Genomic DNA, 144,179 nt, shown 5'->3' with positions numbered 1-144,179 from the left:
TTCTTACCTACTACGGCATTAATAATAAAATTTTTGGGTAGCTGGCCCGCATTCGCTATGCTATTTTTGGATATTTTTGTGAGAAGCATGGTACCCGCTAAACAGTTGCACGAAATTTTGTGCCAATTGTTCATGCAGTGGCTGACGATAATGAGTAATTATGCCTGAAGTGGGTATGCGCCCCAGTTAATAGTTTAACAAGAACAGGCTTTCTTAATAGGTTGGAGAATTGGACGACCCACTCGTTACGCTATTTGCATTGTGCGGCAACTGGTTGTTCTTTCGCTGTTTTAAAGCGCTCTATAAGTCCTAATATAGTGATTGCTTTTCTGACATCAACCCTCCCTAAGACAAGTTTGCCAAGTAGTTCCAAGCAACGGCATGGTAGTCCCAAGCAATGGCATGGCTGCAGCTGCTCAAGTGCGCAGTGTTGTTGAGATTTTCGACCCCATTCCGGAGTGGCTTCCCGTTCTTGACGCTTGTGTGTGTTTGCCTGACTTCTGATGAAGTCTGTTCTGTGTACATTACTGGTGATAATTTCATTCATTAAAAACAAAAAAGCAACCACATGGCTGAGTGGTAGAATGCTGGTCTAGCACCCAGCGGACCCGGGTTCGAGCCCCACTGTGTCATTAATGGTATATACTTTTTTTCCAATTTCGTGCGATGTGGTTACAGTCACCAGCGGCGGCGGCGTACAACTACAGTGCTAGGCATGACACAACTTTTTATCTCATAACAGCTTAAGCTGCAAAACAAATTTTCAATACAATTAGCACGTTACAAATGTCATAGAGTTTGCCTATCAGCCTAATTTATATTTTCTAGATAGCCGTGTACCCGTATGCTCTAGGTTACCACGATTTGATAGATAAATCATAAAAGTATTGTACACTGTGATACAATAAAGTTTCACAAAATATCAATAAAGTTTTGCAACCAACCAACCAACTGAGATAACCTTACATTGTCAAAAGTACTTCAATATAGAGGTAATCACACACAAACGCAGCTTCAAGGTGCTAATGTGTAGTGCCCATGCTCTACTGCTGGTCACTGTGCTCCGTGCCCAGCCCCTAAGCAGCCACTTAAGGGCTTCGCTTGTCGGCGTCTTCTTTTGTCACTTTGTGTCAAGTAGTCATGTTCCAACACAAAAACAGGTACAACTAACAAATTCGGGTAAAGTAAACTACTCATCACTGATTAAATAGAAATGCAGAAGTCAATAACAAGTAGCAGATGGCATTAGTGGAGCTAAAACACATTTCTCTTCATGCCGTAGGAAACTGAAACTGGACTTGCAGAGAAGAAGACGCAGCTGTAGCCATAGAGGAAAAAAATACGTAAGGAGAAAGCATGACGCAACGCAGCCTGCCTTGGCAAGGCATGCCGTTTTGAAACCAGCGTTGTCGGCCCAACACGTCATCTTCTGCGAAGGATCACGACAGTAACGAGACATGCCGATACTTCGTAAAATGGGACCTGGTAGTTTTGATCGAAACACGCTGGCTCAGCGTAGAGAGCCAAGCTCATGCACAAGGTTCATAAACGGAACACCACCGACGGTCGTAAAACCTACACCACGCACTGACATTCTCATCACGTGTTGGCTGACACAGTAAGCTTCATTCGTGTGACGTAAAGCTACCCCCATCCTTCTCTTCCTCCATACCTGGAGGTTGCTCCATTTTGCCGCAGTTTTTCGATGAAGTCTGCCAGCAGAGGCGTAGTGGCACCCTTTCCTACATTCCCTGTGCGCTTCAGCTCTCTCCAGCTTTCTTTCAAACGTAATTTTTTAATATATTTTAAGATTAAAAAGTTATCAGATGGCGGGGCTTTCGTTTTGTTTTCGGGCTCATTCAATGATTGAAATTTTATTGTTGAAAGCCAGCGAAGGCAAAACTGGGCAATATATTCTAACTTCAAAGAAGCGCTGCAAATGATTAAGAATTTTTTTTATATGTATAATAGCATATTATGTGAAATCTTCTAAACAATTGCCATTTGTTAACCAGACAGCCACGAGACATGTTTTCAGCAGCTTCCAAGTCACGGAGGAGTGATGGAAAACGAAATTGCGGACACATTAGCGACTGCTGCTACAAAAAAGGTCACTTGACACTAGTGCCCATTGATTCCTCAAAAAGCAAGAAGGTTCTTTCCGAACTGGGTCACAAATTGTGCAAGGACTTTTGCTTTGACGAAAATACAAAATCCTCACTCTCACATTAGGTAGATCTACCTATCCGTTTTTCAGCTAAGGAAAAGGTCGGTAGACCATTCGACATGCAACGGCACCGTCTGCTAATAGGTGTTGCATACACACCTCACTCCTAATGCCACACAGATAGAAGAACGTGCCTGGACGGTGACCACGGCAATTGTGTTGATGCGTCAGGAGAGCATATCCTTATAGAATGCCCACAATATGATAAAAACGCGCTGAACTGAGTGGTCGCTTTAACCGACTCGACAGACGACCACTTACGATCGAAAAAATAGTTGAACCGTCGCCACATTTCGACAATCAAAAACGTCCAGTGCGTGCCTTCCGTGATTATCTAAAGGACACAGGTTTACAGAAGTGTCTTTAGTTCATTAGATGTGACCCCAATTTATGAACAGGACTAAACTCATATATGCCGTAACTATTCACGCCTTAAAAGCCCGATAGGGTGTGTGTATATCAGTACACACCACATCTTATCATTATTTTCTTTCTTTTCTACTCTTAATTTTATGTATTCTTATAATTAGCTTTAACATTACTGTCATGACGTTAGGATAGCTAGCTCTAACACAGCCTATACTTTTCTATAATTCACCAATTATAAATAAATAAGGTAATTGAAATACACAATGCCATCAGCGTTTTATATCATCATCGACATCATATTTTTAAACGTAAGCGTTATTCTGATCAAGATATATGTGTGCATCATGATCTTTTGCTCAGTAGCTGTTCACTGCGTAAACCATGCGCGCGCATAGTTGGTTAGTGCTGTGACCTTTCTAAAAGTGCGGTGACCAAGCGTTGTCACGTCAGTAGTGTTCCTGACAAAAGATGCGTTAAACGGCTTTCGAATATCACCTTCTTCAACTAGCACGGTTCAGCGAAGTATTGCGAAAGGTTTTGGGCGGATACGCAGTAAAACCTACAACTGATGCAAAACAGCAACAAAAATATTACAAGCATCGCATCCGAAACAGAGAACACAAAATGCACTCATACAAATGAAATAGAATCACTTAGGTGAATTTGTTAGAGAACTTCGTCGACTTTGAGCAAATCTATATATATATATAAATATAAATATATATATATATATATAAATATATATATATATATATATATATATATATATATATATATATATATATATATATATATATATATATATATATATATTTAGCCACGTTCGGCTTTAGCTCTCCTGGCCGTTTTGATTAAGGTCCGAACTTAGCACGGCAAAACATGACTGTATGACTAGTCTTTCTCACTAGTCGTAACATGAAAGTCACGACATGTATGTTATGAATGTTATGATTTACATTTCATAGTCCTGCTGTTCTTGCGGAGGTTTTGTACACATGAAATGTTGCAAAACTAGTATAGTAGGACATGACTGCATGGCGAACATAAGTGACACACCCCAACGTAGAAATCATGACATGCATTTCATGATTTTCATGTAATGACTAGCCATGACTACATGTTGTGCTCATGGTGCGCTCTCAGTTATTTCGCTAGATTCTAATATACCAAATTTAGCATTACGGCATGTGAATAGATGACGAAGGTACATGACTGGTGCAAACATGATAATCATGACATGAGTGTCACGTGAAAACATGACATCATACCAAATTGATGATGCGCTCGCGGCCCTTTCGCAAGCTTCACATGTAACAAATTTAGTATTACACGGCGTGAGGGAATGACGAAGGTAAATGACATGTACAACCACAATAATCATGACATACCTGTCTTGTAAAACACGACTACATGCTACATTCATAGCGCGCTGGGAGCCGTCTCGCTATCTCCACGTATGCCGATATAGGTATCACGTGACGTGACGTGAATCACGAACGTGAAATTTTTCTCGTTTCAAGGGGCGTCCAAGAACCGAAACATATATAACTAGGTGAGATATGGTTGCCACCAGCAGACTGCAGATGATGCGAAATATTTTCTATTATATACACTTGAAATCTTGAAGCCTGAACGAAAAGATATGATGTCACAAAAAATACGCACGTTTCAGAATATACGTCCTGATTTTTTTCAAATAGTTGAAGAAGACTATGTGTCCAGACAAGTCGTTCCACGCATCTCAAATATCTAAAAGGTATACTTCTCTTCCCCTTTTACTTTTCTAATCAGAGTAGTAAAGCAGATGTTGTGCAAATTGAAGCAGATTGCGGCTAGAATGCAAGTTTTCAATGAAGACCAATGGTGCTGCTCGAGATAGGTCACCTTACCGCTGAAATATTCGATGAAATAGCAGTGCGATCTGGTAGACCCAGCGGTGTTACTAAACTCGCAGATCCTCTTGGCTATTTTAAAGTGCTGCAGAATCTCTTTCAAGTACCTGCTTTGACGTATTTTGAGAGTTTGGAAGAGGGGGCAGAGAGTTGAGTTTTCAAATAGTAATTATTACCACGAGTGAACCTTGCACTCAAAACTATACAGTCAGCCACTGCTAATTACAATTCCTTTCACAGCTCGAACAATGAATGAGAAAGAAAACCAGAACTGAAGTGGCTAAACTACAACGTCAATTAGGCCAAAAGTGATATGCCAGGGACCATTTTTCAATTTGGCTATGAATAGTGGTATTTCTATTCTGATGGGCACGTTCCATCATACAAGCCACGTAAGGCGAAAAAAATACTCTCCTGTGGATATTCAATGTTTCCCAAATGCCCTAATTATTACACTTCAAAACAGCCACGTTCATGTTAACGTTCATGTTGCAGTGATCCCCTTCGTATGGCAGGGCATGTCAAGAGCATTGCAGTTAACCACAAATGACGCCGTCTTTGCAGACCATATATTTCAGTTCCCTGCATCTAATTATAAAGCAATTTCATACGCCAGAAAACGTAGGAAGATGAAAATGAGAAATGAGGATATGTTGCTGTTCGTTCAGGAGTCAATCTAGGTTCAACTCTCTGTATTTTGCCCCGGCATAAATAAAGTGATATAATTTGTGGAATAGAACTTCCTGTTTAGCACAGATGATGTTCTCTAAAGTGAACAAATATGTATAACCATATGTTCAGTCGGAATTAAGATTTGATTGCATGGAACATAGGTTTATACTTTGAGACAAAAACTTCGATTGTTTTTACATTTTTTTTCTAGAACACTTGAGATCGTTGGCGTGATTGTGACGTTCGTGTGAACTCAGGCTATTTGTGATGCATTATTAATTGAAAAATTTATTCAACAATAAAGCGTTTTTTCGGGGAATGTGGTTGTAACTGAAACGTTATAGTACTTTTTAGATAACGATTGAAGTAGGTTTCGACTGTGGAGTAGGACAGAAGATTTCTGTAATGCAGAAAAAAGTTTTCTTCAATGCCAACAGGCGCAAGTTATTCCACCATGTTTCAAAAGTACAGTGTAATACCGTCTGTGCGAAGACGCATGTAATGCGATGGTGATGCTAAACTCTTAGTGAGCTCCAGGCATATCTATCTATGTTCCAATCTATAAATCTATCTATCTATCTATCTATCTATCTATCTATCTATCTTTTTCTGGGTGCTCTCATGGTCGTGTCTTTTGGCTGAACAGATAACAAAGTTTTTATAAAAGCGAGTGTATATGGCGAAGACGATGGACAAGTTATTAAAAAAACGACCGGCTATTCTTGTTGTGTAGGTCAATGAAACTTTTCCTTCTGTCCCTTGTGGCACACACCCGCATACCATGGCCTAAAGAATTCGGGAGTGATGCACTTGTGAAAAACGGAGAATCGCTTCTGTGAAATGAGGAACAGAGACAAGAGACTTTCGAAAATATTTACATAATGGCTCTATAGAGCTTCTGTCGCCGGAACATCACATATCGGTAGCGTTGTCAATGACGAAAAAAAAATTGTACGTAAAGAAAGATGGAAAAATGTTGTGTGAGCCAGAATCTGACCCGTGCATTGTATTGAAGTATCTACCACAGAGCTGCACCAGTGCTCCAACCTTTTTATGAATAAGACCTCATAATGGCCTCATATCGCGGCAACGTTTTCTGATGTTACAGTGTTCGCTATAAGCTATGTAAGAGTGTATATACCAACACATATTTACTCCGATGAAGTAAGAAATGCCCAACCCAGAGGAATACGATGGAAAGCGTTTAATATTGTGTGCGCATCATCGCACACTACCATGCATTTCATTTGGATAAAACAGACATCTGTCTCCTACGTCAGTACCACTTTTGCATCGCACCGTTGGACACCTTTTTAACATTACTGAAGTCGAAGTGCCCGGTAAGCCAACAATCAATCTAGTAGCCAAGTGGTGTAGATAAGGAGGGCGATATGAGCCTCGTACAACTCCAATTTATTTCATCCTCGAACAGCCACCTCTCAAATCGCTGAGGCTCTCAGTACGTGGTTCCTCACCATGAGAAAGCTATCTCTTAATACGGTTCGGCCCGCAACATAGACACACCTACTCAAAATGCAAAAAAATCGTTCATTTTTCAATGCTACAACTAAGGCAATGAGAATGCTACATAGACCACTATTACCTTAGGGCTTCACATGACTCCAATAAAAGTGGAATCTGGCGTAATTCGGTCACGTGATTATTTCTGCAGCGAGACCGGGAAATACAGAATGCCATAATTGGGGCACGTTTTGACTCTGAAAAAGAAAGCTGAACACACAATTGATCCATGCTTTACACTGAGAGATGGGAGACCTGTCGTCCTCCGTCGAGTCATTTTCTCTCGATGGGAGGCGTCACCTTGCTGAATGCAGTCGTTCAGCTTTACCACTGGGGCTGGCGTGAGCTGTCGAATAAAAAGAAACATTTAGATGTGAAGCAGCTCTATGACTAGCCTGTGTAACGTGGTCCCTCCGTCCGCACCACCCCCACGCCGCAGGTGTTGGAGTGGTGCCAAGTAGCTCATGCCATCCTAGCAGTGCGTGGTGACGTCTGTCTGCCTCGCCTGCCGCGTGCTCGCCGCGTGTCCGCTCTCTCTGGCCTCACCATTTCTACCACTCACAACGCTCAAGCCCACTCCTCACGAGGGCATCATCTCACCAACGCTGACTAAATTTCAAGGCCGAAAGGCTGCCGCAGTGACGTCAGAGGGTGGGGGCCCAGTTACGCTGCGAACGCAGCGGAAAGCCTATGTTTCGTTCACGTTTTAGGAGAACCAACGCTCCCGTTCTCGCAGCTGCTGCGGCTTGATTGGGCCGAATAAAAGATCCGGAAAAAAAGTCTTACTGAGCATGCTCAGTTGGGTAACTGGGCCCCCAACCTCTGACGTCACTGCGGCAGCCTTTCGGCTTTGAAATTTAGTCGGCGTTGATCTCACCCACGCCACCTCTCTCCATCTGTCGGCGAAAAGGAGCGGCGAGTCGGCGGGTGCACGCGCTGCGTGCGCCTCGAGAATCTTGCGGCACCAGTGTCAAAAGCACGCCGCTGTTTGCCGCTCCATCACGACGACGGGCGAACGCCGTTGCAGCATGCTTCCCGCTAATGTGCGCGTACCTTTCCCAGCTCTGACCTCTGTCGCAAGGGTTAGCGAAGCCGATCGCGTTTGCGAATGGCGACGGCAACACCGATGAGGTGCGAGCCGGGGAAGCCGAACGCAAGCGTCGATAGTGGAAGACCAGCGACACCGGCGAGGTGCGAGTCAAGAATATCGATCATGTTCGATAATATAGATGGCGCGCGGGTGACCTCAACAGGACGTGAGCCAAGGAAGCCGAGCGTAGGCGCCCTCAACGTGTCCCGCCTCTCATGTCTTAGCGTTTCAACGAAAGATTACACGAGCAACGCTAACCCGAGTTTCGCTTCAAATCGTTCTTTTAGCACCCGCGTCAATGCATGTTTCAACCGGGTCAACGCCGTGCGCACTGCTGCTGATTCGCATCCCATCAGGGTCCCCTTCAGGGAGAAGAAGCGACAATGCATATTTTTTGAAAATGCACATTGTCGCTTTTTGTTAGGGCTTTCATATTTACATTATCGGCCCAGGCACAAAAATATCCATCGTCGCTTTCCATTAACGCTTTCATATTTGATATATCAATATCTGGTCATCATGTGAACTGAGAGACAATTATTTCACGGAAAGTTTAGAGGTCTCCATTCTTTGAAGTAAGTGACTGTAATTGTAAAAACGGAAAATTGGACAAAAATATAGCTTGCTGTTGGTATGTACCAAATATGCCACCTTCAAATAGCGCCTCTAATACTCAGCCAACTGAGCGGTCACGGCGGCTATCCCCCCGTGCACTTTGTAGGGTAGGTGTGCCCATCTGAACGTGCGAGCGTCCATCAGCACCGCCTGTTGCCATTTCGGTGTGTGTGGGCCACTGTGTGACCGAGCCTCGTCTCCTCTCGTAGTAAAACCCTCAGGAAGAAGTCATGAACGTTCACAACGCATCGTACTGCTAAGCCTAACTATATTACGAGCATCCTCCTCCTCAAGAAGGCCTACCTCCCAAATTGTACTTGCGAAGTTCAAGGATGATAAATAAACGTTATTTTTCGAAACGGTGTAGCATTGCAGGTTCCAAGTCCACCTTAGGTGGGAGTCTCCTCATTCCAGGAACCCTCTGGCCTTCGCTGCCTCCTTGGCCCTGGTGACGAGACGTCGTTGTTGGTTCAGGTTCTCCAAGGCGAGCTTGGCCTCCAATGTTTCGAGAAGGTATTTGTTTTCTAAAACAGCGTCACAGGTGTTTGGTGGAGGTGATAGGTTTGCGTGTATTTTGTAAGAACACTCGAGGCTCACGTGTGCCAACGTGTCAGCTACGGCGCAAAACGGGCAAACATATTCATGTAGTGTTGGTACAACGGCTACATTAGTATGCCGTGGGTGTATGTTTTTGCTCTACAGTCTTCTAAGTATTGTGCTGTCCTCATTGTTGAGCTTCGAGTGTTGTGGTGAATACTCTTTTCTCGCCAGCCTATGGTGTTGCAGTATTGCAGAGTAAGTTTTAGGTGTTAAGCACTGGGTTTCAAGTGTTAGGCCTCCGCGGACGCAGTCGTGGCGTCTAGAAAGCGGGAAGGTGCAGCCCAGTAGGCGTGATGGCGGGCCACAGCGTGAGCCACCTCGTTTTCCTCCAGGCCTTCGTGTACAGGAAGCCATGTCACACAGGTGAACGGCATCGGAGTGCTTCGGCGCTTCAATATCTGGATTGATTGGAAAGATACAGGACCTTTGCTGTAGTTTCGCATGGCGGCTTGAGAATCTGTAAATATCACAGCTGCATCCAGGAACGTTGCAGTAGCTGGGGCAATTGCCGCCTCCTCTGCAGTTTCTGGGCTTCGGGTGCTTACTGTCGGAGATCTGTGCTCTGCGCCCAAAGAACCATCGACGCTCAAAGCGTAGGCGTCTCTACCAGGATACTTGGCTGCGTCTGTATATCTTGCGTCCGAATCTTGGCTGTGATTTGGGCGTACAGCATTCACTCGTGCCTGTCATCTTTCCTTGTGATGTGTGGGGTGCATATTACGCAGGATTCAAGCAATACAGACAGATTCGCGGATGTTTGGCGGAATCCGTTCTTTTCGGTCTGCGTCCCTGTCACCTAAAAATGTTTCGCTATAGTTCAGCCATTGTAGCACTGATCTTCCAGTGGGTGAGAGCTTTAGCCGTTCAAGCTGGCTAGCCCTGTGTCCTTCGCCTAGTTGCTGCCAGGTATTGCGCACGCCCATCTTCAGTAGTTTCACAGTGGAAGCCGTGAATGGGAGCCCTGAAGCGATTTCGGTGACGTTACGAAATATGACGTTCCGCTTCTGTGCCTCTGAGTTCTTCAGGATCAGGTAGGGACTGCCATAGGTTACTCGACTGCTGCAGAGAGCTTGCATCATGCGCAGCGTGTCTTCTTCTTTAAGGCTGCTTCTACAGTTCGTGATTCTCCTCTGGAGATGCGTGAGTTGAGATAGCGTGCGCTGTAGTCAAGGGAGTGCGGACGCACCTAACTCATATTTGTGGATGTGGAGCCCCAGTACTCGTAATGATTCTAATTTTTGGATGAGCTTTCCATTGAGGGTGATGCTGGGATTAGATTCACTGTAGGCGGCTGGCCACCCTCTCGTTCTACATTTCAGGATGAAGTGTTCCGACTTTTCGGGACCGCATTCGAGACCACATTTTCTCAAGTACCTTTTGATGATATCTACTGCTTCTTGTAGGCGTTTTTCTTGCATTCCGGTAGTTTAGGCTACTGTCCATAACGTCATGTCGTACGCGTAAAAGGCATGTCGCAGATCTTGTATAACGTCGATGAGGCTGGGTAACTTGATCAATGCAACGCTGTAAAGACGGCAACATGACCGAAGCCTGCGGAGTACCTCTGCTCGGTAGTCGGAAATCGTCGCTGCGAAGTTTGTAACTTCCCACTTTGCTCTTGCGCTGCATGGGCGAATTTCTCACGCAGTTGTACAACCAAGGCCTGCAGTTCAAGGCCCGAATTCACAAAGCTTTCTCTTGGCTACGCATTTTCTTAGCCGACAAATTTTCTTATCTGGAGGGATTGCTATAGCGCGGTTGCGAATTTAACTTATTCGGCACTTAAGAGGGTGAGCAGGACACACGATAGCCGATTAAACGACAAGGAAACAAAGAAGTTCGTCGACATGATAACAAGGCAGCTTGCCGAGCGTCTAGCACCGAGAGTATACGATGATGGCCAATGTCTTTTCGCTTTAAGTGAGCTTCCAGTTCCGGGAGAGACGCTGCTGGGATGCCGATGAGTGCAGACGCGTGCACATCGAGCTCCGTATGTTCTTGTCTTTTCTGTATGGTTCAACCCCTTGAATCGTCCAGAAATTGCCACAGGCGTGTAGGGGAGATGCTCCGGTATCGGTGGACTCCAGTTTCACTGAAATCGGACCATTTTTCTTGTTTTTACGGCCACTTCTTCGTTCGCCCATGTGGAGCCTTCGCTACCTCTAGCGTCCAGTAGAGGAGCGGCGGCGACGACGCCGGGAGACGCTCGCCCGAAGACGACAACCACGGCGTTGCCGCGGTTGCTGACGGCTATGGACTCGACTGGGGAGTCGCAAACAGCGTCCGTACGACAATCCGAACCAGGTTTGGGTGAAGAAGTCTTGGACTTTGCCGCGCAAAACCGGGATGAAGCAGCACTGCCTGGGAACTGCAACGCGGCGTCCACGCACGCCGACGCAGATTTTTCCGCCCCAACGGAGACCGACCGCACAGAGGAGGGATGGCAAATATCCCAATCGCTCAGAGCGAAGAAGAAACAGGCGAAGGAGCGGAAATTTCAACAAGGAGGGGACTTCTCCGCAGGCAGCAGACCTACGACGGACAACCAGCCCAAAGCGCCGGGGTCGACCTACAAGACGGAGGCCCCCAGCACTACCCAAGGACGATCTGAAAGTAGTCTTCCGACCTCACCAGGGACTGCCTCTGAAGAATGTGACCACCCAAGCGATCTCCGACGCTATAGTGGAGGCTTGCCAAGGAAAAGTCAGGTGGGATCAGTTTATTCTCCGCATCCGACCGGGGTCCAACATTGCGCTAGCGTCGACTCCAGACACGACCGTCGCGATGGCGATGAGAGGCGTCACGTCTTTGAATATCAACGGAAGACCACACCCGGTCAACGTCTACGTTACGGCAGGTGAAGGAACCAAAAAAGGTGTTATTCACGGTATAGAGCCGCACACCCCGTCTGAGACCATCAAAGCGAGCATCCGTTTTCGCACCCAGAGCGTGACGCTGGTCGACGCTCGGATGTTGGGAGACTCTCAGAGTGCCGTCTTGACTTTCTTCGGGGACATTCTACCAAGATATGTTTACTACAGAAGAGGTGAGAAGGAGTGTATTCCTTTTCGTAACACCGTCCAATTCTGCCGAGCGTGTGGGGAGGTTGCCACCGCACCGACGTGTGTCCGCAGCCAGACTCACCCGTGTGCCATACCTGTGGAATGCGCAACCCCGAAGTAAACCATAATTGCACTCCGACATGCGCAATTTGCACCGGAAACCATATCACTGGAGACCGCAGTTGTCTGAAACGCCTCAAGCCTATTCGCAAGCAAGCAGCGAAACCACCCAAAAAACCACACAAGCCAGCCCCTCGCTGGTTTCAGTCGGAGGAAGAGGAATCAGAATGGGAGTACGGACGAGGCGGGACCCGAAAGAGCCGTTCCAGAACCCGCACGCCGTCGAAAAACCGTGCCGTGGAGACAGGACAACCAGGACAGCGGCATCCAAAGTCGACTTGGACGCCGAGAGAAATCTCCCAGGACAATCCGAACGCGCAAGCCCTTCCGAGAAGCAAGCCACCGGGGGCGTGTCCTGCACATAGCAACCCACAGGCGGACGCGGTAAGCTATGCACAAGCCGTATCTCCCACTACCAAACATAAACCCGTTACACCAACGATCACAGAACACCCAGAATACAAGCGGGTAGTAGCTGAAAACAGACAACTTAGAACAGAACTACAGGAGGTTAAGTCTCGAATGGCGCGCCTGGAGTCACTACTAAACCAGTCGAGCAACACACAAACCCGGCGAGCACACCTGTTGTCTCGCAGCCCGTTGCGCAGCCCGTGGAAACGCAACCACCACAAACACCGCCGATAGCGTTCCTAGTTCAACAAATTCAACTTGTTTTTGCCAAACTAGGCCAAATGGAACGCACCATAAGCGACTTGAGTCAGGCGCAGAATCCTCGCAAGAAATCTTGTCAGAGCCCGGGTGCCCCCACCAGACAACCTAAAGAAAGTGGAATAACAGATTCCGAGAATACCAATCATGGCTAGACACCGTAACAATAAAAAGACCGAGCAAACGGAAATATGGCAGTGGAACTGCTGCTCATTGAGAACAAAACTTGAAAATTTCAAACAATTTATTGGAGCATCTCCAATCCCTCCTGATATAATCTGCCTTCAGGAAGTAGGCAAATTTCAGATAAATCTGAGAGGGTACATAAGACTTATTAAGCCAAAGTACCCACAAGTGGCGACATTTACCAAAAAAGATATAGCATTGAGTGTCAGCTACGTGAGCAATGAGGCAGTGCAACACCAGACAATAACAGTGTGGCCCCAAAAACGTGGAGGACCAAAAACAGTGGGGGTCAATATATATAGCCCACCTAAGGAGAGACGAGCCGACTTTGAGAACATTATAGCACATGCGATGGGTTCATTGAAAGAGAAAGACAGGTTAGTTATCATGGGGGATTTTAATGCGCCACACAGAAATTGGGGATATAAGCAGGACAGCCCTAAGGGCAAACTCCTTGTAGACCTTGTTGAACGGTATGATCTCTGCCAACTTACACAACCAGACCTACCGACACGGGTCGGGAATAGCTTAACAAAAGACACGTCACCGGACTTAACGTTTACAAATTCTGAAGGAAACGTCTCATGGGCGCACCTCGGAGAAAACTTGGGAAGCGACCACTACATTCTCGGAATAACTATTAATGCCGCCACGACAAGAAGAATGGGGAAAGCGACAATATCTGATTGGAATAAACTTAGGGAGAACGTAGGAGACCAAGAAGAAATAATAGATCTAGGTAACTGGGTGACACAGATAAAGGAGGCACACAGGAAAGTGACAAAGGAAATAGAAACAAGCGTGGAAATCCCAGCAGTCGACAAGCACCTGCTACATTTGTGGGACGCGCGGAGAAGCCTCACAAAGCGATGGCGGAAGCAAAAGCTTAATCGCAAATTGAAGATAAGGATAGCTCAGTTGTCACAGGAAGCCAATGACTACGCACGTCAACTAAATAACAGTAACTGGAGGCAATTTAGTAACTCACTTAGAGGGACGTTAGGAACCAAAAAGACCTGGCACATCCTGAGGAGTATGATCGATCCAGGGGCAACAAAAACAATGACGAACAGGGCTTTAAGAATTCTGGAGAATGAATTTAAAGGTAACGATGACGCACTTATCTACGAAGTCAAGAAATTATATGTCGGACAAGACGCATGTGAAGTGGTACATGGCAAATATGCAAGAAAAGAACAACCAGAGTTAGACGCTCCCATAACATTTGAAGAGGTTTATGCGGCGGCCCAGTCTTTCAAAAAGAATACCGCCCCAGGACGAGACAAAATAACAAACTCTATGCTTAGAAATTTGAGTGATGTGGTCCTTCGACGAATCACGGATTTCTTTAATGAAAAGGTATGGGTAGATGGAGGAAACCTTCCAGTAGAATGGAAGGACTCAAACATCATGTTAATACCAAAACCAGGGAAACCAAGAGATATTAAGAACCTCCGACCAATCTCCCTTACCTCATGCTTGGGTAAGCTTTTTGAAAAAACAATATTGACTAGATTGGCAGACTATGTAGAGAGAGAGGGTCTGCTACCGGTGAATATGTTCGGTTTCCGACCACATGTATCGGCCCAGGATGTTTTCCTGCTGTTGCAAAATGACGTCATGAACCCAAACAGAGGTTCAAGCGACGAATTCGTACTAGCACTAGATATCAAGAAAGCATTCGATACAATATCACACAAGGTGATAATGGAAGGCCTCGAATCGATTAACTGCGGCCAACGAATATATGAGTATGTCCGGTCATTTCTGACAAGCAGGAAAGCTACCATTTCTTTAGGCTCGGTTACATCTGAAACCTTCGACTACCCAAATAGAGGCACCCCCCAGGGAGCCATGCTATCCCCGATACTATTTAATATCGGCCTGAGAAAGCTCGCATGTGAGCTGGAAAATATAAAAGGTCTAGGAGCAGCTCTTTACGCAGACGATGTCACCTTATGGACAAAGGGTGGCTCTTATGCGGACAAAGAAAACGCCCTCCAGGAGGCAGTAGATAAAATACAAGCTTTCGTGACAGCTGCAGGAATGCAATGCTCGCCGGAAAAAACTGAAATGGTTAGAATTAGGGCAAGATACGCAAAGAAAAAGGACTTAATACCGGTAGCAGTACTGCTGGATGGGAGACAAATCAGGGAGGCAGATGTAATACGCATGCTTGGCATGTGGATACAAGGAAATTCGGGAACGTCACACACACTACAAAGGCTACGGGGAACCACGGCGAATGTGGCCCGGATGATCAGGCGGATAGCAAATAGCGAAATGGGACTAGAGGAGAAAGAAACCATTGCACTCGTTCATGCATTTGTGATCAGCCGAGTTACGTACGCGCTACCGTACCAGACAATGACAAACCAGGAGACAAAGCAAATAAACACAATAATAAGGAAAGCATTCAAAGCAGCATTGGGGATTCCGGAAAATGCCAAAACCGAGAGGGTAGAGAAATTGGGCATATACAATACCTTTGAGGAGTATGCGAATGCGGTGCTTTTATCTCAAAAGGAAAGGCTCAATTCAAGCTATCATGGGAGAAGAATTCTGGAAAAGATGGGATATACATTGCGACCGCTATATTGTGACGAGGAAACGGTGCTAATAGATGCGGAAAAACGCACACATTTAACTGTGGCGCCTATTCCCAGAAATATGCATCCGACGTATCACGCAGGAAGGAGGAAAGCGAGAGCAGACTCCTTACGCAAAGCATTTCAGAATAGCTCAGAAGCCGTCTTTACAGACGTAAGTAAAGCGAGCAGAGGGTCACATGTAGTGGCAATTGTAGCACAAAATCACACCACAATGGCGTCGGTTAAAACTTGTTTCACATGAGTGGCAGAGGCGGCAGCAATAGCCATAGCCATATCCAACGCAGAAATCAGGGGAGAATCAGTGGTTGTGCTCTCCGATTCACAGGCGGCATGCCGAATGTTTCTCCGAGGAACGCTACCTAAAATAGCGTATAAATTTTTAAATAAACCCATAACAGGAGACCATCACATTATATGGTGTCCTGCTCACGAAGGTTTGGAGGGGAACGTCGTGGCAGACCGTATAGCTCGAGGCATCACCAACCGAGCGACGGCAGGCCACGACGTTGAACCTCTTTCCAATTCGCGTGACATCCTCCTCCAACAAAGGAAGCAACGAAAGGAATATGGGCTTCCACATAAGGACTTGGATAGCCAGCAAAGCAGGGATTGGAGACGCATACAAACCAATAGCTTTGCCAATTTGTACCATCTAAGTAGAATATATCCCGCAAGATATAAAGACACCTGTCCGTGGTGTTCACAAGTACCAACACTCAGCCACATAACATGGGAGTGCACCCAGAGGCCCACACACATCGACAGCCCACACATCACGAAGCAACCACACATGTTTCACAGGCAGTGGGAGGCATGGCTTGCGGACGAGGACAAGCAGAGCCAAATGGCTTTGCTTGACCAGGTCCAGCGAGCCGCTCGTGCCAGCGGAGCCCTGGACTGAGGGCCCGACCAAACTGCCTGCATTTCAATTTTTTTTTTCTGAATAAAGTTTCTTCCTCCTCCAGTTCCGGGCGTCTGCTACAGCGCTTATGCGCGGCCGCGCTCCAGCAGGACGCCCGGGGGCCTGCGCAAACGTACGCGCTTTTATTTCATCGTGGGCCATATATATATATATATATATATATCTATATATATATATATATATATATATATATATATATATATATATATATATATATAAATATATATATATCCTGCAAGTGTGCTTGCAGAATACCCGCAAAGCCATAAATCATTGTAATTTTTTGTCGTAGGGAGGCATTCACAATGCGATTTTTCGTCATTCTTCGGAGGAGAAGCGTGGTACCCGCTACAAACTTGCAAAAAAATTTTGTGAAAATGTTTTATGCTGTCACTCACGACGATGAAGAATTATGCCTGAAGCTTAAGTAATGAGTCGGAGTATTCGACAACCTATTCTTGACGCAATTCCCATTGTGCGACGCCTGATTGTTCCTTTGCTGTTCTAAAACGCTTTATTACGCACATTAACGCGATTTCTTTCCAGACATCAAGCATTCCTAGGGTCAGTTTTCGATGGCGTTGTGAGCAGCGGCATGGCTCAGTGGTTGAACACTGGGCTGAAACGTAGAAAACCCTGGTTCGAGTCCCACAGCCTTTTTAATGTTCTCTTTTTTTTGTTTCATTTCGCGCGAGAGTGGTTGCAGACACTGGCAGCGGCGGACATCTATGGCGCCCCACGTGACCCTTGTTGTGATGTCGTAACAGCTTTCGTTGTGAAATGTATTGTATAAGTAGCGACGATTAGAGCACCCCTCAGTGAAAAAATGTGAGTACCGGTGTTATTAGGTGATTTATTGAAGCAAGGGATTTCGGAACGCCTTGCTCGTACGTAATGTTACAACTTCTTTCTGTTCACTTAATTATTTCAGTTTTTTCGATAATTGTCAATTTCTGTATAACATCTTTGATGTTTTTATCGTTAACGTATACCTCATTTGCACTTTTTCTCACATTTTGTTTTATTTTTGCCTATTTTCATTCTGTTCTGGCTGCATAAGCGTCCCAGCAATCGACTATAAATCAGCAAAAGAAGATAGTCCCATGACTCGAGGTGCGTGTGCTAAGCAGGGGCGGCGCCAGGATTTTTTTTTTACTGGGGGTGGGGGCCTTCTTGGAGCCACCCGTGGTGCCAGGTACTCTTTCTCTGTGTTTTTTCTTCTTCCCCTCCTCATTTTTTTTTTTCGTTTGGAGGCGAAGGTATCACAATAACGCGGACAATCACTGCAAACGGAGAACGTCCCGTGGCTAGCGGAATGTGATACAGGCGCCTAAAGTGACGGCCAACAAAGAACGACGCTCAACACAGGAACAGGCACCTAAGAGCCGTTTTATTCACCCCACCCAGTTAGAAAACTATTTTAATCTGTTATATACCGTATGTCAATTATTGCAATGTTCGTTTTAATGTCCTAGTAGGTGACAGTTTCCAAAGCCTGCTCTCATCGCCAAGCAGAAACGAGAACCCAAGATAATTTTTTCTTCAGCGTACTACATGCAACAAATAGTTCCTCCTGCGTTTTCTTTCCTTAACGACTGGATTCTGTGATCGAGTTTCGCCGGGTGTCGAGTGATAAGCGTCTTTAAAGAGAAAGGAGGTAAATCGACGATGACTTGGTCAGCGATTATCGCAAGTGCGCTCACGCATGAGGCCCAGTTGTGATAAGGGCCCAGTTCCTGGTCAACGTGAAGATGTCGGCGCCTAAGCGAGCGCGACAGCCGAATTTTACAAAAGAGGAGCTAGTCATTCTCGTCGATAGCTACGAGGCGAACCGGCGGGCAATTGAAAGTCGAGGAGAGGGTCCACGAGGGTCCTAGGCCAAACAGAGGGCCTGGGACAACATCACGGCAACATTATTTGCTGTCTCGGGTATCGTTCGGACGCCCACCGAGGTTCGAAAGAAATGATGCGACGTCAAGAGCGCCACCAAGGCACGAGGTAAGGCTCCTTTACGTAATTGTTCACACACGTGCTGTAACATATGCACTCTTTTAGGGTTGTAAGTATGTAAGCTTGTATTAGCGTAAGCGCACGTAAACACGCAAATAATCAGTCCGCAATGACCGATATAAATTCTGGCAACATCGATAAAGTCACTGCATATCAACTGCGGCAGCTCACCAGATATCACGTCGTGTAAACGAGTGCCTGGTCGCTGGTTCTTAGTCCACGACAACCGCAAGCATGTAATTGAGCGGTATAACCGTTTGAAGAGTTTCACGCCTAAACGAGATTACATGTAATGCCATAGTAACGATAATGGGATGAACTTTTATCGCCTGAGGATTTTTACCATGCACCTAAATACTTTTAGGTGGCCGCGATGGATGGATGGATGGATGGATGGATATGGCTGTACCCTTTAGATAGGGCGGTGGCTAGCGCCACCAAGCCGTAATACCTAATGAACCAAAAACTATATTTATTTTTTTTCCTTAAAAAGTGAGTTTGAGGATTCGTACTTTGCAGTGAAGAGTTTAATTTTCACTCGTGTCTTGACTTTAGCCACCAATCAGATAACCTCCTTCTGGTTAAGTCTACCCGCTTAAAGTTTATTTTGCCCTCCCGGTCCCTAAACCCCAGTGCTTTGAAAAACTCTGCGCCATCATCCTGAACTATAGGGTGAAGCCCTTTACAGAACATTATCAAGTGTTCGGAAGTTTCTTCTTCCTCTCCACACGCACTGCATACTGTGCCTACCCCTTCGTATTTGGCCCGATATGTCTTGGTTCGCAGTACTCCCGTCCTGGCCTCAAACAGTAGAGAACTACCCTGAGTATTATCATAGATCCTTTCCTTGGCAATTTCCTGCTTAAAAGTTCGATAGATCTCTAGTGCGGACTTCTTAATCATGCCCATTCTCCACATGTCAGTCTCCGTTTCCTTCACTTTCTTCTTAACCGATAGTTCTTTTTGGTTTGGCCACCTGCTGTTTTCTAAGTATTTACCAGTCAACTTCCTGGTTCGCTTCCTCCATTTTGTATCGACATTCTTCATGTACAAGTAGCTGAAAACCTTCCTAGCCCAACGCTCTTCCCCCATTTCTCTCAATCGTTTCTCAAATTTTATCTTGCTGCTAGCTTCCCTGCCCTCAAATGATGTCCATCCCATATCACCTTGTACTCCCTGATTTGGTGTATTCCCGTGAGCTCCTAAAGCAAGCCTACCTATTCCACGTTGCTTAATTTCTAATCTTGCTTGAACTTCTGATCTCATGCACAAGACCGCATTGCCGAACGTCAGCCCAGGAACCATGACCCCTTTCCATATTCCTCTCACAACATCATACCAATTGTAATTCCACAGTGCCCTATTTTTCATCACTGCTGCATTCCTGTTACCTTTAGTCGTCACGTATATTTCGTGTTCCCTCAGGTACTCGGTCCCATTGCTTATCTATACGCCCAGATATTTGTATTTATCTGTTATCTCTAGCGTGACCTCCTGTATCCTAAGCTCACTACCTTCGTTGTCATTGAAAATCATGACTGCTGATTTTTCCTTACTGAATCTAAAATCTAACCTATCTCCCTCATTACCGCAGATGTCCATCAATCTCTGCAAATCTTCCTTGTTGTTGGCCATTAGCACTATATCATCTGCGTACATTAATGCTGGTAGTGCCTGATCAATAAGTTTTCCTTGTTTGACTAAAGAGAGGTTGAAGCCCAGTCCACTTCCCTCTAATTTTGCCTCTAATCCTTGTAGGTACATCATGAATAATAAGGGTGACAGGGGGCACCCCTGCCTAAGCCCCCGTTTCACCTCTGCAGGCTTGGATACCTGTTTTTCCCACTTTATAACTACCTTGTTACCTTTATAGATACCCTTTAAAAGATTAGTCACTACATGTTCCACGCCTAGTGTGTCCAGTATTCCCCACAATTCCTCTTGAACCACGCTATCGTGCGCTCCCTTGATATCCAAAAATGCTAGCCACAGGGGCCTGTGTTCCTTTTCTGCTATTTTGATGCACTGCGTCAGTGAGAACAGATTGTCTTCCAACCTCCTGTGTTTCCGAAACCCATTCTGCAGTTCCCCCAGCACCCCCTCATCCTGTATCCACGCCTGCAGTCTTTCCTTTATAATTTGCATCGCCAGCCTGTAGACCACTGATGTCACTGTTATAGGACGGTAGTTGTTTATGTCAGCTTTGTCCCCCTTTCCTTTATAGATCATGCTCATGCTGCTAAGTTTCCATCCATTGGGAACTTCATCATCGATTATTATTTTGCTCACTGCCTCTCTCAAAGCCTGCTTAGACTTCGGACCTAATGTCTTTATCAGCCTAATTGGAATGCCATCTGGGCCTGTTGATGTACTACCAGGAACCCTTTGCTCAGCCCTTTCCCACTCTTGTTGTGAAAATGGAGCCATTGCACCACTTGATTCGTCCTTGTCTATTGTGGTGCATAAAGTACTTCTTTGTTGAAATTTTTCTGTCACCCTTGTTCTTATATATTCAATAGCTTCGTCCCCTTCTAGCCTAGCACCTTAGGCTGTAGTTATCGAACTCTGCTCTAGGCTCGTCTCAATTCTTAGGGAGTTTAGATGGTTCCAAAATTTCGCAGCTGCCTTTCTATCTTTTTTATGTACTTCTGCCAGCCACTGAGCTCCCTTCCTTCTAATCTTTTCATTGATCAGAAGGGATGCATCCCTTCTATAGCTTAGAAAGGTTGCCCATTTTCTTTCAACATCATCTGTCGGTTCACCCCGCTGCTTAGCATGTCTGTGTTCCCTTGAGGCTTCCTGACGTTTTGCTATGGCTCTCTTAACTTCCTCATCCCACCAACTTTTGGGTTTGTGTCTTCTTTTCCGGGGTGATTTGTCACGCGTCTTAGCAAGCTCTAGCTCAAAGAGTCTAATTAGATTCGTGTATGTCCACACTGTCTTATTATTCTCCGTGATTACTTTCTCAATTTGTTTAGTGGCTATTTCAATTTGCCTTTCTGGATAAAAATTTTCCTGTAGTTGCTCATCTTGTCTCCTTCCCACTTTCACTGCTCTTCCAAAACTTAGCTTGATACGTTTGTGATCGCTACCCAGATTTCTGGAGCCACCTTCATCTATGTGCATTCCCCTGAGCTTATCATACATCCTATGTGACATCAGTGCATAATCTGTCGTCGACTGAAGCCTTCCTACCTCCCATGTTATTTGCCCTTCACACTTCTCGGTACTGTTGCAAATGATCAAATCAAGCCTTTCACACATATCCATGATCATTTTGCCTGTCGGGTCGGTATACCCATCTATATCTTCTATGTGCGCATTCATGTCTCCTAGTATAATTATCTCGCACTCTCTTCCTAACTCCTGAATGTCCTTTGATATACACTCTACCATTGCCTCGTTTTCCTCTCTGGCCTTTGCTCCCGTCCACAAGTACACGAAACCAAGGAGTGTCATTTGACCTGCCACTTTCCCTTTTAGCCATAAATGTTCCTTGCACTCCTGCTTGACCCTTTGCCAGTCTGTACTTTTATGAATGAATGCCCCAATACCACCCCCCTTTCTGCTGCCTTCTGTTCTATTACAATATTCCCACGCGTAGTCCGGATTGTTCGGAGGTTGTTCCATGTCCCTGAGATGTGTTTCTACAAAACCGTATACCATCGGCCTCTCTTACTTTAGCTGTTCTTCTATCTCTTCCCACTTCAGCCTGTTCCTACCACCCTGCATGTTAATATACCCTATGTCTGAATTGGCTCGGCGCTCGTGGTTACGTCTATTTATGCCCCGGACTCTACCTATCTTAGATATTGGTGCCACTTTGGAATCGTATCTGTCCATACCACCTGTCGAAGAGTCTCCATGATTGTTTTCCTCGTTACTAGCTATCCTGCACCCCGAAGGGCTCGCTTGCCCCCCAAAAAAGCTACTGCGCGTCCTGCAAGTCGCCAACCCACCTCATGACCCAGCCGCCCATCGAAGTGAATTCTGTCTCGTTGAAAACCCTCCACCTATGCACCTCTCTGTTTATTTCCACCACCTCAAAGCCTTTCTCTCGACTCATCCGCCATATCTTTTGGTTTGCGTTGACCAACGCTCTTTGCAAGTTGCTATCACGCACCGGTACCTCCGGTATCGTGCATATCACTACCTGTACCTTAGGAGAAGTGGCGCGCATGTCATCTACGCCTTTCGCCAGTGTGGCTGTTAGTCCTTCTGCATCTTCATTGAGGACATCGTTTAAACCGCCTGAAATTATCACGAGGTTTCGTCTATCAGCTGTCGGTTTGAGCTTTGCGCTCGCTTGCCTCATGACTGCTTCCAGCTTGCGTCCTGGGAACGCCCCTACCGCAACCCTCTTGTCACCTCTTACCCTCTCTTTGATGGCTTCTGTGCATCGATTTAAATTCGAGTCCCCGGATATTATCACATGCTGTGACTTTTCAGCTGGAGCGTTCTGCACCTGGGGGCTACTTGCACCTGTGACGCCGGCTGCTTTGTTCCCTCCCTGCCCCACCACTACCTCGCTGAAGCTGGGCCATGCGACAGTTGAACCGGCTAAACCTGTTTTTTCCAAACTTGCTTGCTTTTCCTTCTCCACCGTTCTGGTTGCCGGTGCCCTACTGTTCTCTCGGTAGGTCGCTTCTTTGTTCAGCTTCGCTAGCGCTTCCTCGGCGGACTTCAGTCTTTCTCCCATTGCCCTCGTTTTCTCTTGCTCTGTCGCCACCGCAGTCTCGAGCTCGGCGATTCTCCTCAGCAGTTCACTCTGGGCAACCATCATTTTCTCCATTTTTTCCTCGACCTCACATTGCCTACACTTCGCGTCAGCCTCTTCTCCATCCGCTTCTACGCTTGGGTCCACTTTCAAACCCACTCCACATCCTGAACACTTTACAGTCTTTTTAACCATACCTTTCTGACACTAATTGTCCCTATACTCAATAATTACTAAACTCGAGCCCTGCACTTCGAAAAAAAAAGAAAGTCTAAGCTCTACTACAAAAATTTGCGTGTTCAATGTACGCGCACCTCCCCCACGGGGTGGCAAAAAAAACAAAAAAAAATTTCAAACACACACACCCGCACTAACTAATAAATACCTGGTGTGTGGCCCCCGAAAAAGCCGTACCTTAAAATAAGTACTACGAAGATTTCAACCGCTGCTTTATAATTATAAAGACAAGCTCAAAACATGCAAAAACACTTATCGGCGCAGTCGATCCGGAGCGCTCAAAAAACACGTCCATCCACCTTGACAGCCTGAACTGAACAGCCTGTATAAACGATTGTAAACGACTGTATAAACGCGTGTTCTTTTGTTGCGCGCCACAACACGGCTCCGGGAGCCAGGCACTTAAAAAAAATCTGACATCAATGCTTATGAGCTACCTACTTCCGCTCGGTATGCAAAGTGGAAGACAAATGACATCGCGTGTCACGCTTTCGCTATACTTCAAGGCATTGGTGATGGTGAGACTTAACGCAATATATTTGTAATATCTTTGTTTACTAAAGCGTGCAGTAGTTCTTGGCGCGTATTCGGGCGAGTTGCGTCCCCCAGTTTATAATCTTACAAGTATGCCACAGAAAACTGCTGCAGATACAGGTACACCATTCATTATCTGCTCTCCAACAGCTGCTGCAGTTCGCCGCAGCCAGGCGAAAACTGGTGGCGGTCCAGAAGACGTGCCACCTCTGAACGAATTTGAGACTCGCGTGGCGAACGCGCTGGACCCGGAAGCGATTTCCGGAATCTCTGGCGGCATGGATGTAGGTGCCCCGAGTGCAGGTATGAATGCCAACAGGTGTGCCTGTATATACAGCTAGACAGCGCGCTTGCACGGCGGTCTCAGTAATGCGGAGATGAACGTATGTCGTTATAGCTAAAATTTAAATAATAATGGTTCTTTTATACTCCTAACCTTCTCGCAGCAGCTAGTGTTGAAAAATGTTTAAAAACAAGTCAAGAAAGTTCTAATGTGCCCGAACTTTTAGGCAGTTGCAGCAAGAATCCAAATAGCTGTTATACAAGAAAATTTTGCAAATAAATTACACATGCAAAGGAGCAGTAGATAAATTGCATACAAAAAATAGTGAAAAGAACACTGAAACAAGGTGCAACAGCGGGTGTATTCGTAAAAGAAAGCCAATCATGGGCGCCGCATGGATTTTGCCTTCCAGGATGGAAACACTAGTTGCATCGCAGTGGAGCGGGGAGGGAGGTGACATAGCAGTGATGCTGCTAGGGTGTGCTATAAGTACTGGCGCAACATGAGGGGGGCATATGACCATTTTGAAGCCCCCCTCTCCCCCTTCAGACGCCACGGAACCTATATGCAATATGAAGAGTACTAAATGTGCACTCCAACAAAAACATGGGAAAAAAAGCGACGAGAGAACGATTTTATAGCAATGCAGACGATCACTGACAAGAACGCAACAAGGGTAAAAACGGATATCAATCATGAACATTGGGTTTATGATGATCTTATGAACACAACCGCAAACCACCGCATCATTATGAGTTACGCTGCAGCAGAAAGACAGGTAAATTTCTATCACCCGCGATATTTTAGTGTTAGTGGACGCCACACATTACACAGATATCAATAAGCTTTCACCTTTATACGACCGTCGAGGACTGGATCAAAGCCGCGACTCTTGCGTCAGCAACCAAGCAATAAAATTCCTTATTCACAGAAGTAGCCAGAGAGAACATAAAATTTCATTTCGTTCTTGTTGGTATGAAAGGCTGATGGACATTAATCTCACAGTTCCATATGGCTTGACCCTTGGAAGAAGCTATCTTGCATATGTTACACGTTCAGAAGCACTTAAACTTTAATTTTTGTGTTTTGAAAAAACAACAGAGCACATATACCTCTGGCAAGGTGAAGCAAGTCGACTGCGTGGGGTGCCTGAAAGCATTGTAATGCAGTACACTAGGTGAGGACACCCTTGACACAAACTGATGACGAGTACAGGGGAAATAGACCTTGTTTAGCGAAACTATACAGTTATGAAGCCTTTGTGTGCAACGCTTGTGTGTGCTCTCGCATGAAAACTAATTTTGCATAATGTGCTTGTGCATGAGTTGACCATAATCCAATGATGTACTTATGTTCTCTTGTTAGATGAACAGCGAGACAATCCCTTTATTGCAGAGCTGTCAATACCAGGGTGAGAATAACTGTTACAAGACTGTTTGAAATACCAAGTATTATAAAAATGATGTCCCAATTTTCCAGACCCAGCAACATGGCATATGAAAAACTCGAAGAAGGTTAGTGGCCCATTTGCCAACCTTTGCTGGTTTTGCTAGTGAAAATATTTGTATGAGCACTGTAGGTAATTGTGTGTTTGCACCTAATAACTGAATATTGTGAGCAAAAAACACACAATAAAGCGGCAGTGTATTGCAAGCATACTTCTCTTTGATCGTTTACTTAGTCATTCACGTGATAGAAGGCATAAATAAATGCACAGAAATTATACTACTAACAAAGTGAGACACAACTATAGCGAAAGCAATGATAAACCTTAACAATAAAGAGATGTCCTGCATGTTTGTCAACCACAGCGACATTATTATTTATTTGGCATGGTTGAATAACTTTAGGCAGGTAAGGAGTGAGGGTCCACACTTTATACAATATCTATAAAACATTGCGGAAATTTATACACAATTACTCTGCAAGATCAAAAAATGCCTGTATGCACTGAACCATTTTTTCATCAAGTTCAACAGTAAAAGGTAGACCGCTTACGATTGATGATGTGTGCATATATGAATGTTTGATGCTTCTCGACGAGTTGCACTGTTCAGCATGCTTTACTTTTGGTTTAAATAAAGGGAAAGACTAAGTGAAGAGTTGCACCAATGAAGTATCATACAACGCCACTGCAGGCCACCTTTCACAATGACTTGTCAGGGCAGCAGCTTATCTTGCGGCTGGCACACAGGTGCAGGTTGCAGTGTTGCAGCTTAAGGTTTATGTAAAGTAGGAATTGCTGATGGTCTGGTGAATTTATGCACATCATTGTCCCTTTCAGTCTTTCAAGCAGTAATGTTGCATCAAGAAAAATAGCTTTACAAAAATAATGGTGCACAATAAAAGTAATACTGTCACGGGGTCGTGACGTGGCCAAAGACAGGAAACTTCGTGTTGGGATTTAACTGTTTATTTGGGCGAACCTGTGCCCAGTAAAGGGAAAGTCTAATTACAGCAGCAGTCTTGCACAGATAGCAGTCTCGGACTGATAGCGGCGAACGCAGCGTCGGCCTTCGATCAACAACTGACAAGCGGCGAAGCGCGTCGGCATTTATACCCTTGCCGTCGAATGTTCTAGCGTTATTGGTGGCGGTGGCGTAGGTTCCAGAACAATCTGTACCATTCGCACAGTGGGCGTGATCTTATCGAAATGATCTACTACAGTCCGGAACCTTCTCGAAACCTGCAGGCACGGTTTGCGCCGAGAATCGTGTGGTGTTTCGGAACGATAACAAAAAATTGTGAAATGGAACGTGGCATTGCCCCCCTCTGAAAAAAGGCATCGTCCCGATGCTTTAACTAAAGATGAAGGTACAATAATAATGCAAGAAAGTACAATGAATAAATTACAATACAACAATAATACAAAAAACACTGTTTCAGTTTGTTAACGTGCATGAAACGGCTTGAGGCGCACGACATGGACGACTTCAGGTCGCGATCGGCGTCGTTGAGAGTTCGTGATGCCGTCGGGGACAACCTCGTAATCAAGTGGGCCGAGACGTCGAACCACCCTGTACGGTCCGAAGTACCGTCGCAGAAGCTTTTCACTTAGTCCACGTCGGCGTATCGGCGTCCACACCCAAACACGTTCACCGGGCTGGTATTCCACGAAGCGTCGTCGAAGGTTGTAACGGTGGCTGTCGGTCATCTGTTAATTCTTGATACGGAGACGCGCAAGTTGTCGGGCTTCTTCGGCGCGTTGAAGGTACTCGCTCACATCGAGGTTTTCTTCGTCCGTGACGTTGGGTAACATGGCATCGAGCGTCTTTGCCGGGCTCCTTCCGTAGACCAATTTGTATGGCGATATCTGCGTCGTCTCCTGCACCGCCGTGTTGTATGCGAAGGTCACATACGGAAAAATGGCGTCCCACGTCTTGTGTTCGACATCGACGTACATTGACAGCATGTCGGCGATCGTCTTGTTAAGCCGCTCGGTGAGGCCGTTGGTCTGTGGGTGGTACGCTGTCGTCCGGCGGTGGTTTGTTTGGCTGTATGCCAAGATCGCTTGAGTTAAGTTGTCGCACAATGTCGGCGATCGAATCCACTTGAGGCTGCGCCGAAGGCAACAGTTTGCGCAGCTCTTCCCGCACGATCGCTCGGATCATTTCACGCAGGTCGTCAGAGTCACTGGCTTGAGCAGCAGCGCATTCTGGAGTCAGGCGACGATTATACTGTCTGGTGCGCATGTCCAGCGTTTTTTCGATGGTCGTCGCCTCGAATACAAATTCTTGGACGGTGTTCGGTGGATTCCTCATTAGTCCCGCGAAGAGCGCCTGTTTGACCCCTCGCATGAGGAAACGAACTTTCTTTTCCTCAGGCATGTCTGGGTCAGCGTGACGGAATAGGCGGGTCATCTCCTCTGTGAAAATTCCAACCTTTTCATTTGGTAGCTGAACCCGGGTCTCGAGTAGAGCAGCGGCCCTCTCTTTGCGAACGACGCTTGCGAACGTTTGCAGAAATGCGCCGCAGAAGACATCCCACGTTCGGAGCGTGGACTCCCGATTCTCTAGCCAGGTCCTTGCGGTGTCTTCCAGGTAGAAGTACACACGACGGAGCTTTTCTTCGTTGTCCCAGTGGTTGAGGGCGGCCACACGGTCGTATGTTTCTAGCCAGGTTTCCGGGTCTTCAAACGATGAGCCATGAAACGTTGGTGGTTCCCTGGGTTGATGAATGACGATCGCGGGCTGGGACGCTCCGGTTGTCATTGTCGCTGCAGTCGAGGTCATGGTCTTGGTCTTCCGTGCCTTGTCTTGTAGAAGGCCGTACTCCGGTGGGAGACCTTGCTGTCGGCGGCTCGTTCGCTGCTCTTGGTTGGCGTCAGTGTCTTCTCCGCGACGGGGGCTGGGTTCACGGCTTGACGGGGGCGTCCGGTACATGAACGAAGCAGCACCTCCACCAGATGTCACGGTGTCGTGACGTGGCCAAAGACAGGAAACTTCGTGTTGGGATTTAACTGTTTATTTGGGCAAACCTGTGCCCGGTAAAGGGAAAGTCTAATTACAGCAGCAGTCTTGCACAGATAGCAGTCTCGGACTGATAGCGGCGAACGCAGCGTCGGCCTTCGATCAACAACTGACAAGCGGCGAAGCGCGTCGGCATTTATACCCTTGCCGTCGAATGTTCTAGCGTTATTGGTGGCGGTGGCGTAGGTTCCAGAACAATCTGTACCGTTCGCACAGTGGGCGTGATCTTATCGAAATGATCTACTACAGTCCGGAACCTTCTCGAAACCTGCAGGCGCGGTTTGCGCCGAGAATCGTGTGGTGTTTCGGAACGATAACAAAAACTTGTGAAATGGAACGTGGCAATACTAACTAAAGTAATCAAAATGGCCAATGAATATACTTAACCTAGGTAAATATTTTTACATATTAAAAATACCGCATATGTAGCAGGGAGAGGTGCACAACTTTCATGAAGACTTTTTCATCCACCCTCATTGCAGCTGTCCGCACAAAGGAAAATACACTTTTCCGAACATTCGTCCTGCAAGATTACCTATGTATTGATCTTACGTTACATTGTTTGTCATTGCTGAAAACTAAGACTACAATTGATGTCCCCCCCCCACAAGCAGCAGCCTACAGAAAATTAAATATATGAGATTTAAACAACTCGTTCTTCACTGATTGTTGACTCCATTGCATTTTATACTGCAGGCACCTGCGATGCCATCAGAAATGTTCCGTCTAGTGCCGGGTAAGCCTCAAATAATTCAAAATGTGGTACTCTGTATATCAAGTTTTTTTCTGCATCTGGACAGGTCAAGCCAGGAAGACGGGGACAGTGCAACAGGTAAGCACACAGAACCATGTATTTTTATTTCCTTTTTAAAGCACACAAAGTACAGCAACCAAAACTTCCTCGAAAAGTTGCTTATTCAGATTTACAACATATGTGACCCTACCCGTATCTGTTTACACATACAATATTAAAGAGTAGTAGAAAACATATGTACAGGTGCATGCAGTCTTGAGCAATAGTTTGGAGAATTGTTTTTTGTATCCTTGAGACGTGTACATGCTTGTTGCAATCAAGCCATCTGCATGAAGTGCCCATACCTCACTATTCCGCGAAAGCGATGTACACTACGGTCTGTTTGTAAAAGAACGCAACAAATATCCCACTTCATATTTCCGGCCTTTTAAAAGCAAAAAACAATCCTCATACATAGCACTAGGCTGTCAAAAGTAGTTAAAAATCGCAATCACTGATAATACTATGCAAATCTAAACCCGATGCTCATGCAAGAATGTGAAACCCAGACAAATGGAGGACGCAAGCGTTCCCTTTAACAGTGGACTGTCTGTCTATTGTACAAGCAGATAATCTAGCACAAATCTTTTGATTTTACAGTTTGCACACTATTGTTAGGAACTTCAAAGAGTAAAACGAATCATCCAGTCATCATGCACATAATTTATGCATACAGTTAAAGTAACTTTTGGGCACCAAGAAAGATACTGAAGAAATTTAACATGTGCAGGAATGCAAATCTGGCATAGCTGCGGTGGTCTAGTGGCTAAGGTACTCATCTGCTGACCTGCAAGGCTCGTGATCGAATCCCGGCTGCGGTAGCTACATTTTTGATAGAAGTGAAAATGCTGTAGGCCCGAGTGTGAAGATTGGGCGCACGTTAAAGAACCCCAGAAGGTCGAAATTTCCGGAGCCCTCCACTACGGTGTTTCTCATAATCATACCGTTGTTTTGGGACATTAAACCCCACATATCTATCAGGAATGCAAATCAGAGAAAAAATTAGACAAATTTGTAAATTTTAGAGCGACTGAAAGAAGGTGAAAGCAGCAGTTCCCCTAATGAAAAGACACAGAAGCGCATCAGTGGTATTTGCAAATACTCTGGGATACTTGGAATGAATGCAGCACGCATTCTAAGCTTCTGCACGTTCGCCTGGCAAACTCTAAAGTGGAGCAGCTCCAGATGGAGGTCCAGTGAACGAAGAACACCGACAACCGTACTGTTCCCTGCATTCTTTATTTGTGCTGCAATAACTTAAAGAAATCAGTTTTTCACTAGTTCAGGCGTAGTACTTTGATGTCTGTTGATATAGAAAAGTGCAGATAACCTTAAACATAAATGTGTAATGCTTCCAAGCAATAAATTGCATTACCTTGAGAGGAAAAAAACCATACCCTCTGCAATAATACATCTGCAAACACTTTCTTGGAAAATCCATTATGTGGAGGGCCACAAAGACTGTCATGCATCATTGTTAGGGCACAACACCGTCTGTTATGCATGATCATTGTGTTAAAAAGAAATAAGGAATGTTCACGTTTCACAAGGTAGATTTCACTAGGCAGATGCCATTTGAACCATATTTGGTACTCCTAAAGGCATCAACCATGCATTTAGTGACTGCCAAATGGCATATGAACTTTGTGCAACATTAGGTACAAGTCATGTTATGTCATTTTAAAATGTAGGTGAGCCACAGCAACGCAGCAGCAGCACTCCACGGCGGCGACAGCAACCACGCAGCTACACAAGTGAGAAGCTATTTACATAGTAACGAGGTTTAGTGGGGTGAACAGTACATGAAAATACATAGTTTGTACATCCAGGTCCACTTTGAGAGAAGACTGGCAGGCACTGGCATAACATTACATAGGAGATAAAGCATAGAAATGTGCACACAAGGTGGAGAGAATTCTTATTTCACTCTTGTACCCAGTCCAAAGTTTACACAAGATCATTATTGCTGTGCTTATGTTTTCCTTGGCAACCAAGTAAAAAAACGAAAAAATGACACTCTGCTGGCTTAGCGGTTACTAGGTCGTAGCACCGAGCGTTAAAGTTTTGACTGCTGACAATAAAAACTACTCTGAAGCGCTAAATGCAAGGCTACTCGAGAATATTGCTTTCAAAATGCAATTAACAATACACATTTCCATATTCAAAAAGAAGAATCTACAGCAGGGCGTACTGCACAAAGCTTGAAGTGCATATACACCAGTAGTGAGCATGCAAATATAGGTCCTCCAGCTATTTCAATGCACATATCAATCTGAGTAGTACACTGAACAACCCGGCCTGATCACTAATAGTCGTGTTAATCTGTAAATTTTGCCCCCCTTGGAAAATCAGTGGCTAGAGTAGGTGGCTGCTTATCCCAAGGTCGCGGGTGCGATCCCAGCCGCGGCTGTCTCATTTCAATGGAGGAGAAATGGTAAAGGTCTGTGTAATGTGCGATGTCCGTGCACGTTGAAAAATATGAGATGATCCTCCATTAGGGTGTCTCAGATTATCACATCGTTGTTTTGGTACGTAAAATCCCACATATTTATCTGTCAATTTTGCTGGAGCCAGAAAGCACATGGCGATGAAGTGCTGGATGTAGTGCCATTACTGGAACGTGGAAAAAGTACAAGTAGTAATTAGGGCAGTTGCATGTATGAAAGTGCACAAGTGATACAATTATGTGATAACAACTTTTTCTCTTCTATTTCCAGAAGAACAAGAACTCTTCGAGCGCATACTCTAAAATAAAAAAAAATTCTCAGAGCTCAAAAGCGCACTGCAAGGGCATTGGAACGCACTGCAAGGTCTTTGAAAAGAATTTTGCAGGTTAAACTGCACAAGCACGAAATTCGTTTTGAAGGAAACAGAGTAGTGCCAAATTACAGTGAAAACAATTAAAATTTTTTAAAGTGAATGTTTTGGCTGTCTTTCATAAGCTGACCAAAAATGAGGTAACATTACCGAAACCAGCTCTGCATCGGCAGACATTTTGTGTTGTCATGTGAAATTGTAATGTGAACGTACCATCCATCCCTGTGTTGTTTCTCTATTACACCTCTGCACTGTAATACACTAAGGAACTCTTTTAACGAATACAAGTCTGAAGCATTTATCAGCACGGTCTCGTTGGTAAACAGGCATAATCTGAGCAGATGCAAGCACCTTCCTTCAATTTCTCACCAAGATCATAAACTTGATTCCTGAAATTTAAGAGTACACAGGAACAGCAAATTCTTATCTTGCAATAAAATGCTTTAATTAACTGTAATACAAGCAACAAACTACCTTTATTTGTCAGGTTTTCTCAGTGTACTTTGAACTAACGACTGTTCTCTATGACCACATGAACAGGTTTAAGAAATAATGTCCTAACATATTCTTTATTTTTGCAAAGTATTGTCCGAGTCCAAATCGATTTATGTTATAGATATGTAGCATAAGCAGCAAACACGCTATGCAGAACAGGCAAACTAACTAAAAAAATTGAAAAAAACACTATTGCAGACTAGGGCAGTAAATCTAGCCCAGACTTGCCACCTAAAACTATGAAAACCACTTCAATTTTTTACATTTAAATCACTAAATACAGCAGTCTTTCGTCAAAATGTAAATTTGTGCTGCATGGCCAAATTGAAATTGTCACTACCGACACTGAACCCCAAATTTTTTAGTTTGGCAATCGCGTTATGCATACAACGTAGTTCTAAGCTGTATATTTTTCTTCACTCGTCTTGCATGACTTTCTTACTTTCCTTCAAGAGACTAAAGGTTGCTATCATAACAATTAGTGCTCAAACTTTCATTTACTGCAGTGAAACATAAAATGAGGCCCCTTTCGCAAAGAATTTTTTTAATAATTATGAACCTACAGCTGCTGTCCATACCAAGGACTAAGAAATGATACAAGCAGTTCATGAAATATCCTAGAAGGATTGATTGGAGGGTAAAAGTTGGTACAAATTTTTAAGGCGAGCACTAACAACCAGTAGGCAGAAGGCAAAGGCAGCACCAGAAGTGCACACCTACAACTGTTAGGGAGTGCTGGTGTTATCTAGTCTTTGCCTTATGAACACTAGTCTTTCAGTTGTCGCCCGAAGTGTTGAATATTTGATATCTAATCTCGATGATTGTCAAGAGCAGTGAATGCAGATTGTTTCGAAATTGTGTTAGCTTGCAATTATCCTTTAAATTCACATTCAGCAAAGGGTAATATGCGAGATCAGTCCTAATGCAACAAACAGTTCTCAACAAGTGCCAAAAAGGCATTCAAAGCATTTACCCCTCTCTCTCTCTCTCTCTCTCTGTGTGTGTGTGTGTGTGTGTGTGTGTGTGTGTGTGTGTGTGTGTGTGTGTGTGTGTGTGTGTGTGTGTGTGTGTGTGTGTGTGTGTGTGTGTGTGTGTGTGTGTGTGTGTGTGTGTGTGTGTGTGTGTGTGTGTGTGTGTGTGTGTGTGTGTGTGTGTGTGTGTGTGTGTGTGTGTGTGTGTGTGTGTGTGTGTGTGTGTGTGTGTGTGTGTGTGTGTGTGTGTGTGTGTGTGTGTGTGTGTGTGTGTGTGTGTGTGTGTGTGTGTGCACCGGTGTGCGTGCGTGTGTGTGTTTGAGAGAGAGAGAGAGAAAAAAAGACAGGAGTGTTTAGGCAGCATTATGAACCTGTAGTCTTCATATTTTTGCTACGATCTGACACTGACCTTTACATTTTATTAGGCCACTGCACCATTCTTCTGGATAAAGTTAATTACTCTAATGAAAGATCAAATTTGAACATTTGGAGCTCACTGCACACTTCAACTGCCATGTTTTGGAACCATATAATGAAATACCAGTGCCTGCATCACCACTCTTAAACTAATCTAGGGGCGAATAGTAGCCAAGAAGGAGGCAATTAGGCCACAAAATTTTTTGTGCCTAATGTAGCTACACCTGGTAGCTCGTCTAACATCAAATTGAAGAACAGTATCTTAATATATTACTCTCAAGCCCTTTTGGATGCGACAGCCCCATATTGTGGAGGTACTAATTGTACGTCTGCTTTACATAAACGACTAATCGAATGACGAGGTTTAACACATCTTATCCCTTTAATTCAGCAATGCAGTGCAGAAGGAAAGAAGCCGCAAGGAATGTCTATCACGGTTTCTTTTCCTTACAAACTGTAAACAGCATGGACAAGGTGACGAGACAGAAGTCAGCATCAGCAAGTGCGGAACAAGTGCCTGGCAATGCAATAGTTCATATTTCGGCATAGCAAACTATTGTGACCACGTTACCTTTTCTAGCCTACGTTACGGCATTAACTGCTACTTGGAAAATGAAGACAACATGACGAGATAAAGTTTTCTGTATACATATTTTACATTGAAGAAAACTTTAGCTGCCATACCATCTGCTCAGCCAATTAATGGATGGCCTGAATAACCTGGCGTCGCACAACAATCCCAGCTGCTGTGTCTTCTTGCAGACATGGTAGTTCAGGGTCATCCCCTCCCTCGTCCAAGAAAGGGTCATCTAAGAAGAAAACATAAACACACACATTATCTATCTATCTATCTATCTATCTATCTATCTATCTATCTATCTATCTATCTATCTATCTGTCTGTCTATCCATCTGTCTATCTGTCTGTCTGTCTATCCATCTGTCTATCTGTCTGTCTGTCTATCCATCTGTCCATCTGTCTATCTGTCTATCTGTCTATCCATCTATCTATCTATCCATCCATTCGTCCGTCCGTCTATCTGTTTATCTATCTATCTATCTATCTATCTATCTATCTATCTATCTATCTATCTATCTATCTATCTATCTATCTACCTCTCTCTCTGCCTGCCTGCCTGTCTCAAGAAGGGGCATGAAAAAAGGAACTTATTTCCATAGAGACACACATTCAACAAATCTAAAAATGACAAAAGAAATCTATGAAAGTGAGGTGATAACTCTTCATGCGGCAAAACAGCAATCTCATTGAGAGTGTACAACGATTCGGTGCTAAAAGCAAGTTGCTAGTACAAAAGAAATTTTTTTTTAATTCCAATTAGTCATTTATGCAGCTCAGCTAAAACATTAGTTCAGAGGCATGCTTTTGGTAGCATTTATGGCTTGTAAAATTGTAGTCTTCTATTTTTTATTGTATGATATTGCCAGTTGAGGTTTGTATTTGCCCTATACACATTGTATAACCTGTATATATTATATGTCATTGTACTTGCAGTATCTGTAAATAAATAAATAAAAATAAATGAGAGAAAGTAGATAGACCACACATGCGAAGTAATAAAATGCTGCCTCATGAACAATGGGAAAGTTTGCCAAATATAGGTGATAATGCACTAGCTATCATCAGAGCCTCATTTCTCACAGCAGCTGCACAGATGCTCTGAAGTTACTCAATGCTAGATCACCTACTTTCCACTAGTAGCTGAGAAAGCTTTTTCATGTACACTTGAGCACACCATGGCATTTGAGTGCCAATTCAAAGATACTGACAGCTAGAGAAATTCTGAGTGTACAAAAAGGAGCATTCATTATACCCACAGCTTTTTTGCACAGAACTACAGTGTTGTCCTGAGTAGTGTGGCAGGGTCAATGATATGCGATGCTTCCAATCATTTCCCTTGTGCACAACACTAAGCAAACAAAAAGTGCAACTTTATAGTTAAATTGGCAAGTGCATATCTTGCTTCGACCTAACAATACATGTGCTATGATAAAAGCTCACTTTAGTGAAGTAGGAGGTGAAGCTTTCCACAACAATGTCCTGAAAAAGTTTCCGAACTACCGCTTGGCCCAATCCTTGTGAGAATGATTCAAGGAAATGCAACAAGAAGTTAGAGATGTTAAATATTTTACAGTGCAACTGCCCACGCTATGGCATCTCTATGCACAAGCTGAGGCAGACCATGATGTTCGTTGTTGTCTGTATTTATGGTTATATTTACACATGTGCTTGCACTCACTGGTCCGCTTAGGGCGTGTTTGCACTACAGCGACCCAACGCTGACACGACCCCACCGCAGACGATCGGCTGAGCTACCCACCGACAATGGCACCTGACAATCTGGTCACACTAAGCCGAAAACAATGACGCTTCGAAAGACAGCCCGTTGTCGTCGTGTAACATGATGGCAGACCGAAAACACCAGCAAAGCGTATTAGCAGACTTGTCGCCCACAGATTGTTAGAAGATCGATTGTCGAGCAAAAACTTGCCTGTGTTGTTCAATCTAACAACTAAGATAGAGATCTTAGGCAGAGGTAGAAGGCCTCACACACTACTTAAAGGTGTTCTCCAACACTATTGAACAAGCTATTTTTATTTGTGGTTTGCAGAGACCGATAGGTGGAAATAATTTTTGCATAGGTCTAAGTGCCAATATTAGTTGATTTAGTACTTTAATTACGCAACAAACTACACATCGCTGCCGACCTAACTGCCACGTAGCGGCGCTCGCCTGAACTTTGCGGGTGGAAATGACACTAGAAGGTTGGCGCCATATGATTGTATAAATGTAACGCTAGAAGTGATCGTGATGTAGGAACATACTGAGGTTACTAATCTGTATCATTTTTCTTCTCTGTGCTTCTTCATCAAACCCTGAACGCACGCAACCACAATAAAAAAGATCACGGTAACTACAAAGCATGACAGAGATGCTGGCTGCGATTTCGGCACTGGATTTTAAGCTTGTGCGGGTCAGATGTCCATACGAAGCACCTCTTTTTCTTTCTTACCTCTTCTTGCTTTCTTGAGTATACGAGCTATCCGTTTCTGCACATGCACTGTAGAAGAGGTGCAGTGCACCAATGTTTGTTGGGCGGCTGATCTAACAGCACGCGAAGGCTCTACAGTACTTCACTGTCCTGGTTCCACAAGTGCCTTTTTTAGAATAGGAGAAAGTGACTTGGGATATCGTAAAAAACAGCAGTAAATGCCTCGGTTCGGCACAGTAGCTCTCACTCACGCTCTGGCAAGCCATAAGTCAGGCAAGACATCAATTATGGTAGCAACAAAGTCAACATTACTTTGAGAAAGAAAAAAGAAACAAGCAACATTGGGGTGCGAAGTTCCCCTGAGTAGGCGCTTCCAGCTTATTTAGTTGGGGTAGCCTTCCGAAGACACGGGCAAGTGAAATGCAGTCAAGGGAAATGCGGTCAACTCGATTTTCACAGTGACCCTGTGAAAATCGAGTTGAGTGTCCACACTCTGGTTTTTGTATTTTGAATTTTCTAAGTCAAATAACTTGCTGCATTAGTGTGTACTTCAGTGTACACAACACATGTATAAAACATAAGGGGTTGAATAGTGTTGGAGGGCTCCTTTAATGGTCATCCTGCGCACTCCACAAAAGTCATTACTTCGCTTTGTCTTTGTCCCGACCCCCCGGCACCTCACCCCAAAAGGGAGAATGGCAATGCCCGGAGGATGGCTGGAATTGAGAAGCAGTCGCAAATGTTTTGTGCAAATTTAGTAGGTGTCACTGCGTGTGTCCCCCAGTGTGACTCCAATTGAGAATTGGCCAACTAAAGGCTGTGGGCATAACAAGGCCTGAACGGAGCCTCCGTGAGACCATAGGCAGACTGTTTGTGTCGTTGCAGTGTGCACAATCAGCCGATCGAAATAAGTGTCGAGTTGCTCTATTGTAGACACTCATTTTTTTTTACAGAAAACTTATACTATTACGGTGTCCACACTTACACCTGAATTTCGCCCCGCCGTGGTGGTCTAGTGGCTAAGGTACTCGGCTGCTGACCCGCAGGTCGCGGGTTCGAATCCCGGCTGCGGCGGCTGCATTTCCGATGGAGGCGGAAATGTTGTAGGCCCGTGTGTTCAGATTTGGGTGCACGTTAAAGAACCCCAGGTGGTCAAAATTTCCGGAGCCCTCCACTACGGCGTCTCTCATAATGATATGGTGGTTTTGGGACGTTAAACCCCACATATCTATCTACACCTGAATTTCCAGTGACAATTTACTGCTCCAAGTATGAATGTTTTGAAAAATGATAGCAGTGCAGAGAATAAATGTTCCATGTCTTGCTCGCCCCATACTTAAAGAAGGAAATCATTTTAGACACCACAGCATGAATTGTTTTTTGTCATTTGCAAAGCAAGGCAGCAAGGATCTATAAGCATTATAATCGCAAGTAATGATACATGAAATAACATTTGCTCAACGAGAATGCTGCATGAATGTTCAGCTTGCAGCCAACCAGTGTTTCAGACCTGACCGTTGAATAAAATACACACAGCCAAGCGAAAGTTTTTCTCTTGTTACCCACACTAGTGCACTCATGTGAACCTTATAATTTGTGTACAAAATTTTACTTGCGTATTGCTCACAGACCAGATTGGTATAAGGAGTGCTTTGCGAAAGACCATACAACTGTTTGCAAAAGACTGCTAGCTACAAAATTTGTACAGGTATGGATGGCTGAACACTTTCAAGCGTCTGTTTCATTACCGGAACATGTAAAAAAATGGCAGGAAGGAGACGATAGAAGCTTTCAATGAAAAAAATCTGTAAATGAGGTTTCTGTCAAACCTAATATTTCACAAGTTCACTCCTCTTCCTCAAGGATAGAACATAACTTCGACAAGTTTGTTGGTCGGCTCAACACAATTCCTGTTAACAGATTTTATACATAACTGCAACACATGTTTGTTGTGAAGCAAAACCTTGCACATTGTCTTCTAACTAGTGTCGTAATATCACGCTATAAGGTGCTCCAGAAGCTTTGTGCCGAAAAAAACGAGCATGTTTTCTGCGCATACTTTAATGATGCATTTACTAATGCAACCTTCACAGACTAAGTTATGGCAGTAATTGTCAGCATGGATTAAGCACACCGACACCATTTTGCTTAGCCTAATAAACATTACAAAGATTTCCCCCTACAAAAGCTTTCAAACTGCATACTTTTAGCAAAGCTAAGAAATTGTGGAGCTCACAGTGGTGTGCCTGAGTTTGGTGAAAAATCCCAATGCTTTATACAGGAAACAGTATATGAAAAATAATCTGCTCATAGGAACATGTTTCCGTGAAAATAGAGAACTGTCACATCTGGTAATTTTGCCTTTTTATAAATCTGATATAAAATAATAATGCTCTAATCATAATAATATTTAAGGTTTAAGATCTCAAGACAGATATATCAACATGCGATATACCATAGTGCATCGCTCAGGATAAATCTACCATCCAGCACTCATTTAGGATGCATCAACATCACACTGTACACGGTCTTCCACTATGTGGCTCTCAATGCAGTGCGACTACCAGGAGAGGAAAAATGTGTGAAGTTCCCTCCCCCTTGGAGCAACACTGACGTACTGACAAGGCTAAAGAAACTTGTATAAAAAAGCAATGATACATGGAACCGCTGTTCCTGTGCTACGCGTTTTAGCAGCCACACTCTCGTTTGAATTTACTATGCATGTGCAGTACAACCATTCTTCTCCAAACCTTTACTATTATCTAATGGTAGTATTACTCGCGGCATTTGTTTTTAGAGTACAGGTATGTAGAAATTTCAAAACATTTACACAGAGGAACTGGCAAACCATGTCCGGTAGTTAGAGCAAGCTCGATGTTTTCTGAAAGAACCAAGCTGTGAAGTAGGAGCTGGCCACGCTGACAGTGAACTTTTCATTATAAGGAATGAAATATCTACTTCTGCACATCTTTGAAGCTTGAGCAAGATCACTTTCTCGAACAGCACGGCAGTTGGCAATTGCTAGAGCAGCCGTTGTCTCAATATTTCTTCTACCCAAGCAGCTGTTCTGCAAAACATGTTAATGAAGCTACTACAGCCACAGCAATCACTTACCATCAGTAAAGCTGAAGTCAATGCCATGTCGGACACACATGTTGTGCAGCATGGTGCATGCCACCACTATTTTGGTGCACATCAGCGGATTGTACTGTAGAGCACCCCCGGACTGGTGCAGGCACCTGAAGAGTCCCTTTAGAACCCCGAAGGTCCTCTCAATGACTTGCCTCGTCCGAGTGTGGGCCGAGTTGTACTGCTCCTCGGCAGGGCCAACCGGAGACCTTACAGGGGTGAGCAGCCATGGCTCTAAAGCATACCCAGAGTCACCTTAACAGAGGAGCAAGGGTGTACTCATGTCACAGGGCCGAAATGAACAAAAACCTAAAGATATCACATATAGCCTGAAGACATGTACGGTGGGAAAATGCCAAAGGAAATAGTTCGCAGAATTATGGAACACAGGCAAATTGCACTAATACTTCATTTTAGTGGCATCAGGTTTGAATTGCAACTGACTTCAAACCAGTGGCAAACAGCAAAATGTACATATGTATGTGCACACCCCCACAAACAAACACAACCACACACACACACACACACACACACACACACACACACACACACACACACACACACACACACATATATATATATATATATATATATATATATATATATATATATATATATATATATATATGTATATATATATGCACATGCAGAAGAATAACTTCGATTGCCGCAAGATTGCAAGTATGAAAGTAGATGTGCTTTCATATAGCTGTTTATTCAGCCAACGTTTCGACGCGTCTAAATGCCGGCTGAATATACAGTTGTTATATGAAAGCGCATCTACTTTTCTATTTGTATACATATCGTACTTGTATACTATATATATGTGTGTATATATATATATATATATATAGAGAGAGAGAGAGTGAGAGAGAGAGAGAGAGAAAGAGAGAGAGACAGGCTTGCAAGCAAAGCGAAGGACAACAGGAACCGTAAAGTTTCACATACTAAAGTTTGCCATTCCTGTTCATATTAAATTAAATTGAAGCAATCACAGCATAAACATTTGTCCTTGTCTTGTATACTTGATAACGAGAGTACAATTAACACCCTTGTGTGAGAACACTGCAAACGGCTACTATTAAAACATTTTAAAAGAAGTCCAGGAGGCAAGCACAGGAAATGCTTTCCTGTTTTTTCGCAAGTATATCTTTCGAAAGAAATTACCTAGTAACCAGCCGTCGGGCAATTCCCGTCTCTGAAAGCACCTTCGAAGGTCACAGTCAGCCCAGATGGAGCTGTCGTGGGTGCTGCCGGGCCATTTCGATGTCAGCTGGGTAAAGACACCCTCAGCATCGCAGATCGCTTGTACATTGATTGTGTACAGGCCTTTTCGGTTCCTATACAAGTGTTCCTGGCCCTTAGGAGGCTTGATTTGCACATGAGTGCCATCAATGCATCCTAGGACCTTGGGGAACCCAGCTATCTGCGAAAAGGCTAAAAAGAACATGAATGAACAGCAATTGAAAGTGCTGCTAAGACATATTAGCCAGTAAGGTAATGACATCATTTCGTCAAGGCCACCTATACATTTGAGCACCTTGAAACACTGTGAAATACCCCACAAGCTCTGCATGTCGGTATGTTTCGTAAAGAAGTGAGCTGAGACATCTCACAAATGATTAGGTTCTCGAGATGGCGAGCAAGGCAGTGTGTGATAAAGACAAAAATTTTGCTGCATAACCATGCATTCTGGTGACATATTGGTGCTGCCACCGAAATAACGTTGCATGCAACTAGTGACCTGAAATCAAAATAATTTGTAAAAACAGCTTCGTGAGTCCAGGAACTTTAACTACATAAATTACTTTCCCCAAGACTGTGACACTTCTTAGTGAACAGAGAGATTCCAATTAAACTGGGAAAACCAAGCTTACGGCAAACAACAAAAAATTGCTCAACATTGTAAGCTGTAGAAACTTCTCCCTCGTGTAGCAGAATATTCTGCAAATTATCACTGGTACCAAGATGCGTGGTAGCCTAGTAGAAGCTTTCAAGATACTTGCACTGGTTGACATTAAATCTGCCACACTAACAAAACACTGTAGTCGTTATGACACTACACGTCATGCAACAGCATTAGTTGACAAAGTTCAACTCACCAATGGCCGTAGCATTAGCAGCCCTCATTGTCGTCGGGAAGCGTATGTGCTCCGCAGCCAGCGAGCACAGGGCGTCAGTTACTTGTGCCACAATGCGCGACGCACTCGATTGGCTCACGCCAACCGTGTCCCATACCATAGACTGAAAACTGCCGCTTGCGTAAAAGCGCAAAGCGAGCAGCACTTGCACGTCCACCGGTAAGGCGCGAGACCGCGCCGTAGGCCGCTGCAGTCGAGGCTCTAGTGTCGTACAAAGGGCCCGAATATGTTCCCTCGGGAACCTGTAGTAACGCAGGTGCTGGTCTGGAACATCGTCCAAGGCTAGGCGCCGGTGGAAGGTGCGCTCTCTCCGGAGAGAAGGTTGCCGCTGACCAGCGTTGGCTGCCAGGACGTACTCCATAGTTCAGATAGCTTAGGTCAAGGGTAATAGCTGCCGATGCACCCATATTTATAGCAGAACGCATAGGTTTGTGACATCCGGTTCCGCCCATCGCGATGCTGGGATTACCATAGCAACCAGACAGCAAAGAGTTGACACAAAAAGCTACGTTGAATCCTTGTAGTTCGCATAAAGCATCTCGGCAACTTTGTAGCAATATAAATCTGCAATCGCTAGTCTGAAGACACGCAGCCCTAAACACCGTTGAGCTATTGACCTGCTGTCACACAGCCTCCGTACAGGCCTCGGATGTGTTAGTACAGAACCAGCGTTCCACTGAGCTTCGCTGCTCTATCGAAAAAAACGCTTTCTTCGAGTACGAGTAAAAAAAATAATAATAGGAGCGCAATGCTGAAGCCGGAATCAAATAAACAGCGTAGCTTAGGAGTTACAGCCATTTTTCATGATCAGTCAAGGAACTTGCCCAAACGATTCCGATGCCAAATATCACACTGCACCTGAACAAAGTACTCCGGAAGGCGATGCGTACGTGCGCCCAGCGGTCTTCAAACACACCTTGAAAGCTCCGTAAAGAAGTCGGCTACGACGATGCACTGGCACCTATTTCCTCTCCACAAACACGCCAAAGCAGGCGTTTCACGCTCCACCGCTCACCAAGAGACACTGCCGTCGATTTTCACACAACTTGGACGCCCCGAAGGCACAACGGAATTCCCAACACAGCGATAAGCAACGGAGTTCACAATACAGCGACAATAGAAGCGCATTGCTGAAACCGGAATGCAATAAACAGCCTCGCTTATGAGTTACAGCAACTCTTCAGGATAACTCAAGTTACGTGACCAAAGGATTCGATGCCAGATGAATGAACAAATTACTCCGGAAGGCGATGCGAATGAGCTGTCAGCCGTATTCAAACACACTTTGAAGCATCTTGGAAGGCCCCGTAAAGAAGTCGGCTACGACGAAGCGCTGGTGCCTTCTTCCTCACCACAAACACGTCGAGGCACACATTTCACGTTTCACCGTTCACCGAAAGACACTGCCGTCGGTTTTCGCACGGCCTGCACAATCCGGAAGGGCAACAGAATCCACAGTACAGCGACTGGCGCCCGCGGGAACGACCCCCCGCACTTGTTTAGGTCGCCATGTTGCTCTTAGAAACTGCGCAGCAGGGGTAGGCGCTAAAATAACTTGAAAAAAGCACTTGCGCGATTTTTCGACCAAGACAAAATATGCTTTTATGTGAGAGGGGAAAGATATGACGAACAGGACAGGAATGTCTGATGAAAAAAGTGTTTTGCAACGTCATAAAGGGGCCTGATGTTGAGAGTACCACTTGTCAACCAATCACAAGCTGCGCCTCATGACTTAGCTGTCGTCTGCTCCCGTTTGTCGTCTGCTTCAATGAGAGCACGCATGGAGGGTTCCGGCTGTTTCACCGTCGTTACGAAATGATTTCCAGGACAAGTGGTCTCTGATTCGCACAAAACATGTGTCAGTGTCTGGCACCACATTTTACAGACACTCTAACGCCAAGGTAAAATATTTTTTTATTGCCGAAGGGACGAGTTCAGCCAAAGTTTGCTCGAGAATTGTGAGGCTTTGCACATTTTCGCTGTCATTTAAAATTACTAAGGTGGTTTTATCCTGACTGCTTGAAATACTAACGCATCCAACTTCAGTTTTCAAAGAGTGAACGCGGAAAAGCTTCATTTGTTGGCAGTTTTATGCATCATCACGAACACCCCTAATACGCTTTCATTTACAAAGTACGCACCCCTTCCAAATCGTCCAAAAGTGCATAGACAGCTGATTTCACAGATCGTGATCATTGGACAGTTATATCCAATCGAAGTATATGGAAGTGCAACCACAGAATAGGCTTTATGAATGGCTAACTATAAAAGTTTCTCCCACTCCGATATCCAATAGCATCAAGGTAGTGTGCTCTTCTCAAACTCTTTGGTGGTAATTTCAAACAATCGGGGAGACATCACAAGTTGTACATTTTATTGGAAGATTTCGAACGCACCACAACAACATAAAAAAACATTTTGACCATATACCGCGCTGCTTTCGAGTTCACCAACCATTCACACTGCACTTTGGTTTTTATCCAACCACATGTCTTTGCGTGTATCATTATACGCCCCTGACGCCCAATTGAATTCCTTAATTACTGCGGTGCCAACCTTATTGGATGATTTTGATTACCAATACTGTCCATTGCATCCGAGGGAAACAACAAATGAACTGAAAGCACCGGCATAAACCAAAACGCACCAGTAATCATCAGGAAGCCTTACATGGCCATCAATAAACTCAAAATCAGCCACGGCACCTATGTATCCCGCCGCGGCTGCAATTTCTAAGCAGCCACATTGTTCCTAAGAGTGGTCCGGACCACTCTTAGAATTTTCTCTCAGCCATGCTGTTTTTACGCACAATTTTGCTTCGTGAATCCACTTACGAGCACTTTTCGGTGACGTAAGCAAATACAGCAACTGCATCACCATCGCTGGCATGTTCCCGGGTAGTCACAGCGCGCTTTATTTGCAGCGGCCGATGTGAGAACGATGGCCTCTTACGACGTTTTTTCGTTTCGTGAATCGACTTACGCAACAAAATTTCTCTTGCGCAAAAATGTTTTCGTAAGTGAGTTTTGTGAATCCGGGACCAAGTGTTTAATGTTGCAGAGGATAGCGTCATAGGTGACGGGGTCGAAAGCTGCCTTTATATCAACGGCTACGATTGAAGATTTGCTTCTGTTGCTCAGCTGATCGATGAGGTCTTCCTTGAGCAAAAGGAAGATGTCTTGCGTTGATAGCTGTTGCCTGAATCCGAACATTGTGTTCGAAAATAATCCTTGTCTACGAGGTACGGGGTTGGCCAGTTGTGTACCATGTGCTCGGATAGTTTTCCTACAGACGAGGTAAGAGAAATGGGGCACAGGTTCTCGATGCTGAGGGCCTTGTTGTGTTCAGAGATCATAGTAACCTCTAAATGTTACCAGGTAGCTGGTATTTCTCCACTCTCTCACCATGCATTGAGATACTGGAGCAGGGCTTCCGTGGCCTGCTGCGGAAGGTTGCCGAGGTGCTTGTTCATAAAGTGATCCTTCCCTGGGCTGGTGTTTTTAGTGAGTGTAGCTAGTGCTGCACCTAGTTCAGCGAGCGTAAATGGTTCACCATGTTCGGGGTTTGGTTTTCCGTCGTAGGCTTTGCCGTGTGCCGTCGTAATGTTGGGTCCGTCTCCACACAGCTTCTTTCGGAGCTTTCAAAGGAGGTCCTCCTTTGATCCGGCGTAGTTGTGTATCAGCCTACAAAGATTTTTTTTTGCTGCTCCGACCTTGTAGGGCCGTTATCGAGAAGAGCGCAAAGAATGTGCCACATTTCCTTAGTGCTTAAAGTTCCCTGCAGTAAGTCGCAATATGCAGACCAGTTCTGTCTTCCTAACCTCTGCATAGTCCACTGCTTGTTCAGTGAGCAGGGCGAATATGTTCTTGAGTGTCCTATTTAGCTTCGGCTTCTTTCATCTCTTGCGAAGAGATCTTCTTGCTTCCCAGAGGTGAAGGAGGTGCGTGTCAACGGCTGGTGCGTCGTCATTCGGCTGTATTCTCTTGGTGCGTTGGTCCGTAATGTCGACGACCTTCCTCGCCGAATCCTTTACATCATCAATGGAGGTCTCAACATTTATGTTATCTCGGAATGAACACCACTCTGTTATTCTCCTGGGCTCGTGAGTGTGAGCTTCGAATAATTGGATGATGTGGTGGTAGCTTTCCAGGGTTTCTTGGAGGCAGCTCTATTCTACTGAACGCTGATTTGACGGGAGCGTGAGATTCGGCTTTATGTCTCTGGCGACACTACTCCTTATATTTGTTGTCTAGAGTGAATTGTTCCACAAAAAGAGTGTGTGCTGCTGAGCCGTGTCGTGTCCTAGGACACCTTTGTTTGTTGAGGTATGGTAGCCCCAAGCTGTGTGAGGGGCGTTAAAGTCTCCCATTATAACATCTTGATGGTCATCTGAGCGTTTCTTCAGTTCTTGAACCGAAAGTCAAACTCTTTTAGTTTGTATTTCGGACGGCTGTACACGCTCGCAACATTGAGTCTTTTGCGATTTCCTATCCGGTATTACTTCCATCACGGTGGGCTCAATGAGTGTGTTGACTGGTTCTAAATCCTTTACCGTGAGAGTCTTTTTTTTAGGGTTCCTGTACGCTTCATTCGGACGTGGGCATGTTACCCTTGTAGGCACACGTGTATTTGTTTTTTGCAGTGCTACGAGGTCGGTTGGCTCTTTCTTGACAAACTCTTGCAAAGTAGCGAAACATGGAAGGTAGGAATGACAGATCCACTGCAAGATGCAGAGAGTTCAGAGCGTATTTGTTGTCTTCTGGTTGGGGACCGCCATTTTCAATCTGTTCAGGTCCCCGCTGGCACCCACGAGTAGGTGAAACTGAGCGAGAAGTACTTCGGCCTTTGGTTCGTGCCCGCGTTTTGTCAAAATGAACGTCAATTAGTGAAGTGTCGAGATGCTCTTTGGTGGCGTATGTCTTCTTCACGTATGCTATGAAATTGTTCAGCTGCGCTGCAAGTTCGTCACACTTTGACGTCAAACGTGGTAATTTTTTTGTTTATGCTTGTGGCGAAATTTCCTATTGTTGTCTGTAATATGCTCTCTACGGTAGTGTCGATGTTTCTCATTTAAATTTCTTGAAGATCTGGAACCGGGCATCGACACTAGATTCCGCATTTGTTGAGGAAAGGAGGGTACCCGGTTGTCCATCATGCTTTTGGATGATCGTGCTATTCTGGTAAAGCTTCTCTATCAGGTCTTTGTCTATCAGCTTGTTCATACTGTCTTGCTGTTTTCTAATGGCTATGTATCAGCTTGTCGATAATGGCGTGTTGGCTTTGTAGTTCACTGGCTTCATGCTGCAATGCACTTTCTTGACTGTGCACCCAATCTTGGAGCAATCGTAAGGCTTCATTGTCAAGTGACAAAGACACGCACTTGCTTGTTGCTCCGAAGCTACTCGAACGAATTGTTGCGGTAGTATAGCTCACTCTTTTGAGTGAGTGAAGCGTGATCGGGATAGTGATCGTGAGCTTCGTCGGAGTATGGGCCGTGATCAACCTCGTGCAACAGTGATGCTAGTGCTGCTGCTCAAATTGGTCGTTTGGCTTCAGAGGTCTGGGAAGTCTTCGTCCACTGGACGATTGTGGCATATTCGTGCTTTTAGCCACTCCCTTCGTTGCTGTCGGATGTGGAATGGTGGCGGATTGGGTTTGAGCCTTTTCTTGCTATCGTTTCTTACAGTTTCATGCCCATCTCCGCCAAGCTTACAGCCGGGTTTGCGCGCATGGTCTGATGGTTGGTTGATCTTTCCACATTTTGAGCAGAAATCTTGAAGTGGTTGGGGGCAGACATCCTGATGGTGTCCCGTGTTGCCGCATGTCTTGCATTATTGCACCTATTTTCAATGGGGTGTGAATGGAAAGTTGAGACTGTAGAAACAGACGTGGTAAGAAACTTGCGGTCTTTGGAAAATTATCACCACAGCTGACGATTGCCCAAGCATATGGGCGTGGAGATTCGTGCACCGCGATAGTGCACGGCGGTCTGCCTTGAGTTTGGTTTCCGTTGTGTCAGGCAGAAGTCCATCTATGACACCGCGAAAGGTGTCGTCCGGCGTTCTCGTGTTGCCGTTTACGGTGAAGGAAGTGCCGCCAAATTGTATGCTGATGACGCCTTCGAAATTTTTTGCGTCTTCTCAATCCGTCATACTTGCTTTATTCAGGTTTTCTTTGCGTTGCACTTCCACGGACACTTTATCGCCGTAATATTACTGTGACAGACCGCTGGCTCTTCCGATAGCATGCGTGATGTCAGTACTGTTCCACTTTACTAGCTCGAGGCCTGCTTGCCGGTGGTGGACGTTGGTAGGGGTGACATCATAGGCTTGTGACGGTGCGATCGGTGTTGCGTTGTCCTTTCTTCCTTGCGAAGTTTCGCTGAAGGCATCGTGTTTTCTCCTGCGTCCTTCTTGCCTTTTCTTGCTTTCGTTATCTAAATGCTTTCACGTTCAATTGTTCTGCCACTGCTCTCGTCATACCACAATGAAGTCTCTGCGTTCAGAATTTCAGTTACGTCCAAATGCGTGGCGTTTGTATCATCGTCCAGCTGGTCATTGTGCGTTTCTGTTGATTTTACTTCTTCTTGGCTCAAATTGGAAACTGGACGCCGCGTGGGCAGACACCGGTGCATTACTCCGAGAAGCACTCGAGCGTCGCCAGCACGTGCCTCGCGCTAGCGGCACGTCTCTCAATAGGCTGGTGTTTGTTTTAGGCAAGGAGGCCGCCAGGGGGCCAGGGAGTTCGGATGTGCCTCGCATCAGCTCCGCAGAGAGTTGTCTTTGTCTAGTGGAAATTGTGCAGTTACAGCAAACAACTCCTATAATCGCCTGCCTGAAGTTCTAGGGGTCATCTAGACCACGACTTCAGGACTGTGAGTACGTTTTGGGACATTTTATGGCTCGGCGGTGGCCGACGCCCCCGGCATTCGCTTTAGAGCCCCGTTGTGGAGACGCGACGGAAATGGAGGTGACCGTGGAGGGTACTGACATTACCCCTGAAGAATTTAGAACCACGGAATGGATCGCGAAAGCTGGAAAACATGTCGAAGAGCTGCGGGACTCCACTAGAGGTGACAGACAGGGACGCCAAGATGGCAACGCCCGGGCAGAAAGTGGAGCCGAGCCTGGCGAAAACAGGAAGAAGACGGCGGCTGCGAACGCAGCATACAAAAAGCTGGGGCACAAGATAGCGGACCACTCGATTGCGTCGTACCTACCGCGGTTGCCGGCGAATGACTACAAGATAATCATTCGTCCATAGTGCGGGCTGGCGCTCACAAAAGTTCCGAACACCAGGCTCAGGGAGGCGGTGCGCATGGCAGCGCAAATTCCGTGAATTAGGGGCCAGAAAAGGAAGTGTTCATTGGTAATGACAAGCAAGGCACCCTGATTTTCAGCACTCCAGACTTAGACACTGTCTTGAAGGTGACCAGGATTAAGTCTATCAAGATTGAAGGCAAGAACTACAACGTCACGGCGTACCGCGCCCCGCACGAGGATAGCGGGTGGGTTGTGGTGCGCGGCATCGACCAGAGATTGTCAGTAGAGGAACTGACAGAGGTTTTTGGCAACTCAAGGAACCCGCCGATACTTAAAGTTAGGAAGCTGGGGAACTCAAGTTCAGTGGTCATCATCTTCAAGAACGAGACAGTGCCCATGTGGATATACTGTTACGGCCTACCGCTGAAGTGCGTGCTTTATAAGAAACGATACGAGGTGTGCTACCGATGTGACCAGCTAGGACACAGATCGGGCGTGTGCATCATTGACCATATTCGCTGTCGGGGATGCGGAATGACAGTTCCACCCGAGGACCATGCATGTGAGCCCAAGTGTAAGCTGTGTGGCAAAGGTCATCTCACAGCAGATCGGAAATGCAAGGAAGCTTTCAGTACCCCTTATACAATAAAGAAGAGACAGTAGGAGGCCTGGCGGCGCATGGAAGGAGAAGAGCGGAAGGCGAAAGACGCCGAGCCACAAACGTGCAGAATGCAAGAAATCAAAGAACGGTCCAGGAGCCGGTCGAAGCAACGGAGTGGGTCAAGAGGAAGAGCAGGTTCCTTCCCAAGACTACCCAAAAGACAAGAAGGAGAGCTGCCCCAATGACTGGCCCAGTAAATGAGGTGACTTCCGGCAGTGCTGTCCTCAACAGTGGGAGACCCACGTCGCCGAACTGCAAGGTGGGTTGAGGAGAGAGGGCCTCCCAGGATAACCGTGATGAAGAAATGTTAACCATTAAGGAAGAGAATCGCCTGCTTAAAGAGCTGCTAGAAATGATGAGTCGGAAAATAGAGGAGCTTCAAATATCTATTAAATCGTCTAACACAACACCGTTTTCCCTACCACGAATGCCAAAGAATCCAAATATTGAAAGCCCGGAGGAGCAGAGCACTACTCCACCTCCGGCTAACAAGACGGCAAAAGTAGCGGAAAAGCCCATAATAGATGAGAACGTAGAAACTGTGATGGACATGAAAATAGCCAACTGGAAGCAAACATTGAAGCTAAATCTACCAAGGATGATGAATGGCGTAAGGCCTTCGAGAAACGAATGTTCGAGATGTTTCAAAATCTGACACAGCAGTTGCATCAGCGGGATAATAAACTTACTGAGGAGCTTAAAACAGAATTCGCGAAGAGGGATCGGGCATATGAGCAGCTCGCCCAAGAAGTATAAGGCAGGCCGATGAATAACCGTAGGGGCAATCATGCATCACAGATCCAGTAAAAGCACCGTTTGGCAATGGAACTGCAGAGGCTTCACACGCAAGCGTGTGGTTTTGCAGGAATTCCTGAGGAAAAGGAATCAACCGGATGTTATAGCTTTACAGGAATGTGGGAGACAGGCGACATTGCCGGGTTTTAAATCCTACGTAAGCGAAGGCACGAGTACACAGGTGGCCACCTTGGTCAGGTGAAACGTTACAGTGGTGCAGCATGACATTGTTAATGCACACATCAACCATGTTCTGATAGAACTAATACACCAACAAAAGAAAAACGCTAGCGTGTTCGTAATTATTATATACAGCTGTCCCAGACAAAGACGATGCCACTTTGGAGATCTCTTCGCTTCTACCCGACGGAAGAGTAGAAACAACCCATTGCTGATCATCGGTGACTCTAACGCTCAACACACGGCATGGGGATATAAGCAGGCTTCAATTAGGGACAGGAAATTGTGGGAAGACATGCAAACTCATAATCTGGATCTAATCCATAATCCATCCATAATCTGGATGCGTGACCAACCCGTTGCAGCCAACGAGTAAGGGAAATAGTGTCGCGGTTGACACCGTACCCGACCTTACTCTGCTGGGGAGCGGCACTAGTGCCATGTGGTGCAACACAAACGAGGACCTAGGTAGTGATCACATGATCATAAAAAAGTGGTTGATGGAGCCCCGACAACACCTCGGAAACGAAGGGTAGAGGCCGTAAATTGGGACTCTTTCAGGGACCTCAGGGGTGACCCGACTCCCATTTCTGACATCGCCTAGTGATGCGATGGGGTGTTGCGTGCTGTTAAGGAAGCCACTGAAGTGGTGAAAATCGAGGAGGACAATGAAGTGGTAAACAAGAGATTAGTAAATCTTTGGAATAAAAAGAAAGCTTTGGAAAACTGACTCCAACAGAGGAGATGGGATCGGAGTATCGGGAAACAAATAGCGGCTTTAAACAGGCAAATTGCAGAGCACGCCATCACGCTCACGAAGCAAAGGTGGGGGAACGTCTGTCAGGAGATGGATAGGAATATAAGTACGGCCGGGACGTGGTGACTTTTTCGTCACCTTTTAGATCCGGAGAGCATGAAGGCAGCGTCTAAACAGCAATTGGAACGAATGAAGCACCAATTTGAAGGAACTAGGGAGGAACTCTTAGAAGATGTTCGGGGCAGATAAATTAATCCCGCCGGATCCGAACTTCTCCCAGATTATGGAGGACGGGAAAACGCAGCCTTAGACGCCCCTATCTCACTGGCTGAGGTGCGAGCGGAGATTAATCGGCTAAAGACGAGAACAGTGGCAGGGCTGGACAGAGTGACCAACAAAATGCTGCGTAATTCAGACGCTAGGTTCATCGCTAACCTAGCAACGTACATGGAGTGTTGGGAAAAAGAAAGATACCGCAGCAGTGGAAACTCGCAAATGTAATTTTCATTCCTAAACTGGGTAAAAAACTCGGTTTCGAAAATCTTAGGCCGATATCGTTAACGTCTTGCGTAGGTAAGCTCATGGAGCATGTCGTTCAGACGCGGCTTAATAGGTACATGGAGGACAATGGTATGTATCCGGACACCATGGTCGCTTTTTGGCCCAACTATCGGCGTGTGACGTGATGCTACAGCTCAAGGACCAAATTATAGACAAGCCAACGCGAGACGCAAAAGTTATCGTTGGGTTAGATGTGGCAAAATCATTTCATAACGTGAGGCACGTATCGATCTTGGAGAATCTCAGCTCCCTGAACGTTGGAAAGCGAGTTTATGACTACGTCAAGGACTTCCCTTCGAACAGGACAGCCACTTTAAATATCGGGGAAGAATCCATCAAGGACAATAAATTAGGCAACAGGGGGACACCTCAGGGCTCGGTGTTATCACCCACCCTTTTCAACATTGTGATGTCGAAACTGCCTGAACAAATAAAGGATATTGAAAATTTAAATCACACCAATTACACGGATGGCCTATCATTATGGATGAACAAGGTAAGTGACGGCCAAATTTAAGGCTCTCTGCAAATCGCCATTGATAAAATTGTTGAGTACCTGGAATCCAAAGGACTTAAATGCTCGGCCGAAGAGTAGGAAGCACTCTTCCTCATGCCCACCGGAAAACGGCGGCTCCACAACAAGCCTGAAGTGGGCATTCACTTGTATGTTAACGGCGCATAGATCCCCGCGGTCGACAGTATCCGTGTCCATGAACTGAGGATTCAGGCGAACCGTAAGAATTCTGAAACCCTTGCTAGGTTAGAAGCCAGTTCTAATCAGACATGTCGTCTCATCAGACAGGCATGCTGGGATGAAGGAGGTGAACCTTCTAAGATTAGTGCGGACCTTACTAATAGGTAGAATAGTTACGTAGCACCTTATAAAGTAAGCCAAGCCGAGCGGGGCAAACTCGACACCATTATCAGGAAAAGTGCGAAAGTCGCACTCGGACTTCCCACAAACACGTCCACTGACAGACTTATGAAGTTAGGGGTATCTAACACGCTCGATGAGCTAATTGAGGCTACTGTGACTGCACGACATTAAAGACTACTCGGATCTTAAACAGGGAGAGCAATATTAAAGAGATTGGGCTATGAGCCCACGCGTGAGCAAGCGCGTTCAAAAGACATACCGATACAGATCAGGGACAGGACAAAGATACTTCTGCTACCCAGAAATATGAACCCTACCTTTCACGAAGGCAGGCGTAAAGCCAGGGCAGAGGCATTACAATCCAGCTACACCGGTCGACAGGACGTCGCGTCCTGAAATATGAGAATATGAAAGCAAAGTGGCACACACAGCAGTGGCGGTCAGTAAAGATGGTGGCCTGATTGCGTGCTGCACAGTCCTTGGTGTCGAGACTGTAGAGGCCGAGGAAGTGGCCATAGCTTTGGCCATCGGCCAAAAGAGGGTCAGGGTGGTCATCAGCCACTCCAAAAACGCCGTGAAAAATTATGAATCGGGAAGGGTTACGGAGACTGCCATCCGTATATTAAACATGGTAGGAGTACCCAAAGAGCAGGTTCTGCTTGTCTGGGCTCCAGCTCACCAGGGACTTAGAGGGAACGAGGAGGCTCATTCGGTCGCCCGAGGTCTCACTTACCGGTCGACCCCTGGAACCTTTCAAGTTACCGAACAAAGAAGGGAGGATATGCGCACATATCATGAAATCGTTGCACACTACAGGCTGAATCGGCAAGTATACCCGAGAGCGGACAACTCATTGAGTAAGAAAAACGAGGTTTTGTGGCAAAAGTTACAGAAGTTGGTTTTTCCAAACCCCGCGCATACAGCAAGAGGCACCCCGCACTTTTCCAGTCCGAGTGTAAATTTTGTGATGAGGTAGCGGATTTGGTCCACATGGTGTGGACATGTCAAAGTAAAAACGATGGTTCTCATATTGTAGAATCCTGAGAGGCCGTGCTCCACAGCGCAGACCCCAACGTCCAGCGCGACATCATCAGTCAAGCCCTTGCTGCTGCCACGTCCGTAGGGATTCCGGCCGACAGCTAGGGGCAACGGGCCATACCTGAACAATTGACTGACTTTTTCTCTTTCTCGTTTTTAGGCTTAGCCGGACGTGTGTATGGCCGCGAAAAAATAAAAAAAAATGAAGAATAACTTGGCGGTGGCTAGTGTGCGCCGATCGCTGTCATATTGCCTGTTAGGCGGATGCAAAAATGAGGGTGGTCGTGAGCCGTGACGCTAGTTGAAAAGCTGGAAAAGCGGGAGCCCATGTGAAGCAAGTCAGCACTTCACAGCCCCCTAGCGACCATGTGGGAGTAGTTTAAGAAAAAATTTTCTCTTACGGTGAAGTCATGCGAGATGGCATCAAAAGTCTTAACAAGTAACGTGCCAGAATGCTCCAGAAGTATTTGGTGCACAATTCGAAAACGTGACGCACAAGCAGTAAAATATCATTTTTCGCAGAAAGACGGGCTGTAACAATACATCATAGTGAATTGTTACAGCCCGTCGCGCTTTATGTGCATCGAGATCCTTTTTCGTATGACTAGCTTGTCAGATCTATATTAAATGCGAAACATTTATTGTGAACTTCGGTGACTTTGATCGTATCTATCTATCTATCTATCTGTCTATCGATCTACATCTATCTATCTATCTATCGATCGATCTATCTATCTATCGATCGATCTATCTATCTATCTATATGTCCGCCTAGGACTTCTTGCTCTCCTGGCCGTTTTTAGTATGGTATCGATACCAAAATTGGTATGGCATCACATGACACTATGAAGAACATATATAATTTGTCATAACATGAAAATCATGACATGTTTGTCATGAATTTCAAGATTTGCATTTCATGGTCCTACAGCTCTTGCGGTGGTTTTGTTCACAACGTAGGTTGCAAAACCGGTGTGGTATAGCATGATTGCATGGCGAACACAAGCGACAGACGCTAACATGAAAATCATGACATGCATGTCATATAAGAACATGACTACATGCCACGGTCATGATGTTCTCGCGGCCATTTCGCTAGCGTCACATATAACAAGTTTGGTATTACGGTACGTGAATGAATGACGAGGGTATGCGACTTATGCAAACATGATATTCATGAGATGCGTGTCCTGTAATAACATGACTTCATGCCATGATCATGATGCACTGGCGCTTGTTTCGCTAGCTTCACTTATACCAAATTTGGTATTGTGGGACTTGAATGGATGACGAAAGTATGATACTGGTGCAAACATCATAAACATAAGATGCGTGTCGCCCCACCGCGGTGGTCTAGTGGCTAAGGTACTCGGCTGCTGACCCGCAGGTCGCGGGCTCAAATCCCGGCTGTGGCGGCTGCATTTCCGATGGAGGCGGAAACGTTGTAGGCCCGTGTGCTCAGATTTGGGTGCACGTTAAAGAACCCCAGGTGGTCTAAATTTCCGGAGCCCTCCACTACGGCGTCTCTCATAATCATATGGTGGTTTTGGGACGTTAAACCCTACATGTCATCGTCATCATGAGATGCGTGTCATATAACAAGATGACTACATGCTACGCTGATGATCCGCTCACGGCTGTTTGGCTAGCTTCACATGTACCACACTTGGTATTAAGTGATGTTGATGGACTACATAGGTAAATGACATATCCAAAGATGATAATCACGATATAAGTGTCGTGTAACAATATAACTACATGCCACACTTATGATGGGCTCGAGGCCGTATCGCTAGCTTCTACTATGCGAAATTTGGTATTACGTGACGTCGATGGATGACGCAGGTATGTGATTGGTGTAAACATGACAATCATGAGATGCGTGTGATGTGAGAGCATGACTACATGCCACAGTCAAGGCGCCGATTTATTTGACGTGACGCGGTGCGCGTGCTCGCCGGCGTTCATTTCGACGCGTAACGTGAGCGTTGCTACGCCAGGCGCCGATCCTGCTATTACTCGCTAGCGCGCGTCGCACTGCGTTGCTTTGACGCATGCGCGTTTCAGCGCATCCGGCGTCCCTCCTTCATGAAAAGAGGGAGACGCAATGTCGTCTGGGTAACGCATGGGCGCGAAATGCAGCACGTCGCATTTCACGCCGTTAGCCGTCAGGCCGCGCCGGTAGCGCACTGCGTCAGACTATAGTCTGCTCACGTTTCGCTAACGTAGCGTCGTTGTGCTCAGCGTGCGTGCGCGTTCACGCTACATTGGAGTATATCGGGCCCTTCATGATGCACTCGCGGCCTTTTTCTATTTTCACATATACAAAATTTGGTGTTAAGTGCCGTCAATGGATGACGTCAGCATCCGACTGGTGCAAACATGATAACCTGAACCGCGTGTCACGTAAGAATATGACAACATACCACGCTCATAGCGTGCTCGCGGCCGTTTCGCTGGCTCCACATTTACTAAATTTGGTATCACGTGACGTGAACCGATGAGAGAGGTAAACAACGCATTCAAACACGATAATCATGGCACGGAAGTCACGTAGGTCATTATTTACCTCTACTTCATAATGTTGTGCTGATTTTAAAGTGACATAACCTTTCTCCTTCGTGCTTCGCATATCTCTGATTCCCGCTGTGCGTGATATCTGCCATTTTTCTTTTTATTTGCAATATGCGAGAAATGGGCCGGTTGATTTCAAGGCTTCTGGTAACAAAATTATTAAAATAAAATAAATACATTTTGTTAAGAAACGTGGTACATTGCTTACACCAGCGCATCTAAAATATTCGATATCCTTGCAGCGAGTTATCCGCTTTTTTTATTCATTTTTCTATTGTCACCACCAAGTGGAAACGCAAACGAAGAGAAAGAAACGGATCCAGAGGAAGTATTCGCATACTAGTAAGATGCTTTGCTGTTGACGCAAGACCCTGACAACCAGCTTTGGTTGGTGAACCGGGCTAGGGTGGCAGCAGCAATTTATGGCTGCCTGGTCTGAGGAGGCCACCCACATTAGGGCTCTTCTACAAAAAGACTGGTTCAAGTAATGTTTATTTCATTCATTCGTTGCTCTTTATTGTATGCAGGACGTGCGGTGACAAATTAATACTCACAAACAAATTCGGGGCTAAGTGCTACCACGTTTTATAGATCTGATGTACAGAAGTTTCAGGTTTTTTCGGCGTATAGCCTGTGATAGTTGAGTTCAAATCCGTTGTCATTCGATAACCGAAGTATTATTACAGTGAAAACTTATTTTCAGCTATAAACCTCCGCGTCGTCTCTACCTTCCATCTGTGCTGCTGATCTTTCGAAACCACTAAAGAAAATAGCCTTTTATTGTTCACTATGTCACTATGGTTTAACACTGACGCTCTATCTCAGTAATCTTCTTAACAGCAGCTTTGCACGAATCGTCATTATGACATGCGCGTTTATTTCTCGATGTTAATTTGTTCGGCTTGCAGCGGAAATATTTGTTAGTGACGCTAGGCACACACCAGATTAATAACAATAAGAAGGGTGGTTTGAGGATCCAAAATTGTCATGCGATTACGAGAAACGCCGTAGAGGAGGGCTCCTCGAATATCGACCATCTGGTGTTCTTTAATATGCACTCACATAACACAGTTAACGGTCGTCTACGATTTCGCCTACATGAAAATTCGGCGCCCACGGCCGGAATCTCACCTGCGACCATCGGCCCACCATTAGAGCACCCTAGCCGCTGATATACCAAGGCGGATGTGGGCGTAGACCATGCCACAATGTATGGGATACTGCACAACCGTTAGAGAATGTTTTTCAAAGGTTGCACGCAGGACACAAATAGCCCAGTTTATTTCGCAGCTGACGCCAGCTAGAGCAATTAGCTGGTGACTGCATTTTACAAAGCGACGCCTCCCATCGATCTAGATATTACTGTACGAAGGACCACTGTTCTCCCACTTTTCGTTAATAGTGACAAGTAATTGCGCATTGAGCTTTCTTTTTCGTGAAAAATCTGACCCAAATACCGCGATGTGTGTTTCCCAGTCTCGCTGTAGTAAGAACCACATGACCAAATTACCCCAGATTCCAAATAATCTGGCAGTCATGTGAGGCACTAAGGAAGTAGTGGTCTATACAGCATTTTTTATTTCCATTATAATATAGCATTCTTTCTTTTTTTCTTTTTTTCCAGAATGAAACGAAAAAATTACATTCTGGATGATCTCCTGGGCTAAAAGCTGTAACGAAGCAGCTTGACCAGGGCCCCAGAAGATCTACTACATGGAAACAAGTTACAGCTAAAAAAATTTCACCAAAGGTACAAGTCGAAATCACACATCGTAAAAAAATATTTACTGAAACAAAGAATATAACAATACCTGTATAAGCGTAACAAAAAATTATTTAATAATGACCACAATTCTAACATACATATTATAACACAATACGCAAACATATTTACAAAAAGTCAGCTGTAATACTTCAAATACAAGAAAAAACAGCAATAGTACCCCTGTAGTCCTAGCAGCAAACTAGACGAAACTACATTATCAACACAATATAATAAAAGAATAGCTTGATAGCTAACCATACACAAAGTTATACAGTAAAATGTAGTGCATGATGAAACAAAATGGATTATATGAATAAATTGGTAATTCAGAAACATTTCACGTAACGTCTTTAGCGCTGGTTTATGTAAACGTTTATGCTTATTTAGAATACATAGAAAGTTAAGTCTCAATGACTGAAGTTTATAGAGAGTGCAAAAGCGCGGTATAAGCCAGCCTCCTACACTACGAGTACTGAAGCGTCGTTAGCGTGAGTGTTGCGTTGCATTGCAGCAGTTAGCTCGATAACTTGTTTAAAAGATCATATAAAATGATCGTAGGATGCGTAAATCATGCATGTATTGGATTTTAATATATTGTATTTGCAAATATATGTCGATGCCTGTGATAAACAACAAGCGTTGGCAATGTGACGGACAGCTTTCTTTTGCAAAAGCAATAATCTGCTGATGTTGCGTTAAGTTGTAGTAAGCCAAACCAGACTGTGGTAATTTATATGTGACTGAAACAATTCTGAATATATGCGTACTTTTGTTTGGGTAGGGAGAATTTCTCAACAACGCGACAGAGCTCCCTTGTTACTTGAATCACTTACGTGAGACTTCCAACTTGGATTAGATGAAAATGTCACGCCGAGAATTCGAACTTCTTCTACATATCCATTTTTTGTGTGCACATATGATATATTGCTTAACGTTCACAATCTTCTTTCTAGCTCTAAATGTTATTACTTTCATTTCGGTAGCCTTAATTTTATGTTTATTTGATAGTGACCATAATTTATTAATACAAAAGAAACGATTACAACTTTTTATTAACGTATCTGTATCAGCATCATAAAACAAGACCGTGGTATCATCAGCATATATAATAAATTTTACCAACTTGTTGATATTAACAATATCATTGGTAAAAACATTGAAAAAAGGTGTCATATTACAGTTCCTTACGGGGCACCTCTACTGACAGGCAATGAAGATGAGTGATCGTTACTTAAACACACACAATGTGATCGCTCTGCTAAATATGATTTTATTAAAGCCAGGGCAGTGGCACGAACGCCTCAGCTTTCCAAGTTATGAAGTAGCGCGTTAAGGTCAGTGGAATTGAAAGCTTTGTTAAACCAATTTTTTGCATATTGAGTAGCTCTATGTATTTTGCGGGCTGGTCCATATCAAGAAATAGTTTTCTGAGGATGAGGAGCCACTTTGTGAAAGTTTGAACTGTTTGATAAAAGGCTGTTTGAGGATGCAATAAAATGGAGTTGTACGAGGCTCATATTGTCGTGGTACAACGCGAATAAAACACAGGTACACCTTGAGGCAACGAAAGCAGCGTGTTTTCATCAGCTGAGCCACAAGATCGTCTTCTTCGGTCTCGAGTGAAGCTAGAGGCCCGCTACCTCGTGTCCACAAAATCCCCCCATCATTGTTTTCGTCCACATGTAGACACGCGTCATTTGCCTCCCTCTCAAAGAGCATCGCCCCGATGCAAAGTCTGTATTGAAGTTTTGTTTTTTTCTCTCAAGAAAAGTCTCACATCACTCGTTGACGTAAGGATTCATGCGGACTACGTGAACGAGTTCAGAATGGTACTGGCGACGCCTTGTACTATACGAACTTTCGGGAACAACTTCGTAAGTGACGTCAATCAGTCTTCGCAGCTCTAGGTAAGGTCCAAAGTATCTTCTTAAGAGCTTTTCGGAAAGTCCTTGTTTCCGTACCGGCGTCCAAACCCATACTTTGTCGCCAGTTTGGTAGACGACTGTTCTGCGATGAGCATTGTAACGGCCTGCATCGTACTCTTGCTGCTGGCTGATACGTAAACGTGCAAGTTGCCTAGCTTCTTCCGCGCGTTCGGTAAACGTGTCGGCATCCGGAACGATGTCGTCGCCTTCGTGCGGTAACATTGCATCTAACATGGTTCGGACTTCCCGTCCATGAACGAGGCTGAACGGTGACATGCGGGTTGTTTCTTGCTTGACCGTGTTGTATGCAAACGTTATGTATGGCAATATTTGATCGCAATTTTTGTGTTCAACGTCTACGTACATTAAAAGCATGTCTTCAATAGTTTTGTTTAGACGCTCTGTCAACCCGTTCGTTTGCGGGTCGTAGGCGTTGGTCTTACGAGGCTTTGTTCCACTCAGCATCAAGACATGGTCCAAAAGAGCTGCCGTAAATGCGGCACCTCTGTCTGTGATTACGACGGTTGGGGCACCATGTCTCAGTTTAATATTCTCAATAAAAAATCTTGCCACTTCCGCTGCTGTACCTCTCTGGATAGCCTTTGTCTCGGCATAAGGGGTCAGATAATCCGTCGTGAGGATAACCCATCGGTTGCCTGCAGTAAAGGTAGGGAGTGGGCCCAAAATGTCCATGCCAATCCGGTGGAATGGAGTCGTTGGGACCTGTACGGGTTGCAGGAGGCCAGCTGGTTTAGTTGGTGGTGACTTGCGTCACTGGCAGTCGAGACAGGTATGAACGTGGTTCTTCACGGCTGTGGTTAGTCTTGGCCAGTAATACCTTTGATATACCCTAGCCAACGTTCTTGTGTAACACAAGTGGCCAGAGGTAACCTCGTTGTGGCATGCTTTCAGTACTTCGGTGCGCAGGGCTGCTGGGATGACGAGTAGATAGGCAGATCCCGTCGACGAAAAAAATTATTTTGTAGAGTACTCCGCCCCGTAAAGAAAATGATGACAACACTGTTGCGAAAACTTTTGGCGCCTTCCGAGAACTGACATCCAAGTAGGTAATTAAGCCAGGCAACTCAGCGTCGTCACGTTGTTGCTGCGCAATGTTGGTCGTGTCGAGGACACCGAGAAATGATGTTTCCTCCTCCTCGGGTGGGGTTGCCGACTCAATGGGTGAACGGGAAAAACAGACGGCGTCATATGTCGCTTCCCTGACTTATGTACGATAGCCATATCGAATTCCTGCAGCCTCAGACTCCAACGCGCTAATCGGCCGGTAGGGTCTTTAAGAATTGTTAACCAACAAAGTGAGTGGTGGTCGCTAATTACTTTGAATGGGCGGCCATATAAATACGGAAGAGATTTTGTAACCGCCCATACCACGGCGAGACATTCCTTCTCAGTTGTGGGACAATTAGCCTCAGCGCCTGTTAACGTTCTGCTTGCGTAAGCGATTACCCTTTCTGTGCCTTCTTGCTGCTGCACAAGCACAGCTCCCAGACCAACATTGCTAGCATCGGTATGAAGCATCGTAGGGGCTCTCTCGTCGAAGTGGGCAAGGACTGGAGGTGTTTGTAGTCGCTGGCGAAGATCGTTAAAAGCAGCTTCCTCTTCGTTATTCAACTCAAATGTGACGTCTTCTCTCGCGAGGCGAGTTAGCGGTGCTGCTATGCGTGCGATGTCTGCAATAAATTGTCGATAATATGCGCAGAGGCCGAGAAAGCGTCTGAAAGCTTTTTAGATGCGGAGCATCTTATACTCGCGCCTTGTAGTGTGCCGTCCGCGCCGTCCGCGCCGTCCGCACCGCTTCTCGAACATTCGACAGCTGACGCGCGCGCATGCGCCGTCGCGCCGTCGCCCACTCTTCCACCATCTGTGCATCCCTTCCTCCTCTACACACCGCGCGCGCTTCACTCCTCCACCATCTGTGCGCCCTTCCTCCTCTACACACCGCGTTCGACATCTACAATTCTCCTGATTCTCCAGTGGACGCGCATGTGGCGTCGCGCTTCGAGAACATTAAACAGCTGACAGTGCATGCGCCGTCGTGCTGTATATATACTCAAGGTCGGCGCTCGCTCGCTCAGTTGCCGCTCGTCGGTTGGTTTGTACGGCGCGTCGACGGCCAAGGTCGCGGTGAAATGAATTCCAACGAATCCACAAACACAATGATCGACGTCCCTTCGACCAGCGCCGCCCTTTCGCATACGTGTGTACGTGTTCACTCATTTAACACCCCCTCCTACAACCACGTTAACCAATTTAGCCATCGACCCAAGTAAGTCGTATTTTAACACCCCATTTCACAACCACGTTAACCAATTTAGCCATCGACCCAAGTAAGTCGCACTTTAACACCCCGTTAACCAATTATATGGTCCGCATCCTCCTCAGTGTTCCCCCGAGGGAAGCTGCGGGCAATTTTTTTGTCGGTCGCCGTAGGTAACCGTTTTACGGCTGCAATTTTTTCAGGATCGGGACGAACACCTGCGTAACTGACGACATGACCAAGAAATCCCAGCTCTTGGTAGCAAAAATGGCACTTCTCAGGCTTCAACGTCTGGCCCACGGACTGTATGGCTCGTAAAACCAGCTCAAGTTTCTCAAGGTGCTCGTCAAACGTTGCGGAGAACACTATGACGTCGTCCAGATATACTAAGCATGTTTTCCACTTCAACCCGGTAAGCACGGTATCCATGGGCCTTTGAAAGGTAGCAGGCGCTGAGCACAAACAGATTGGCAAGACCTTAAATTTATACAACCCATCTGGTTGTTACAAAACGGTCTTCTCGCGGTCTCTCGGGTCCACCTCGATTTGCCAATATCCACTCCGCAAATCCATTGAAGAGAAGTATCGAGCATGTCGAAGTCTGTCGAGAGAGTCGTCTATACGCGGTAGTGAATATACGTATTTCTTGGTCATCTGATTTAGCTTCCGGTAATCCACACAGAAGCGCAGGCTGCCGTCCTTTTTCTTAACAAGGACTACAGGGGACGCCCAGGGGCTCTGTGAATGCTGAATGACGTCATCTTCAAGCATTCTGTATACCTGCTGTTGTATCGCTTGACGTTCTTTTGGAGCCACGCGATGAGGGTTCTGGTGAATAGGTCTCGCCGTTTCGTCGGTAATAATTCGATGCTTGTTAGAGTCGTGCGGCCAACTTTTAATCTTGTCGAAAAGCAGTCTTGAAATTAGGCCACTAGCTCAAGGAGTCTGCGTCGGTCGCCTTTCGGCAAAGTAGTGCTAACGTCCAGAACAGGCGCTGAATCAAGATTTGGCGACTCATCGACTACCGCCAAGCAGCCTTCGGCATCTACGACATCGTCTAAGTAAGCGACAGCCGTGCCTTTAGGAAGGTGCCGGCACTCAGCACTGAAATTGATCAGCGGCAAGTCCGTGCGGCCAGCAGCAACTCTGACGATACCTCGTGCGATGGAAATACTGTGGGTGAGGAGCAGCGAGCTTATTTGGTCTGCAACTCCTTCGGCGTCAAACTGAGCAGCGGCGGCCACCGAAAAGAGCATGCATGACCTAGGAGGGAGAACCACGTCGTCATCAGTAACACGCAGTTGGTTTGGTCGCGCCTGTGGAGAATTGGGTAAGCCCGAACTGTTGCAAAATGTAATCAAGCTTTCTGCTATGTTGATGACGGCGCCATATTCCCGTAAAAAATCCATGCCAAGAATTACATCTCTGCAGCATGCGGCGATAACGACGAACGACGCAGTGAAAGGAGAACCTCTGATGTCAATTCTTGCGGTACATCTTCCAGAGGGCATCAGTAACTGGCCCCCTGCCGTTCTTATGCCCCCTGCCGTTCACATTTCTGACGCTGTCGGCGAGGTCCTGACTGATAATAGAGAAGTCGGCACTAGTGTCGACTAAAGCTGTCACTTTCTGACCGTCAAGAAGAACACTAAAGTCGGCAGTCACAATTTCATCGTTTTCACGGCTTATCGGCTGTACGACGTCATGCTGAGGGGGACTTCTTGTCGTCATTGTTATGGCCTGCAACCTTGTCCCCAGAGGTCACCGCCCTCAGTTTCCCCGTCGCGGGCTAGATGACCTTCTTGTATTAAGGCCCGCGTATGTGCGGCGGTGCGACAAAGGCGAACGCGCGGGGGACGGAGAGCGGGATCTACGTCTCAGACTAGGAGGGTGAGTAGGCGTTGCCTCCTCTGCAGTGGTACAGCCAACCTCAAAGTGAGAACGGGCTCCATAGAAAGGGGTGTCGTCACGGCGGGGTGTGTATTCGTCGTTGGCACGTCGACCGTCAAACCAGGGTCGATGAGGACGGAATAAATCACCTCGATGCCAGCAATGACGGGCAATATGGCCTGCACCTCCGCAGTGAAAGCATAGTGGACGTCTGTCCACTCTGCGCCGTGACTCGGTTTTCCGGGTCAGTGGACGTCTGAGCATCTCCCCTGGCGTCGCTGCCCATGGGGTGGCTGTGGACGGCTGGTTGTTTGGCTGAGGCGTGGGTGGTTGATGCAGTGTCTGCTCTTGCGGCGGAGACCAAGGGACCATGGGCACTTGCGGTACTGCGTCGGCATAGCGGGTGGTGGACGTCGAAGAGCGGCAGCGTAGCTCATAGGACGCTGCTGAGTATCAGGAGCAGTCGTAGACAACGCTTGGTGAATTTCTTCGCGTACGACTTCAGCGATCGACGCGATGGGATTTTCAACAACCGGAGTCCGCAACCTCTGCAGTTCTTCGCAAATTATCTCCCTAATCAACTCACGTAAGGAAGTCTGATTCTTAGACGTCATGGCATTAGCGTTGATTGGGACATTGCAGGACATGTGGTCATATTGTCTGCAGCGTTGATGAAGAGCCCGCTCGATAGCCATATCATCCTCAATGAAGTCAACCATGGTACTTGGAGAGTATCGCAGTAGCCCGGCGTAAAGCTGTTCCTTGACACCGCGCATGAGATAACTCAAATTTTATCTTCCGTCATGTGCGCGTTAGCTCGATGAAAGGGACGAGTCATGTCCTTGGCAATTTTCCTTGACATGTCCTTGACAGTTTCGTTGGGTTTTTGAACCCGTATCTCCAATAACTGCTGCGCATGGTCTCTTCTATCAACATTGGCGAAGGTATCGACGAACTTCTGTCGAAAGTCAGACCAAGCTGACAAATTGCCCTCTCTATTTTCATACCAAGTACGAGCACCGTCGTCAAGGTAGAAATAGACGCGAGAAAGCTTTTCCTGTTCCGACCACTGATTGACCTTGGCAACACGCTCGTAGTTGTCAAGCCAGTCGTGAACGTCTTCATGGGCACTGCCACTAAAGCGATCGGGAACGAGGGGTTGAAAGATGGTCAGCTGAGATGGGGGCGTCGGAAAGCTGCCTTGGGGCACCTGTTGTGGGCTTGCGTTGGCCATTGGTTGAGGTGTACGTTGCCTAGGAGGTTCCGGCGAGTGAGTGAGCTCTGGCGCGAGGCCTCGCAACCATCGACTGTAGCGATGCACCAGAGTTGCTACCGGTGACAATGATTCTGGACTCGATGAACGGCTCCCACTGGGCGTGTGGAGCATCAGACAGGGTTGCGGCCCAGCACCTCCACCAGTGTCGCGGTACAACGGTACAGCACAGGTACACCTTGAGGCAACGAAACCAGCGTGTTTTCAACAGCTGAGCCACAAGATCGTCTTCTTCGGCCTTGAGTGAAGCTAGAGGCCCACTACCTCGTGTTCACTAAATCCCCCCATCATTGTTTTCGTCCACATGTAGACACGCGTCAATATCACTCTCCTCCTCTCCGTCTTCTTGGCTGCTGGATCAACCGTTGATTTATTGGCCACCTCTACTTCAGTATAACCCAAATGTATGCGACGGTACGATGCAACAGGGGTGCTCACGTTCAAGACCGATGTCTGTTTTATCCAAATGAAATACACAATAGTGTGCCGCATGTCTACAACACAAAAAACGCTTTCCATTGTATGCTTCTGCGTGAGGCAATGATTAAGGCATCAGAGTAAGTATATATTCTTATAGAAACTTTTAGAAAAGCTTATAGTGAACACTGTAATATCTGCAAATGTTGCCACGATATGACGCCATTATGAAGTCTTTTTCATATGCACGTTGAAGCACTGATGGAACTCTGTGGTAGATACTTAACTACCAGGCAGAGTGCTTTGACTAGATTCTGGGTCTCACCACAATTTACCATCTTTATTTACCTACAAGTATTTCATTACCGACAATGCTACCGATGCCTGCTCCACATTTGGTACAAGCTCTATAAAGCCATCACGTAAATATTTTCGAAAGTCTCTTGTCACTGTTTTTCGTTTTACAGGAGTGATTCCCCGTTGTTCACAAGTGCATCGCCCCAAATTTTTTGCGGTATGGTATGCGGGTAAGTGCATCAAGGGATAAAAGGATAAGCTTTAAATACGTACACGACAAATTTATCAGGCTATTTATTTGATGACTTGTCCGTCGTGTTGCCATACACTTATACCCTTTCATGAAAATTTCGGTATTCATGGAGTTAAGGTACATGACCACTAGAGCACCTAGAAATAGATGGATAGATAGATAGATAGATAGATAGATAGATAGATAGATAGATAGATAGATAGATAGATAGATAGATAGATAGATAGATAGATAGATAGATAGATAGATAGATAGATAGATAGATAGATAGATAGATAAGCCTACAGCTCGCTAAGAAGTGCTTCATATTTAGTACAACCAACTTGAGTTGAAACATGGTGGAATAATTTGCGAAAACTGGCAATGAAAAACATGCTTTGTTTATTAGAAATCTCCTTTCCTTTACAATTACCTTAACTCAGTTCATTTCTCATCTAAAAAGTGCCATAACTTTCCAGTGACAACCATACCCCCCTCCCTGGAAAAAATGTTTTAGAGCTGAAGTGATTTTTGAACAATGAATGCAATACAAACAACCAGAGTTCACCTAAACTTCACAGTCAAGCCAGCAATCCCCAGTGTCCTAGGGAACAAAACCTAAACTAACTGAAATTGGTCTCAACGTACTAAACTGACGTTTTATATGATGAATAACGACAGAAAGTGTGGTTGATCTAGATTGTTCACTTCAGGACAACCTCATTTGTGCTGAACAGACAGTTCTGTTCTACAAATTACATTGCTTCATTGTTGTAGTGACACAATATAGAGAGTTGAACTTATAGAATGACGCATGAACGAACAGCATTCTGTCTTCATTTCTCGTTTTCACTTCGCTACGTTTTCTGATGTTTTAAAATGTTTTATAGTTAGGTACAGGGGACTAGTTGAGGATATGAATTGTAACTTCTGCATTGCCGGCGTAGTTATTAGTGAACTGTCATGTTCTTGACACGCCTTGCGACACAAAGGGGATCGCGCCTACATCTACTTAGACAACTTTCCAGTTTTGAAGTTTAATTAAGACATTTTGGTTACATTGAATATCCGCCGGAGGGTTTTAGTTTATCGCCAGGCGTAGCTCGTATGATTGAACTTACCCCTTAGATTGCAAGTACGAGTCTTTACAGCCAAAATGAAAAACATCATAGGCACATCACTTTTGGCCCAATGGACGTTGTATTTTTGCCGCGACAGTTCTGTTTATAGCAGTGAGAGAAACTATAATTAGTAGAAGCTGACAATATGGTATTCAGAAAAAGGTTCCTTGATGATAATAATTACTATTTCAAAAATTAATTCGCAGACCCCTCTCCCAACCTATCTATATATGTCATATCCAATACTTGAAACTACTTCTCCAGTACTTTAAAAGAGCTGAGTGGACCGGCGACTTTAGTTCCATCGCCGGCTCTACCAGTTCGCACTGCTGTTTCGTCAAATACTTCAGCGGTAAGATGACCTATTTTGAGCAGCACCTTTAATATTCATTGAAATCTTGCACTCTAGCCTCAATCTGCTGCAATCTGCACAACTTCTGCTTTACTACACAGAGTCGAAAAGTAATTTGAGAATACCAGTATATCTTTTACATATTTGAGAGGCCTGCTACGACTTGTCTGGACAAATGATGTACTTCATATATTCAAAAAATATCAGGACTTATATTCTCTAACATGTGTATCTTTTTTAATGACGATAGTCTTTCTTGGGGACCTTCGACGCAAAAATTTTGATCTGTCTGTCTGTCTGTCCACTCTTAACAGTATCGTGCACTTAAATCGGCACTGGCGAATATTCCAAACGACCGAACCAACCCACATCGCCCACCAATGTTGCTCAAGATTCAGCGTTCATACGTGTGCGATTGTCCATTGATTGATATGTGGGGTTTAACGTCCCAAAACCACCATATGATTATGAGAGACGCCGTAGTGGAGGGCTCCGGAAATTTCGACCACCTGGGGTTCTTTAACGTGCACCCAAATCTGAGTACACGGGCCTACAACATTTCCGCCTCCATCGGAAATGCAGCCGCCGCAGCCGGGATTTGAACCCGCGACCTGCGGGTCAGCAGCCGAGTACCTTAGCCACTAGACCACCGCGGCGGGGAGTTTGTCCATTTAAAAGCAATTATCACGCATAACTGTGGCAACACAAAAACACGTATATATCCTGAATGTGCGTCTTTTACTACAAAAGACATACATAAGTTATTGTAAGGACCATAGCGTTTGTCACGCGGCGCTGACCATGCAACTCTTGCACGAAAAAGAAAGTGTTTCTAACGCTTATCTATGACGACACGGTGGTGACACCTACCCGTCGCCTTGCGTTCTACACCTTATCAACTCTGAGACCGGCACGCACACGCGTCTCAGAGCCGCGCGTTTCGTTTTACTCGATAACTACCAGATAGCGCTCATGTCTTGCGTGTGATGTGACTTGGTGCGCTCGTTCACCTTCACTGCACGCTTGAGGCACTCTAACGCAGCAACTCTAGAATACCATTCACCAATTTTCTTGCGCAGAATATCCAATAAACATTTTGTTCAATCTCTCCAGAAGCAAGACTATCGTCTTTCGACGACATTTGCAGATTAATATGCATATACGGGGCCAATTTTTTGTCACATCATAGCTTTCTGTTCAGACTTTAAGAATTGAAGTGTATAAAATGGCAAATATTTCGCATATTCTGCAGTCTGCTGGCGGCAAAACTACCTCACCCAATTATACATATGTCTCTGTATTTGGACGCCTTTTGAAACAAGAAACTTTCGCGTAGAGGCCGACGGTGTCATCAGGAGGGATGCCAAAAACCATCATCGTGCTATCACGTAATGGCCAATATGAAACCAAGTTCGCATGACATGAATACTATATGAGAAGATGAATACGGAAGGCCTGCACATTCTTCATGTATGCAATACAAAACGAGCGGTCGTGTGCAGGATCGAGCTGTACAAACGTCGAGGAATCTACAGCTGCCACGTGCTGAGAAAAGTTCAGATGCTCTTAATGTGGGCACTGCCAGGATTATTTGCTATTCTTAGTGTGAATTGGAGACAAATATTTGATCAATTTCGTAAGCGTCAATCACTGCTGAGTTGCTCACAGTACAGAGCTGTCGAATTGCAACTGGCGATATACAAAACCGTCATCTTGAGGAATACCTACACCCTGCGCAATTTCTCGCGCGGTTGGTTTAAGGAGCCCCTGTCACATAAAATATAATCGACACCCCATCAGAAGGACATCAGCTACAATTCAACGTCAGCCACATAATAAAAATTGTCTGCAGCAGTGTCGGTGCTCATCGTGCATGCCTGTAGTAGGCACTTCGCACAACTGCAATGAAAATAAGTGCTTAGTATCGTTTACTACGGTCAATATCACTTGAATAAATTTTTCGCCTGTCTGAAAATGGCATGGTATGTCTACTCAGATAGAGAAAGTGCATCTTTCTTAAATATAGTGCAGTGCAGCAGCAGAGGTAGACCCGTGCCACCCAACCATTTCTGAGTATGTTAGGTGAATCATAAGACAGTGTGAACAGATGCTTAGGTGCTACCCTGTCTCACTTCTAAAAATCAAGTGTGAGCACACTGCAAGCTCTCGAGTATAAGATGCAAGGATTTCCTCATTTGTAGACAAACTAACATGAGACGCAACATTTTCTAGCCCGCCTATATGACTGAATAACGGAAATTCGCATGGTCTTGAGCTAGGTGGGCCAAAAAAGCAATCGGAGTATCTTATAAGGAAAGGCTACCAATATTCACCATCTACGGTATATAGCTTAGTGTGCTATAACACACTTTGCTTTATTACCTGAAAGAAGATACTTAAAGGTCGTAGGATACTTTACGAGAGTTATCTGAATCCGGCTAAGAAATTCAGAAAATTCTGTGCGATGGTGCAATGTTCCCAGCTTTATCAGGGGCAGACAGCAGACGTGGAGGGCAATAATGCATTCAAGCCTATGTGTATACATTTGCATATTACCCCAGAGGAAATGGGACCATACTTTTGTTCTAAACAAACGTTGTTCTTCAGAAAAGTCCGAGCCATAGCGCTGGGAGCCAATAGCGCTGGGAGGTTTTAACTGGCGCCTAAAGAAATAAGGCAAATAGAACTGACGCTTAGGAGTTTCGAAATAATTTTCACGTGCTAACTGTTTTTTGACAAATTACCTTTATTTAATTTTATATATTCTTTACATGAAACCTACTTGAATGATGTATTGAGTTTACAGCAATATTTATACGTCGTTCTTTCTATACACTATCAGTAGCGTATTGAGTAAATTAGTAATTGGATAACTTGCAATTGAGTAAACTAGTAAATTTTTATGCAACAAACCAGCATGGACTTTCGACCATTTGTAGATGGTGTATGCTTTGTCAGATTAAACGTTAGAATACGAAGTCCCACTCGATTCCTGAGGACACTATTCACGCTAGTGCAGCAGTAGGCGACAGACACCTCACAGGTTTATGGCAAGCGGTTCACGGTTCACACCACGCTTGATATGTGCGATCCCTTGTTTGAGCCATCATATTCTGAACGTCTTTCTTAAAAAGCCACACTGGCCGGACCAGGTGTACTACAAACATAAAATATTTGGGTGCACGTTAAAGAACCCCAGGTGGTCGAAATTTCCGGAGCCCTCCACTACGGCGTCTCTCATAATCATATGGTGGTTTTGGGACGTTAAATCCACAAATCAATCAAATCAATACAAACATAAAATAAGAAAATAATGAACGAATAAATAACCATATCTCCATACTCTTGGCGGCTTCTCACGAGTACCAATCTTTTTTTGACAATTAGCTGTTCATTGCATGTTGCAATTTCAACTATCTTGGAACTTGAAGAATAAGTTTGATTTATACCAGCAATGCGGCACATGGCCACGTGCAATCACTTGACGCATGGAAATTTCTATAATGGAATATTCCTAAACAAACGTGACACTAAAGCACTGTATCACATCCACTGTTTGTATTTCAGCCCGTTCACTGCAATAAATCAATACGGAATCAGTCGCCAATCGATCTCTACAATTCTCTAACGACATTTTCGCAGCACCACCGCAATTATCAAATAATTTCTTCCTATTGTTATGAAGGAATAGAATAGCTTTCCGGAAGCTATACCATCTCGGTGTGTGACTCGCGCCGATTAATGCAGCTATACTAACGGCTTCTTACACTTAAAAATGCTATAACGCTCCACCTATGTTGCTGTGTTTCATTTGTACGAGTCAACTTTAGTGCGTACACTTCTGATGCCACTGTTGTTGCCTCCATACTTTTATGACTGTATTTGTTTCTTTGTTGTTGTTGTTGTTGTTGTTGTTGTTGTTGTTGTTGTTGTTGTTGTTGTTGTTGTTGTTGTTGTTGTTGTTTTTCATCAAGTATATGTATTACTGCTTGTCCGCACCACGCCTTTTGCAACACTCTGATAAATCCTGTTACAATAAAGAAGCCAATACTCCGTCACGGTGGTCTAGTGATTATGGTGCTCGGCTGCTCATCCGCAGTTCAGGTGATCGAATTCCGGCTGCGGCGGCTGCATTTCCGATGGAGGCGGCAATGTAGTAGGCCCGTGTGCTCAGATTTGGGTGCACGTTAAAGAACACCAGGTGTTCAAAATTTCCGGAGCCCTCCACTACGGCATCTGTGATAATCATATGGTGGTTTTGGGACGTTAAACCCCACATATCAATCAATCAATTATCAATGGCGAAGCCGTTGTTCGGCAGCCGTTTAATGCATCATATGTCACGAACACTACACACTCACGTGGCATCGCTTGGTCGCTGCGCTTTTAACAAGATTACAGCGCCCACAAACGATATGACGACTCAAAGTATATGACGACTCAGAGGTTGATAATATAACGTGTATTTGAATCGGAGAATCATCGAATAGGCCCAAAATAAATAAGCAAGCGGCATCGATTGATAACTTGATGAACTTGAAATATGAATAAAAAATAACGTTTGAAAAAAACCGGGGAGGGGTGACGCACACACGGTATGCAGAAAATGGTGCGTCCGTGACACTGACGTGATCAAAAAACTCCAGTGAAATGAAACATACCTTTAGGCATGGAGGAAGAAGAGAAAGCAGGGAGCATAATGTCACACGAATGAAGCCAACGGTGTCGGCCCAACACGTCATCAGAACGGCACAGCGTGCGGTTGGTTTCATTACTATTAGTGGCGTCCCGTTTTTTAACCTCCTGCGTGAGCCAGCTGGTCTGCGACGAACCGGCGAGTTGTGATCAAAAGTTACCGGGCCTCATACTACGAAATAACGGCAACTCTCGTTACTGGCGTGATCTTGCGCAAAAGGTTACGTGTTGGACCAACCACGCTGGCTACAAAATGGCATGGCTTGCCAATCCAGGCAGCGTGACGTCATGCACTCTCCTTTTTTTTTGTTCCTACATGCCTTCAGGCACGTCTTCTTGTGTACACATTCATTTTAACTTTCCCACGGCTTGCAGGGAAGGGTGTTTTAGGGTCACTAATGCCATTGGCTATTTAATATTGTCTTCCGCGTTTCAATTTAACTTGTTATAAGTAGTTTAGTTCACCAAAATTTGTGAGGCGTACCTGCTTTTATGATGAACCTTGACTTCTTGACACACCGTGACAAAAGAAGACGGTGAATAGCGAAGCCCCTAGGGTGCGTCGGGGCTGGGCCCCCAGCCCATTGTCCAGTAGTTGGGCTGCGCAGTATTCGATAGTACCTTAGAGGTGCTTTTGTGTGTGATTACTCAAGTAATAAAGTACGTTCAAAATGTATTTTTATCTGCGGTGTGCAATACATTTACGGTCGATCTATTATATCGCAACGTTCTACAGCACACGGGTACACGGGTATCGGAAAAATCAATGTTATGCTGATAGGGATATTCTCTTGCTTTTTTGACATGCTAACTTTGTTGAAATTTAGTTTCTTGTTGCTTGAGTACAAAGACAGCGTGTTAAGGCTTGCCGAACCTAAGTACTTATCAAATATGCACAGTTTTGCCCATAACACATTTTCTGTTATATCTTTGCAGTTCAAGACATTGACAGCATCTTTGCCAAGTACTTCCTTTTGGGGCTTGCTGCTGCGCTTGGTAACTTCACAAATTCTATATAAATAAGAACTATGAGCTATATATAGGCGTATGGACAAGTGGACATCCCATCGTACCTCACGATGTGATTTACTGGAAAAGAGTACAACAATATGACAAATTCCGCCTGCCTGAAGTTGTAAATTGAACCCACGATAAAAAATATATTCTATTTAAAAGCTCATACTACGAGGAAAGCTATATTTATACAGCCTCAGTAGGTCAGGAACGAGTGGCAAACTTTTCTCTTGGCTTCTTTGGCTGACTGGATAGGCAGTGCCTACAGCTGTCCGCTGCAGCCACTGTCTGCCTTCACACATGTAGTTGCGCCTGTCTTCACACAGGTACGCAAAGTTTTTTCATCACGAGAGATAAGAAATCAATGGTATAGCGAACAATTGTCATGTCACGTGAAGGACTGCCAGCAGCCGGAAACTCGCGAAGCAGTGCGGCAGGCATTTCAAGAAATTACGCACGAGAAGAACCAACACAGCACGAGCGCGAACTAAGAACTGCCACAGTTCGACACTTCAACCAATCTGGTCGTACACAAAAGACGCACCAAACAAACGCACAGGAATATGCAGGACGAGCGCGTATTAACAACCGTCATAGTCGTTATTTCTTTGAACGCGACTGGCATACACATATCGCAAACTTGATAGCCGCAGCTAGCGAAGGCACTTTTGCACTCTCTGTGTAACTTCAACGCGCACTTACCATAAAGGTACTAGTGGCACGAACCGCCCCATTACGAGATAGCGGCTGGGCAGCAGTTATTATCACTTGGAGTGCAAGACGTGGCGAGACGATGCACTTTCCGCACCACGTCGCAAATGCTGCGAAAAACACGCTGAAGTTCCAAGTAGCCTCAATGGTGCCTATAAATAGCAACCCAGCTCTTTAGAGAAATAGAAAAATGAGCTATCCCGTTAGCTGCAATAGACCCATGCATTTCTGGGCAAATTCTTGCCCCACTTAGGGAAAACTGTATGCATTGTGGTGAGTTTAGCTTCTCAAAATATTTAGTCTGAGTTACAACGCTGTCAAAAGAGAATAGAAACTGTACGAATAAGAAAGGAGTTGGATGTTGTCAAAACTTTCGCACTTGTGTATATATATATATTAGGTGCCCAAATCACGTGACTCACAATTACTGCTTTTTTGCGTTTCAGTTACGCTGATCATTGCACCGAACAATGCCGGTGCCATTCCTCCTGGAGTAGTCGAAACTGCCGCTAATGCACTTTCACAGGCATTTGGAAGAAACGAGGAAAGTGCGGAAGAATGACACGTTTATCTGCGTTATGCCTTGCGCTGGTCATATGTTGCATTGCACATTGTATGCAGCTTCATTGAAATAAATAAAATCAATAAATCTGAGAATCAGCCTCGAATCAATAAATGATGAGAAAACAGTGGAGCGCTGAATTCCCAGTGTAAAAGGGTGGTGCCTCCTCTTCTATTTTATCTTTCGAAGCCGCGCTGTGCCCAGGCAACAAATATAGTTAAATGTTTGCAAAAACAAATGACATGGGTGCGTGCAAGCTTTCGCATTGGTGACCTGAGGACCCCTGCTGATGTTCTAAATCTTTCTCTCGTTGCACTACCTTATCGCTTGAGTGCATTCAACACATTAGAGCAAATGGCTTGAAGCATTCCTTATACTATATTGCAAACACGGGGTCCCGAGCAACAGTTCCGTTCGAACAACAGCAGGACAAACTGCACAAGCGTAAGCAGTGTTGCAACAAATACAGGCTAGGCAGCGACAGTTCGTGCTTCGCGCGAAACTGGTGATATGGCTGCAGCACTTCACTAAAATGTAGAAGAATCAGAGGGGTTCATAGGCGGCACTATGGTTGTTATGAGATGCAATTTGTGGTGTTTCATTAGGGAGATGGCGTGAATAACTTATTTCACTTGTCTGATTGATTTCATTTCCATTTAGGTGATGTCTTCTCCTTTGTGACACCCTATTTCAGCAGCGATGCTATTTGAGCTAGCCGTATGTGGTACGCCGTTTCACAACCCACCTGAAAATGGTTTTTATTCCAGTGCGGATCATGGAACCTGAAAATATGTCCAGGCTCAAAAGTTTTTTTATCTAAGAATGGCAAAATACCCATGCTCCATAATTCCGCTGGAATGAGAAGTTTTCTCATTGTAAATTTTTAATTGCAATCCTTTTTTCCAACGGTAAATGAAGGAATTTTCATATTTCACCTAAATGCTACTGCATGCGCATTAGCATAGTTCCTACAGGAACTGATCATTCAGTGTACTGCCCACACTCAAAGAGCATGATGATGAAACTCGACAGCTTGTACTTAAAAACTTTTATCGAGTGTTCGAACACGACTTCAGGCGTGAATTTAGTGTGCTCATATTTTTGTACGTTTTTGTATGTATCCACGCTGGCGCACATGCTCTGGCTGTGGCAGGCAATGTACACTAACCCTGACACTACTTCGGTCAGGTGGGAGGTGGTCATGCGCAGCTCCGTCCTGGCCGACCAACTTTGGACCGTCCAGCAGGCCCGTGGAGCGGCCGATAGGCTTGGCCTAACGGCCCCGACGTAGGAGTCGTTCGATGCGCACTCACGCACGCCTTGCAGGACTGAAATAACGCTTCGCAACCAAACAACCAACCTGCGAACGTCAGTTAACGTTAAAACCAGATGAAACATGAAACACAATTCTAGCGAAAGCTGTAGTTTTACCAAATCACGTGAACAGCATCAATACAGCTTTCGAAAACTGTCCAATACGACTTCGTCATACATTCAATGCACAGCTTGCCCCGCCATCGTGGTCTAGTGGCTAAGGTACTCGGCTGCTAACCCGCAGGGCGCGGGTTCGAATCCCGGCGGCGGCGGGTGGATTTCCGATGGAGGTGGAAATGTTGTAGGCCCGTGTGCTCAGATTTGGGTGCACGTTAAAGAACCCTAGGTGGTCTAAATTTCCGGAGCCCTCTACTACGGCGTCTCTCATAATCATATAGTGGTTGTGGGACGTTAAACCACACATATCAATCAAATCAATCAATCAGTGCACAGCAGTGCAAATCAAAGGCACGTGCCTTCTGGTAAGATCTGGTGAGCACTGCTGTTTATATACTGGAGGTGTTATGTAACGATTTTATATCAAGCTTCAACTACTCCAAGTAAACGTCAAATAAGTCGATATCACACATGTAATTATTGGTAATTGTCTCATAGGCGCATCTGCGTCAATAGGCAGCAATCGTTGCATGGCACAGGATTATGGGTTAGAAAGCTTGTTTTCACAAACTGGCCTGTGAAACATTTCGTGCGTATATACACATTGCATACAACCAAGAACCATTATTGATTAACTCACTAACATTCGCGACAAACGTTTACTAACGCTATAAATACTTAGCAAGTCAAGCAGGTCTGTAGAGAATATCACGCTCCTGGAATATTGACGAAGGATAGTATGGTGAATGCAGGCCTACTACACAAAAATGTGATTGCTTATAGAGTAGTGATTACCCAGTAGGTGGCAGCCGTTACCCAAAAAAAAGTGCCATGAAAGGCCCCTCTCAGAACTGTCACTCTGACTGTGCTGCGCGTTCTGCGCAGGCCTGGCGTTTTTTTTTTCAGTTTACTGGGTGCCCTGGTAACATCAGCCAAACCTTTAAAATATACCGATGCAAACAAATGACTGCTTATGCCCATTTCATGGAGACACTCAAGCTTATTTTTTATCTTGTTCAATTATTCAAGAGTACCCAACCAGCTTTGAAGACACAATGCTGGGAAAAAACTAATTGAAAAATCTACATGTACCAAGTATTATTGTTTTCGTGCTGACTCAAGTACCTGCAAACTACAGAATGCAGACAGAAACACGTGATATGCCCGCTTGCGTGCTCGCGATTGCAGTGCTCCCTACTAAACAGCATGAAAACGACCATAGCAGTTGGCCGGGTATGTGCCACTGAATAGGTAAGTTTTGGTGCTGCTCTTGGTGGGGTGGTTTGCTGCTCAAAGCATGCTACGGGAGGCCTATTAGTCAAACTCTTTTAGTCATTTGCTATCAGTCCTAGCACATCGCTCGCTAGAGCTAACGATGTGCCGCGTTGTCATTCACACATATCAACAACGCAGTCCATCGCGTTAACAATGTATGTGCAGCCTAGGCTTTACAAGCGTCATGTGTACAGATGCATGCAGTGCACAAACAAATTAATGACCGCAAAGCGTTCAATGAAACGAAGCATTATAGGAATGGTAATAAGAGTTTAAATCAGAGACCATACATAGGTAGCCTATTTTTATCATGTTAGCATAAAACGTATACCGCTCCGCAGGTCATGTAATCAGAACAGACAATTGATAATCAGTTAAAATGCTGGGACAGAAAGCACTGGCGAGGATGACAAAAGGGTAGCTAGAACGACTAAATCGAGAAATTTGAGAGCATAAAATGGAGGCATGCATTTCACGCAGAGCAGAATGTGTTGGGTGTTGCGACCTGGGTTGACACTATCCCACCGCTGTCATTCAGTTGTTGCGACTCCGGGTCCTGCGGGTCTCAGTTTGGTAGCGGGCCCCCGTCCTAGGACCCATCGTCGAACAAGTCAGCAGAGGCACTCGTAAAAACGACAACAATTTGTTTACAAGATTAGTAACTGAGAGTTAGAAAAGAGGTGATCAAGTGATCAAGTAGAAGTCAGGAACTGTACATGAGAACTATTGAACAGTACAACTTGAAATATACAAAAAGCCTTCGGCTTGTATAGCGCCTCGTTGCCAACCCTGGGCGCATTATCCGCGGCTTCCGCCAATAGGACGCTCCATGGTCTAGGTGCTCAACCCACGATGGTGCTCCTCCCATGTTTTCTGCGTTAAAATAACCCATCATTGTATCAGAGAGTAAGTAAGCAAATGTAAATCAGAATTAACCATTAAGCAGAATGACGCATGTCTCCTAATCTGCGTATAAATACTTCCCGTTAAACTTCTGATGAGTATTTGCAAAAAATAATGACAACATTGTTAGAGAACTCTTTGTTTAAAGAACGACTGAATACCGAGCTTTGTTATATATCACTTGGCAAACGTCCGTGACACATATATGTGTTGTGCTCTGTGGGCGGGTAATGCGTCATGGTATTTTTACCATATAATGGGATTTCACTCTGTTAACTACTCACAAAACATCAAACCAAAAGGTGTAGAAGACAGGAAGTTTTACTGGTAAGAACAGCGTCTCGGATAACAACACGTATGACGTGGATGATTGTAAGAAACCGGGTTTTTTCAACTGTCACCAAATATAAAGGGGGAGAGAGGGAGAGAGATAGTAATGGAAGGGGAAGAAATGAAAAGGACTTTATCTTCTGCCTCCCATCAAGGGACACAGCTCAGCACCTTCAGACGTCAGCAGAGGGACGTCAAAATGATAGAAATAAAGATGTGGAAATCCAAGTTTTTTCCTTCGTGAGGATAGACTTTGCCTAATTAAGCTGCCGTCAGCGCGTATGCACTGACATGGTATTACCTTGCCTCCGTAAATGACCGAGTGATGATGCTTTACGTTGAAATCATTCAGAAAATGAGTTGGTTACTATGATGGCCCATTAAAACTGAGATATTTTCGTGCATGCTCAGCGTATCAGGCTCTCGACTAATTTGTGAGGCAGTCATAAAGCACAGTAGGTCTAAGCGCCAGGCACTCGACTGTTGATATATATGTGGGGTTTAACGTCCCGAAACCCCCGTATGATTATGAGAGATGCCGTAGTGGAGGGTTCCGGAAATTTCGACCACTTCGGGTTCTTTAACGTGCACCCAAATCTGAGCACATAGGCCTCGGAAATGCAGCTGCCGCCACCGGGATTCCATCCCGCGACGTTCGGGTCAGCAGCCGAGTACCTTAGCCACTACACCACCGCTGCGGTGTGGCATTCGACTGTTGTTCTTGAAGGAGCAAATTTTATGGGTGAAGCTCCTTAGGGTTTGGGTCGTTCCCTCGTTGTAGTATAGTTAATATGTTGTAGTAGTAGCGATTGCTAGTTAGTTTTAGGAATTGCTCACTAGATAGAGTTGTGTGTACATGTCCTTGGAAGCAATATTAGTAGATGGCATTAGTAGTTTTCGAGTAAAGTTTAAAAGCATTTGCATAGACTGAATGATGATGAGTGGGGCGAAACGTTCATTTGTCCGTCTGTCTATCACCGACATTCAGACAGACAGACAGACAGACAGACAGACAGACAGACAGACAGACAGACAGACAGACAGACAGACAGACAGACAGACAGACAGACAGAAAGAGAGACAGACAGACAGACAGACAGACAGACAGACGGCTGGACGGACGGACGAATGGACGGACGGACGGACGGATGGACAGACAGACGGTCTGACGGAAGGACGGACGGACAGGCAGACAGACAGAGAGACAGACAGATGGATGAACGGACTGGTGGACGGATGGACGTTTCGCCCTACTCACTACTCATCATTCACTTTGTGCATATATGCACAAAGTGAATGATGAGCTTTTTGACAGCGTGCGCACTGCACTTTCCTTGTGACACATTTCGAAACATTTTAGTCACCCACTATATGTGTGGGTGAATAAAATGTGTGGGTGAATAGAATTATCCACCAACCATGGCATTATGACACTGGGAAAACCATCGGGGTATCATAGAAGTATGGCGCACGTGTAGTTACCCAGAGTCATTGTCATCCTCGCTGCGATGCACAGACAAATGATCAAGAATTTCTCTTTTTCTAACCTATTTCAGTTCAGCCCTCCAGTAATTACACATACAGAAATATTCAACAAGTGGACGCAGCACAATTAAATCTGCTAAAAAAGCTGCTCAAGCATTTGATATTTCTTTCATAAAGTAACGTCATTTAATGATGTCATATATTGTAGTTGCATGGCTTCATTCTATACTAGCTTTCTCCAAAAAACTGAGATATCTGTAACATGTTTTTTTTTGTTGTTGCTGTTGCATTTGATTCAACCAAGTTTATTTCAACTTGACCCCAGACTGAATTAGGAAAAGGATGTCCCCGAATTACCAGTTTAATTTGCGTGAAATCACTCACGCAATTTTGTACTATAATGCGCCACGTCATATTACAGAAAAAAATAGGTTTTGAATGCGAAGCCTTTCTTAGCAAACTTCGGTGACTTTAAGCGTATCTATCTATCTATCTATCTATCTATCTATCTATCTATCTATCTATCTATCTATCTATCTATCTATCTATCTATCTATCTATCTATCTATCTATCTATCTATCTATCTATCTATCTATCTATCTATCTATCTATCTATCTACCTATTTATCTATCTATTTATCCCGCCACTTACGTTTGGGTGCTCTCGTGATCACTCCTTTAACTTGGCGTGAAGGAAAATGAGCATGGGCGGGTAAGATGGTTGGTCAAGACATGAATATTGTGACAAGCCCGTCTCGTAGGTCGTCAAGCACTTCCACCCAGACAGCGACCCACACACACACACACACACACACACACACACACACACACACACACACATATATATATATATAAATATATATATATATATATATATATATATATATATATATATATATATATATATATATATATATATATATATATATATATATATATATATATATATATATATACAGGCGGGTATGTGCACAGGTGATTGACACTTAGTATCTGCCCAGGAACGACGAGAACACACATGGGTTATTCGAACGCACGAGCGTTAACGACTACCCGACGTTGCCCCGCTACGGTGGTCTAGTGGCTAAGGTACTCGGCTGCTGACCCGCGATCGCGGGATCAAATCCTGGCTGTGGCGGCTGCATTTCCGATGGAGGCGGAAATGTTGTAGGCCCGTGTGCTCAGATTTGGGATCACGTTAAAGAACCCCAGGTGGTCGAAATTTCCGGAGCCCTCCACTACGGCGTCTCTCATAATCATATAGTGGTTTTGGGACGTTAAACCCCACAAATCAATCAAAATCAATCATTGACTACCCGACATCGGTAGCATTGACCCGAGGAATCCAAAGTATAAATGTAAGGGTCTCAGCTGGAATCCAACCCAAGCATTCTGCAGGGCAACGAAGCATTTTACCTTGTTTCGGAACTACTTTTCAAATAGACGCTAATGTTCTCGAAACATCAAAAGTTGCTGCAGGCTGCCTGCCCAATTTTATAAACATTATATATGTACTCCTTTGATACAGCCGTCACATCGGATTAACGTAAATTGTGTTTAGTTGTCATGCACTGAAGTTCATTTATGTAGCATGGTCCAGGGCCTGCATCCTCACGAGCATCGGTGCTTCATATATATTTTTCTGGTGTTGTTAATACACCTGTTCTAGTTGGCATCGTTGCGCAAGTGCGCGAAATGGTTACATAGATATCTTCAACTCTTCAACATATGTCTGTACGTGCAACATTTGTAGACAAATTCAGCTTAATTTCATGACGTGTGGCTCTCTAAAAAATTGACACCGTCACCTTCTTTCCGCATTTTTCGCATAAATTTCATTCCCAGGTACATGTGATCTGCCGAATTTTTTCTTTCGTTTCTTAAATTGTTCATCTTGTGCTACGCCGCAGATGTCGCTGTATGCTTACAATTTTTTCTGCCACACCGGCAAGTAGGAGTTTGATTCGAATAGCCGTGAATACAATATATTAATCTTTTATTGCTCACTTGGCACATAATTAGGCTATCATTCATCTGGTTAGGTTCGGGGATGACACTGTGCAAGAAGCCTCTCGTCTATAGCCTACACGAAACCTAAAATACCTAGCAGTTGTGTTGACTACATTCATCGCTCTTCATGTGGATGACTGCACAGCAGTCGTTCAGTTTTCACTTTATTGTTGGTGAAATGTGAAGCAAAGCGGTGTTCCGCAAATCATTTTATACTCTTAAGGGTTGTCCAGGCAGCCCTTTTTGTTTTGATACGGACGTTGTCCGGGGCTTGTTGGTGATCTGAATGAGTTTCCGCCGGTCAACTTGATGATGCAACCACTCCACAGCTCCGATAATTAAGAGCAGAGGGAAAAACGAAAACAATAATAGCGCTGATATCAGTATCAAATAATACACAAAAGAATGGAAAAAAAAGCATGGTATATGGTGCCTTCCGGAGCATTTTGGGTACAAAGAAGAGGTATGTTTTAGTCTACTTTTGATTGGTAGGCGGAATATAGAACAGATCTATTATCAAATTTGTTTTTACACAGTCACTTTCTTTGTGAGGCGTCTGTGCAAGTATAGGTAGATCAGCGTCAGCTGAAATGATATTCATTTCGCACTCCCTCATGCAAAAAAAATTATTTGAAGTCAGCGTTTGTTTTGCCCGAACTTTTCCTCTGTCCTCATTTTTGAATGCTGAGAAGTTCTGTTATCATGTCTTACGAAATCACCTTTGTATTTTCGTGCTTCCAATAGAGATAGTATTGCGCATCGCCTGATCTACATTGATATGGAAAATTTTTTGGGCATGAAGCCACCTACTGCCTTCGTGGCAATAACATTCCGCATCTTTTCCTAAGGATCTCACCTGTTCTGTCACCTCCTTGCAGCGAGGCTGTAATCAAGAGCAAATGCTGGCTTTGTGGTTTAGTTGCTCAAGTGATCAGTGAATGTCACTCTTCGTGTAATGGGGACTATGCATAAAACTATAACCAGTGTGTTATTCTTCCCCTGTATACCTCCCTGCAAAAGGCTCCGAACTCGGCATTTGTTAGATTCTTTCCTCGTAAACTAGGATGAAGGTGTCTGACTTTAGGTCGCACTGAGCACTGGTACTGGAATGTTTCTCAACATAGTCTACTAGGTTTGGGGATGCGTAAAATGTTGCCATCTACAACGTATTAGTGGCGCTTCTTTAGGAAGAGTTTCAAAAACTTCCATTATCTTTATGGCCACTTCGCGGGCTTTTCTTTCCACTTCAGGAATATAATTCTTGAGACCTTCGGCTCCATCTAAAACTAGGTTTCAATTGCAGCCGCTTTAATACATATACACGAGGAATGCTGTGATGCTAAACCTCCCTCTCTTAAGGTTCATGTACTGCTCCCAATTGACGTTCTCTTGAATAGAAACAACCTATTTCTGCATCAGGCACAATCTGTCATGTTTTTTTTAACTTCTTATATACAATCCAAGATTTTTCTTTGTGGTTGCGAGTGCAACATTTTCATGAAGAGCGTAAATCACCACCTGCTCATTACATCTACAAATTCAGGAATCCCAATGAGCTGTTTCTGGAATCGTGCATTCTTTCATGCCATTTCCGCTTAAAGCAATGCATCAATAAACTGACGTAAAAAAGGAGTTATTGCGTAATTTGAGGTTTATCGTAAAGGCAAATGTCGGACCAACTTGCTCGAATGAAACAGCAGTAGGTATAACGCCTTCTCTTCACTACAATAACATTTAGCAGTTACTAATTATAGCACAAACATTATAGAATACCACACTCAATCTGATAACTAAGCTAATTCAATATTTCTTCATCTCTTAAGTGAATGTAATCTTTTAGCACTTTATTGGGTAACTGTAACTTTTCGGCTCCAACTCATATGGTTTATTCGGGATAATCATGGAATGAAGATCAAACAATAGCGAATAAAGTATCTCAGTGGAGCGCTACAAAATTTTCCGGAATCAATAAGGGCTTCCTCGAAGCAGTACTTGAGGCAGCAGCCTCCCATGACACACTGATTTTGATGTGTGGGGTTTAACGTTCCAAAACCACCATATGATTATGAGAGCCACCATAGTGGAGGGCTTCGGAAATTTGGACCACCTGCGGTTCTTTAACGTGCACCTAAATCTGAGAACACACCCAGATTTTGTAATGTGATCCAGTCCACTGAATGTGTGCTTTTTACGGCTATTCGTATTGACAATAGTAATAGGGGAAGACGATATTGCTGTGCGCTCTCGTAGCATAATTAGTCGTAGCATCATTTGCTTTACTGTGCGTGATGCAAACATTGGGCGTTGGGTTTGATTACATAAAAAACTAAGGATGCATGTATGAATTTACTCAGCCGAATTATTAGGCCGACTCGGTGTCCAAAAAAACAACTTTTACTGAAAAACACCTTGACTTAAAAAACTTCGTTATTGGTGCATATTGTCACGGGTCGTCTTCGTAACGGGAATTCACATAAGACGAGGGCGTGAAAGCCAAGCTTATTCATTATTTGGGTGAACTAGTGCCTCGTACAAAAGAACAAGCCAAAGCAGAGTGGCGGGCACATGCACGGCTGCTGCCGAGCGGAAAGAACAACCTTCAGCTTATGTGTTAACAGTTTTCAGGCTCAGTGTAGGCACACAAGACATGCGCTTCCGCGTCATAAGAAATATATTACCCTCCCCTATACGATGGGCTCATAGAGAGTCTAAAGCTTATCTCCCCCTGCTATAAGCTAAGTAAATGACGTAACGGCTGTAGTTTCATGGCTCAAGGTGCGAAATCTGGCGTGGCACGTAACAATATATTTCTGAAAAATGTGAACTGTTCACTAATAAAAATGATGTGAAGTATAGACCTTTTCACTCAAGGCATTCTGGGAGCCACTGTAGTCCTCTCTGAGCTGTTGTTAGCGCGCGTGAGCCCCCCCCCCCCCCCCCTCCTCCAAAATGCACTGGTGAGGCTGTCACGTTGGCTTTCGTACTCTCATGCAACAGCCCAGAAAGAATGAAACGCTCCTCTCCGTAAAAACTTCCATATTGGCAAACTGTAACAGGATGTAAGTGACTTGTAAGAAAGGTAAGACATATCACTTTTATTGCTCGCGATTGTTCCGTGCTTTTGACATGGCTTGAGAGTAAGCAACGATACCGATCCGCCATCAGCGGTAACAAGGTGAAGGGTTCCTACACGTAACACCCCGAGCACATGAAGAACAGGTGCACAGGACAAAGCTGAACTTACAAATATAGTTCAATAATGGAAGGTAATTCTTAAATAACCGGTCGCAAAAGGATGCCATATGATACAAACATGCTCTACATCGGCGATCTTATGTAATTTTTGCTTGAGTTTAGCACGTGCACAGTAAGGGAAAGCCTTAAATTCCTCATAGAGCTTGTTGTAGACCAAGTTGGTAATTTTATACCATGCGGATTTTCGCGCTCACAAAGACGAACCCCTGTAAAACAATGAGACGAATTTCGAATGTCATGAGGGCGAATGCGGGACCAAATAGTTCATCGGCGATACCACAGACAGCGAATGCATCGCCTTCTTCTTAATTTGAAACGTTTAGCAAATTTCCTTCCCAGTTCCCTGTCAAGACATAAATAATTTCAATTTTGTTGTTACACGCTAGAACCCTTTACCTTGTCATCACATACCATTTGGCGCAGAGATCATCAGCAGCAGCAGCCTCACTACACCCACTGCAGGCAAAATGCATCTCTCGTGATTTGCAGATCAAGACAGTCTTGTGCTTTTTGCTACCACGTTATACCTGCAAACTTTTTCATCTTATCGGCCCGCCGAACCTTCTGTTTACCCTTTATGCGTTTGCCTTCTCTGGGAATTCAGTCAGTTGCCCTAATGGCCAGCGGTTATCCTGTCGACGTGCTACGGGCCCGGCCCATGGCCATTTCTTCTTCTTGATTTCAACTAGGATATCCTTAACCCCGGTCTGTTCCCTGACCCACTCTGCTCCCTTGTCTCTAAAAGTTACACCTATCTCTTTCCATCATTCGCTGGGTCATCCTCAGTTTAAGCTGAACTCATTTTGTAAACCTGCGGGTTTGTTCTCCGCAGATAAGAACCAGCAAGTCTCAGCTGTTGTATGCCTTCCTCTTGTGGGTCAGTGGCAGATTACCATTCATGATTTGAGAATGCTTGCCGAATGTGATCCAGCCCATTCTTATTCTGCCAGTTATTTCATTCTCATGGTTCAGCTCCGCATTTACTACCTGTTGTAAGCAGACATATTCGTTTAAAACTTGCAGCATCTCTCCACCTATCACAAAGTTCCATTTTCTGACGAGACTGTTGCAGCTTACTGTAGTTTTTTGCATATTAATTTTCTGACCTAATTTGCTTTCCTTGTCTGGTTCAGTATTCATGAGCTCTAATTCTTCTCATCAAGGCAATGTCATCAGTGAATCGCGGGTTACCCAAATACTCTCTATTTACTCTCATCGTTAACTCTAATTCCCTATCTAGAGCCCTGAAAAGCTCCTGTGAAAACGCGGGGAATATATTGGACAGATCGTGTCTCCCAGCTTTACACCCCACTTTTTTGGGATTCTGCCACTTTTTTTATGGAGAACTCTGTGGCTGTAGATGCACTATAGATTCCTTCCAGTATGTTTGTGTAGGGTTCGTCATTGCATTGATTCCGTAGCGCCTGCATTACTGCTTATGTCTCGACTGAGTCAGACACTTTCTCGTAACCAATGAAAACTATGTGTAGGGGTTGGTTGTAGTTCGCGCATTTTTCTAATACCTGATGGATAGTATAAATATGGTCTATTCTAGAGTAGCCTGTATGAAATCCTGGTATGTCCTTTGGCTGAATGAACTCCTATATTGCCTTAATTCTATCAGCTATTATTTTTGCGCATTGTTTGTACAGAACGAAAAGTAAGCTAATTGGCTCACTGTTCCAGAAAAGCACACAGTTAAACATCTTCATAATATAATTGAGGAAAAGATCAACCACAAAGAAGAACTTGACAACACAAGCAGGGATTGACAACTTGTTGCTTTATTCAAGCGGAAAAAACAAGAAAATGGAAAAAGAGAGAAAAACATGCGCGCTGAACCAATACAAATGAGGAAAAACTATACTTGTAACAAGATTACGTCTTGTCCAATTACGTGAGCTCGCAATCAGGTAGTGAAAGCAATGGGGGGGCTAAGAAACGCACCAGTACTTTAGCAGAGAGCGAATGCTTCGCATATCTCTATTATGCGACTCCGCGTGTGAATAAACAGTGCTCAGGCGGCTTTGTGCTTCGTGTTTGACGCTACTGCAATAAGAACGCAAATGAACTGGCCCAAGCATCCCTTTTGCCGCTGGCAAGCGGCACAACCAATAGTATTTCATGTTCATCGCAATAAGAAGTAAGTTTGAAACTGACGCATAGCAACTGAGCTCTAGCACTTCGAATGTTTTTACTCGTCTTCTGGACACAACTCACTGCTGTGCAAGTTCACCGAGACACCGCATAGATCCGCAAAATTGGTGAGGCAGCGCTGTGGAACATTTTCGGCCATGTTCTTCGACGCAAACAGCAGGCACCCTAAGAAAAGGTAAGTCATGCGTTCAACGCATATGAATGAGTGCCTCCGATGTACACGTTCTTAAAGGGACACAATGCGAAAAAGTTTTACTGCGAAAGCTGTCATGAGACCACAACAATGAACTTGGGCGCCGCCGTAGTCCTCCATAACCACTACCGCACAAAATAAAAAAAGAGTTAATAAATAAAAACATCAAGGCACAGTGGGATTTAAACCCGGTTTTCCGGTGGTCCAGCCGAAAATTCTACCGCAAAGCCACGCTGATTCTTTTCTTTTATTACAAGGTTTTAGGAACCAAACATAACTCATAAGACCCTGATAGTAAAAACACAAACAGAACAATGCACTTAACGTCACCCTTAACTACCAGCGTGATGGTGATATCGAGTTGAGTTAATATCAAATTAGGAGGCTCTACACTCGGGAGCCTGTCGGGTGGCTCTGGAAACACTTTGTAAATAGACAGAAGCTAGTTTATGCTTTTTCATTAGTAGGCTCGTGTTGGCCGCATATTTTGTCGAAATGTTGACCCGCCATTCTCGACCTCAACAAAGAATGGAGGCCCAGGAACATGATTGCATCATAAGGCACCCCATCGTCATTGCCGATGTCCAGAAACCAAATTCTATGCGGATCCAATTGAACGCCTTTTTTTTAGTGGCTCTCTGCAAGACGTCTAAAAAATGCACGTCCTACCAACAATGTAAAAACATCATCTATTGTTTCAAGGAACTTACAAATTATGCAGTGTGCCCCATGAGAAAAAAGCATTACTTTTACTGCAAAAACACCCTCACTGGCAGTGTGCCGGAATGAATTTTCATAGAAAAAGTCTTAGTTCTCAGCTGAACCTGCATTTTTCTTACTCTTTTTAACACGTTGCTGCTTGGGCCTCCATTGCACAAAAACTAATAGAGCGGCACTGGGAAGACATTGTTATACAATGCAAAATACTTTTATTTTCACAATCAACAAGCATTGTTTAGAAGCTCTTACAGAACAAAATCTTATTCTGGAAACTATTTTTCGATAAAACGCACAAATCTCTCCTTCGGTAGCCCCAACGTATTCAGGGAGACATCTACCTAGTCGTAATTCACACAGGGTACGAAAAAGGGATCCGTGACGTCTCCGAAAAACCTGTCTACATGCTGCCGCAAAAGAAGTGATCAAGTTTAAGGCACCTGTTTCAAACCCACTGATACAAGTTAGTATGGCTGCACCAATCCCACTCGGAAGCCCACAAAAATACGGCGAAGACACTGTGAAACGACTGCACAATAGTTCGAGAGCAGTGCAGCACCTGCATGACATTGCAGAACTTGATTATGAAGAACACGTTACATACAGTGGCTCTCGCAAATTTTGACAAGCCTACTTTCATCCACATCTCAGCTTTCTCCTGCGTATTTCTCTCTTGATCTTGCCAATATCGGGCACTGTCTCGACACGCATCGAGCGAGATGCCTAAGTACTTCGGATTTGTCATTCAGAGCCCGTTTGCAAAAAGGTGAGGTTTTGTGTGCCATGACCGTGCCAGGGCCGAAGACACATGGGCCAGTTAACTCCACTACCTGTAAGATGGCTAAAATTGTGGGCATTGTCTACAGCCTCTTCAATACTGCGTTGGTTCTTTGAAAAAATTGCCACATCATCAGCATAAGCAAGCAGTTTGACAAAGCCACGCTGATACTTGAACTTCGTAGTAAGCTTGCCTTGGGCAAGCTTGATGCCAGTTAAAGAATCACGTTAGCGTGAGTAACAAAGCGTTTAAGCACAGCAAACGAACAACCAGGCGTCACACAATGCGAATTCCGTAACAAGTGGGTAGTGTTTTCCTACATGACATTACAAAAGCTCGTTCTTCATCACCTATTAGCTGTGGGGCATACATATATCCGGCTTAATTTGTCATCGTTGCCAGCCACTACATGAAAAAATTTGCACAAAATTCCTTGCAAGTGTGTAAAGGATACTACGCTTGTCCAAAGAACGACGGAGGATAGCATAGTGCATACCGGCCTACTACACAAAAATGATCGTTATTGACGGCATAGTGGGTACCCAGGAAGTTAGCTTGTAGCAGTTACCCAAAGCGTGCTTAGAAAAGGCTCTGAAAGGCCGCTACTCCAGCCTTCGCTAAGAGTGTGCTGCACGTTCCACGCAGGATGGTGTTTGTATTTGTGAAGCACAATTCTGCATTCCTGAAAGATCCACTATTGCTACTAGACGACTCGGAAAGCGAACAAACGCGCGAAAAGAAAACATGGCGCAGAAAGCATTTCTGGCGTCTACTGTGTCGAACATGGTTTGTAATTAGTAAAAGTGATGTACATTGTCATATGTGGGGCTCATATACCTACCAAACAAAATTTGAGAAAATTTCATCGAACCAATGTTTCGAAAGTACGAAAAATACATTCTGAAATCATTGACATCGCATGGAGAATTCAGCGCAAATTAAAAAAGAACCCCTTCAACCTTCATTTTTTCTCTAATGTTGAACTTATGTGATAAAACTTGTGGCATTAAAGTCCTCCTAGCACAATTCATCAACCCAATTGGAGTGACTGTTCCACTCTGCTCTCTTTAATGGCACAAATATAGGTTTGGTATGTTTTACTGGGGGCCCATCAGGAGGTCACATGAAACTTGTTAATTACCCACAGAAATCAAGCACCCTATCACAATCGCATAATGTTAGAAGGAATTCCCGCCGATGATTCTGGTCAAACTTCAATTACTTTATAATAAACACAATTTTCTCAAGATTTTAATGCCAGCCAAAAAGTTAAACTATAGAGTGGTGTGAAGACTATATTGCAGAGTAAATACTTCTTTGTCCCTTCTGTAATAACGAAACAAAGCACACCGCGTAAACAACTTTGAAAAAACGAAGCTCGGCATTAACGTTTTACTCATATAGAGCGCCTATCCATACTAGCTTTTTTCATTTATTTGTACGTTCATGAAATACAGAATAAAGCTGCGCGAAATGTGGTTTGCACACCGAAGCGCAGAGGTTGCAGGGCTCCGTAAACCACCGTAATATAGAATTTGGCAGGTTCTGCTGCCCCTTAAAATGTGTGAGCGGTGGTAGTGAAAAACTTCTGCGTTTGAAGGCCAAGCAATAAAATACTGTATAAAAAATTTTAAAAGCAGTGTTAAACTGTGTGGCGTAGTGTGCCACTCGGTATGAAACATTATTTTGCTGAAGTATTTTGCTGGAGATGTGTCAGGCATAACACGGCACATCGCCTGCTGCATGGAATGACATAAAATCATTTCAGTCTGTTTACTGGCGACTAATCTCAGTTCCGGTTTGCCAGAGCTCCGAAAGCGACAGGCCACAGTGTTAAATAACTCCGAATAGGGTGTGAAGCGTTGCACACAACTGTCACATAACTGCCTGCTTTGTCTTTTTTAAAGACTTTCGCGGTTGTTCGACGGAAAATAATGGTCTGTCTGTCTGTCTGTCTGTCTGTCTGTCTGTCTGTCTGTCTGTCTGTCCGTCCGTCCGTCCGTCCGTCTGTCTGTCTGTCTGTCTGTCTGTCTGTCTGTCTGTCTGTCTGTACAATTGTCTGTTTGTCTGCCCTAACGATACCTGAAACGGCACCGAATGGCAGACCCCATCTGCAGCACCCACCAATATTGCTCAAGGTTTAGCGTTCAGTTCTGTCTGTCTGTCTGTCTGTCTGTCTGTCTGTCTGTCTGTCTGTCTGTCTGTCTGTCTGTACAATTGTCTGTTTGTCTGCCCTAACGATACCTGAAACGGCACCAAATGGCAGACCCCATCTGCAGCACCCACCAATATTGCTCAAGGTTTAGCGTTCAGTTCTGTCTGTCTGTCTGTCTGTCTGTCTGTCTGTCTGTCTGTCTGTACAATTGTCTGTTTGTCTGCCCTAACGATACCTGAAACGGCCCCGAATGGCAGACCCCATCTGCAGCACCCACCAATATTGCTCAAGGTTTAGCGTTCAGTTCTGTCTGTCTGTCTGTCTGTCTGTCTGTCTGTCTGTCTGTCTGTCTGTCTGTCTGTCTGTCTGTACAATTGTCTGTTTGTCTGCCCTAACGATACCTGAAACGGCACCGAATGGCAGACCCCATCTGCAGCACCCACCAATATTGCTCAAGGTTTAGCGTTCATAGTTGTGCGATTGTCAATTAAAAAAAATTGGCAGATCCCACGTACAGTAGGAATCGAAGATATGTGAAGCTCGAATGATAAATGTTAATACGTCCGCTTAAAAGCAGCACAACGTTACAAGGTAGAGCTAAATTATGCCGTACGAGACTTTCGTGTCATGATTATCATGTTTCGATGTGTCGTTTACCTTCGTCATCTATTCACATCACATGATACCGAATTTAGTATATGTGGAGCTAGCGAACGGCCTCGAGCACGCTATGAACGTGGTATGTTGTCATATTCTTACATGACACGCATGTCAAGATTATCATGTTTGCACCAGTCATATATTTCGCCATCCATTGACGTCACGTAACACCAAATTTGGTATATGTGGAGCTTGCAAAACGGCCGCGAGCGCATCGTGAAGGGCCTAGTATACTCCAATGTAGCGTTGACGCACGGGTACATTGGACACACCGACGCTACGTTAGTGAAACCCGAAAACTCTATAGTATAACGCCAGGCGCGACCAGCGTCCGTCGGCGCGGCACGACGGCAACCCATGCGAAATGCGACATGCTGGATTTCGCACCAATGCGTTACCAAGACAACACTGCGTCTCCCTCTCTTCGTGACGGAGGGACGCCGGATGCGTGCCACTGGCGTGGCAACGCTGGCGTGACGTAACCAAATGAACAGTGGTGAGGACGCGCACCACGTCATGTCGAAGTATATTGGCACCGTGATAGTGGCATGTAGTCAAGTTCTCACATGACACGCATCTTATGATTATCATGTTTGCAGCAGTCACATACCTTCCTCATCAATTGGCGTCACCTAATACCTACTTTGGCATATGTGAAGCTAGCAAAACGGCCGCAAGCGCGTCATCAATGTAGTCGTGTCGTTAGGTAAGACGCATGTCGTGAATATCATGTTTAGATGAGTCATTTACTTAAGTCGTCCATTCGCGCCGCGTAAAAGAGTTTCGTACATGTGAAGCTAGCGAAATGGCTGCAAGCGCATCATGAGCGTGGCATGTAGTCATGTTGTGACATGACACGCATCTCATGATTGTCATGTTTGCTCCAATCACATACCTTTGTCATTCATTCACGTACTGTAATATCTGACTTGGTATATAAGATGCCAGCGAAACGGCCGCGAGCGCATCATGAGGGCTGAATGTAGTCTTATTACATGACACGCCGGTCATGATTTTCATGCTAGGGTATGTCGGTTGTATTCGCCATGCAATCATGTCATAGTACACCAGTTTTGCAACATGCCATGTGAACGAAACCACCGCCAGAGCGGCAGGACTATGAAATGTAAATCATGACATTCAAGACAAACATGTCATGATTTTCATGTTACGACTAGTCAACTATGTTCTTAATACAGTCATGTTATGCCACACCAAGTTTGGTATTGATACCATTATCCAAACGGCCAGGAGAGCTAAAAGTCGTAGGTGGATAGATAGATAGATAGACAGATAGATAGATAGATAGATAGATAGATAGATAGATAGATAGATAGATAGATAGATAGATAGATAGATAGATAGATAGATAGATAGATAGATAGATAGATACGCTCAAAGTCGCTGAAGTTCGCTAAGAAATGCTTCGCATTTAAAAGCAAATATTGCGTATATCTGAGGTGACATAAGAACACGTCTATACTTTGTATGTCTGCCTTTATAGTAGAAGAGGCACACACAAGTAACTCAAAGGACGAAGCGACAAGTAAACACAAAGGACGAAGCGAGGAACCACACAACACGAGCGCTCAACTATCAACTGATTTATTTTCCACATCGGAAGGACATATATAAACACAAAATGCGCATGTCAAAAAAAGATTATGACGAAATCAAGGGCAGCATGCTAAGCGTGTAATCAAGGCACATGTCTAAGGGTTATCTAGGTAGCTGAATTCACAGTCAAGTAGTGAGAAGGAAGGATGACTTATACATTGGTCCGCATTCCTGGAAATGTGATAGGCTTCAGAAATTTCGCGCGTAGTTTGATGAGGATGCCGGAACAGAACAATTGTATTCTCAAACAGAGGTTGGCACTTGCACGAAACGCAATGTGACGCTAAATGGGAGTAAGGTGTATTTTTCAACGAGCTTCTGTGTTCCCTGAGACGCACGTTCACACATCGGCCGGTCTGGCCAATGTACATACGTCCACAAGAAAGGGGTATCTTATATACTACTCCGGTGATGCACTTAACAAACTTAGTTACGTGCTTCTGAAGGCATCCTCTACCTTTAGATGCATTATGTGCCCTCCTGTGCACCATTGAACATATACTGGCCAATTTATTGGGTGCCGAGAAAACCACGCGCACACCGAACCGGTTTCCCACGTTTTTTAACCCATGGGCCATTTTATGAATGTAGGGGATTACTGCCGCGCGCTTCTTATTCTCTTCCTTGTTCTCTGAAGAAATACATGTGCGTTTTTCATTATTTTTGACCGCACGCAAGAGCTTTTCACAGACTGAGGCTATTACGTAGGAAGGGTATCCCGCACCTATCAGCCGTTCCAACTGTGCTACGAAACCACTTTGCAAGGTATGCAGGCAACATTTTCCGAGGGCTGAACGTAAGCATGACGTTACGATTCCGCGTTTAACAAGCTTGGAATGTCCGGAAGAGTAGTCTAGAACGGGTTTTGCAGAACGAGGATTATATCGCCAGCAAAGGTGCTTATCACCAAAAAACAGGGAAAGGTCTAGGAACTGCAATTTGTTATCTTTTGGAAGCTCGGAGGTGAACCGGAGGCCCATGCCTTCCTTCTCGAAGCATGCCTTCATACTTTCAACGTCCACTGCTGAACACTTTTTGATGATAATCAGATAATCGTCAACATAACGGAATACTTTTGTGCCAGGTTGAAGTTTAGTGCTTAAGGAGTAGTATATAAGATACCCCTTTCTTGTGGACGTATGTACATTGGCCAGACCGGCCGATGTGTGAAAGTGCGTCTCAGGGAACACAGAAGCTCGTTGAAAAATACACCTTACTCCCATTTAGCGTCACATTGCGTTTCGTGCAAGTGCCAACCTCTGTTTGAGAATACAATTGTTCTGTTCCGGCATCCTCATCAAACTACGCGCGAAATTTCTGAAGCCTATCACATTTCCAGGAATGCGGACCAATGTATAAGTCATCCTTCCTTCTCACTACTTGACTGTGAATTCAGCTACCTAGATAACCCTTAGACATGTGCCTTGATTACACGCTTAGCATGCTGCCCTTGATTTCGTCATAATCTTTTTTTGACATGCGCATTTTGTGTTTATATATGTCCTTCCGATGTGGAAAATAAATCAGTTGATAGTTGAGCGCTCGTGTTGTGTGGTTCCTCGCTTCGTCCTTTGTGTTTTCTCTGCGCTCCCAGTTCGCTGAACGAAGAAAATGAATTACCAACTGGCCCACATTTTGATCCTTTTACACCTTATCACCTCCTAGACTGGCGCGAATCTTTCTCCGCGGTCACGCACGCCTTCGTTTTCGAAGATCACTGCCAGATGGCGCTCGTGTCTAACGTGCCTAGATGCGCTTGTTCGCCTCCGCTACATGCACGAGGCACTCTGACGCAGCGTCTTCAGAATACCATTCACCGATTTGCCAGCGCAGAATATCAAATAAATGTTTTGTTCGCTCTATCAGACGCAAGACAATCGTCTTTCGACAACATTTACAGTGTAACATGTAGATTCGGGTCAATTTTTTTGTCGCGTGCTTTAACCTGCCACATGCGTGGTACACTATCGTTGCCGTCATGATCACCTGGTGGCAACGACATTCCTGAGGCTTCGGCACATTCCACAGGAGCGTGGACTCAGGATCACCACTTTCAGAATAGGCCGCTGCCGCAAGCGTAGTAAAAAAGACACTGGCGTCTATGAAGACATCATTTAGTTCGCGAGCTCAGAGATCCGCCTCATTGAAGACCCCGTGTCAGATCGGGATCACTTACTGGGAACCTTGAATGACTTCACTCTTGTGAGGTGCGGTGAACATCATTGAATTACGCACTATAGTCGGTTACTGCCTAAGAATGATTAGAAGCACCACCAATGAGGTCACTTTGATCCTATTTTAGGGATCAAGCTGCTTAGGATGCGGATTGTTCCCTCCTTTGTTTGAATGTAGTGTGTATGTAGCAACCTCTAGTTATAAATTTGTGAGTAGATGACCTTGTGTATATGTTTTTGAGAATATTATCAGTTAATGGCGTTATTTGTTTTCGTATAGTTTACGAATAAAGAGGAAGAATGGCGCTGTTATTTTAAGAAATTCACTGTATAACCATAGAGTGAATGATGATGAGTGGGGCGAAAGGTTGATCCGTCCGGCCTTCTGTCTGTCCGACATGTGCTCTTGTGTGATAGGAGCGAACGGACGGATGGATGGACGGAAGGGAGGACATACGGACAGACAGACGGACAGACAGACAGACAGACAGACAAACAGACAGACAGACAGACAGACAGACAGACAGACAGACAGACAGACAGACAGACTTCCGGAGTGTTCTCCCACACGCTCCCGAAATGGCAGATCGCGACAAATATTCCAAAACTTTCCGAGCTGCTGGTGGACGCAAGGACTGATGAACGCAAAGACGGACGCACGCATAGTCACACGGATGAATGCATTGACGGATGGAAGCAAGAACAACCGGACGGACAGACGCACGAACAGACTGACAGACACTTCCCCCGCCACATCATCACTCACTTCATGGATATGCTGTGATTTCTTTTAGCGGTTCGTCATAAACATTACGCCTTAAAAAATGGCCCCTAGAGTTGGACGCGCGTCACTAAAATGGATAGTGGTAGGTTACTATTTTTTCTTACCTTCTCACCGACTATAGAACTTCGAAATTCACATGCATTGTGAACTACATTCCCTGTTCGTATTTTGCAGATAACTTACGTGTGCTGCCCCGAGGCCGTTGTCTAGGGTCTAAAGTACTCTGCTGCTGACCCTAAGGTTGTGAGATTGTATCCCGGCTACGGCAGCTGCATTTTCGATGGAGGCGATAATGCTGGAGGCCCGTTTGCGTGTACGTTGAGGAATCACAAGTGGTCGAAATTTCCAGAGCCCTCCACTACGGCGTTTCTCATAATCATATAGTAGTTTCGGGACGTTAAACCGCAGATATAAATGAATTAATTAAACACACGCATGCTCACGGATCCCGCAGGCGATCTGAGTCATAGTTTCTGTCAGCACTTCATCAAAATGCCACAAAACTGCGACGATAGTTTTGTGATAATGACATGCACGATGACATGACTGCTAATTACCGCAGCACAAACAATTACCGCTGCGTCTGGTTGCCGCTGTCATGAGGCGCAGCGACGCAACCATGTATTTTTGTGGAGGGAATGTTAGAGAGCAATGTGGCCACGACACGCCAGTGGGCTTGTCGCCCGGCATATTTTAGGGGTGAAGCTCCTTATGCCGTGAGTCGTGTGTCCACGACGTATATGTGTAGTAGTAGTAGTAGTAGCAGCAGTAGTAGTAGTAGTAGTAGTAGTAGTAGTAGCAGTAGTAGTAGTAGTAGTAGTAATAGTTGTTGTTGTTGTCGTTGTTGTTGTTGTTGTTGTTGTTGTTGTTGTTGTTGTTGTTGTTGTTGTTGTTGTTGTTGTTGTTGTTGTTGTTGTTGTTGTTGTTGTTGTTGTCGTCATCGCCGACGTCGTATTAGTACATAGCCACCTTTCGTCTAGTCCTTGGAATGTTTGCTGGATGGCAGTACCTCTGTGTGATGAATACATGAATAAAAGATGCGAAATAGCGGTATTCGGAGTGTTCACCAGACGGGCGGACGGATGGATGGATGAACGGGTTGACAGACAGATACACGCTGACGCAGACTGATGGACACGTGAACGCATGGACAGATGGACGCACGCACAGACGGACGCATGAACGGACGGAAGCAAGAACGAATGGGTGGACGGAAGCACGAACAGACTGACAGACGCTTCGCCTCACTAATCATCATTCAGTCCGTGAATATGCACTAATTTTTTGTAGGTCGAAGGCATCTGCAGCAAGCATGAAATAACGTTGCCTAGATAGAAAATTACAAGTAGTGTAATCGAAAGTTTCGCAAACCGATCTACAAATCTTTCTTACTTGACTTCTGTTCTTGTAGGTTTGTTGCTTTAACTTCTGCTTAATTATTCTCTTCGTGTTGTGGCTACGTTAATTAGTAAAACGCACAAAAAAAATTCCGTTTACTTCATGAAACTATCAGCAACAACCAGATGGCCACTTCGTCATTTTTTAGGGCCGACATAATTTTCAACCCAGTTAGCTGCTACCCCTTTCAACAAATGCATGCAGTATACGTTAGAAATGAATAACCTGCGAGTTTTTGGTGCAAAAAACAGTTATAACAGCCATATAGGGTAGTACATCTTCAAGCAAGCATGCTTGCCTATGTCTTACATCATATTAGGACCAAACGTGGAAGCTTCAACGTCCGGTTATAAGGACGTAAAACCGACTATCACTTAGAAACAGAGAACGTACAATAGGCTATAGCACGATGTTGGAAACGCTGATGAGAACGACAAATAATTGGGTGGCACAATGAAACGAATAAATTGGCGAGTATAAAATGGAAGAGGCTCGCGCATAGCAAGGGGGGTTCATACTAGCATTTCCCCTGAAGTGGACCTATTTATTAGGCTGATAATGACAACCTTTAAAATGACAAAAAATATTGTGACGTAAACTAAGCTGCAACTTCGACGCATGTTTTAAACACGGGGAGATGATTTGGACTCCAACCTAACCTTTTGAAGAAACCCGACGTTTCGGAACTGACTTGGTTCCTTCCTCAGGGGTGACTGCGGAGGCTACTAGCGGCGTCGTCTTCAAAGCATTCGAGGGATAGCTAATGACACCTCTCTCTCTCTCTCTCTCACGTTTTTCCGTGAATCGCCGTCCGGGTGAATACACTGGGGGAAGGGTACCGAGAGAGCGGTTGATAGTATGGGCTGTACTCTCTATGTGCGACGACTCGAGTAACAACCTTCTCCTCCAGTTCGGCTCACTTACAAGGATCGCCGTCGCTTTGAAATTTATTTTGTGATCCAACTTCTGAGCATGTTCGCTGAGTGCGCTGCGCTCTTTGTAGAAATTCCGCCCATCGTTGGCGTCTTGCTTCAGTCGTTCTGGTAGGTTTTTCGTCTCGCCGATATACGAGGAGGGGCACTCGGCACACGGAACTTTGTAAACGACACCGGGGCGCCTGTCCATTGTCGGCTGGTCTTTCGGGCGGGGTAGGAGGTGGCTCAACGTACACGAAGGCACGTGCACGATGCGAACCCCTTCCTTGTTGAAGATCCGCGCTAACATCTCGCTGGTTCCCTGAACGTATTGAACCGGTACGCGTTTCGGGGGGCTGCCAATTGAGGTTGAGTGGTGTTTTCGTATCCTCTGTTGCTCTGCGTGGCGGGTCATGGCTCGAACAAAGTTTTCTGGATATCCATTTTTTTAAGTCAGGAATTACGCGGGCCTCCTCTTTCTTTCGCTCGGTGTCATTAAAGCATGAGTTCCTAGCTCTCTCGTGTAGCGTGGTCACAACCCAGGCCTTGTGGCAGGCGGAGTGAGAAGAATTGAATTGAAGGTAGCGGCCAGTGTGCGTTTGCTTCCTATAAATGGAGAACTCCAGGCCGTTGCGCTTTCTTGCCACCTGGACGTCGAGAAAGGGCAGGCAGTGGTCGCCTTCACACTCGGTCGTGAATTGTATGGTTGGTGCGTGGAATTTAGGTGTTGTCTGAAGCTTTTAACTTCAGCCATCTTAATGATGCAAAAGCAATCGTCCATATAACGCAGAAAAAGCTTGGGTCGCGGCGAAAAGGAGCTGAGTGCTTTCTCTTTTATGCACTCCATGGTAAGGTTTGCTATCGCGACGGAGATGAAAGCTCCTATAGCGGTTCGACTGTTCTGCCTGAAAATAGTTCCTTTGTAGGAGAACTACGTATTGGAGAGGAGAACTCCAGTAGACGACAGTGTTCGCCAACCGCCAAATGAGTCCTTTCACTCAGGCTTACGTCCTCCTCAAGCGCAGCACGGGCAGCCAAGACGGCAAAGGGAAGCGGCACGTTGGTGAACAATAAAATGACGTGAAATGAGACCATGCTCTCGTCATCTCCGATGCTTACTTATGACGCTCACTGCACGAAGTCGCTGGCGTCACGGACATGAGGTGGTGTCTTCCAGGTAAGTGGGGCATAGATTTGGTCTAGAAAATTTGAAAGGGCTCGGCATGGGGAGGAAGCGAAATCCACAATCGGTCGGAGGGGGATGTCAGGCTTGTGAATTTTCGGTGGTCCATAAAAACTCGGTGCGGATTCGTTACGGCAGATTAGTCGCAGGTAAAGTGTTCTGAGATCCGGGTAATGCTTGAAAGTTTCCGCGAGTAGCTTGTTTAGCTGTGTCTGGGTCTGCTTCGTTGGGTCCTTTACTAGCTGCGTGTATGCGTCCCCTTCTAAAAGAGCTGAAACATTCCGATCATAGTCCCCGCTGTCCAACACCACCGTCGAATTGCCCTTGTCGGCAGGCAAGATGACAATGCTTCGATCCCGTCGTAGTTCCCGAAGTGCCCGGTTCACATTTTTCACATTTTAAGAAGTTCACATTTAAAGAAGTTCACATTTTAAAAGGCACTGGAAGAAAACGTGGTTGATCCCCCTTTTTAGGAATCGGTATAACACGAAAGTGAAATGTGTTTTTGCAGAGGCAGTTGAGCATTCATTGTGAATTGTAATAAATGCTGCAGTAACGAATCGCAACTTCACTCGAAGACTGGCAAGCAGTTCGAAACTTGCAGCGCACATCTCAAGCAGAAAGCAAGCACGAAAGGAGGACACACAAGACGAGCACCGACAAATGAATGTCACAGCTGGAAACACAAAGCGCGCTGCGCAAACAGAAAGACACCACTACGAGGGACACGATCCACACCCTAACAAGATTCGCCCCTGAGTGATAGAAGAGGATTTTAGCGACGGGATTGCCTCATTCACGCAAACCACGACTAGCTTCAATTTTACTGGACACACTTCGACAGCGAGAGTGACAACTGTGACAGCTGCATCCGTGGACAAGAATATCTAATGGGAATGTAGACGAAGACGACTTTGTAGACTCAGTTAAATTATGTAAACTGTAATATGCTGACATGGGCTCGTGCATAGCTCGCGCGTAGACACGTGCTTCAAAAAGTAAGTGCACCAATATCCACCACAAATAAAGCATGTTTTCACATGCTGCTGTACGCTTTTATAATACTTTAAAAATACACATTACATCTCATTACGATTCCTTGCCCAAAGCCTGGGTCCTTCACATGTGAGGTCATCTGAACAACGAATTTTTTATTATGAAATCCATAACGTTGGGTTGAAAAGCATACGCCACTCTTTCAAATTACAGAAGTTTAATGTAGGCATGCTTTCTCCGCAGATACAAATTCTATAATTTTTATGACTAAAAATATTCCACTCTTGCAAAGAAGATATACATACACATATCTTTCCACAAATGTCGTTCATACATTAATATTCCGCACGTCGCTTGCACACGGATGATAATTCCAAACTCACATGCAAGGAAATTAAACGTTTCTCACATGTCACCATTGTGAGAACGTAATGACGCAGAATGCGCAGCTCTTACAGAAACTGAAACACCCGGCGCACATGGCCGGACTACTTGAAACAGAAACACGTGTACATAAGCTCAGCCCGTGTCGCGCTTTGTAAGTGCTGCCAAAGAGAGTTGTCGCCGGTTATAAAGACACTAGATTCCTTGAGGAATACTCGTAGAACAGTGGCTTGAAACAGTTATTTTTTGTAAGTTTTATCTCTGATGAGTGTTACGATGGATGACCAGCATCTTGGAGTGGTTTTTTCGCTGTGAATTGTGCGATGTCTTGGTTTCAGCACTGATCGAGGAACACCGACTTTGTCGGCTAGTGTTCTATTCGCACCTATGTGCTTGGAGTTGTGAACGTTTCTCCCGAATGTTTTTGGGTGTCAGCGATAGTACTATTCCGCTATTTGGTCTCATGGAATGTTTCTATAAGTGCCAAACGTTTTACATGCCAGTTTGTGAAAACAGTCTTTCTCACCGATAATTATATTTCATGTGAGGTTTCGGCCCATCGACATACATGCTTCTATGCAACAGTCATCAATACATACACGAGTACAATTACATTATTTGGCCTTCGCTAGGAGTAGTTGAAGGTTTATATAAAAAAATATTACATAGCACTTTCAGCATATAAACGACTGTACTCACCAGATTTAAAAAATAGTCGCTCGCATATCATTTGCACTGCTGTGCACGGAGTGTATAAAAATTGTGTATTATACTGTTTTGGAAAAATGTATTGATGCTGTTGGTTGCCTATGGTAAATATATAGCTTTTGATAGAATGACATTGCGATTGTCATTCTGCTTTTAATGAGCAGTATCAGTTTATCAGAATGTATCAACTGATCAGAATGTATCAGTTTATTCTTTGTAGGTGGTGTACAGAGACATGAGCACACTCAATAAACGTATCAAGGTGTGTTTGAAGACTTGATACAAGTGTTCGAATACATGCTATTAAGTCTCGAAACCATGTCCTTTGACTGCGGGCGGTGTACTGGTTGACCAGGTCAACTTTCAACCATGCTAATGCGCATGCAATCGCAGTGAGGCGAAATATGGCAAGTTTTCATTTTCAGGAGTAAAGGAGGGATTACAGTTGAAAATTTACAATTACAAAACTTACCATTGCCAGCGGAATTGTGGAACCTCAATGTTTTCCCTATTCCAGTTGTGAAAGTTTCGAGCATCAAAATATTTCCAGGTTTAATAATCCAGACGGCAATGAAAAGCATTTTCAAAGGGGTTGTGATACGGCTTACAACATACGGCTAGCTCAAGTAGCATCGCTGCTAAATTAGGATAACGCAAATGAGAAGGCATGATCTAAAAGGAAAGAAATCAGTCAGTCATATAAAAAAATATTCACGCCTGCTTCCTAACAAACGTCCTCTAATTATATCTCATAAAGACCAAAGCGCCACCTATGAGCCACACTAATCTTTCTGCAATTTTCTGAAGTGGAACACTCAGCGCTGCAGTCATATCACACGTTTTGTGCGAAGCACGAGCTGTAGCCTGTGTTTTCTGCGGCACCGCTCACGCTTGTCCATATTCTTCTGCAACTGCTCGAACGCAAGAGTTGTTTGTAACCCAGTGGTTTCAATATAGTAAATGCAATGCTTCAAGCCATGCAGACTAATGTGTTGAATGCACTCTAGCCATCAAGATAATGCAGCGAGAAAAAGTCTTAGGACATTTGCTGGGGTCACCACTGTGAACGTTAGCACAAACCTATATCAAGTGTTGTTTCAACTATATAAGTAAACGTTTTGCCGGAACACAGAATGGCTACGAAAAAAAAATCGAAGAGGCAAGGCCCTTCTACACTGGGGATTTCACCCTCCACTTTTTTCAAATGGTTTATTGATTCGAGGCTGATTCTCTGCTTCATTGATTTTATTTCAAAGAAGCTGCATATAATGCATCGTGGGATCCCCTCAAAGTAAAACTCGGGTAAATGTTTCACTCTTCAGCATTTCGCTCATTTCTTCCAAATGCCTGTGAAATTGCATTAACGGCATTTTCGACTACTCCAGGAGGAATGGCGCCGGCACTGTTTGGTGCAATGATGAGCGCTACTGAAACGTAAAAAAAAGCAGTCAATGTGTGTTATGAGATATATATACCTAATGCATAGACACGCCAAAACCGAAAATTGAACAATATCCTACTTATTTCTTATACGTACAGTTTTTGTTCTGTTTTACAGCGCTATTATCGACGCTAAATATTTTGAGACGCTGAACTTATAATATTCCAGGAGGTTATTACTGAGTCAAACAAATATTTGCAGTGCAAAGCGTGTGTCTAATGCAGCTAACTGGATAGCGCCTTTTTCTATTTCTCTAAAGAGCTGGGTGGACTTGTTTGTTTGACTTTAGTTTTCTCTCTTTTTTTCTCGCTTACTTGCTTGACATGAAAGTGTTTAAGGCCGGGATTCAGTGACGTATTTTCGTCACGGATATGATGTCGTAGGCTAACACTAACAAATGCCAAAAACAAAAAAAAATTGACGAAAACTTTGCGTTCCTTTGCGTTGAGCTTATGACCCACTGCTCAGTAGCGTGAAGCTAAATTGGTTCGGCCCAAAAAAAAATGTAAGGATGTCAACTTACTAACGTCCGCTTAATTGCACACACCATTTACGCTACTAAGGGCTCGGTAACCTCAGCGTGTTTTTGTCACCACTTGGGAGTTGCCTCGAAGGGTGCGTCTTCTCTGACGCGTTTAGATGCCCGTGTGGAACTTCGGGGCATGACCACTGCTGCACGATCGCATATCTCGTGATGGGGTGGTTTGTGCCACTTGTTTTTCATCGTAAGTGTGCTTTGAAGTTACCCAGAGAGCACTAAAGGGTCTTCGCTCGCTGAAAGTGTTATGTTTGCGATAAGTGCACGCTGCTTACATTAAAACAAATAACAAACATCACAGTTATTATTTCGCCGTCGTCTTGTTTATACTTGCACGTTTGTTTGGTGCGTCCATATTTGTGTTTGAGTAGCGCGGCTTAAGTGTCGAACCGCGACAGTTAGTTCGCGCTAGTCCTGTGTACGTTCTTTTCGTGGGTAATGTTTTGAGGTACCTGCCAAAGTGGGTCCTCTTATTCGGGCTGCTGGATATTCTTAAGGTGACATGAAGTTTGGTTGCTATACCAATAATTTCTTTTCCCTTGTGGTGAAACATTGATACTGGTTGTGTGAAAAAACGATACTAAATACTTATGAAGGGAGGCAGGCGCGCCTAGAACAGACAACTGAATCAAAAAGCTGAGAGAAAAGCTCACTATATAAATATTTTTCTTGGCCAACGGAGGCTGTCTGAATATAGCTTGCAACGTGGTATGCATTCCTCGTAGTATGTTTGCTGTTAGGAAGGCTAGATGTTTTATCGTGGCAGCAATATACTACTTGAGGTGGACGTAATTTGTGTTATTGTTATACAATGGTGAAGTAGATCCTGTGTTGAGTTAGGAATGAGTGTTCACTTGACCAACCCCTATGAATACCTCATAGTTCTTATTTATATAGGAGCTGTGAACTTACCAAGTGCGGCAGCAAGCCCCAGAAGGAGGTATTTTGTGAAGATGCTGTCCATGTCTTCAACTGCAAAGATCAAGCAGATGTGTTATGGGCAATACTGTTTATTTGCAAAGTATGTGTTAGGGGCAATACTGTATATTTGCTAAAAATACAAGGCTTACGACGCTATCCTTGTACTACAGCAATAAAAAAAACGCCAGGCCTGCTAGGAAAGTGCAGCACAGTCACAGCGAAAGTTAGACGAGCGGTCTTTCAGAGCCTTTTCTAAACACTTATTAACTATTGCAAGCACACTAGCTTCATACCTGCTACGGCATTAATAATAAAATTTTTGGGTAGTTGGCCCGCATTCGCTACGCTATTTTTGGATATTCTTGTGAGAAGCATGGTACCCGCTAAACAGTTGCACGAAATTTTGTGCCAATTGTTCATGCAGTGGCTGACGATAATGAGTAATTATGCCTGAAGTGGGTATGCGCCCCAGTTAATAGTTTAACAAGAACAGGCTTTCCTTATAGGTTGGAGAATTGGACGACCCACTCGTTACGCTATTTGCATTGTGCGGCAACTGGTTGTTCTTTCGCTGTTTTAAAGCGCTCTATAAGTCCTAATATAGTGATTGCTTTTCTGACATCAACCCTCCCTAAGACAAGTTTGCCAAGTAGTTCCAAGCAACGGCATGGTAGTCCCAAGCAATGGCATGGCTGCAGCTGCTCAAGTGCGCAGTGTTGTTGAGATTTTCGACCCCATTCCGGAGTGGCTTCCCGTTCTTGACGCTTGTGTGTGTTTGCCTGACTTCTGATGAAGTATGTTCTGTGTACATTACCTGTGATAATTTAATTTATTAAAAACAAAAAAGCAACCGCATGGCTGAGTGGTAGAATGCTGGTCTAGCACACAGCGGACCCGGGTTCGAGCCCCACTGTGTCATTAGTAGTATATACTTTTTTCCAATTTCGTGCGATATGGTTACAGTCACCAGCGGCGGCGGCGTACAACTACAGTGCTAGGCATGACACAAGTTTTTATCTCATAACAGCTTAAGCTGTAAAACAAATTTTCAACACAATTAGCACGTCACAATTGTCATAGAGTTTGCCTATCAGCCTATTTAATATTTTCTAGATAGCCGTGTACCCGTATGCTCCAGGTTACCACGATTTGATAGATAGATCATAAATGTATTGTACACTGTGATACAATAAAGTTTCACAAAATAACAATAAAGTTTCGCAACCAACCAACCAACTGAGATAACCATACATTGTCAAAAGTACTTCAATATAGAGGTAATCACACACAAACGCAGCTTCAAGGTGCTAATGTGTAGTGCCCATGCTCTACTGCTGGTCACTGTGCTCCGTGCCCAGCCCCTAAGCAGCCACTTAAGGGCTTCGCTTGTCGGCGTCTTCTTTTGTCATGGTGTGTCAAGTAGTCATGGTCCAACACAAAAACAGGTACAATCAACAAATTTGGGTAAGCTAAACTACTCATCACTGATTAAATAGAAAAGCAGAAGTCAATAACAAATAGCTACCGGCATTAGTGGAGCTAAAACACATTTCTCTTCATGCCGTAGGAAACTGAAACTGGAATTGCAGAGAAGAAGACGCAGCTGTAGTCATAGAGGGAAAAAATACGTAAGGAGAAAGCATGACGCCGCGCAGCCTGCCTTGGCAAGGCATGCCGTTTTGAAACCAGCGTTGTCGGCCCAACACGTCATCTTCTGCGAAGGATCACGATAGTAACGAGACATGCCGATACTTCGTAAAATGGGACCTGGTAGTTTTGATCGAAACACGCTGGCTCAGCGTAGAGAGCCAAGCTCATGCACAAGGTTCATAAACGGAACACCACCGACGGTCGTAAAGCCTGCAGCACGCACTGACGTTCTCATCACGTGTTTGCTTACACAGTGAGCTTCATTCGTGTGACGCAAAGCTACCCCCATCTTTCTCTTCCTCCATACCTGGAGGTTGCTCCATTTTGCCGCAGTTTTTCGATGAAGTCTGCCAGCAGTGGCGTAGTGTCACCCTTTCCTACATTCCCTGTGCGCTTCGGCTCTCTCCAGCTTTCTTTCGAACGTAATTTTTTAGTATATTTTAAGATTAGGAAGTTATCAGATAGCGGGGCTTTCGTTTTGTTTTCGGGCTCATTCAATGATTGAAATTTCATTGTTGAAAGCCAGCGAAGGCAAAACTGGGCAATATATTCTAACTGCAAAGAAGCGCTACAAATGATTAAAAATTTTTATTTTTTGATATGGATAGTAGCATATTATGTGAAATCTTCTAAACAATTGCCATCGGTAAACCAGACGGCCACGAGACATGTTTTCAGCAGGTTCCAAGTCACGCAGGAGTGATGGAAAACGAAATTGCGGACACATTAGCGACTGCTACTACAAAAAAGGTCACTTGACACTAGTGCCCATTGATTCCTCAAAAAGCAAGAAGGTTCTTTCCGAACTGGGTCACAAATTGTGCAAGGACTCTTGCTTTGACGAAAATACAAAATCCTCACTCTGACATTAGGTAGATCCACCTATTCGTTCTTCAGCTAAGGAAAAGGTCGAGAGACCATTCGACATGCAACGGCACCGTCTGCTATTAGGCGTTGCATACACACCTCACTCCTTATGCTGCACAGGTAGAAGAACGTGCCTGGACGGTGACCACGGCAATTGTGTTGATGCGTCAGCAGAGCATATCCTTATAGAATGCCCACAATATGATTAAAAACGCGCTGAACTGAGTGGTCGCTTCAACCGACTCGACAGACGACCCCTTACAATCGGAAAAATAGTTGAACCGTCGCCACATTTCGAGTCAAAAACGTCCAGTGCGTGCCTTCCGTGATTATCTAAAGGACACAGGTTTACAGAAGTGTCTTTAGTTCATTAGATGTGACCCCAATTTATGAACAGGACTAAACTCATATATGCCGTACCTATTCACGCCTTAAAAGCCCGATAGGGTGTGTGTATATCAGTACACACCACATCTTATCATTATTTTCTTTCTTTTCTACTCTTAATTTTACGTATTCTTATATTTAGCTTTAACATTACTGTCATGACGTTAGGATAGCTAGCTCTAACACAGCCTATACTTTTCTATAATTCACCAAATATAAATAAATAAGGTAATTGAAATACACAATGCCATCAGCGCTTTGTATCATCATCGACATCATAATTTTAAACGTAAGCGTTATTCTGATCAAGATATATGTGTGCATCATGATCTTTTGCTCAGTAGCTGTTCACTGCGTAAACCATGCGCGCGCATAGTTGGTTAGTGCTGTGATCTTGCTAAAAGTGCGGTGACCAAGCTTTATCACGTCAGTAGTGTTCCTGACAAAAGGTGCGTCAAACGGCTTCCTAATATCGCCTTCTTCAACTAGCATGGTTCAGCGAAGTATTGCGAAAGGTTTTGGGCGGATACGCAGTAAAACCTACAACTGATGCAAAACAGCAACGAAAATATTACAAGCATCGCATCCGAAACAGAGAACACAAAATGCACTCATACAAATGAAATAGAATCACATAGGTGAATTTGTTAGAGAACTTCGTCAACTTTGAGCAAATATATATATATATATATATATATATATATAACTACTTAGCCCCGTTTGGCTTTAGCTCTTCTGGCCGTTTTGATTAAGGTCCGAACTTAGCACGGCAAAACATGACTGTATGACTGGTCTTTTTCACTAGTCGTAACATGAAAGTCACGACATGTATGTTATGAATGTTATGATTTACATTTCATGGTCCTCCTGCTATTGCGGTGGTTTTGTACACATGAAATGTTGCAAAACTAGTATAGTAGGACATGACTGCATGGCGAACATAAGTGACACACCTCAACGTAGAACTCATGACATGCATTTCATTATTTTCATGTAATGACTAGCCATGACTACATGTTGTGCTTATGGTGCGCTCTCAGTTATTTCGCTAGCTTCTCATATACCGAATTTAGTATTACGGGATGTGAATAGATGACAAAGGTACATAACTGGTGCAAACATGATAATCATGACATGAGTGTCACGTGAAAACATGACATCATACCAAATTAATGATGCGCTCGCGGCCCTTTCGCAAGCTTCACATGTAACAAATTTAGTATTACACGGCGTGAGGGATCGACGAAGGTAAATGACATGTACAACCACGATAATCATGACATACCTGTCTTGTAAACATGACTACATGCTACATTCAGAGCGCGCTGGGAGCCGTCTCGCTATCTCCACGTATGCCAAATTTGGTATCACGTGACGTGACGTGAATCACGAACGTGAAATTTTTCTCGTTTCAAGGGGCGTCCAAGAACCGAAACATATATAACTAGGTGAGATATGGTTGCCACCAGCAGACTGCAGATGATGCGAAATATTTTCTATCATATACACTTGAAATCTTGAAGACTGAACGAAAAGATATGATGTCACAAAAAATACGCACGTTTCAGAATATACGTCCTGATTTTTTTCAAATAGTTGAAGAAGACTATGTGTCCAGACAAGTCGTTCCACGCATCTCAAATATCTAAAAGGTATACTTCTATCCCCCTTTTACTTTTCTAATTAGAGTAGTAAAGCAGATGTTGTGCAAATTGAAGCAGATTGCGGCTAGAATGCAAGTTTTCAATGAAGACCAATGGTGCTGCTCGAGATAGGTCACCTTACCGCTGAAATATTCGATGAAATAGCAGTGCGATCTGGTAGACCCAGCGGTGTTACTAAACTCGCAGATCCTCTTGGCTCTTTTAAAGTGCTGCAGAACCTCTTTCAAGTACCTGCTTTGACGTATTTTGAGAGTTTGGAAGAGGGGGCAGAGAGTTGAGTTTTCAAATAGTAATTATTACCACGAGTGAACCTTGCTCTCAAAACTATACAGTCAGCCACTGCTAATCACAATTCCTTTCGCAGCTCGAACAATGAATGAGAAAGAAGACCAGAACTGAAGCGGCTAAACTACAACGCCAATGAGGCCAAAAGTGTTATGCCCGGGACCATTTTTCAATTTGGCTATGAATAGTGGTATTTCTATTCTGATGGGCACGTTCCATCATACAAGTCACGTAAGGCGAAAAAAAAATACTCGCCTGTGGATATTCAATGTTTCCCAAATGCCTTCATTATTACACTTCAAAACAGCCAACTTGTTAACGTTCATGTTGCAGTGATCGCCTTCGTATGGCAGGGCATGTCAACAGCATTGCAGTTAACCACAAACGACGCCGTCTTTGCAGACCATATATTTCAGTTCCCTGCATCTAATTATAAAGCACTTTCATACGCCAGAAAACGTAGGAAGATGAAAATGAGAAATGAGGATATGTTGCTATTCGTTCAGGAGTCATTCTAGGTTCAACTCTCTGTATTTTGCCCCGGCATAAATAAAGTGATATAATTTGTGGAATAGAACTTTCTGTTTAGCACAGATGATGTTCTTCTAAAGTGAACAAATATGTGTAACAATATGTTCAGTCGGTATTAAGATTTGATTGCATGGAACATAGGTTTATACTTTGAAACAAAAAACTTCGATTGTTCTTACATTTTTTTTTTCTAGGACACTTGAGATTGGTGGCGTGATTGTGACGTTCGTGCGAACTCAGGCTATTTGTGATGCATTATTGATTGAAAAATTTATTCAACAATAAAGCGTTTTTTCGGGGGATGTGGTTGTAGCTGAAACGTTATAGCACTTTTTAGATAAGAATTGAAGTAGGTTTAGGCTGTGGAGTAGGACAGAAGACTTCTGTTATGCAGAAAAAAGTTTTCTTCAATGCCAGCAGGCGCAAATTATTCCATCATGTTTCTAAAGTACAGTGTAATACCGTCTGTGCGAAGACGCATGTAATGCGATGGTGATGCTAAACTCTTAGTGAGCTCCAGGCATATCTATCTATGTACCAATCTATAAATCTATCTATCTATCTTTTTCTGGGTGCTCTCGTGGTCGTGTCTTTTAGCTGGACAGATAACAAAATTTTCATAAAAGGGAGTGTATATTGCGAAGACGATGGACAAGTTATTAAATAAACAACCGGCTATTCTTGTTGTGTACGTCAATGAAACTTTTCCTTCTGTCCTTTATGGCACACACCCGCATACCATGGCCTTAAGAATTCGGGTGTGATGCACTTGTGAAAAACGGAGAATAACTTCTGTGAAATGAGGAACAGAGACAAGAGACTTTCGAAAATATTTACGTAATGGCTTTATAGAGCTTCTTCCGCCGGTGCACCAGATATCAGTAGCGTTGTCAATGACAAAAAAAATTGTACGTAAAGAAAGTTGTAAAAATGTGGTGTGAGCCAGAATATGACCCGAGATCTCTGCCTGGTATTGAAGTATCTACCACAGAGCTGCACCAGTCCTCCAACCTTTTTATGAAGAAGGCCTCATAATGGCCTCATATCACGGCAACGTTTTCTGATGTTACAGTGTTCGCTATAAGCTTTGTAAGAGTGTATATACCAATACATATTTACTCCGATGAAATAATGAATGCCCAAGCCAGAGGAATGCGATGGAAAGCGTTTAATATTGTGTGCACATCATCGCACACTACCATGCATTTCATTTGGATAAAACAGACATCTGTCTCCTACGTCAGTACCACTTTTGCAACGCACCATTGGACACCTTTTAACATTACTGAAGTCGAGGTGCCTGGTAAGCCAACGATCAATCTAGTAGCCAAGTGGTGTAGATAAATAGGGCGATATGAGCCTCGTACAACTCCAATTTATTGCATCCTCGAACAGCCACCTCTAAAATAGCTGAGGCACTCAGTAAGTGGTTCCTCACCATGAAAAAGCTATCTCTTAATACGGTTCGGCCCGCAACATAGACACACCTACTCAAAATGCAAAAAAAATCGTTCATTTTTCAATGCTACAACTAAGGCAATAAGAATGCTACATAGAACACTATTACCTTAGGGCTTCACATGACTCCAATAAAAGTGGAATCTGGCGTAATATGGTCACGTGATTATTTCTGCAGCGAGACCGGGAAATACAGAATGCCATAATTGGGGCACGTTTTGTCTCCGAAAAAGAAAGCTGAACACACAATTGATCCATGCTTTACACTGAGAGAGGGGAGACCTGTCGTCCTCCGTCGAGTTATTTTCTCTCGATGGGAGGCGTCACCTTGCAGAACGCAGTCATCGAATTGTCCAGCGTTACCGCTGGGGCTGGCGTGAGCTGTGGAATAAAAAGAAATATTTAGATGTGAAGCAGCTCTATGACTAGCCTGTGTAACGCGGTCCTTCCGTCCGCACCGCCCCCACGCCGCAGGTGTTGGAGTGGTGCCAAGTATTTCATGCCATCCTAGCAGTGCGTGGTGACGTCTGTCTGCCTCGCCTGCCGCGTGCTCGCCGCGTGTCCGCTCTCTCTCTCGCTTCACCGTTTCTACCACTCACAACGCTCAAGCCCACTCCTCACGAGGGCATCATCTCACCAACACGGACTAAATTTCAAGACCGAAAGGCTGCCGCAGTGACGTCAGAGGGTGGGGGCCCAGTTACGCTGCGAACGCGGTGGAAAGCCTGTGTTTCGTTCACGTTTTAGGAGAACCAACTCTCCCGTTCTCGCAGCTGCTGTGGCTTGATTGGGCCGAATAAAAGATCCGGAAAAAAAAGTCTTACTGAGCATGCCCAGTTGGGTAACTAGACCCCAACCTCTGACGTCACTGCAGCAGCCTTTCGGCCTTGAAATTTAGTCCACGTTGATCTCACCCACGCCACCTCTCTCCATCTGTCGGCGAAAAGGAGCTGCGAGTCGGCGGGTGCACGCGCTGCGTGCGCCTCGAGAATCTTGCGGCGCCAGTGTCAAAAGCACACCGCTGTTTGCCGCTCCATCACGACGACGGGCGAACGCCGTTGCAGCATGCTTCCCGCTAATGTGCGCGTACCTTTCCCAGCTCTGACCTCTGTTGCAAGGGTTAGCGAAGCCGATCACGTTTGCGAATGGCGACGGCAACACCGACGAGGTGTGAACCGGGGAAGCCGAACGCAAGCGTCGGCAGTGGAAGACCAGAGACATCGGCGAGGTGCGAGTCAAGAACATCGATCATGTTCGATAATACAGATGGCGCGCGGGTGACCTCGACGAGACGTGAGCCAAGGAAGCCGAGCGTAGGCGCCCTCAACGTGTCCCGCCTCTCATGTTTTAGCGTTTATACGAAAGATTACACGAGTAAACGCTACACCGAGTTTCGCTTTAGATCGTTCTTTTAGCACCCGCGTCAATGCCTGTTTCAACCGGGTCAATGGCGTGCGCACTGCTGCTGATTCGCATCCCATCAGGGTCCCCTTCAGGGAGAAAAAGCGACAATGCATATTTTTCGAAAATGCACATTGTCGCTTTTTGTTAAGGCTTTCATATTTACATTATCGGCCCAGGCCCAAAAATATACATTGTCGCTTTTCATTAACGCTTTCATATTTGATATATCAATATCTGGTCATCATGTGAACTGAGAGACAATTATGTCACTGAAAGTTTAGAGGTCTCCATTCTTTGAAGTAATTGAATGTAATTGTAAAAACAGAAGAGTGGACGAAAAGATAGCTTGCTGTTGGTATGTACCAAATATGCCACCTTCAAATAACGCCTCTAATACTCAGCCAACTGAGTGGTCGCGGCGGCTATCCCCCCATGCACTTTGTAAAGTAGGTGTGCCCATCTAAACGTGTGAGCGTCCATCAGCACCGCCTGTTGCCATTTCGGTGTGTGTGGGCCACTGTGTGACCGAGCCTCGTCTCCTCTCGTAGAAAAACCCTCAGGAAGAAATCATGAACGTTCACAACGCATCGTACTGCTAAGCCTAACTTTATCATGAACATCCTCCTCCTCAAGAAGGCCTACCTCCCAAATTGTACTTGCGAAGTTCAAGGATGAGAAATAAACGTTATTTTTCGAAACGGTGTAGCAGTGTAGGTTCCAAGCCCACCTTAGGTGGGAGTCTCCTCATTCCAGGAACCCTCTGGCCTTCGCTGCCTCCTTGGCCCTGGTGACGAGACGTCGTTGTTGGTTCAGGTTCTCTAAGGCGAGCTTGGCCTCCCACGTTTCGAGAAGGTATTTGTTTTCTAGAACAGCGTCACAGGTATTTGGTGTAGGTGATAGGTTTGCATGTATTTTGTAAGAACACTCGAGGCTCAGGTGTGCCAACGTGTTAGCTACGGCGCATAACGGGCAAACATATTCATGTAGTGTTGGTACAACGGGTACATTAGTATGCCGTGGGTGTATGTTTTTGCTCTACAGTCTTCTAAGTATCGTGCTGTCCTCATTGTTGAGCTTCGAGTGTTGTGGTGAATACTCTTTGCTCGCCAGCCTATGGTGTTGCAGTATTGCAGAGTAAGTTTTAGGTGTTAAGCACTAAGTGTCAAGTGTTAAGCCTCCACGGACGCAGTCGTGGCGTCTAGAAAGCGGGAAGGTGCAGCCCAGTAGGCATGATGGCGGGCCTCGTTTTCCTCCAGGCCTTGGTGTACAGGAAGCCATGTCACACAGGTGAACGGCATCGGAGTGCTTCGGCGCTTCGATATCTGGATTGCTTGGGTAGATACAGGACCTTTGCTGTAGTTTCGCATGGCTGCTTGAGAATCTGTAAATATCACAGCTCCATCCAGGAACGTTGTGGTAGCTGGGGCAATTGCCGCCTCCTCTGCAGTTTCTGGGCTTCGGGTGCTTACTGTCGGAGATCTGTGCTCTGCGCCCAGAAAACCATCGACGCTCAAAGCGTAGGCGTCTCTACCAGGATACTTGGCTGCGTCTGTATATCTGGCGTCCGAATCTTGGCTGTGATTTTGGCGTAGAGCATTCACTCCTGCCTGCTTTCTTTCCTTGTGATGTGTGAGGTGCATATTACGCAGGATTCATGCAATACAGACAGATTCGCGGATGTTTGGCGGAATCCGTTCTTTTCGGTCTGCGTCCATGTCACCTAAAAATGTTTTGCTATAGTTCAGCCATTGTAGCACTGATCTTCCAGTAAGTGAGAGCTTTAGCCGTTCAAGCTGGCTAGCCCTGTGTCCTTCGCCTAGTTGCTGCCAGGTATTGCGCACGCCCATTTTCAGTAGTTTCACAGTGGAAGCCGTGAATGGGAGCCCTGAAGCGATTTCGGTGACCTTACGAAATATGATCATCCGCTTCTGTGCCTCTGAGTTCTTCAGAATCAGGTAGGGACTGCCATAGGTTACTCGACTGCTGAAGAGAGCTTGCATCATGCGCAGCGTGTCTTCTTCTTTAAGGCTGCTTCTACGGTTCGTGATTCTCCTCTGGAGATGCGTGAGTTGAGATAGCGTGCGCTGTAGCCAAGGGAGTGCGGACGCACCTGACCCATCTTTGTGGATGTGGAGCCCCAGTACTCGTAATGATTCTAATTTCTGGATGAGCTTTCCATTGAGTGTGACGCTGGGATTAGGTTCACTGTAGGCGGCTGGCCACCCTCTCGTTGTACATTTCAGGATGAGGTGTTCCGACTTTTCGGGAGCGCATTCGAGACCACATTTTCTCAAGTACCTCTTGATGATATCTACTGCTTCTTGTAAGCGTTTTTTTTTGCATTCCGGTAAATTAGGCCACTGTCCATAACGTCATGTCGCACGCGTAAAAGGCATGTCGCAGATCTCGTATAACGTCGATGAGGCTGGATAACTTGATCGATGCAACGCTAAAAAGACGGCAAAATGACCGAACCCTGCGGAGTACTTCTGCTCGGTAATCGGAAATTGTCGCTGCGAAGTTTGTAACTTTCCACTTTGCTCTTGCGCTGCATGGGCAAATTTCTCATGCAGTTGTAGAACTAAGGCCTGCAGTCCAAGTGTTTAATGTTGCAGAGGATAGTGTCATAGGTGACGGGGTCGAAAGCTACCTTTATATCAATGGCTACGATTGAAGATTTGCTTCTGTTGCTCAGCTGATCGATGAGGTCCTCCTTGAGCAAAAAGAAGATGTCTTGCGTTGATAGGTGTTGCCTGAATCCGAACATTGTGTTCGAAAATATTCCTTGTCTTCGAGGTATGGGGTTGGCCTGTTGTGCACCATGTGCTCGTATAGTTTTGCTACAGACGAGGTAAGGGAAATGGTTTGCAGGTTCTCGATGCTGAGGGCTTTGTTGTGTTCAGGGATCATAGTAACCTGTGAATGTTACCAGGTAGCTGGTATTTCTCCACTTTCTCACGATGCATTCAGATACTGGAGCAGGGCTTCGGTGGCCTGCTGCGGAAGGTTGCCGAGGTGCTTGTCTATAAAGTGATTCTTCCCTGGGCTGGTGTTTTTCGTGAGTGTAGCTAGTGCTGCACCTAGTTAAGCGAGCGTAAATGGTTCACCACGTTCGGGGTTTGGTTTTCCGTCGTAGGCTTTGCCGTGAGCCGTCGTAATTTTGGGTCCGTTTCCACACAGCTTCTTTTGGAGCTCTCGAAGGAGGTCCTCCTTTGATCTGGCGTAGTTGTGTATCAGCCTACAAAGATTTTTTCGCTGCTCCGTCCTCGTAGGGCCGTTATCGAGAAGAGCGCAAAGAATGTGCCACATTTCCTTAGTGCTTAAAGTTCCCTGTAGTACGTCGCAATATGCAGACCAGTTCTGTCTTCCTAACCTCTCTGCATAGTCCGGTGCTTGTTCAGTGAGCAGGGCGAATCTGTTCTTGAGTGTCCTATTTAGCTTCGGCTTCTTTCTTCTCTTGCAAAGAGATCTTCTTGCTTCCCAGAGGTGAAGGAGGTGCGTGTCAACGGCAGGTGCGTCCTCATTCGACTGTATTCTCTTGGTGCGTTGGTCCGTAATGTCCTCGCCGAATCTTTTACATCATCATTGGGGGTCTCAACATTTATATTATCTCGGAATGAACACCACTCTGTTATCCTCCTGGGCTTGCGAGTGTGAGCTTCGAATAATTGGCTGATGTGGTGGTAGCTTTCCAGGGTTTCTGGGAAGCAGCTCCAGTCTGCTGAACGCAGATTTGATGTGAACGTGAGATTGGGCTTTATGTCTCTGGCGACACTATTCCTTTGTTGTCTAGAGTGAATTGTTCCACAAAAATAGTGTGTGCTGCTGAGCCGTGTCGTGTCCTAGGACAACTTTATTTGTTGGGGTATGGTAGCCCCAAGCCGTGTGAGGGGCTTTAAAGTTTCCCATTATAACATCTTGATGGCCATCTGAGCGTTTCTTCAGTTCTTGAACCAAAAGGTCAAATTCTTGTAGTTGGTATTTTGGGCGGCTGTACACGCTCGCAACATTGAGTCTTTTGTCATTTCCTTTCCGGTATTACTTCCTTCACGGTGGGCTCAATAAGTGTGTTGACTGGTTCTAATTCCTTTACCGTGAGAGTCTTTTTTTAGGGTTGCTGTACGCTTCGTTCGGACGTGGGCATGTTATCCTTGTAGACACACGTGAATTTGTTTTTTGCAGTGCTACGAGGTCGGTTCGGTCTTTCTTGACAAACTCTTGCAAAGTAGCGAAACATGGAAGGTAGGAACGACAGATCCACTGCCAGATGCAGAAAGTTCAGAGCGTATTTGTTGTCTTCTGGTTGGGGACCGCCATTTTCAATCTGTTCAAGTCCCCGCTGGCGCCCGCGAGTAGGTGAAACTGAGCGAGAAGTACTTCGGCCTTTGGTTCGTGCCCGCGTTTTGTCAGGATGAACGTCAATTAATGAAGTGTCAAGATGCTTTTTGTTGGCGTATGTCTTCTTCACGTATGCTATGAAATTGTTCAGCTGCACTGCAAGTTCATCCCACTTTGACGTCAAACGTGGTAATCGTTTTGTTTATGCTTGTGGTGAAATTTCCTATTGTTGTCTGTAACATGCTCTCTACGGTAGTGTCGATGTTTCTCATTTAAATTTCTTGAAGATCTGGAACCGGGCATCGACACTAGATTCCACATTTGTTGAGGAAAGGAGGGTACCCGGTTGTCCATCATGCTTTCGGATGATCGTGCATTTCTGGTGAAGCTTCTCTATCAGGTCTTTGTCTATCTGCTTGCTCATACTGTCTTGCTGTTTCTGGTGGCTATGTATCAGCTTGTCGATAATGGCGTGTTGGCTTTGTAGTTCACTGGCTTCATGCTGCAATGCACTTTCTTGACTGTGCACCCAATCTTGGAGCAATCGTAAGGCTTCATTGTCAAGTGACGAAGACACGCACTTGCTTGTTACTCCGAAGCTACTCGAACGAATTGCTGCGGTAGCATAGCTCACTCTTTTGAGTGAGTGGAGCGTGATCGGGATGGTGATCGTGAGCTTCGTCGGAGTATGGGCCGTGATCAACCTTGTGCAACAGTGATGCTAGCGCTGCTGCTCAAATTGGTCGTTTGGCTTCCTAGGTCTGGGAAGTCTTCGTCCCCTGGACGATTGTGGCATATTCGTGCTTTTAGCCACTCCCTTCGTTGCTGTCGGATGTGGAATGGTGGCGGATTGGGTTTGAGCCTTTTCTTGCTATCTTTTCTTACAGTTTCATGCCCATCTCCGCCAAGCTTACAGCCGGGTTTGCGCGCATGGTCTGATGGTTGGTTGATCTTTCCACATTTAGAGCAGAAATCTTGAAGTGGTCAGGGGCAGACATACTGATGGTGTGCCGTGTTGCCGCATGTCTTGCATTATTGCACCTATTTTCGATGGGGTGTGAATGGAAAGTTGAGACTGTAGAAACAGACGTGGTCAGAAACTTGCGGTCTTTGGAAAATTATCACCGCAGCTGACGATTCCCCAAGCATATGGGCGTGGAGATTCGTGCACCGCGCTAGTGCACGAAGGTCTGCCTTGAGTTTGGTTTCCGTTGTGCCAGGCAGAAGTCCATTATGACACCGCGAGAGGCGTCGTCCGACGTTCTCGTGTTGCTGTTTACGGTGAAGAAAGTGCCGCCAAATTGTATGCTGGCGACGCCTTCGAAATTTTTTGCGTCTTCTCATTCCGTCATACTTGCTTTATTCAGGTTTTCTTTGCGTTGCACTTCCACGGACAATTTATCGCCGTAATATTACTGTGACAGACCGCTGGCTCTTCCGATAGCATGCATGATGTCAGTATTGTTCAACTTTGCTAGCTCGAGGCCTGCTTGCCGGTGGTGGACGTTGGTAGGGGTGACATCATAGGCTTGCGACGGTGCGATCGGTGTTGCGTTGTCCTTTCTTCCTTGCGAAGTTTCGCTGAAGGCATCGTGTTTTCTCCTGCGTCCTTCTTGCCTTTTCATGCTTTCGTTATCTAAACGCTTTCACGTTCAATTGTTCTGCCACTGCTCTCGTCATACCACAATGAAGTCTCTGCGTTCCGCATTTCAGTCGCGTCCAAATGCGCGGCGTTTGTATCATCGTCCAGCTGGTCATTGTGCGTTTCTGTTGATTTTACTTCTTCTTGGCTCAAATTGGAAACTGGACGCCGCGTGGGCAGACACCGGTGCATTACTCCGAGAAGCCCTCGAGCGTCGCCAGCACGTGCCTCGCGCAAGCGGCACGTCTCTCAATAGGCTGGTGTTCGTTTTTAGGCGAGGAGGCCGCCAGGGGGCCAGGGAGTTCGGATGTGCCTCACATCAGCTCCGCAGAAAGTTCTTTTTGTCTGGTGGAAATTGTGCAGTTACAGCAAACAACTCCTAAAATCGCCTGCCTGAAGTTCTAGGGATCATCTAGACCACGACTTCAGGACTGTGAGTACGTTTTGGGGCATTTTATGGCTATTTTGGTGTCGACTGCGTCTCCGCCTAGCAAAGCCTAACGCTAGCGGTGAACAAACGCGGCGGCTCGGCGGTGGCCGACGCCCCCGGCGTTCGCTTCAGAGCCCCGTTGTGGAGACGCGACGGAAATGGAGGTGACCGTGGAGGGTATTGAAATTACCCCTGAAGATTTTAGAACCACGGAATGGATCGCGAAAGCTGGAAAACATGTCAAAGAGCTGCGGGACTCCACTAGAGGTGACAGACAGGGACGCCAAGATGGCAACGCCCGGGCAGAAAGTGGAGCCGAGCCCGGCGAAAACAGGAAGAAGACGGCGGCTGCGAACGCAGCATACAAAAATCTGGGGCACAAGATCGCGGACCACTCGATTGCGTCGTACCTACCGCGGTTGCCGGCGAACGACTACAAGATAATCATTCGTCCGAAGTGCGGGCTGGCGCTCACAAAAGTTCCGAACACCAGGCTCAGTGAGGCGGTGCGCATGGCAGCGCAAATTCCGTGGATTAAGGGACAAGAAAAGGAAGTGTTCATTGTTAATGACAAGCAAGGCACCCTGATTTTCAGCACACCAGACATAGACACTGTCTGGAAGGTGACCAGGATTAAGTCTATCAAGATTGAAGGCAAGAACTACAACGTCACGGCATACCTCGAGCCGCACGAGGATAGCGGGCGGGGTGTGGTGCAAGGCATCGACCAGAGATTGTCAGTAGAGGAACTGACAGAGGCTTTTAGCAACTCAAGGAACCCGCCGATACTTAAAGTTAGGAAGCTGGGGAACTCAAGTTCAGCGGTCATCATCTTCAAAAACGAGACAGTGCCCAGGTGGATGTACTGTTACGGCGTACCGCTGAAGTGCGGGCTTTATAAGAAACGATACGAGGTGTGCTACCGACGTGGCCAGCTAGGACACAGATCGGACGTGTGTATCATTGACCATATTCGCTGTCGGGGAGGCGGAATGACAGCTCCACCCGAGGACCATGCATGGAAGCCCAAGTGTAAGCTGTGTGGCAAAGGTCATCTGACAGCAGATCGGAAATGCAAGGAAGCTTTCAGTACCCTTATACAATAAAGAAGAGACAGTGGGAGGCCTGGTGGCGCATGGAAGGAGAAGAGCGGAAGGCGAAAGACGCCGATCCACAAACGTGCAGAATGGAAGAGATCAAAGAACGGTCCAGGAGCCGGTCGAACCATCGGAGTGGGTCAAGAGGAAGAGCAGGTTCCTTCCCAAGACTACCGAAAAGACAAGAAGGAGAGCTGCCGCCTATGACTGGCCCAAGTAAATGAGGTGACTTCCGGCAGTGCTGTGCTCAACAGTGGGAGACCCACGTTGCCGAACCGCAAGGTGGGTTGAGGAGAGAGGGCCTCCCAGGATAAACGTGATGAAGAAATGTTAACCATCAAGAAAGAGAATCGCCTGCTTAAAGAGCAGCTAGCAATGATGAGTCGGCAAATAGAGGAGCTTTAAATAGCTATTAAGTCGTCTAACACAACACCGGTTTCCCTACCACGAATGCCACAGAATCCAAATATAGAAAGCCCGGAGGAGCAGAGCACTACTCCGCCTCCAGCTAACAAGAGGGCAAAAGTAGCGGAAAAACCCATAATTGATGGGAACGTAGAAACTGATAGACATGAAACTAGCGCAACTGGAGGCAAACATTGAAGCCAAATCTACCCAGGACGATGAATTGCGTAAGGCCTTCGAAAAACGAATGTTCGAGATGTTTCAAAATCTGACACAGCAGTTGCAACAGCGGGATAATAAACTTACCGAGGAACTTAAAACAGAATTCGCGAAGAGGGATCGGGCGTATGAACAGCTCGCCCGAGAAGTATTAGGCAGGCCGATGAATCACCTTAGTGGCAATCATGGCTCACAGATTCAGTAAGAACACCGATTGGCAATGGAACTGCAGAGGCTTCACGCGCAAGCGTGCGGTTCTGCAGGAATTCCTGAGGAAAGGGGATCGACCGGATGTTATAGCTTTACAGGAATGTGGGAGAAAGGCGACATTACCGGGTTATAAATCCTATGTAAGCGAAGGCACGACTACGCAGGTGGCCACCCTGGTCAGGCGTAACGTTACGGTGGTGCAGCATGACATTGTTAATGCACAGATCGACCATGTCTCATAGAACTAATACACCAAAAAAAAAAGAAAAACGCTAGCTTGTTCGTAATAAGTATATACAGCTGTCCCAGACAAATACGATGTCACTTTGGGGATCTCTTCGCTTGTACCCGACGTAAGAGTAGGAACAACCCATTGCTGATCGTCGGTGAATTTAACACTCACCACACGGCATGGGGATATAAGCAGGCTTCAATTAAGGGCAGGAAATTGTGGGAAGACATGCAAACTCATAATCTGGATCTAATAACCAACCTGTTGCAGCCAACGAGGAAGGGAAATAGTGTCGCGGTTGGCACCACACCCGACCTTACTCTGACGGGGAGCGGCACTAGTGCCATGTGGTGCAACACAAACGGGGACCTAGGTAGTGATCACATGATCATAAAAAAAGTGGTTGAGGGAGGCCCGGCAACACCTCGGAAGCGAAGGGTAGAGGCCGTAAATTGGGACTCTTTCAGGGACCTCAGGGGCGACCCGACTCCCATTTGTGACATTGCCGAGTGATGCGATGGGGTGTTACGTGCTGTTAAGGAAGCCACTGAAGTGGTGGAAATCGAGGAGGACAATGAAGTGGTAGACAGGAGATTACTGAATCTTTGGAATCAAAAGAAAGCGTTGGAAAACTGACTCCAACAGAGGAGATGGGATAGGAGTCTCAGGAAACAAATAGCGGCTTTAAACAGGCAAATTGAAGAGCACGCCATCGCGCTCACGAAGCAAAGGTGGGGGAACGTCTGTCAGGAGATGGATAGGAATATAAGTACGGCCGGGACGTGGTGACTTCTTCGTCACCTTTTAGATCCGGAGAGCATGAAGACAGCGTCTAAACAGCAATTGGAACGGATGACGCACATATTTGAAGGCACTAGGAAGGAACTCTTAGAAGAAGTTCGGAGCAGATACATTAATCCCGCCGGATCCGAACTTCTCCCAGATTATGGAGGACGGGAAAACGCAGCCTTAGACGCCCCTGTCTCACTGGCTGAGGTGCGAGCGGAGATTAATCGGCTAAGGACGAGAACAGCGGCAGGGCCGGACAGAGTGACCAACAAAATGCTGCGTAATTTAGACGATAGGTTCATCGCTAACCTAGCAACGTACATGCGCGAGTGTTGGGAAAAAGGAAAGATACCGCAGGAGTGGAAACTCGCAAATGTAATTTTCATTCCTAAACTGAGTAAAAAACTCGGTTTCGAGAATCTTAGGCCGATATCGTTAACGTCTTCCGTAGGTAAGCTCATGGAGCATGTCGTTCACACGCGGCTTAATAGGTACATGGAGAACAATGGTATGTATCCGGACACCATGATCGGATTTCGGCCCGACTATCGGCGTGCGACGTGATGCTACAGCTCAAAGACCAAATTATAGACAAGCCAACGCGAGACGCAAAAGTTGTCGTGGGGTTAGATGTGGCAAAATCATTTGATAACGTGAGGCACGTATCGATCTTGGAGAATCTGAGCTCCCTGAACGTCGGAAAGCGAGTTTATGACTACGTCAAGGACTTTCCTTCGAACAGGACAGCCACTTTAAATATCGGGGAAGAATCCATCGAGGACATTCAATTAGGCAACAGGGGGACACCTCAGGGCTCGGTGTTATCACCCACCCTTTTCAACATTGTGATGTGTAAACTGCCTGAACAGTGAAACGATATTAAAAATTTAAATCACATCATTTACGCGGATGACTTAACATTATGGATGAACAAGGTAAGTGACGGCCAAATTGAAGGCTCTCTGCAAATCGTCATTGATAAAATTGTGGAGTACCTGGAATCCAAAGGATTTAAATGCTCGGCCGAAAAGTCGGAAGCACTCTTCCTCATGCCCGCCGGAAAACGGCGGCTCCACAACAAGCCTGAAGTGGGCATCCACTTGCATGTTAACGGCGCATAGATCCCCGTGGTCGACAGTATCCGTGTCCTTGGACTGAGGATTCAGGCGAACCGTAAGAATTCTGAAACCCTTGCTAGGTTAGAAGCCAGTTCTAATCAGACATGTCGTCTCATCAGACGAATAGCAAACAGGCATGCTGGGATGAAGGAGGTGAACGTTCTTAGATAAGTGCAGGCCTTCATAATAGGTAGAATAGTTACGTAGCACCTTATAAAATTAAACCAAGTGGAGCGGGGCAAACTCGACACCATTATCAGGAAAAGTGTGAAAGTCGCACTCGGACTTCCCACAAACACGTCCACTGACAGACTTATGAAGTTAGGGGTATCTAACACACTCGGTGAGCTGATTGAGGCTACTGTGACTGCACAACATCAAAGACTACTCGGATCTTAAACAGGGAGAGCAATATTAAAGAGATTGGGCTATGAGCCTACGCGTGAGCAAGCGCGTTCAAAAGACATACCGATACAGATCAGGGACAGGACAATGATACCTCTGCTACCCAAAAATATGAACCCCACCTTTCACGAAGGCAGGCGTAAAGCCAGGGCAGAGGCATTACAATCCAGGTACACCGGTCGACATGACGTCGCGTATACAGACGCTGCGGAATATGAAAGCAAAATGGCACACACAGCAGTGGCGGTCAGTGAAGATGGTGGCCTGATTGCGTGCTGCACAGTCCTTGGTGTCGAGACTGTAGAGGCCGAGGAAGTGGCCATAGCTTTGGCCATCAGCCAAAAGAGGGTCAGGGTGGTCATCAGCGACTCCAAAAACGCCATGCGAAATTATGAATCGGGAAGGGTGACGGAGACTGCCATCCGTATGTTAAACATTGTAGGAGTACCCAAAGAGCAGGTTCTGCTTGTCTGGGCTCCAGCTCACCAGGGACTTAGAGGGAACGAGGAGGCTCATTCGGTCGCCCGAGGTCTCACTTACCGGTCGACCCCTGGAGCCTTTCAAGTTACCGAACAAAGAAGGGAGGATATGCGCACATATCATGAAATCGTTGCACACTACAGACTGAATCGGCAAGTATACCCGAGAGCGGACAACTCACTGGGTAAGAAACACGAGGTTTTGTGGCGAAAGTTACAGAACTGAGTTTTTCCGAACCCCGCGCATACAGCAAGTGGCACCCCGCAGTTTTCCAGTCCCAGTGTAAATTTTGTGATAAGGTAGCGAATTTCGTCCACATGGCGTGGACATGTCGAAGTAAAAACGATGGTTCTCATACTGTAGAATCCTGGGAGGCCCTGCTCCGCAGCGAAGACCCCAACGTCCAGCGCGACATCACCAGTCAAGCCCTTGCTGCTGCCGCGTCCCAAGGGATTCCGGCCGACAGCTAGGGGCGACGGGCCATGCCTGAACAATTGACTGACTTTTTAAAAAAGTTTTCTTGCTCTCTCTCTCTCTCTCTCTCTCTCTCGTTTTTAGGCTTACCCGGGCGTGTGTATGGCCTCGCAAAAATAAAGAAATTGGAGAATAACTTGGCGGTGGCTAGTGTGCGCCGATTGCTATCATATTGCCTGTTAGGCGGATGCAAAAATGAGGGTGGTCGTGAGCCGTGACGCTAGTTGAAAAGCTAGGAAAGCGGGAGCCCATGTGAAGCAAGTCAGCACTTCACAGCCCCCTATCGGTGGTGTGTGAGGTGTTCAAGCAAAAATTTTCTCTTAGGGTGAAGTCATGCGAGATGGCGTTAAAAGTCTTGACAAGTAACGTGCAAGAATGCTCCTGAAGTATTTGGTGCACAATTCAAAAACGTGACACAAGCAGTAAAATATCATTTATCGCAGAAAGACGGGCTGTAACAATACATCATAGTAAATTGTTACAGCCCGTCGCGCTTTATGTGCATCGAGATCCTGTTTCGTATGACTAGCTTGTCAGATCTATATTAGATGCAAAATATTTCTTGTGATCTTCGGTGACTTTGATTGTATCTATCTATCTATCTGTCTATCTATCTACATCTATCTATCTATCTATCTATCTATATGTCCGCCTAGGACTTTTTGCTCTCCTGGCCGTTTATATTATGGTATCAATACCAAAATTGGTATAGCATCACAAGACACTATGAAGAACATAGTTAATTTGTCATAACATCAAAATCAAGACATGTTTGTCATGAATTTCAAGATTTGCATTTCATGGTCCTACAGCTCTTGCGGTGGTTTCGTTCACATGGCAGGTTGCAAAACCGCTGTGGTATAGCATGATTGCATGGAGAACACAAGCGACAGACGCTAACATGAAAATCATGACGTGCGTGTCATAAAAGAACATGACTACATGCCACGGTCATGATGTTCTCGCGACCGTTTCGCTAGCGTCACATATAACAAATTTGGTATTATGGTACGTGAATGGATGACGAGGGTTTGCGACTTGTGCAAACATGATATTCATGAGATTCGTGTCATGTAATAACATGACCATGCCACGCTCATGATGCACTGGCGGCTGTTTCGCTAGCTTCAATTATACCAAATTTGGTATTGTGGGACTTGAATGGATGACGAAAGTGTGATACTGGTGCAAACATCATAAACATGAGATACGTGTCATATAACAAGATGACTAGATGCTACGTTGATGATGCGCTCACGGCTGTTTGGCTAGCTTGACATGTACCAAACTTGGTATTAAGTGACGTTAACGGACTACATAGGTAAATGACATATCCAAAGATGATAATCACGACATAAGTGTCGTGTAACAATATAACTACATGCCACACTTATGATGCGCTCGAGGCCGTATCGCTAGCTTCTACTATGCGAAATTTGGTATTACGTGACGTCAATGGATGACGAAGGTATGTGATTGGTGTAAACATGAAAATCATGAGATGCGTGTGATGTGAGAGCATGACTACATGCCACAGTCAAGGCACCGATTTATTTGACGTGACGCGGTGCGCGTGCTCGCCGGCGTTCATTTCGACGCGTAACGTGAGTGTTGCAACGCCAGGCGCCGATCCTGCTATTACTCGCTGGCGCGCGTCGCACTGCCTTGCTTTGACGCATGCGCGTTTCAGCGCGTCCGGCGTCCCTCCTTCACGAAAAGAGGTAAACGCAATGTTGTCCGGGTAACGCATCGGCGCGAAATGCAGCATGTCGCATTTCGCGCCGTTAGCCGTCGGGCCGCGCCGGTAGTGTGCGGCGTCAGACTATAGACTGCTCACGTTTTGCTAACGTAGCGTCGCTGTGCTCAGCGTGCGCGCGCGTTAACGCTACATTGGAGTATATCGGGCCCTTCATGATGCACTCGCGGGCTTTTTCTATACCAAATTTGATGTTACGTGCCGTCAATGAATGACGACAGTATCCGACTGGTGCGACCATGATAACCTGAACCACGTGTCATGTAAGAATATGACAACATACCACGCTCATAGCGTGCTCGCGGTCGTTTCGCTGGCTCCACATTTACTAAATTTGGTATCACGTGACGTGAACCGATGAGAGAGGTAAACAACACATTCAAACACGATAATCATGGCACGGAAGTCACGAAGGGCATTATTTACCTCTACCTCGTAACGTTGTGCTGATTTTAAATTGACATAACCTTTCTCCTTCGTGCTTCAAATATCTCTGATTCCCGCTGTGCGTGGGATCTGTCATTTTTCTTTTTATTTGCAATATGCGAGAAATGTACCGGTTGATTTCAAGGCTTCAGGTAACAAAATTATTAAAATAAAATAAATACATTTTGTTAAGAAACGTGGTACATTGCTTACACCAGCGCATCTAAAATATTTGATAACCTTGCTGCGACTTACCCGCTTTTTTTTATTTATTTTTCATTGTCACCACCAAGTGCAAACGCAAACGAAGAGAAAGAAACGGATCCAGAGGAAGTATTCGCAGACCTGTAAGATGCTTTGCTGGTGACGCAAGACCCTGAAAACCAGCTTTGGCTGGTGAACCGGGCTAGGGTGGCGGCAACAATTTATGGCTGCCTGGACTGAGGAGGCCACCCACCTTAGGGCTCATCTACAAAAAGCCTGGTTCAAGTAAAGTTCATTTCATTCATTCGTTGCTCTTTATTTGCAGGACGTGCGGTGACAAATAAATACTCACAAACGAATTCGGGGCTAAGTGCTACCACGTTTTATAGATCTGATGTACAAAAGTTTCAGTTTTCTTCGGCGTATAGCCTGTGATAGCTGAATTTAAATCCGTTGTCATTCGATAAACGAAGCATTATTACAGTGAAAACTTATTTTCAGCTATAAACCTCCGTGTCATCGCTACCTTCCATCTGTGTTGCTGATCTTTCAAAACCACTAAATAAAATAGCCTTTTATTGTTCACTATGTCACTATGGTTTAACACTGACACTCTATCTCAGTAATCTTCTTGACAGCAGCTTCGCACGAATCGTCCTTATGACATGCGCGTTTATTTCTCGATGTTAATTTGTTCGACTTGCAGCGGAAATATTTGTTAGGGACGCTCGGCACACACCAGATTAATAACAATAAGAAGAGTGGTTTCAGGACCCAAAATTGTCATACGATTACGAGAAACGCCGTAGTGGAGCTGGCTCCTGGAATGTCGACCATCTGTTGTTTTTTAACATGCACTCACATGACAGAGTTAACGGTCGTCTATGATTTCGCCTTCATGAAAATTCGGCGCCCACGGCCGGAATCTCACCCGCGACCATCGGCCCACCATTCGAGCACCCTAGCCGCTAATATACCAAGGGGGATGTGGGCGTAGACCATGCCACAACGTATGGGATACTGCACGACCGTTAGAGAATGTTTTGCAAAGGTTACACGCAGGACACAAATAGACCAGTTTATTTCGCAGCTGACGACAGCTAGAGCAATTAGCTGGTGACTGCATTTCACAAAGCGACGCCTCCCATCGATCCAGATATTACTGAACGAAGGACCACTGTTCTCCCTCTTTTCGTATATAGTGACAAACAATTGCGCATTGAGCTTTCTTTTTCATGGAAAATCTGACCCAAATACCGCGGTGTGTGTTTCCTAGTCTCGCTGTAGTAAGAACCACATGACCAAATTACGCCAGATTCCAAATAATCTGGCAGTCATGTGAAGCACTAGAGAAGTAGTGGTCTATACAGCATTTTTTATTTCCATTATAATATAGCATTCTTTCATTTTTTTTCAGAATGAAACGAAAAAATTACATTCTGGATGATCTCCTGGGCTAAAAACTGTAATGAAGCAGCTTGACCAGGGCCCCAGAAGACCAACTACATGGCAACAAGTTACAGCTAAAAATATTTGCACCAAAGGTACAAGTCGAAATCACACATCGTAGAAAAAATATTTACTGAAACAAAGAATATAACAATACCTGTATAAGCGTAACGAAAAATTATTTGATAATGGCCACGATTCTACATACATATTATAACACAATGCGCAAACATATTTACAGAAAATAATTTGTAATACTTCAAATACAAGAAAAAACAGCAATAGTACCCCTGTAGTCCTCGCAGCAAACTAGACGAAACTACATTATAACACAATACAATAAAAGAAAAGCTTGATAGCTAACCATACACAAAGTTATACAGTAAAATGTAGTGCATGAAGAAATAAAATGGATTGTATGAATAAATTGGTAATTCAGAAACATTTCACGTTACGTCTTTAGCGCAAGTTTATGTAAATGTTTATGCTTATTTAGAATACATAGAAAGTTAAGTTTCAATGACTGAAGTTTATAGAGAGTGCAAAAGTGCGGTATAAGCCAGCCTCCTACACTCCGAGTACTGAAGCCTCGATAGCGTGAGTGTTGCGTTGCAGTGCAGCTGTTAGCTCGATAAATTGTTTAAATGAAAAAGAACATATAAAATGATCGCAGGACGCGGAAATCATGCAGGTATTGAACTTTAATATATTGTATTTGCAAAAATATGTCGATGTCTGTGATAAACAACCAGCGTTGGCAATGTGACGGACAGCTTTCTTTTGAAAAAGCAATAATCTGCTGATGTTGCGTTAAGTTGTAGTAAGCCAAACCAGACTGCGGTAATTTATATGTGACTGAAACAATTCTGAATATATGCGGACTTTTCTTCGTGTAGGGAGAATTTCTCAACAACGCGACAGAGCTCCCTTGTTACTTGAATCACTTACGTGAGACTTCCAACTTGGATTGGATGAAAATGTCACGCCGAGAATTTGAACTTCTTCTGCACATCCATTTTTTGGTGTGCACATATCAAATATTGTTTAACGTCCACGATTTTATTTCTAGCTCTGAACATTATTACTTTCAATTCTTTAGGGTTAATTTTATGTTTATTTGATAGTGACCATAATTTATTTAAACAAAAGAACTGATTACAACTTTCTATTAGCGTATCTGTATCTGCACCATAAAACAAGACCATGGTATCATAAGCATATATAATACATTTCACCGACTTGTTGATATTAGGGATATCATTCGTAAAAACATTCAAAAAAAGGTGCCATATTACACTTCCTTGTGGGACACCTCTACTGACAAGCAATGAAGATGAGTGATCGTTACTTAAACACACACAATGTGATTGCTCTGCTAAATATGATTTTATTAAAGCCAGGGCAGTGGCGCGAATGCCACAGCTTTCCAAGTTAAGAAGAGAGAATAAAATGAGGGAAAGGCAGGGAGGTTAACCAGAAAATGGAGCATCCGGTTTGCTACCCTGCACTAGGGAAAGGGGGAATGGGGAAGAAAGATTGGAAAAAAAGCGAAGAGGGAAATAGACGCGCGCGAAAAAAAAAAGGGGGGGGGGGAGCTGGGGTGCTACAGTCTATACAATAGGCCGCTGCCACGCAAAAAGTTCAAAAAGGCCTTTACTGATTTTCTGTGAGCACACAAATCATGTTGTCTTTCCAGCACTGATTGTTCAGACAAAGGTCTGTTGTCAAGGCGAGCTAACGCAGCAGCTAGTTGCCGTCTTTGCACGCTGTAACGAGGGCAGTGACAGAGAACGTGATCTATCGTTTCATCGCTGCCGCAATGGTCGCAAGCAGCACTGTCTTCTATGCCGATTCGGAAGGCGAAAGCTTTGGTGAAGGCGACACCAAGCCATAGTCGGCAAAGCACCGTTGTCTCGAGTCGAGAGAGTCCATACGGAGGCCGGAGTCGATGAGACGTGTCCAGTCTACGCAGTCGCGTGTGCCGTAAGCACTCGGTGTTCCACAGAGATTTTAATTCTGCATTAGCGATTTTTCGGATGGTCATTGCAGCAGCAGTCCTTGAAAATGGTATAGATTTTTCTTCACCATCTTCGTGTGCTGATCGGGCAGCTGCATCGGCATGTTCGTTGCCCAATATGCCACAGTGACTTGGAAGCCACTGAAACGTGATTCTGTGTCCTTCGTCGAAGAGGTGGTGAAGCAGCTCTCTGATTTCCAGCACTAGTTGTTCATGAGGTCCCCGGCGTAAGGCGAATATCAAACACTGTAGTGCTGCCTTAGAGTCCGTGAACACGCTCCATTTCTTGGCTTCTTGGTGTTTAATGACTTGAATTACGCTACGTAGAGCAGCAAGTTTTGCAGCTGTCGATGATGTCTGGTGGGATAAACGAAGCTTCACCGTTGTCGCTGTTGCAGGAAAGATCACCGACCCCTCAGACCCAGTCACTTTAGTTGAAGCGTCAGTATATAGATGAGTATGCTCACTGTATTTCTTATATAACAAGAGAAGAGAAAGCTGCTTTAGCGCTGGAGACGAGAGCCGGGCTTTTGACCCTATGCCTGGAACCGTGAGTTCAACATGTGCATAGGTCATACTGCATGGGGGAGTTGAAATCCTCGATGGAGTTGTATATCCCGTAGGAATGCGTGTGCGATATGACAAGACTGTCTGGCAAAATGAGGCACGAGGTCAGGCTTCTCGCAGTGAAGCTAGATGATGGGCAGGGGCACGAGTAAGATGCCTCACGTGTGCTCTGAGCACCTCCATCATGATATGCGTCTTTAGCGGGTAGTCATTAGCGATCTCGATTGTCTCAGCTGTTGATGAACATCGCGGTAGCCCCAGACAAACTCGCAGAGCCATAGCCTGGATGCTTTCGAGAGCCCGAATGTTGGTTCTACAGGTGTTGGTCAACACAGGCAAACTGTAGCGCAAATAGCCAAGAAAAAGCGTCTTGTACAATTGCATCACCAAGTTAAGAAGTAGCGTGTTATGGTCAACGAAATTGAAAGCCTTGTTGAACCATTTTTTTGCATATTAAGTAGCTGTGTCTATCTTGCGGGCTGGCCCATATCAAGAGATAGTTTTCTGAGGATGAGGAGCCACTTATTGAAAGTTTGAACTGTTTGATAAAAGGCTGTTTGATAATACAATAAAATGAAGCTGTAAGAGGCTCATATCACTCTCCTCCTCTCCGTCTTCTTGGCTGCTGGATTAACTGTTGGCTTATTGGCCACCTCTACTTCAGTATAACCCAAATGTATGCGACGGTACGATGCAACAGGGGTGCTCACATTGAAGACCGATGTCTGTTTTATCCAAATGAAATACACAATAGTGTGCGATGATGTCTACAACACAATAAACGCTTCCCATTGTATGCTTCTGCGTGGGGCAATGATTAAGGCGTCAGAGTAAGTATATATTCTTATTTAAACTCTTAGAGAAGCTTGTTCTGAACACTGTAACATCTGCAAACGTTGCCGCGATATGAGGCCATTATGAAGTCTTTTTCATGCGCAGGTTGAAGCACCGATGGAGCTTTGTGGTAGATACTTAACTACTAGGCAGAGTGCTTTGACTAGATTCTGGCTCTCACCACAATTTACCATCTTTATTTACCTACAAGTATTTCCCGACCGACAACGCTACCGATGCCTGCTCCACATTTGGTACAAGCTCTATAAAGCCATCATGTATATATTTTTGAAAGTCTCTTGTCACTGTTTTTCGTTTTACAGAAGTGATTCCCCGTTATTCACAAGTGCATCACACCCAAATTCTTTGCACCATGGTATGCGGGTAAGTGACACAAGGGATAAAAGGATAAGCTTTAAATACGTACACGACAAATATATCAGGCTATTTATTTAATGACTTGTCCGTCGTGTTGCCATACACTAATACCCTTACATGAAAATGTTGGTATTTATCGAGTTAACGTACATGACCACTAGAGCACCCAGATATAGATAGATAGATAGATAGATAGATAGATAGATAGATAGATAGATAGATAAATAGATAGATAGATAGATAGATAGACATACAGACAGACAGACAGACAGACGGATAGATAGATAGATAGATAGATAGATAGATAGATAGATAGATAGATAGATAGATAGATAGATAGATAGATAGATAGATAGATAGATAGATAGATAGATAGATAGATAGAAAAGCCTGCAGCTCGCTAAGAAGTGCTTCATATTTAGTACCACCAACTTCAATTGAAACATGGTGGAATATTTCGCGAAAACTGGCATTGAAAAACTTGCTTTGTTTATTAGAAATCTCTTTTCCTTTACAATTACCTTAACTCAGTTCATTTCTCATCTAAAAAGTGCCATAACTTTCCAGTGACAACCATACCCCCCTCCCTGGAAAAAATGCTTTAAAGCTGAAATGATTTTTGAACAATGAATGCAATACAAACAACCAGAGTTTACCTAAACTTCACAGTAGAGCCAGCAATCCCCAGTGTCCTAGGGAACAAAACCTAAACTAACTGAAATCGGTCTTAACGTACTAAACTGACGTTTCATATGATGAATAACGACAGAAAGTGTGGTTGATCTAGATTGTTCACTTCAGGACAACCTCATTTGTGCTGAACAGACAGTTCTGTTCTACAAATTACATTGCTTCATCGTTGTAGTGACACGATATAGAGAGTTGAACTTATAGAATGACGCATGAACGAACAGCATTCTGTCTTCATTTCTCGTTTTCACTTCGCTACGTTTTCTGGTGTTATAAAATGTTTTATAATTAGGTACAGGGGACTAGTTGAGGATCTGAATTGTAACTTCTGCATTGCCGGCGTAGTTAATGGTGAACTGTCATGGTCTTGACACGCCTTGCGACACAGGGGGATCACGCCTACATCTACTTAAACAACTTTGCAGTTTTGAAGTTTAATAAGACATTTCGGGTATATTGGATATCCGCCGGAGGGTTTTAGTTTATCGCCAGGCGTAGCTCGTATGATTGAACTTACCCCTTAGATATCAAGTACGACTCTTTACAGCCAAAATGAAATACGTCATAGGCACATCACTTTTGGCCGAATTGACGTTGTATTTTTGCCGCGACAGTTCTGTTTATAGCTGTGAAAGAAACTATAATTAGTAGTGGTTGACAATATGGTCTTCAGAAAAAGGTTCCTTGCTGATAATATTTACTATTTCAAAAATTAATTCGCAGACCCCTTTCCCAGCCTATCTAAATATGTCATATCCAATACTTGAAACTACTTCTGCAGTACTTTAAAAGAGCTGAGTGGACCGGCGACTTTAGTTCCATCGCTGGCTCTACCAGTTCGCACTGCTGTTTCGTCAAATACTTCAGCGGTAAGATGACCTATTTTGAGCAGCACCTTTGATATTCATTGAAAACTTGCACTCTAGCCTCAATCTGCTTCAATCTGCACAACATCTTCTTCACTACACAGAGTCGAAAAGTAATTTGAGAATACCAGTATATCTTTTACATATTTGTGAGGCCTGCTACGACTTGTCTGGACACATGGTGTACTTCATCTATTCGAAAAATATGAGGACTTATATTTTCTAACATGTGTATCTTTTTTAAAGACGATAGTCTTTCTTGGGGACCTTCGACGCCAAAATTTTGATCTGTCTGTCTATCTGTCTGTCTGTCTGTCTGTCTGTCTGTCTGTCTGTCTGTCTGTCTGTCTGTCTGTCTGTCTGTCTGTCTGTCTGTCTGTCTGTACACCCTTAACAGTATCGGGCACTTAAAACGGCACCGGCGAATACTCCAAACGACCAACCCAACCCACATCGCCCACCAATGTTGCTCAAGATTCAGCGTTCATACGTGTGCGATTGTCCATTTAAAAGCAATTATCGCGCATAAATGTGGCACCATAACACCACGTATATATCCTGTATGTGCGTCTTTTACTACAAAAGACATACATAAGTTATTGTAAGGACCATAGCGTTTGTCACACGGCGCTGACCATGCAACAGTTGCACGAAAAAGAAAGGGTTTCCAACGCATATCTATGACGACACGGTGGTGACACCTACCCGTCATCTTGCGTTCTACACCTTATCACCTCTGAGACCGGCACGCACATGCGTCTCAGAGCCGCGCGTTTCGTTTTCCTAGATAACTACCAGATAGCACTGATGTCTCGCGTGTGACGTGACTTGGTGCGCTCGTTCACTTCGGCTGCACGCTCGAGGCACTCTAACGCAGCGCCTCTAGAATACCATTCACCAATTTTCTTGCGCAGAACATCCAATAAACAATTTGTTCAATCTCTCCTGACGCAAGACTATCGTCTTTCGACGACACTTGCAGAATAATATGCATATACGGGGCCTATTTTTTTGTGACATCATAGCTTTTTGTTCAGACTTTAAGAATTCAAGTGTATAGAATGGCAAATATTTCGCATCATCTGCAGTCTGCTGGCGGCAAAACTACCTCACCCAATTATATATATGTCTCTGTATTTGGACGCCTTTTGAAACGAGAAAATTTCACGTAGACGCCAATGGTGTCATCACGAGGTATGCCAAAAACATCATCGTGCTATCACGTAATGGTCAATATGGAACCTAGTTCGCATGACATGAACACTATATGAGAAGATGAATACGGAAGGCCTGCACATTCTTCATTTATGCAATACAAAACGAGCAGTCGTGTGCAGGATCGAGCTGTACAGTCGTCGAAGAAACTGCAGCTGCCACGTGCTGAGAAAAGTTCAGATGCTCTTAATATGGGCACTGCCAGGATTATTTGCTATTCTTTGTGCGAAGTGGAGAGGCATATTTGATCAATTTCGTAAGCGTCAATCACTGCTGAGTTGCTCACAGTACAGAGCTGTCGAATAGCAACTGGCGAGATACAAAACTGTCATCTTGAGGAATACATACACGCTGCGCAATTTTTCGCGCGGTTAGTTTAAAAAGCCCCTGTCACATAAAATACAATCGACCCCCGATTAGAAGGACATCAGCTACAATTCATCGTCTGCCACATAATAAAGATTCTCTGCAGCAGTGTCGGTGCTCATCGTGTATGCGTGTAGTAGACTTTTCACAACTGTAATGTAAATAAGTGCTTAGAATCGTTTACTGTGGTCAATGTCACTCGAATCAATTTTTCACCTGTCTGAGAATGGCATGGTGTGTCTACTTGGAGACAGACAGTGCATCTTGCTTAATTACAGTGCACTGCAGCAGCAGAGGATAACCCGTGCCATCCGACCGTTGTTGAGCATGTTAGGTGAATCAGAAGACAGTGTGAACGGAACCTGAGGTGCTACCCTGTCTCACTTCTAAAAACCAAGTGTGAGCACACTGCAAGCTCTATAATATAAGATGAAAGGATTTTCTCATTTGTACGTAGACAAACTAACTTGAAATGCAACATCATCTAGCCCGCCTATATGACTGAATAACTGAAATTCACATGGTCTTGAGCTAGGTGGGCCAAAAAAGCAATATGCGTATCCTATAAGGAAAGGCTACCAATATTCACCATCTACGGTATATAGCTTAGTGTGCTAGAACACACTTTGCTTTCTTACCTGAAAGAAGGTACTTAAAGGTCGTAGAATACTTTACGAGAGTTATCTGAATCTGGCGAAGAAATTCAGATAAATCTCTGCGATGGTGCAATGTTCCCAGCTTTATCAGGGGCAGACAGCAGACGTCGAGTGCAATAATGCATTCAAGCCTATGTGTATACATTTGCATACTACCCCAGAGGAAATGGGTCCATACTTTTGTTCCAAACAAACGTTGTTCTTCAGAAAATATCTGAGCTGTTGCAATAGCGCTGGGAGGGTCTAACTGTCGCTTAAATAAATGTGGCAAATAGAACTGAAGCTTAGGAGTTTCGAAATAATTTTCACGTGCTAACTGTCCTTAGATAAATTACCTCTATTTATTTTATATAATCTTTACATGAAACCTACTAAATGATGCACTGAATTTACAGCAATATTTATACGTCTTTCTCTCTATCCGCCGTCAGTAGCATATTGAGTAAATTAGTAATTGGATAACTTGCAATTGAGTAAATTAGTAAATTTTCATGCAACAAACCAGCTTGGACTTTCGGTCATTTGTAGCTGGTTTATGCTTTCTCAGATTAAACGTCAAAATACGAAGTCCCACTTGATTTCTGAGGACACTATTCACGTAGTGCAGTAGTAGGCGACAGGCACTTCACAGGTTTATGACGAGCAGTTCACGGTTCACACCATGCTTGATATGTGTGATCACTTGTTTGTGCCATCATGTTCTGAACGTCTTTCTTAAAAATCCACACTGGCCGGACCAGGTGTACTACAAACATAAAATAAGAAGATTAATGAATGAATAAATAACCATGTCTTGATACTCTAGCGGCTTCTCACGATCAGAACCAATCCTTTTTTTTACAATTAGCTGTTCATTGCATGTTGCAATTTAAACTATCTTGGAACTTGAAGAATGAGTTTGATTTATACCAGCAATGCGGCACATGGGCACGTGTGATCGCTTGACGCATCAAATTTCTGTAATGGGATATTCCTTAACAAACGTGACACTAAAGCACTGTATCACATCCACTGTTCTTATTTCAACCCGTTCACTGCAATAAATTAATACGGAGTCAGTCGCCAATTGATCTCTACAATCCTCTAACGACATTTTCGTAGCACCACCGCATTTATCAAATAATTTCTTCCTATTGTCATGAAGGAATAGAATGGCTTACCGGAAGCTATACCATCTCGGTGTGTGACTCGTGCCTATTCATGCAGCTACTAACACCTTTTACACTTAAAAACGCTATAACGCTCCACCTATGTTGCTGTGTTTCATTTGTACGAGTCAACTTTAGTGCGTACATTTCTGATGCCACGCTGTTGTTCCCTCCATACTTTTATGACTCTATTTGTTTCTTTGTTGTTGTTGTTTTTCATCAAGTATATGTATTACTGCTTGTCCGCACCACGCCTTTTGCAACACTCCGATAAATCCTGTTACAATAAAGAAGCCAATGCTCCGTCGCGGTGGTCTAGTGATTATGGTGCTCGGCTGGTCATCCGCAGTTCAGGTGATCGAATCCCGGCTGCGACGGCTGCATTTTTGATGGAGGCGGAAATGTTGTAGGCCCGTGGGCTCAGATTTGAGGGCATGATAAAGAAGTCTAGGTGGTCGAAATTTCCGGATCCCTCCACTACGGAGTCTCTCATAATCATAAGGTGGTTTTGGGACGTTAAACCCCAGATATCAATCAATTAGTTATCAATGACGAAGCCGTTGTTCGGCAGCCGTTTAATGCATCATATGTCACGAACACTACACACTCACAAGGCATCGCTTGGTCGCTGCGCTTTTAACAAGATGACAGCGCCCACGAACGATGCGCTGGCATTATTACGCACTGAACAGCTAGAGAGCGAATGATCATTACTCGCACATTTCTCTTGATCGCAACAAACTCTGGAGCTTAAAGTACATGACGACTCAGTGGTTGATGATATAAAAGTATCGATAGCAACGTGTATTTGAATTGGAGAATCATCGAATAGGCACAAAATAAATAAGCAAGCGGCATTGATTGATAACTTGATGAGCTTGAAATATGAATAAAAAATAACGTTCGAAAAAAACTGGGGAGGGGTGAAGCACACACGGTATGCAGAAAAGGGTGCGTCTGTGACACTGGCGTGATCGAAAAACTGCAGTGAAATGAAACACGCCTTTAGGCATGGAGGAAGAAGAGAAAGCAGGGAGCATAATGTCACACGAATGAAGCCAACGGTGTCGGCCCAACACGTCATCAGAACGGCACAGCGTGCGGTTAGTTTCATTACTATCAGTGGCGTTCCGTTTTTGAACCTCCTGCGTGAGCCAGCTGGTCTGCGACGAACCAGCGAGTTTTGATCAAAAGTTACCGGGCCTCATACTACAAAATAACGGCAACTCTCGTTACTGGCGTGATCTTGTGCAAAAGGTTACGTGTTGGACCAACCACGCTGGCTACAAAATGGCATGGCTTGCCAATCCAGGCTGCGTGACGTCATGCACTCTCCTTTTTTTTGTTTCTACATGCCTACAAGCACGTCTTCTTGCGTACACATTCATTTTAACTTTCCCACGGCTTGCAGGGAAGGATGTTTTAGGGTCACTAATGCCATTGGCTATTTAATATTGTCTTCCGCGTTTTTATTTAACTAGTGAGAAGTAGTTTAGTTCACCAAAATTTGTTAGGCGTACCTGCGTTTATGATGAAGCATGACTTCTCGACACACCGTGACAAAAGAAGACGGTGAATAGCGAAGCCCCTAGGGTGCGTCGGGGCTGGGCCCCCAACCCATTGTCCAGTAGTTGGGCTGCGCAGTATTCGATAGTACCTTAGAGGTGCTTTTGTGTGTGATTACTCAAGTAATAAAGTACGTTCAAAATGTATTTTTATTTGCGGTGTGCAATACTTTTACGGTCGATCTATTATATCGCATTATTCTACAGCACACGGGTACACGGGTATCGGAAAAATCAATGTTATGCTGATAGGGATATTCTATTGCTTTTTTGACATGCTAACTTTGTTGAAAATTAGTTTCTTGTTGCTTGAGTACAAGGACAGCGTGTTAAGGCTTGCCGAACCTAAGTACTTATCAAATATGCGCAGTTTTGCCCATAACACATTTTCTGTTAGATCTTTGCAGTTCAAGACATGGACAGCATCTTTGCCAAGTACTTCCTTGTGGGGCTTGCTGCTGCGCTTGGTAACTTCACAAATTCTATATAAATAAGAACTATGAGCTATATATAGGCATATAGACAAGTGGACATCCCATCGTTCCTCATGATGTGATTTACTGGAAATGTGTACAACAATATGAAAAATTCCGTCTGCCTCAAGTAGTAAATTGCACCCACGATAAAAAATATATTCTATCCAAAAGCTCACACTACGAGGAAAGCTATATTTATACAGCCTCAGTAGGTCAGGAACGAGCGGAAAACTTTTCTCTTGGCTTCTTTGGCTGACTGGGTAGACAGCGCCTACAGCTGTCCGCTGCAGCCACTGGCTGCCTTCACACATGTAGTTGCGCCTGTCTTCACACAGGTACGCAAAGTTTTTTCATCACGAGAGATAAGAAATCAATGGTATAGCGAACAATTGTCATGTCACGTGAAGGACTGCCAGCAGCCGGAAACTCGCGAAGCAGTGCGGCAGGCATTTCAAGAAATTACGCACGAGAAGAACCTACACAGCACGGGCGCGAACTAAGAACTGCCACAGTTCGACACTTAAACCACTCTGGTCGTACACAAAAGACGCACCAAACAAACGCACAGGAATATACAGGACGAGCGCGTATTAACAACCGTCATAGTCGTTATTTCTTTGAACGCGTCTAGCATACTCATATTGCAAACATGATAGCCGCAGCTAGCGAAGGCACTTTTGCACTCTCTGTGTAACTTTAACGCGCACTTACCATAAAAGTACTAGTGGCACGAACCGCCCCATCACGAGATAGCGGCTGCGCAGCAGTTATTATCACTTGCACTGCAAGACGTGGCGAGACAATGCACTTTCCGCGCCATGTCGCAAATGCTGCGAAAAACACGCTGAAGTTCCAAGTAGCCTGAATGGTGCCTACAAATAGCAACCCAGCTCTTTAGAGAAATAGAAAAATGAGCTATCCAGTTAGCTGCAATAGACCCATGCGTTTCTGGGCAAATTCTTGCCCCACTTAGGGAAAACTGTATGCATTGTGGTGAGTTTAGCTTCTCAAAATATTTAGTCTTAGTTACAACGCTGTCAAAAGAGAATAGAAACTGTACGAATAAGAAAGGAGTTGGATGTTGTCAAAACTTTCGCACTTGTTATATATATATATATATATGTATATATATATATGTATATATATATATATATATATATATATATATATATTAGGTGCCCAAATCACGTGACTAACAATTACTCCTTTTTTTGCGTTTCAGTTACGCTGATCATTGCACCGAACAATGCCGGTGCCCTTCGTCCTGGAGTAGTCGAAACTGCCGCTAATGCACTTTCACAGGCATTTGGAAGAACCGAGGAAAGTGCGGAAGAATGAAACTTTTATCTGCGTTATGCCTTGCGCTGGTCATACGTTGCATTGTACATTGTATGCAGCTTCATTGAAATAAATAAAATCAATAAATCAGAGAATCAGCCTCGAATCAATAAATGATGAGAAAACAGTGGAGCGCTGAATTCCCAGTGTAAAAGGGTGTTGCCTCCTCTTATATTTTATCTTTCGAAGCCGCGCTGTGCCCAGGCAACAAATATAGTTAAATGTTTGCAAAAACAAATGACATGGGTGCGTGCAAGCTTTCGCATTGGTGACCTGAGGACCCCTGCTGATGTTCTAAATCTTTCTCCCGTTGCACTACCTTATCGCTTGAGTGCATTCAACACATTAGAGCAAATAGCTTGAAGCATTCCTTATGCTATATTGAGAACACGGGTTCCCGAACAACAGTTCCGTTCGAACAACAGCAGGACAAACTGCACAAGCGTAAGCAGTGTTGCAACAAATACAGGCTAGGCAGCGACAGTTCGTGCTTCGCGCGAAACTGGTGATATGGCTGCAGCACTTCAATAAAATGTAGAAGAATCAGAGGGGTTCATAGGCGGCACTATGGTTGTTATGAGATGTAATTTGTGGTGTTTCGTTAGCGATATGGCGTGAATAATTTATTTCACTTGTCTGATTGATTTAATTTCCATTTAGGTCATGTCTTCTTCTTTGTGACACCCTATTTCAGCAGCGATGCTATTTGAGCAAGCCGTATGTGGTACGCCGTTTCACAACCCACCTGAAAATGGTTTTCATTCCAGTGTGGATCATGGAACCTGAAAATATGTCGAGGCTCAAAAGTTTTTTATCTAAGAATGGCAAAATACCCATGCTCCATAATTCCGCTGGAATGAGACGTTTTCTCGTTGTAAATTTTTAATTGCAATCCTTTTTTCCAACGGTAAATGAAGGAATTTTCATATTTCAGCTGAATGCTACTGCATGCGCATTAGCATAGTTCCTACGGGAACTGATCGTTCAGTGTACTGCCCACACTCAAAGAGCATGATGATGAAACTCGACAGCTTGTACTTAAAAACTTTTATCGAGTGTTGGAACACGACTTCAGGCGTGAATTTAGTGGGCTCATATTTTTGTACGTTTTTGTATGTATCCACGCTGGCGCACATGCTCTGGCTGTGGCAGGCAATGTACACTAACCCCGACACTACTTCGGTCAGGTGGGAAGTGGTCATGCGCAGCTCCGTCCTGGCCGACCAACTTTGGACCGCCCAGCAGGCCCGCGGAGTGGCCGATAGGCTTGGCCTAACGGTCCCGACGTAGGAGTCGCTCTATGCGCACTCACGCACGCCTTGCAGGACTGCAATAAAGCTTCGCAACCAAACAACCAAACTTCGAACGTCAGTTAACGTTAGAACCAGATGAAACATGAAACACAATTCTAGCGAAAGCTGTAGTTTTACCAAATCACGTGAACAGCATCAATACAGCTTTCGAAAACTGTCCAATACGACTTCGTCATACCTTCAGTGCACAGCTTGCCCCGCCGTGGTGGTCTAGTGGCTAAGGTACTCGGCTGCTGACCCGCAGGACGCGGGTTCAAATCCCGGCTGCGGCGGCTGCATTTCCGATGGAGGCGGAAACGTTGTAGGCCCGTGTGCTCAGATTTAGGTGCACGTTAAAGAACCCCAGGTGGTCTAAATTTCCGGAGCCCTCCACTACGGCGTCTCTCATAATCATATAGTGGTTTTGGGACGTTAAACCACACATATCAATCAAATCAATCAATCAGTGCACAGCAGTGCAAATCAAAGGCACATGCCTTCTGGTAAGATCTGGTGAGCACTGCTGTTTATATACTGGGGGTGTTATGTAACGATTTTATATCAAGATTCAACTACTCCAAGTAAACGTCAAATAAGTCGATATCACACATGTAATTATTGGTAAT

The 144,179-nt window shown here is 44.8% G+C and overlaps 2 long non-coding RNA genes across 2 annotated transcripts; both read left to right on the top strand.

Annotated features, from left to right (window-relative positions):
* Window positions 1-29,475: 29,475 nt before the first annotated feature.
* Window positions 29,476-31,354, top strand: LOC142817954 (uncharacterized). Its single transcript, XR_012895434.1, has 3 exons — window positions 29,476-29,543; window positions 29,608-29,639; window positions 31,292-31,354. It is a non-coding gene; the product is annotated as an uncharacterized LOC142817954 (long non-coding RNA).
* Window positions 31,355-68,764: 37,410 nt separating this feature from the next.
* On the top strand, window positions 68,765-75,892 carry LOC142817400 (uncharacterized). The gene is made up of 3 exons (XR_012895212.1): window positions 68,765-68,835; window positions 74,467-74,526; window positions 75,702-75,892. It is a non-coding gene; the product is annotated as an uncharacterized LOC142817400 (long non-coding RNA).
* Window positions 75,893-144,179: the final 68,287 nt, after the last annotated feature.

Source organism: Rhipicephalus microplus, chromosome 5 (assembly GCF_043290135.1).
Source record: "Rhipicephalus microplus isolate Deutch F79 chromosome 5, USDA_Rmic, whole genome shotgun sequence".
In the NCBI taxonomy this organism is placed as follows: Eukaryota; Metazoa; Arthropoda; class Arachnida; order Ixodida; family Ixodidae; genus Rhipicephalus; species Rhipicephalus microplus.
The sequence above is the reverse complement of the archived record's forward strand: the minus strand, read 5'-3'. Positions and strand labels throughout refer to the sequence as shown.